At 48.8% G+C, this 122,886-nt stretch overlaps 5 protein-coding genes across 9 annotated transcripts; 1 reads left to right on the forward strand and 4 right to left on the reverse strand.

Annotated features, from left to right (window-relative positions):
- Window positions 1-20,523: 20,523 nt before the first annotated feature.
- ZBTB47 (zinc finger and BTB domain containing 47) lies at window positions 20,524-43,754 on the forward strand. Of its 3 annotated transcripts, none has more exons than XR_014616011.1 (7): window positions 20,524-21,041; window positions 31,845-33,209; window positions 36,578-36,725; window positions 37,237-37,352; window positions 37,684-37,828; window positions 38,695-40,532; window positions 41,496-43,754. XR_014616011.1 is itself a non-coding variant. In XM_084202178.1 (6 exons), exons 1-6 carry the CDS (start codon window positions 21,039-21,041, stop codon window positions 39,060-39,062), a joined length of 2,145 nt encoding a protein of 714 aa, XP_084058304.1. In that variant the 5' UTR covers window positions 20,524-21,038; the 3' UTR covers window positions 39,063-43,754. The 3 variants fall into 3 exon arrangements, 1 of the variants encoding a protein (XP_084058304.1); XR_014616012.1 differs by having other exon boundaries at window positions 38,695-39,838; window positions 40,346-43,754; XM_084202178.1 differs by having other exon boundaries at window positions 38,695-43,754.
- A 3,194-nt stretch (window positions 43,755-46,948) lies between these two features.
- KLHL40 (kelch like family member 40) lies at window positions 46,949-56,534 on the reverse strand (the record flags this gene model as incomplete). The annotated part of the gene is made up of 6 exons (XM_084205416.1): window positions 46,949-47,060; window positions 47,881-48,027; window positions 49,032-49,217; window positions 50,255-50,362; window positions 51,761-51,921; window positions 55,389-56,534. 6 exons carry the CDS (start codon window positions 56,532-56,534, stop codon window positions 46,949-46,951), a joined length of 1,860 nt encoding a protein of 619 aa, XP_084061542.1.
- A 4,144-nt stretch (window positions 56,535-60,678) lies between these two features.
- Window positions 60,679-79,919, reverse strand: HHATL (hedgehog acyltransferase like). The gene is made up of 12 exons (XM_084226718.1): window positions 79,741-79,919; window positions 78,027-78,177; window positions 77,272-77,339; window positions 76,371-76,484; window positions 75,434-75,628; window positions 74,160-74,369; window positions 70,380-70,551; window positions 68,862-69,006; window positions 68,496-68,531; window positions 67,224-67,425; window positions 63,837-63,978; window positions 60,679-61,839 (listed from the first exon to the last, which is right to left on the reverse strand). The coding sequence occupies exons 2-12, from the start codon at window positions 78,130-78,132 to the stop codon at window positions 61,715-61,717; spliced, it is 1,515 nt and encodes a 504-aa protein (XP_084082844.1). The 5' UTR covers window positions 78,133-78,177; window positions 79,741-79,919; the 3' UTR covers window positions 60,679-61,714.
- Window positions 79,920-87,066: 7,147 nt separating this feature from the next.
- CCDC13 (coiled-coil domain containing 13) lies at window positions 87,067-110,810 on the reverse strand (the record flags this gene model as incomplete). The annotated part of the gene is made up of 15 exons (XM_084202209.1): window positions 87,067-87,218; window positions 87,344-87,440; window positions 90,973-91,112; window positions 93,377-93,499; window positions 94,267-94,341; window positions 96,385-96,461; window positions 97,275-97,469; window positions 98,864-99,040; window positions 99,574-99,738; window positions 100,906-101,010; window positions 101,821-101,937; window positions 102,171-102,260; window positions 104,558-104,700; window positions 106,703-106,851; window positions 110,590-110,810. 15 exons carry the CDS (start codon window positions 110,808-110,810, stop codon window positions 87,137-87,139), a joined length of 1,956 nt encoding a protein of 651 aa, XP_084058335.1. The 3' UTR covers window positions 87,067-87,136.
- A 3,092-nt stretch (window positions 110,811-113,902) lies between these two features.
- On the reverse strand, window positions 113,903-120,325 carry HIGD1A (HIG1 hypoxia inducible domain family member 1A). Of its 3 annotated transcripts, none has more exons than XM_084210024.1 (4): window positions 120,094-120,114; window positions 118,340-118,447; window positions 115,797-115,931; window positions 113,903-114,928 (listed from the first exon to the last, which is right to left on the reverse strand). In XM_084210024.1, the coding sequence occupies exons 2-4, from the start codon at window positions 118,440-118,442 to the stop codon at window positions 114,879-114,881; spliced, it is 288 nt and encodes a 95-aa protein (XP_084066150.1). In that variant the 5' UTR covers window positions 118,443-118,447; window positions 120,094-120,114; the 3' UTR covers window positions 113,903-114,878. The 3 variants fall into 3 exon arrangements, with proteins under 3 accessions (XP_084066150.1, XP_084066149.1, XP_084066148.1); XM_084210023.1 differs by lacking the exon at window positions 120,094-120,114 and adding an exon at window positions 118,778-118,959; XM_084210022.1 differs by lacking the exon at window positions 120,094-120,114 and adding an exon at window positions 120,284-120,325 and having other exon boundaries at window positions 113,904-114,928.
- Window positions 120,326-122,886: the final 2,561 nt, after the last annotated feature.

Raw genomic sequence — 122,886 nt, forward strand, 5'->3', positions numbered from 1 at the left:
ACTTTTCCCACCACTTGGCTGTCCCTCAAGATGACAATGCCCCAGTCCCTCCCCTCATGTCCTTAAATGTCCATGTCAGTCCCAGCTGTGCTGCCCACCTTCCCTGTCAGTCACTATAACCATCCCTATCTTCTTCCAGAAAGTTCTGTGTCACTCTGTCCCCTACTTAGCAGATGATTTGTTCCTGGGGCTTCTTCTCTCCTGTGTGTGGTCCCTATTGGTTCTGTTGGGTGCTCTACTCCTCCCCTTGCTTTCCCCTAATGGTTGCTTTGTGTTTCCACCCCTTACACCCACTGCCTTTATAAGAGCTGTGCAAAGCCAGGGCGCTGGGAATATTTGTGTCTCTGATCTGGGGTGCCCTGACCCCAGGGCAGCACTGACTCTGACCCTCACTCATGGAGAAAGTTTCCCAGACTTCAAGATAGACTGGAAGCCACAAAAGTGTGCAATAGATTACAGAGAGCAGTGTGGGTGTGTCACTGGGTGAGAAATTGAGGGTTTGGGGTTTTTAGTGTGCTGTGGATGGCAGCAGGATGGAGGGCACAGGGTGTCATCCTGGGTTTCTACCTCATGCTTCTTCTTCCTCCTTCTCCATGGGTTTGGGTGGCATTTTGTAATTGGGCAGAAAAGTCTGCACTGGGGCTCTGTGGGATCAGTTATTGGGTTAAAAGGGAAAATAATCCAGGTGTCAGTTCTTCATTGGACAGTTCAGTCTTAAAAGGCCTTGGAACAAGAGATTGTTGGGCATTTTGTGCCTTCTAATGAAAAGCTGCTGAACTCCCAGCAGTGAGACTGTTTCACTGATCAGAAATAATAAACACCCGAGTGTGAACATGAACTGCTGTCTCAAGTGCCTTCAGTCCAGACCCAGGGAAACCCAGAACTGGAACCACCACAAGGGCTGTCCCCGGACCCTTTTCCCTTGGCACTTGTCCCTGGTTCCACTGAGGAATAAAGTCTCCTTGGTATCCACAGGAGTGTCTTCTGCCTTGTTCCTTTGTCTTGAATCCTCGTAGCCTGTACCTGCCAGCATCACCCACACCGTAGCACTCAGCACTACCTGGGTGGGCTCTGTGAGAGCCTGGGAGTGGCCACTCTGGTGGCACCCTCCAGTCACACAAGGAATTACAGAATATCAAGATTGGAAGAAACCTTCAAGGCCATCGAGTCCAACCCAGCCCCAACCCCTCAACTCAGCCCTGGCCCCCAGTACCACATCCAGGCTTTGTTAAACACACCCAGGAATGGGGACTGCACCACCTCCCTGGGCAGCCATTCCAGAACTTTATCACTCTTCCTGTGAAAAACTTTTCCCTGATATCCAGCCTGTATTTGACTTGGTGCAGCTGGAGGCTGTGTGCTCTGGTTGTGTCAGTGCTGCTGGAGAAAGAGCCCAGCCCAGCTGACTACTTTTGTATTTGCAGGGTGCCCCCAGACGATGTAAGGCGAGAGTGATGGATCTGACTCCATGTTCTCAGAAAGCTAATTTATTATTTTATGATACTATATTATATTAAAGAATGCAATATCAAACTATTCTAAAGAATACAGAAAGGATGCAGACAGAAGGCTAAAAAGATAATAATGAAAACTCCTGACTCTCTCCAGAGTCCTGACACAGCCTGGCCCTGTTTGGCCAAAGAGTGAAAACAACTCCCAGCAGAATGCAATGGAACAATCACCTGTGGGTGAACAATCCCCAAACACATTCCCCATGAGCACAACACAGGAGAAGCAAATGAGATAAGAATTGTTTTCCTTTTCTCTGAGGCTTCTCAGCTTTCCAGGAGAAAAATTCTGGGCGAAGGGATTTTTCCAGAAAATAGGAATGTGGCAGACAACAACTACCCTTCAGGAAATTGTAGAGAGTGATAAGGTCAGCAAGCTGCTCGCTGGTGTCCCATCGCTCCTGTGACAGCAGTGCCAGCCTCATCTGTCCTTGCAAGAATGGGGTGCAGCCCAGGGAAAGTGATGTCCTTATCCCAGGGACTCTCTGAGTTTGCATCTGGAATTCCGTCTGCAATGTTCGACCCCTCACTATAAGAAACATTGAAGGGCTGGAGCATGGCCAGGGAAAGGAACAGGGCTGGGAAGGGTCTGGAGCACCAGGAGGGGCTGAGGGAGCTGGGCAGGGGCTCAGCCTGGAGCAAAGGGGGATCAGGAGGGCCCTTGTGGCTCTGCACAGCTCCTGCCAGGAGGGGACAGCCAAGGGGGCTGTGCTCCAGGGAACAGGGACAGGAGCTGTGTAAGAGGAGGAGCTGTCTCAGGCTGGGCCAGGGCAGGTTTGGATTTGATAGCAGAAAAAATTTCTTAATGGAAAGGGTGGTCAGGCATTGGAGGAGGCTGCTCAGAGCAGTGGTGGAATCCCCATCCCTGGAAGCACTCAAAAAATGTGTGGATGTGGCACTTGGGGACAGGGTTTGTGGGGAGCAGTGTTGGGGTAATGGTTGGATTTGATTTTGGAGCTGTTTTCCAACGTTAAGGATTTTGTGATTCTGGCAAGGAGAGTTCTGAGCTCAACACAGCTTGTGAACACTTGTAGCTCCCACTCTGCCATTATGTCCCAGTCCTGGCCTCAGGCTGCAAAATTCCTTAATTAATTCCTGCAGACAGGAATGGGTGTCCTCCCTGTTGGGGTTTTTTTTTTCTTCCAGTTCATGGTGCACCCTGTGAGGGAGGATGGGGAAGGTTCTTCCCCTCTCCTTGGTGCCTTGACCACCCACTTGGGCAAGATCCACATAATTTTACCCCAGTGAATTTTGGCAAATGAAAATGATGCCTCAGGTTTAGCTTTTATATTTTCACATTCTGTGCTGCTTTAGTGTGTGGGTCTGGGCTCACATCAGGGGATGGTGAGCTCTGTGCACAGAGCAGGGAGACAAAACAATTCCTGCTCCAGCTGGGCACCAAGGACAAATGAGCCAAATCTCAGGCCAGGAGCACAAACCCCGTGGGCTGGAGAGAGAAAAACAAGCAGGGTGGGACTGCAGGGGCTGAAGCTGGGATGGGACAATGAACTGCAAGGTGCAAATGGAGCAGAACTGATCCCAGGGAGAGACCCCGTGCCCGGCCGGGCATTTTGGGGCCATTTTGGGTCATCTTGGGTGCAGCCCTGGCTGGGCTCTGGTGCTGCCCAAGGTGCATCCATGGAGGAGATCCTTTGGATAAATCCCTGCTTTATTCTTTAGCTCTGTCCAGCCTCTGCTCCAGGGCAGCCTGCACAAGGCATCGCTGTCCATGTCCTTGGTGCCCAGCTGGAGCAGGAATTGTTTTGTCTCCCTGCTCTGTGCACAGAGCTCACCATCCCCTGATTTGAAGCCCAGAACTACACACTAAAGCAGCACAGAGTCTGAAAATAATAAAAACTAAAACCTGAGGCATCAACAGGACGAGGGGAATGGCTTCAAACTGAGAGAGAATAGGTTTTTATGGGATATTAGGAATAAAGTCTTGGCTGTGAGGGTGATGAGGCCCTGGAAGAAGTTTCCCAGAGCAGCTGTGGCTGCCCCTGGATCCCTGGCAGTGCCAAGGCCAGGCTAGATGGGGCTTGGAGCAGCCTGGGATGGTGGAAGGTGTCCTTGCCCATGGCATGGGTGGGACTGGATGATCTTTTAGGTCCCTTCCAACCCAAACCATTCTGTGTTGGAATGTGATGATTTTAGGGAACACATTAGAAATTTCATGTTCCATGCAGACCTACACGTCCTCCACCTCTGCCTAAAAAGGAATCACCCTCAGCCCATGGGCTCTAGGCTTGGGCCTTACCTCTCCCTTCTTCAGAGATCAGATCTTGCCCTTGTGACAAACAATTGTTCATTTTAGAAATGAAAAAATGTAAGAAAAAGCCCAAGAGGGAGGGAGGATGTCGAGGACTCGATGTTCTCATCTGTGGGAAGCAGGTGAGCAGGAGCCCTTGCAGAGACTTTGAGGTGCATTTTGGTTTCTCTGTGCCACCAAAGCCACTGGAAATCATCTGGGACAATTCTCTGCTCCTGAGAGTTCACAGGTTGCTGTGAAGATGTGATTCCTTTCTGGGCTTGGCAGGTTGGTTATTACAGAAGTGAGAGCTGTCTAAGGAAAATGTGGTCAGCAGTGCAGAATCTGGGAACATGAGCTCACATCATCTCCAGCCCAGGCTGCCTGGTCGTGTCTCTGGTGTGATTTTTGATTTCAGGAATGTAGCAGTACACCTCTCTTCTATTAAACCAGGAGGGAAAACAAAGCAAAAAAAAAAAAAAAATCTGTTTTATCAAAACTGCTGTCTGCAACAAAACCCATACACTGATGGAGAAATGCAGCTTTAGCCATGGATTTCCTGCTGACTTTCTGCAGGAAGCTGCATAGATTCCATGCTCATCTTTCATTTCCATGAATAGCTCTGAGCTGACACCTTTCACGAGGAGTTTGTGCCAGAGAACATGGCAAAAAGGGGCCTTTTCAGCTCTGCACAGTTTCCTCCTTTGCAGAGTCAGGATCAACTCCAGCTGTATAAATCACAGCCCTTCTTATCCAACCAATCCACAAAAAAATTTTCAGGGCTGATATTGAGCAGTTGGATTGCCAAAACCAAAATTGCCTGAACTATGCACTGCTATGCACTCAAAAAAATCTAAAAAACAAACCAAGACAAAATCTCCAACTTTGTTGTTCTTGTTGTTGTTGTCTAAATCAAAGCTCCTTTTCTGTTGCATAAGCCCATCACTGCTGGTCACAGGGAGGAAGAGAACATCCTATTTCCTTCTAAGAAAACCAGACAATCTCAGAATGGTTTGGGTTGGAAGGGACCCTAAAGTTCATCCCATTCCCCCCCTGCCATGGCAGGGACACTTCCACTGTCCCAGGCTGCTCCAAGCTCTGTCCAACCTGACCTTGGGCACTCCCAGGGATCCAGGGGCAGCCACAGCTTCTCTGGGAATTCTATTCCAGCCCCTCAGCACCCTCACAGGGAAGAATTCCTTGCCAGGATCCCATCTAACCCTGCCCTCTGGCAGTGGGAATCCATTCCCCCTTGTCCTGTCACTCCAGGCCCCTGTAAATATTTAAATAGAAGGGAACAGACTGCCTTAAATATTTGTAAAAGCTCTAAGGTAGCAAGGTAGCTCTTGCCCAAACCTGGTCTTCTCTGCAATACATAACTCCAAGTCCTCTGATTATTTTGGGGGAGCTTGAGGGGTTTTTGGAGTTTGGGTGAGTTTGTTTGCATTTCTTTTTCCAGCTTCTGGGATTGATCAACCCCTGGTTTCCACCACGAGCCCGCAGCCTCTGCAAATCCCCAAATCTATGCAGACAACCCACTCCTGGTGAGGATCCATGGATCCACAGGGGTGTAAATCAGCTCTCCCCGTGTCCTGCAGACAATATTCACCTGCCCTCCCCTGTGGTTTGCTGCCTGTCCCTCCGAACAAGGAGGGCTGCCCATCCCAGGCAGGGCTGTGACATCTCTCCCTGATCCCTGCTCCCCCGTTCCCTCCCCAGCAGCCCAGCTCCTCTTACACAAGCAGCATTTTCCCTTTGTTTCTCCTAAATTGCAGACTGGTTTGTTTTTTCCCCAGTCTCATTCCCTGCTGCATCCAGCTTGTTTTGGAGTCCCAGCCCATCCTCCAGAGCGCTCCCAGTCCCTCCCGCCTCGCTGTCATTTGCAGCTGGAAGAAGCAAATTTTCTATTCATGCAAGTAATTATTAAAAAAATATTTTGAGCAGTACCAGGCCTGGGACAGATCCCCAGGGAGTCCCAGGCTGTGTATCTCCTCGCTTTCCTGGTGGATCACAAATAACTGCTGTGAGCAATGTTCCCTCCTTGCAGCACTGCCTTCCTCCAGTGTCATCTGTCCCTGCCACCTTCCCTCTTCCAGCTGTGCTGGGATGGGAGCAGGGGCTGGCTGCTGGCTTCAATTTCAGCTCCTGCATTTGGGTCTTACAAAACCGTGGCTGAAGGTGCCCATGGTTTGTTCTCCATCCCCACCTTTGGAGCCTTGGTGTTTCTAAACCCCACTGTAAGTTCAGCCTTGAAAAGCTGAGCTTTCTGTCTGAATTTAGCCTGAACTTTCTACATCTTCGAGGCCTTGGCATCACCCCTGTGTCCTTAGGATCACAGAATTGGGGAAAACCTTGTGTTGGAAAGGACCCTAAAAGTTCATCTACTCCCACCCCCCTGCCGTGGGCAGGGAACCTTCTGTGCTCAATATTTCAGCATAAATACCAGCAGCTAATGGGCATTTTTGGCACTAATATAAATCAGACTATTTCTGTGGGATCTTCATCCTGGATTTTTTTCTTTTGATTTTTTTGTTTGGTTTTTTGCTGTTGGTTTTTTGGGTGTTTTGTGGTTTTTTGTTTGTTTTTCTGTTTGTTTGGGGTTTTTTTTCTGTGTGGGTTTTGGGGTTTTTGAGGGGTTGGTTTTGGTTTCTTCTTTGGTTGGTTGGTTTTGGTTTTGTGTTTGGGTTTTTTGTGTGTGTGGTTTGGGGTTTTTTTGTTTGTTTTTGTTTTTGGATTTTTTTGGGGGTTTTTTTGTTTGTGCATTATATAACATGGCTTAAGCAGGGGAGGAAAACTCACTGGATATTTCCAGTACATGAATATTTCCAGAGTAAGATGGTTTCTTGTCTTTCACGTTACCAATTTCACAGAATCCCAGAATGGTTTGGGTTGGAAGGAACGTTAAAGATCATCCCATCCCACCTCCCACCATGGGCAGGGACACCTTCCACTATCCCAGGGTCCTCCAGCCTGGCCTTGGGCACTTCCAGGAATCCAGGGGCAGCCACAGCTGCTGTTTTCATGGATCCTGTGGGTTCCAGGGACCTGAAAGCCAGAGGGGAGAGAAGGGATGGTGAAATTATTGCAGTTCCTGTGTATCTGCTTTGCAACTCCAACACTTCCACAGCAGCCCTAAAAATCAGCATTACCTAAAGAAGAAAAAGTAAGACTCTGTTCTAAGAAAACAGGTAAAAGGCAGGACTGATAAGGGGGGGGTTGCAAGGTGGGGCTTCGTTTTGTGCTGCATCCCTGAACAGAAACTCCTATTTTGGGGCAAAGTTTCCCCAACTCCCTGGAGACTCTCTTGAATATAAATGCATCTCCGGGTATTTCCTGTAATTCTTGATAATTATTTCAATCAAGGTATCAATTTATGACTTCCTGACTAATGAAAAGCTGCTTCTTACTGCATTCTCCTTTGAAATGCAAAGCTGCCTTTGAGCTGCCAGCCCCGTGCTGGGCAGACCCTGCAGATCCACACCTGGCAAACCCAGGGGTGACACCAGAGCTGTCACTGCAATCCCACCCTCAGCTTTGCACACTGGAACCCTTCCACCCACCTTTGCACTGTGGGCTGGATGAGGGATGGAGTTTATTGCTGAGTTAAGTTTGTTGTTTATTTATTTATTTATTGGTGAAGGCTAGAGGTGCTGAGCAGTGATCCAAGGGCATCTCGCTGTGTTTGGGAGAGCCTGCTCCAGTGACTGCCCCATTTTTCTGTGAGTTTATCAAAACTGTTGCTCTTTTGCACAAGCAAAAGGGAGGTGACACTCCAAGACCAGGTTTGGAGCATCCTGGTCCAGCAGGAGGTGTCCAGGCAGGGGATGAGCTTTAATGTGGAGGCCCTGGGGGGGCATTCCCTAAGTTCACACCCTGTTCCTATGTCCTAACCCCATAAATCCAGGTCCAGACCCCAAAACCGGGGGTGTAACCCCAAAATTCGGCTCCAGACCCCCAAACCGGGGGTGTAACCCCAAAATTCGGCTCCAGACCCCCAAACCAGGGGTGTAACCCCAAAATTCCAGGTCCAAGCCCCAAAACCGTGAGTCTAACCCCAAAAATCCAGGTCCAAGCCCCAAAACCGTGAGTCTAACCCCAAAAATCCAGGTCCAAGCCCCAAAACTGTGAGTCTAACCCCAAAAATCTAGGTCCAGACCCCAAAACTGGGGGTGTAACCCCAAAATTCGGCTCCAGACCCCCAAACCGGGGATGTAACCCCAAAATTCGGCTCCAGACCCCCAAACCAGGGGTGTAACCCCAAAATTCCAGGTCCAAGCCCCAAAACCGTGAGTCTAACCCCAAAAATCCAGGTCCAAGCCCCAAAACCGTGAGTCTAACCCCAAAAATCCAGGTCCAAGCCCCAAAACCGTGAGTCTAACCCCAAAAATCCAGGTCCAAGCCCCAAAACCGTGAGTCTAACCCCAAAAATCCAGGTCCAAGCCCCAAAGCAGTGAGTCTAACCCCAAAAATCCAGGTCCAGGCCCCAAAACCATGAATCTAACCCCAAATTCCTGTGTTCCTGAGCCACTCCCTCCCATTTTTCCTGATTAGCCCTTATCTTTGTACTGCCCCAAGATCAGGGGCAGGCCCCTGGAGAGAAAAAAAAGGCAGACCCTGAATGTGCCTGGGACCTGAACATCTCACCTCACAGCTGAATTAAACATCTGTGGATATTCTGCTAAAGCCCTTTTTGCTTCTTTCCCTTTGGACTTTACTGGACAAGGGAGGACATCACAGTTCATTATCACAGGGAAAGCCTAATCAGGGAGTTTTATGTATCATTTATCATTATTTGTCGTTAATTAGTTCTTGGTGACGCTGCTTCCATGTGCCACAGCTCCAGCAAAGGTGAGCAGGGAGCTGGACAGGACTAAATTGGGAGTTTAGATGAGAAAAAGATGATTAAAACCTCCCAGAATTCATGGCCTCAGAAGAGGCAATAAACCAGCGTTCCACTGGTTCAGTCAGAGGAAAAGGGAATGTTTCTGTTGAAGCAAACCTGGAGTCCTTCTCCATGGAATTTTGCTTGTCCTAACAAAACAAGGACCCAAATCTTTGTGCTCCAGGTGGCAGCTCTGGGCACCAGTCTGATTTCCCACCCTTGGAGATCCATGGGGCAGGAAGGGGGAACCCCCAGGAGCATTCCCTGCCAGGAACCCCTGCTTTGATCAGGAGCAGGGAGGCTCCAGCACCACTGGCCACAGAGCAGGACCAGATCCCTTCCCAAGCTGGGTACCTGGAAGTTGGTGGGGCAGCAGAAGCTCTGCACAGCCCTGGGGGTGTCTGTCAGTTTATTGCTGATTTAAGTTTATTGTTCATTTATTGGTTAAGGCTGCAGGCACTGAGCACTGACCCAAGGGCATTTGGCAGAGTCTGCTCCAGTGACTGCCCCATTTTTCTGTGAGTTTATCAAAACTATTGCTCTTTTCCAGAAGCAAAAGGGAGGTAACACTCCCAGACCAGGTTTGGAGCATCCTGGTGTGGTGGGAGGTGTCCAGGAAGGCACAGAGGGATGAGGATCCATCAGCAAGGGCTAAGAGCCAGCTGGGGCTGGGAGCAGAGGGTTTGGAAATACACACAGACTTTACAAAAAAGGCCACTTTTATACAAATGACCACTGCTTATTTATTTACACCTGGCCCCAGGACAGCCCCAGCCCCTCCTCAGCTCTCCACAGGCTCTGGCTCCATCTTGAGCTTTTTGCTTCCCAGGACTTGTTCATCAAAGAACTCTCTCTTTTGCTCACAGGTGGTTCTTTAATGAACTTCTGCCTCCTCATAATCAATGTCATCCACAGCAGCAAGGCACAGAGGATGGCCTCAGGTAAAAAAGCATATCTGAGATGAATCTGGCACCATCCCCCAGGATCTGGTGCGGGTTCTTGGTGTCAGTCTCCCTGTACACCTCCTTCAGGTGCCCAACCACCAGGTCCAGCTGCTCCTCATCCTCCAAACAAGTCACCACAGAGGTTATGTACAGGCTGGAATTCAGGAATTTCTTCAGCCAGCAGGATTGTTTCCTGTGGTGCTGTTGTGAGGGTCCCCAGGACGAGGTGAGAGATGAGAATCTGACTCCCAAGTTCTTAGAAGGCTGATATATATTAATTATATTATATTATATTATATTATATTATATTATATTATATTATATTATATTATATTATATTATATTATATTATATTATATTATATTATATTATATTATATTATATTATATTATATTATATTTATTACATTACATTACATTATATTTATTACATTACATTACATTACATTATATTATATTTATTACATTACATTACATTACATTATATTATATTATATTTATTACATTACATTACATTATATTATTATATTATATGAAAATGATATACTAAAACTACACTAAAGAAAGAGAAAGGAGACATCAGAATGCTAGAAAGGAATTTTAATAAAAACCCATGACAGACTCAGAGAGCCTGACACAGCTGGACTGGGATTGGTCATTAATAAAAACAATTCACATGGAACCAATCAAAGATGCACCTGCTGGTGAGCAACCTCCAGACCACATTCCAAGCAATCAGATAATTATTGTATTCATTTTGTTTCTGAGGCTTCTCAGGAGAAGAATCCTGGCAAAGGATTGTTCATAAAATATCATGGTGACAGTTTCCCACTTTTCAAGATCCCCAGGAGATGCTCTTCAGCCCCTTTGCTCCTCACCATGAACTCCACCAGCTTCTCCTCCCTGTCCCTGGCAGCTCTGGTCCTCTCAGGGAGAAGCTTCCTCAGGGGTTCCTGGGGGGAGGTGTCTGTCACAATAGGACACGAAATAACACCCAGCTTTCTGATGGTAGAAAGAGCACTTTTAATTTCTGACTCCCAACATTTATAGATTTCCAAAAGTGACAGTGGATTGGAGGGTGACAGTGCCACCTCTCCAATGACACTGGACAAACCAACCGTTTGTCAAATTTCTCCTCCTCCATAAAAGAATGCAAAACAATGAGTTATTTACAGAAAGTGTGTGAGAAAGTTTGTTACAAGAATGTAAACAACAGAAAGCTTAGAAAAACTTTAAAAAACGGTGTGTCTGAGGAAGACTGTGCAGCCCCCTGCTCCCCTGTGTTTGGGAATGCCATCTGCAGTCCCTGGGTAGCTGATGGCAGCAGCAGGATACTCCAGGAAGGAGCAGGGGGAAGAATGACATCCCACTGGGATCCAGCAGCCCAGGATCAGCTGGAGGCACCACTGGATTTCCCTGGAATATTTCCCTTGGCTCCTTGGATGAGCTCCTGCTTCTCCCCACAGCCAAAGTGCTTCAGGCTCTTTGGGGACACTCGGAACCCTTTTTTCTTCTCATTGTGGTGCCATCTGTGAGGAGCACACAGGCCCTCGGGTGCTTCCTTTTCTTCAGTGCTTTCACCACTGCTGGCCAGCACAGATAGCACCACAGCTCACCCCACACAACGTCTTTTCCTTGAAGAATTTGGGCTCTCAATGGGACAGAACACTTGGGAAATTTTACTCCTCTTTGGTGACACTTCAAGGTCCCCTCCAACCCAAACCATAAGACTCGAGGATCTCTGTAATTTGATAATTTCACTTTCACTGACCTCATCACCTTCAAGATTTGCTGCCCCTGGTTCATGAGCTCTCAGGAGCCTTCCCTTCTCCTGGCTGAACGATCCTGAGCTGCCATCTCACCTCGTAAAGCACCTGCCCCTTGCCAGTGGTCATTTAATTGTTCTTTCTTCTTCTCCAACACCACCATGCTCCCCTTGGAGATCAGGGCTGCAGAGTTATCGAAACAAGAGCACATCAGGGTTTCCTGCAGCAGCAAAGTGAAGCCCTGAGCATTGGGTGTGTGCAGGGCACGCTGAGAAATAACAATTTCTTGTCTCTTTTTAACTGCCACCTTGAAGGCTCCTTGGCCACGCGCTGAGCCAGCGATTTCTGGGGGCAGTCCAAGAGCTCAGCTCGTGGTGCCAGTCCCAGCCTTGGCACGGCACGAGAGTTGTGCAGATCTTTTTTTCTCCAGATGCTTTACTTTATCTATTCCTGCATCAAAGCTTATTTGAAATTTCCTCGCAGCTTTTCCATTTTTAAGATCCTTTTGGAGTTTCTTGCGCTCATCATGGCGCTTGATGCCCTTGGAAGATCTGTCCTGCAGAAATGGAGATGTGGGGCTGCTCTTGCTCCTGCAGGTTGTGGGTGAGGATGTTGAAAAACCCTGGACTCAATCTCTGCTGTACCGCACCCTGGACTCATTTCCATCCCAAGAAATGACCTTTGAAACCTCTTGCTTTCTGTCTTTTCCACCAGTGTTCAAGCAACAAAGGGACCTTTCCTCCAGTCATGTGACAACATAGTTTCTTTAACTGTATTGTGAAGGGGTTAAAAAAAAACCAAAAAAAACTCCTGTGGTTTTCCCACCTAGACCATAGAACCCATGTGCTTTATCAGGAAAAGGTTAAATTTTACGAAATTTACTTTTGTCCAGTGCAGGAAAGCAGTAGCCAATAATGGCTGGAGAAAGGCCTGGTGGGAGAATAAAAATATTTCTTTCCCCAAAATGTTGAAACTGCCAAGTCAAGTTGTTAATAGAGATTGTTCCTCCAACACAACAGCAGTGAGGACAGCTTGGCTTGGGCTGCTTGGCTTGGCTCAGCTCAGCTTGCTCGGTGCATGCAGAGCACAGACCTTGGTTGTAAAGCCTGCTCTTAAATAACTCTCAAATAAGCCCTTTTCCACCCAAAAGGAAGACCTGGCAATGCTCTGCTGTAACTCATCCAAAGGGATGAGCAGAGCCAGCTCCCAGAGCAGGGTCATGGCAGCTGCTCACTAGTCACACATTCAGGTGACCGCCGGTCCCTGCATCCCTGGCAGTGCCCTGGGCTGGACAGGGCTTGGAGCAGCCTGGGACGGTGGAAGGAGTCCCTGCCATGGCAGGGGGGGAAGTGAATGATCTCCAAGGTTCCTTCCAGCCCAAACCCTTCTAGAACTCCCTGAGAGCATCCCCAAGGCCCCAGCCCTAATGAGTCTCGCTGCTAACGAGTCGGTGTCTGCCAACACCAACAGGGCTGGGGATGCGCCGACGCTGAAGCCACGCTGAGTCAGCCAGCGTGAAGAGACACAGCACAGCCTCACCTGGCTCCACTTCTGCTAGCCAAGAAGTACTTCCCAAAGCCCAGCAGCTGGGCAGATGTTTGGGCTGGGGTGGATGCAGCTCCAGTGGGGGCCAGGAACCTGCTGCGGTGTGGGCGCGTTCCCGCACAGATCCACAGGTGCTGCCGGGAGCCTGCCCCAGCTGGGCTCTCCACGGGGTCACAGGGTGTGTGAGCATCCCCCAGCTCCTCCATGTCCTGCAGCTGGATCCATGGGCTGCACCATGGAACCTCAGGGGAATCGCAGCTCCAGCGCCTGCAGCAGCTCCTGCCCTTCCTCTTGCGGGTCTGCAGGGCTCTTCCTCTCACACATCCTCACTGCTCCTTGTGCAGGCTGCCCTAGAGCAGAGGCTGGACAGAGCTAAAGAATAAAGCAGGGATTTATCCAAAGGATCTCCTCCATGGATGCACCTGGGGCAGCACCAGAGCCCAGCCAGGGCTGCACCCAAGATGAACCAAAATGGCCCCAAAATGCCCGGCCGGGCACGGGATCTCTCCCTGGGATCAGCTCTGCTCCATTTGCACCTTGCAGTTCATTGTCCCATCCCAGCTTTAGCCCCTGCAGTCCCACCCTGCTTGTTTTTCTCTCTCCAGCCCACGGGGTTTGTGCTCCTGGCCTGAGATTTGGCTCATTTGTCCTTGGTGCCCAGCTGGAGCAGGAATTGTTTTGTCTCCCTGCTCTGTGCACAGAGCTCAGCATCCCCTGATGTGAGCCCAGACCCACACACTAAAGCAGCACAGAATGTGAAACTAATAAAAGCTAAACCTGAGGCCTCACTCTCCCTGTCTGCAGCTGCAGAGCTCTTTTTCCCACTTCCTAAATCTGTTTTCCCCAGAGGTGCTGCTCCCATCTCTGACGGGTTTGGCTTTGGCCAGGCTGGGTCAGTCCTGGAGCTCGCTGGAATTGGCTCTGCTGGACATGGGGAAACTTCCAGCAGCTTCTCACAGAAGCCCCTCCTGTAGCCCCCCACTCCCAAAACCTGGCCACCAAACCAAATTCACTTCTCCAAGCATTTTTTCATTAATTCTTGGATCTTCTCATCGCTGTGCGCTGACTCAAAGGTTAAAACTTCCTAACATTGGTGTTTCCAAACATAAAATTAAACCTGGTGATTACAGAATTGGTAGAAAAAAAGGCCTGGGATCCAACATGAGCTCCTCTGAGAATTAAAACCTGGCTGCTGCCGGATCCAGAAGATACCCGTGGGTGGATAAACTCTTGGGTGCATAAAATATACAGAAAAATACAAAATCAGTGGGATTTTTATGAGTCAGGGTCTTACTTGCAGTATGGATTCCCCTCCCTGGCTCAGCCAAACAGAGGCAAAATTTTATTCCTGGTGAAAATACCACCTGCCATGGGGTGGAGGGGCTTCTGCAGCATTGGGAGGTGGTGGTTCCATCCCAGGCAGCAGATTCTGGGTCAGCCAGGCTGGGATGTGCAGCAGCGGATGGATGGGCTTGGCACAGACGCCGTGCTTGAGAGTGGAGTAACAACGTCTTCCCTGCTTGGATCACAGCCCTTCCACGGCCCAGGGCAGGATAAACACCAGCCCAGAGCAGGATAAACACCAGCACAGCCACTGCTGGAAGGGGAACAGCTTGGGGGGCTTCACCCACCTCCCCACCCAGCCCTCTGAACCTGCTCCCCACCCACAGTGGGAGGGTTTCACCTGGACCCAGCCAGCCCTGCCTGGATCATCACTTTCCCTTTTAAATGTCTTTTTTTTTTTTTTCCCCACTCTCCCTCCCCGCTTTGGAGGCAGAAGTGAGAACTCCAAGAGAGGGAAAAAAAAAAAAAAGAAAAAGAAAAAAGCAAAAAGAAGAGAAGAATCGGGGTCAACACGAGCAGCAGTATTTCAGTCGTCCTTTGAGAGCTTGTCTATACTCACTGTGGGTGTTCTCCTTGCAAACACTGAGCAGGAGATGTTTTCCCTTAGTAGGGCAGGATCCTGTGCTCGGCCCTCCCTCCCTGGCCATAAAAGGGCAGCGTTTTCTGCGGGACCCCCGGGTCCTCCGAGGGCTGGCGGGTTTTTGGGAAGGGGCCTGCCCCAGCCCTGCTTGCTTTGGACCTCACAACCCTCGTGTTAGTGCTATTTTGGCTCCTTCTTTTCTTGTGCCTTTTGTTTTGTCTCTCTCCTCCTCCTGCTCCTCTCAGGAGGTTGGAGAGAGAGAGGCCAGAGAGCCTCCAGGAATGTTCTTGCTTCCCCTATTTTTTATTCTTTCTTTCTCCCTCCCTTGGCCTGATTTGATCCCTTCTTTTCCATGATCCTGCTCAGAAAACCAGCTGCTGAGTGAAAACCTCGGGCCAAGCCCAGGATATGTCCCTCACCACATCCCCAGCCTCTGTCCTGTGTCCCAGGGGACTCTGGAGGGCTCTTCCCTCCGCTCTGCCCAAGCCCTGACCCGCTCAGGGTGGGGGGACACCGCAGAACCTCCTCTCACCATCTCCTGGAGCAGCTCCCCACAGGAATTCCAGCCTGGGGGAGATGCTCAGCAGAGCACAGCTGTAAAAGCAGGGAATCCCAGGCAGGCAGAGCCATGTTCCACCTTGGAATTCATCATTCCAGGTCCACTTGGCTCTGCACAGAATCATTTAGGTTGGAAAAGACCCTCAAGCTCATCGGGTCTGAGCCCTAAGTGCCAGGCACTGCCACATCCCCCCCAAACTCTGTCCCCAGGTGCCCCATCTACACAAACACCTCCAGGTTCTCCTGGGGTTCCTCACAGACCCAAAGCTCCCTGAGCTCTTGCAGGCTCCCAGCTTTCCTTGTCCTTGCTGACACTTCCTTTGGGGAAGTCTGAAACCATGGAAATGCAAATGGAAGTACCAGTTGCCAGCTGAACCAAGGAAACAGGAACCTCTCCTGGTTTCCCTAAACATTTTCCTCAGTGTTGCTGTGGCTGATCTTTCATTTAGGACCCTCTGTGACCTTGCAGTTGCCATCTCATGGCCTGGGCAGAGAAAGGAAGAGGTGAAGCTACAGGAGGTGTCCCTTTGGTGGCCACCACTGTGGGAACTCAGCACATCGCTCTGGATGTCCAGAGCTACCGAGAGAACCCTTGGGGGGCTCGGGGGTCTTGGAATGTTGTCAAAAGTGCCTGGTGGCTTGACTTTGATCCCTCTAGGGATGTGCCACCTGCAAATGAGGATAGGAGAATCACTGGGGTTTAAAGGGTATAGAAATAGTATAATTATTTTAGTATAATATATAGTATAATATATATATTTGCCCTATAATTATAATTATAGGGCAAAACATAGTTTTTAAGGTTTTGGTACAGGGGGGTTATGGAGACAAGATGAATTTGGGCCTGCCTCGTGGTTCTTCTTCCTTCTTCATGTCTTCCATTTTCTGTGTGACACAGATATTTTTGGATAGGTTCTTGGTGAAGGTACACTTGGTAATAAGGATGATAAGTACTGGGGACAAAAGGTAAATAAGATTTACGTAGTTTTTGTTATAAAAAGACACGACTGCCCCGTGGGCGGTCAGAGTGCCTTTGGCTGCCTTGCTGGTCAGATCTGCTGGGCAGAGAGAAAACTTTGTAGATAAGAAATAACAAACAACCTTGGAGACCAAAAATCAGAGAGTCCAGCCTCGTCCTTTGGAGCCCGATCGGAGCGAACCCATCTCACCGTGTCTGGGCAGTCCCAGGGAGGAGACCCCACACCTCTGTGCCAACAGGCTCACTGCATGTGCCCCTTGTTTCTGTGTCTCCAGAACTCTGCCTTCCTGCAGAGCCTGTTCCCTAGCAGGAACTGAGCTGAACTCTGGACCCTCAGATCCCACTGTGGACCCTGTAAACCTTCCCTTCATCATTTTTCACAGTGATGCTGTGCAAGCTATGCCAGAGCCATTTGCCAGCCCACAGCCTCCCAGGAAGACTCCAGAACTTCCAGAAGGCGCCAAGAGCTTGGAGTTACCCTCAGCCAAAAATCCAGCGGCTGAAGGAGCTCCAGAGAGGGATCAGTCACCCCCATGGCCCCATGAACCAAGACAGCAAAGCCCCCAGGCCAGGCTGGGAGGGATCTCACCAAACGGGGTGGGATGTGCAGGGACCCTCGGGGGTTCTTTCAGCAGACCCCTGGGTGGCTGTGGCCAGGAAACCACCTGTGTTTTGTCTCCCAGGAACATCTCTGTGCTCAGAGAAAGGGTCTCACACCAGTGGGTCGTTGCTTGTGCCCCTTCCAAGGTTTTTTCCCCCTTGTCTAGGTGGCCCCTGCAGGAGCAGCTCCTCCCTCCCCAGGAAGGAAAACCTGCACCTGGCCAAGACCAGATCTCCATGTGGGAGGTGAGCTCAGCTTCTTCCAAAAACCCCTTGGAGAGCCCCTCCAAGTGGCACCAGGGCTTTGGCCACCCCTGCAGACCTTCATGTTCCAGAGCTATGAGGACACCAAGCTCTGGAGCTCCCCGGTCCCCTGTGCCACATCCATGAAAAGGCCACAGGGATTTGGGCCCTGGAGCAGAGCTTTAATCCCTGTCTCCCACCTCCAGCCTCATCTCACCCTCACCCCCAGCACGGGCTGCATTTCCAGGAGCTTATGTAGCTTTTTGGAAAAGTTTCCAGGGTAGGAGAGATGTCAGACAGGCCAAACACTCCTCTCACAAAAACCTTCCTGACAGGGACGATGTTCTGGTGGCACTGGCCAGGAACTTTTTTTTCCTGTGGAGCCGTGCAGGGTTGAGAACGAGAAAGAGCATTAAGAAAAAAAATAATAATAAAAAAATAAATAACTCTCCAAAGCTCTGCAGTGAACCCAGCACAGGCAGGACGTGGCCAGGGGGAAGTTATGCAAAGAGCTGCTCACATCTGGAAGGAGTTACTGAGCACAGCAACCGGGGCTGAGTCTAAACAAGTGCAGGACGTTGCCACAGGGATGTCTGCAGCTGGGAGTGGCTGGGGGAGCCAGAGGAGCTGGGAAGGTGGGATGAAAATCCCCAAGGCCCTGGGGATGCCCCCAGTGCCCCTCAGAGCTACTGTGCTGCTCTGGTTTTAGGCTGGTGTGCCATTTTGGGTGGTGTCTGCAGCAGGGCTGGGGGCAGGAATGGGGTTTGGAGGTGGTCACCGTCCCAGTGACCCAATGGGGTTTTTTTGGGGTGTTCTCCCGTTGTTTGGAGGAATTGGGGATCCCCCACCTGGATGTGTTTAAGGCATCCAGGGATCCCCCACCAGGATGTGTTTGGTTCTTGGGAGCATCCCCTGGATCCTGCTGTGGCAGGGGAAACTGAGGCACACAGTTCCTTACCCCTGCCCAAACCCAGTACGAGGACTCAAAGGTGTTTGGGGGCATAAATCCTTGATTTGAGGTGCTGTGGAGTAACAGTGATTTGGTTAAAATGGGATTTTTGGGGTGTTCTCCCGCTGTTTGCAGGAAATGGGGATCCCCCACCTGGGTGTGTTTAAGGCTCACTTGGAGCATTAATTGGGAGCATCTTCTGGATCCCACTATGGGTGGGGGAAACTGAGGCACACAACCCCCTCCCCAGACCAAATAAAAATACCCCAAGGCTTTTTGGGCACATAAAACCTTGATTTGGGGTGTCATGGAGTGATGTCCATTTGGTTAAAATGGGATTTTTGGGGTGTTCTCCCACTGTTTGCAGGAAATGGGGGTGCCCCCACCGGGATGTGTTTAAAGCTCATTTGGAGCAGTAAGTGGGAGCATCCTCTGGATTCTGCTACAGCAGGGGAAACTGAGGCACACAGCCCCTTACTCCTCTCCAAACCCAAGAAAGACCCCAAGGCTTTTTGGGGCCATAAAAACCTCAATTTGAGTTGTTGTGGAGTAACAGTGGTTTATTTAAAATGGGATTTTTTGGGGTGTTCTCCCGCTGTTTGGAGGAGATGGGGATCCCCCACCTGGATGTGTTCAAGGCACATTTGGAGCATTAATTGGGAGCATCCTCTGGATCCCACTATGGTTGGGGAAACTGAGGCACACAACCTCTCACCCCCTCCCCAAACCCAGTAAAAAGACCCCAAGGCTTTTTGGGGCCATGAAAACCTCAATTTGAGGTGCTGTGGAGCAACAGTGGTTTATTTAAAATGGGAATTTTGGAAATCCCATTGTGTGAGGGGTTGTGTGCCTCAGTTTCCCCCTCCACAGCAGGATGCAGAGGGTGCTCCCAAGAACGAAGTGTATCCTGAACACCCTCCCAGTGGAGGATCCTCATTTCCTCCAAGCAGCAGGAGAACATCCCAAAATCCCATTTTTAAATAAACCAACCTTGTTTCACTACAACCCAAATCAAGGTTTTATGTCCCCAGAAAAGCCTTGGGGTCTTTCTTGGGTTTGGAGAGGGGTAAGGAGCTGTGTGCCTCAGTTTCCCCTGCCATAGCAGGATACAAAGGATGATCCCAAGAACTAAATGTGCCTTAAACCCATCCAGGTGGGGCACCCCCATTTCCTCCAAACAGCAGGAAAACACCCCAAAAATCCCATTTTAATCAAATTGATGTTAGTCCATGACACCCCAAATCAAGATTTTATATGCCCAAAAAATCTTGGGGTCTTTTTATTGGGTTTGGGGAGGGGATGAGGGGTTGTGTGCCTCAGTTTCCCCTGCCATAGTAGAATCCAGAGGATGCTCCCAACCAATGCTCCAAATGTGCCTTAAACCCATCTAGGTGGGGGATCCCCATTTCCTCCACACAGCAGGAAAACCCTCCAAAAATCCCATTTTAATCAATTGGACATTACTCCATGACACCCCAAATCGTGATTTTTATGTGCCCAAAAAGCCTTGGGGTATTTTTATTTGGTCTGGGGAGGGGGTTGTGTGCCTCAGTTTCCCCCACCCATAGTGGGATCCAGAAGATGCTCCCAATTAATGGTCTTAAACACACCCAGGTGGGGGATCCCCATTTCCTGCAAACAGCGGGAGAACACCCCAAAAATCCCATTTTAACCAAACGGACATTACTCCATGACCCTCCAAATCGAGGTTTTATGTGCCCAAAAAGCCTTGGGGTCTGTCTTGGGTTTGGGCAGGGGTAAGGAGCTGTGTGCCTCAGTTTCCCCTGCCGAAGCAAGATCCAGGGGATGCTCCCAAGAACTAGATGTGCCTTAAACACATCCAGGTAGGGGATCCCCATTTCCTCCACACAGCAGGAAAATACCCCAAAAATCCCATTTTAATTAAATGGACGTTAGTCCACGAGACCCCAAGCAGAGGTTTTATGTGCCCAAAAATCTTGGTGTCTTTTTATTGGGTTTGGGGAGGGGTAAGGAGCTGTGTGCCTCAGTTTCCCCTGCCGTAGCAGGATCCAGAGGATGCTCCCAAGAATCAAACGTGCTTTAAACACACCCAGCTGGGGGCACCCCCATTTCCTGCAAACAGCGGGAGAACACCCCAAAAATCCCATTTCAACCAAATGAGCTCCACCACACCCCAAATCGAGCTTTTACAACCCCCCAACCAACAGGGGCAGTTTCGGTGCGGTGCGTGCCTCAGTTTCCCCTGCCCAGCGGGGTCCGGGGGATGCTCCGGGGGGATGCTGCGCTGCAGGGGCGGCCGTGGCGGAGGGCTCGGGGTGCGGGGACAGGGGGGGACAGGGGGTGTCCCCGTGGGGGTGGCGGTGGCTGCTGTCGCTTTAAAGGGGCAGCCGCGGCCCCAGCTGATGCGGCGGCTCCAATCAGCGGCCCCGGGGCTCTTGGCAGCCGGAGCCGCCGCCGCTCCGCATTCCTCCGGCTTCCCAAAAGGGGCGAACATGGCGATGGGCAGGATGAGGTGAAGAGGAGGAGGAGGAGGAAAACATTAAATTAAAAAAGAAAAAAATTTAAAAAAAAGAAGAAAGGAAAAGAGGAACAAAAAATAGATAAAGCAGGGGGAGAGGAAAATGATGAAAAGGGAAATATAGGAGGAAAAAGGAAAAGAGGGACGGGGATGCAAGCAGCGCTGGCGCGGTGATTTCCTTCCCCCCCCCTCCTCCTCCTCCGAAAGGCGAAAAAAAAAGGAAAAGAAAGCAGAAATAAGGCGGCCAAAAGAAAAAAAAAAAGAGGAAAAAAAAAGCCACCAAACCAGCAACCCACCCAACCCACCAATTCCTTGTTTTTTTCATGGAGAGCACAAACCCCAGGCCAGCGGAGGAGGACCGGGACTCCTCAGCGCGGAGACCTTTGCATCAAAATGGTAGAGCCTGAACCCCCCCCTCCACCCGCCCCCCCTTTCTCCCTTTTCTCCTCGCTTTTATTTCCCCCTCTCCCTTCCCCTTCCTTCCTCCGTCGCTTCCTCGCTCTCCCGGGGCTTTGCCGACTTCCCAAAGGCCTCGAAACTTGCCCGAATCCCGGCCAGGGCGGCGGAGGTGGATGCGGGCGGGGGGGAGGCTGCATGGGCGATGCTGCATCCACGCCTGGGGGAGAGGGGAGGGGGCCCTGCGTTATTTTTTTATATTTTTGGGGGGGCAGTGGGGGGTACAAAAAGCACAGCCCGGCCGGGTTTGGGGCCGGTGCATGGGGGTCCCCCCTCCCGCGAGGCGAGAACGGGCTGGGTTTGGGGGGAATGGCATTAAAAACGCGCCCCCCACCCCCCACCACCCCCTTTGGGGTGCTTTAGAGGGGGATGGGGGTGCGGAAGGGCCGTGAGGAGGGGTCTGAGCCCTCCCTTGGGAGGAGCCCGGCCCGGCTCGGGGGTCCCCGGCAGGATTTGGGGGGACGCACACACTTTTGGAGCTCCCCAGGCCGGAGGATCCGCTGGAGGGGGGGCGCACGAGCTGCCGCTTCCTCGGCCATTCCCATTCCCCGGATGACTCCATCCTTCTGCCAATTCCTGCCCGCCTTCCCCCCCTCTCCGCGGCTGCCTCCCGTCGTGGGCCCCCTTTTCCCGGGGGGTCTCGGGCGCTCCCCAACATCCCGGAGGAGCGAGGCTGCAGGGAGGGCGCAGCATCCCCCCCACCACCTCTGAAAAGGGGATTTTCCAGCGCTGCTCTTAAAAAATAATGATAATAATATTAATAATAACAACACCAGAGCTGGGGCGCTCGCCTGCAGCAGTGACCTATTTTATCGGCCGGTGGAGTTTTTTTGTGGGGGGGTTTAGTTGGAGTTGCGGAGGGCAGGCCTGAGCTGGGAAGATCCCCGGGAAATCCCCCTGGGATGTGCTCCCGGTGCCCCGGAGCCTCCCCCATCCCAAAAAGTGCGGGGTTGAGGCTGCCCCAGCGCTGGCTCCGTGCCCGTCCTGACGCCCCGGGGAGCGTCCGAGTGGAATTTTGGAAAGGGCAAGAAAGTGCAAGCTTGGAAAAATAAGGAAACGATGCTGGATGGGATGGGATGGTGGGACGGGGCTCGGCCGCGGGGGTTAATTAATCCTGGGGTTGAAGTGGTCGGGATTGGGTTCGGGTTCGCGCTGGGCAGTCACACCCGGCCTGTGAAGTCCCGGCTGAATCCTGCGCCTGCATCCCTTGCCAGAGGAGATGCTGAGGGACCGGGGGACACCCCGGGGTGTTTTGGGGAGCCTTTCGTGCCCTGAGACACCCAGAGCCCACCCCAGCCAGGAAAAAGTTGGGAATTCAACCTTCCTTCCACACCCTGCCTCGGCAAGAACCAGAGGAAGATTTGCTTTACAAAGCAAAATTCCTCCTTGGAAAGACACGAAGGGATTTATTATTTTTTAATTATTTTTTTTCAATATTTTTTCCCCCTGGATCTGCGGTGAAATCTCGCTGGGTGCAAACATTCTGCAGAGTTTCCCTGAGGATGCTCAGCGCCGCTCCGGGGGCTTTTCCCGGGGTGGCCGCAGGGTCCCCTTTGCCACCTGGGCTGGGGATGACGGCGGAGCTTTGTTCTCCCCGGGAGGAATTCACGCAGCGTTCGCTTATCAGCGGGCGAGATAAACGGCCCCGTGCTCGTGTCGGTGGCGTCTGGAGCGGGGACATCGGCACCCCCTCCACAAAAATAACCCGCTGCCGCCTTTGCAGATGGATCCTTTGGAAAAGACGGGGAGGAACGGGAGGTTGCTTGCCCGAGAGTTGATGAAATAGTGGTTGCTTTTGAGATGCAGGATTTTCTGCTCGTGGGAAAATAAGGGGAAAAAAAACCACCCAAAAACAAAATCAGCCCAAAGCTTTTGCGGATGAACTGAATGTGTCAAAACATCAGAGGGTCTTTTTGAAGGTTTTGGGGGAATTGCTGATGTTCCTGTTCTCCCTCTTGAAGGAGAAAACTGAGGGCTCTCCCACGCTGCTGCATTTAAGCCTTTATAGAGGGGGCCTGGGGATGGCCCTGACAAAGTGACCCTCCAAGAAAAGCAAGGGATGAAGTTTTTAATTTGCTGCCACATTTGCCTGGCCCCAAAAACCTGGATGTCTAGGTCCTCTGTGTGGTTTGCATCCTGGATGTCCCCTGTAGAACTGGAGGAGTGGGTGTTGGTGGGCAGGATCAGCTCTGTGCCTCCTGCCCCTCATTTTCCCTCCTTTCTAAGGGAGATGGGTTGTGTTGTTGGGGGGGTTTGTGCAGGGCAGGGGTGGCCCCATTGGGTTTCCTGCATGGGGACACAGCTGAGGACTTGTCCCCGTGTCCTCTGGGGCTGCTGTCCCCTCTGCAGCCAACTCAGTGTTCATCCACCTCTCCTGATGGTGAAAACTGGGATGCCTTTGGGTATGGGGAAAGACTGGCCATGGTGGCGCAGATGTGATGGGTAGAAAGCTTAATTACAACAAACTGTCTTTTTTTATTATTATTTTTATGATTACATCTTTTGCCTGGAGCCAGGGCTGCTGACACCCTGTCTGAGTGAAAGCTCTGCTCCCCGAGCTACAGGAGAAAGGGTGATAAAAATAAGGATGAAAATAAATGTTCATAAAAATGTTAGAAGTGTTGGGCAGGAAGGATCTGGTGCATCTGGATCTGAAGGAAGATGGCCCATGGCAGGGAAGTTGGAAGAAGATAATCTTTAGGGTTTCATCCAGCTCAAACCATTCCATGGCTGGATTAGAGGAGCTTGGCTGGTGCTTCCCAAAGAGCCCTGGTCAGGGCTGGGTTGGGATGGATCTGGAGGTGGGGACCATCCCTGGGGTCAGAGCCAGGCTTTGGAGAAAGGCTCTGGGATGGAAAGTGCTGCCCAGCATGCTGGGACAGGTGGAATCTTGGATCTCTCTGGCCAGTTTGTGGCTGGGTCAGGAAATGCTGTGGTTTTAGGCTTTACTCAGGGCTGAGTGTGGGACAAACCCTGCAGGTGTCACAGCCCACCTTGCTGCTGATCCACCTGAAAGGTCGTGGTAGCTGCCCAAGGGATGGGCACTGTGGTGCCAGGCAGGGGATGCTGGAAACCTCTGTCACAGTGCTTGGGAGGAGGCTCCTTCCTTTCCTTCCTTTCCTTTCCTTCCTTTCCTTTCCTTCCTTCCTTTCCTTTCCTTCCTTTCCTTTCCTTCCTTTCCTTTCCTTCCTTTCCTTTCCTTCCTTTCCTTTCCTTCCTTTCCTTTCCTTTCCTTCCTTTCCTTTCCTTCCTTTCCTTCCTTTCCTTCCTTTCCTTCCTTTCCTTCCTTTCCTTCCTTTCCTTCCTTTCCTTCCTTTCCTTCCTTTCCTTCCTTCCTTTCCTTCCTGCCTTCCTTCCTGCCTTCCTTGCCTTCCTTCCTTCCTTTCCATCCATCATTCCTCCCTCCCTCCATCCTTCTGGGGATCCTGGCCCCTCCCTGCATCCCTGGCTGCCCATGGCAGTGGGGTGCCTTGGGGTTACCATGCCTTTGGGCTCTGCACAAGTGACATGCTGGCTGCCCTGCTGCACCCATCCCTCCTGGCTCCTGCACCCATCCATCCTTGTCCCTGTTCCTGCACCATCCATCCCTGCTCCCAGCTCTGAATTTGGGGTTCCTGGGGGGGATCCTGTCAGCCATGGGGGGCTCTGAGCACTGCCTGTCCTGTTGCACCCGCGCCCTCCCTCAGTGGCAGTGGGGACATCCCTGGGCTCTCTGGGATGATGTCCCCCCGGGCTAGGCTGGCCCCTGGCACAGCCTCTTGGCTGACAACCCAGCTGTGGAGGTCAGCCTTGGGTCTTGTCCTCGTTTCCTCCCTCAGCCTCCCCTCTGCTTGTTTTTCTCAGGCAGGAGAGGGAGGGGGACAGTGGCTTTGCATGTGTGTGTGTGCCTGTCCCCAGGCTCTTCCACCCCAGCAGGGACTCTGTGGGTGCTCCTGTATCCCACAGATGGAGGGCAGCATCCCATCCCATCCCATCCCATCCCACTGCATCCCATCCCCTCCCATCCCCTCCCATCCCCTCCCATCCCCTCCCATCCCATCCCATCCCATCCCATCCCATCCCATCCCATCCCATCCCATCCCATCCCATCCCATCCCATCCCATCCCATCCCATCCCATCCCATCCCATCCCATCCCATCCCATCCCATCCCATCCCATCCCATCAATCCCATCCTATCCCAGTGCCAGCCCAGTGGCTCGGGGACATTTCCATCAGCCTGGCTGTGCCAGGCACTGGTGGTGCCCCATGGCCTGGCTGTCCTGTCTGCCCTCAGAGTTTGCCAGGGCCATGCCAGCTCTGCTGGAATCCACCAGCATCCCTTCAGGATTTAGCTCCAGACCTGGCTTTGCCCGGCTCTGGAATCACCTGCAGAGCTTTTGCTGGGTCTGACTGAGCCACACCTCCTTCAGCCCTGACCGAGGGGACAGGGACACTCACAAGGGTGCTTCCATCCAGGTTTTGGTGCCTCTGCTTTCCTGAAGGGATTGGGATTTTTCCTGGGATGAAAATAATGCAGCATTGCTGAAGCCCTCTGTATTTTTGTGGCAGAGGCTGTGTGTGAGCAGGGCACAGCGCTCGACTTCCCACGTGTGGGATGGGCTCCCAGGGCTTGGCACTGCCCTCAGTGTCACCCTGGTGGAACAGAGGGACAGTGTCCTCCATGCCATCACGGTGGTGGCATCCCCCAGGAGCAGCATCACCTCGCTGGGATGATTTGGGGATGGGGTGTGACAGTGGGATTGATCCATCCATCCTTGGAAATGTCACAGTGGCTTTGCGGCTCTGTGTGCAAAAGGAAAGGAGAGAAGCACCCAGAACAGCTGATTGAGTTTAAAAATTTTTTAAAATAATGAGATTTTTAAAAAAAGCATAAAGCCATTAACCCTCTGTGGGCTGTGCTGTTGGGAAGGCAGTGCCTGCTCACAGTGGATGAAGCTTTGTGTTGCTCATCCCAGCTCATCCTGCTCCTCTCCCCATGCCGCTGATGCTTCCAAAAAAACCCCAGATGAACCTTTTCTCCTTTGCAAAGGCGTCCCTTGGTTGCAGGGAGACAGGGCTGGGGGAAGGAGCTGTCCCCGTTCTGTTCCACTAGAACTGATGGGCCTGGTGCTCCTACCAACTCCCTGGGAAAAGCATCCTTGAGCCAGAGCCTGTAAATGCTGGATACCATTAATTAAAAATAAGGAACAACCAAAAGGGAGGTGGGGGAAAAAAAAAGCCTTTGGCGCATCTGACTGTCCCACAGCAGGATTGATGCTGTTCTTCATCCAGCAGAGGCTGGGAGATGCTTTTTGGGGTGCCCAGCACCCTGGGATGAACCAGGCTCAGAGAGCATCGCTGAGCCCCTTCCCCTCACCTACTCATCTTGGCTCTGCTTTGGGCACCCTTAAGCCTTTTAGGCAGCACAGAGATGAAAATCCCCGTTTGGGATGGTGTCAGCAGCATCCCTCGGGCCCCGGAGCGGGACGGGCACATCCCGGCGGGCCGGGCAGGATGCCGGCGGTGGGCGCTCGGGGCCGTGCCGGCCGGCGCCTCGCCAGGCGGGGCTGTGGCCGGGCTATTGTTTTCCCTTCCTGCTTGTTTTTCCGGACAACCCTCTCGTCATTAAATAAAAACACCCGTCGGAGGAGCGAGCGGACCCCACCCCCAGCGCGGTCCCGTGCCGAGAGCACCCACGGAGAGCTCCCCGGGGAGGGAGGGGACGGCAGAGCGGTGAAGGTAGGCGACAGGACAGGGACAGGAGCTTTGGGATGTGGTTGATCCCTCTGCCAGCTCCCCAGGCACGGCTCTGCTCCAGGAATGGGTGGCTGGGCAGTGGGATGTGCACGGTCCAGGCGGCGCTGCTCGTTCTGGGCTGGTGTATCTTAATTTGGGGAGCTGTGGAAAAATACATAATTTCGAAAAAAAATCTTCTAACGGCCTCAAAACTAGGGAGAAAAGGCTGAAGGTTTCATGCAAGGGTCTGGTGACAGGAGAGGGACAGGAGGTTTGGGATGTGGTTTATCCCTCTGCCACTGTGCCCCAGGAATGGGTGGTTGGGCAATGGGAAGTGCACGGTCCAGGCAGTGCTGCTCGTTCTGGGCCAGTGTATCTTAATTGGGGGAGCTGTGGGAAAGCACATGATTTTGAAAAAAAAAATCTTCTAATGGCCTCAAAACTAGGGAGAAAAGGCTGAATGTTTCATGCAAGGGTCTGGAAGGCAGAGGGCAGGTTGTAGGAGGGTGGGGATTAAAACCGCAAGCGCGAGTGTTTGGGGTTTGTAACGATGCCCCTTTGCATCGTCCGAAACTTGTACAGATTTTTAATCTGTAAAAATGGGGGTTTAATGTTGTTTCTTTCTTCAGCAAAAGTCAAGTTTTAACATTAAATAGTTCCAGCCCAGCTCTTTTGTCCTGAAGTGCAGCAATGTCCAAATTGAGAAGAGGGCATGGGGGACTTTTTTTTTTTTGAGGAGCAAGTGCTGACATTGTATTTAGCTCCTTATTAAAGCACTTTTCTTTAATGCAATTTAATACTGAAGGTCAACTATGAATGCTTTGGTGGTTGGAAATGATACAGAAAAGCAGATTGCCTTTTTTTTTTTTTTTTGGGTACATCTTGAGGGTGAAAAATTTAAAGAAAACCCCAAATTCTGTGCTGAATGGAAAGTGGTCCACAGGCAGCTGGTCTTGTCACCACTTAAATGTGAATTTTATGCCCTAAAACCCCCTGTCCTTGTGCTTATGTGGGAAAGAATTACTCACGGTCGTCGATGCTGTGGTGATGAGGGCGCTAGAAATGAACAAATAATTAAATAAATAAAGAAGAGGCTGGTGAAGGTCACAGATGATCTTCTGGGGGACTGAGGATTTGAGTATTTAAATATATCCAGAGTGGCCCAACCTTCTGGTCCTTTGGGGAGCTTTAGAGCTGTAGGAACGTTTAGGGTTCTCTTTCTCAATAGCTGCTTAGAGAAAGTGCTTTTTGTCATAGTACATCGATTTAAACCCAGCAGCAAATCCCTTTCAGGGCAGGTGTTGGTGGGGCTGTTTAGGGAAACTGAGGCACGTGGCGGGGTGCAGGTGGAAATGGAGCTTGGGCTCCCCCTCCTGTGGCGGGATATTTTTGGTGGTTTGGCTGGAGAGAGGCTGCCCTGTCCCAGTGAACACCAGCATCTCCCTCCACCACCATTCCTTCCTCATTCTATCCTTCCATCCCCTGCCTTCGGGGCTCATCCAACCCCCATCCCTCTCCCCGAGCATCCTCCCCATCCTCCGGCCGTCCTCTTGCCCCACAGGCTGTTTTGGGATGGGGCTTTGGCAGCACCACGTGAAAACTCCTAAAATAGAGCTGGAGGGCAGCGTCAGGGCGGGGAGGGCTGGCTGGAGGCGCCGCTGGCCCCTCGGGGCGCAGACTCACGGCCACGCTGCTTTCGAATAATTTTTAGGGGTGTTTTTCTGCACTGGTGATGCCAGAACCTTGCTTCGAGGTTGGCAGTGTCGGGGGGCCCCCGCAGTTTTAGGGTTCACCCTGGTTTAGTGCATCCAGTGAGTTGCCCAGGTGTGCGGCAGGGGATGGAGATGGGATGGGGATGAGCCACATCCCAGGGTGGTGGTGGTGCTGGAAAAGAGCAAAACTCGTGATTCTTCCTCTCTCTTTTTTTTTTTTTTTTGAATATGTATTTTTAATATAGGAAATATTAAAAGGGATCTATACTTCAAATATTTGCGTTTTCCCAGAGGAAGGGCCCCGGATTTAACCCTGCCATTAATCCCCATTAGTCAGGCTGCTCCGCTCCGCTGGAGCCGCGGGGACGGCAGCTGCCGGAGGGGCATTTTGGGGCAAGTTGGTGTCTTTTTGGGGATCTCACCCCGGCAGGCGCCTCTCGTCTCGGCCGGGGCTCTGGCTCGGGGCGAGCTCACGAAAAGCATCTGAGAGCAATAAAGAGCAAAAGGCTCCCGCTGACAAGCCCGGGCTGAAGTCACCGGCGGGACGCGGCCAAGACACGCATTGTCCTCGCCGCTGCTGGGACTGATTAGAGCCGCCTGGCAAGGAGCGCCGCTGGGTGAGGGATCAGCCCCCTCTGCCAAAAATCCTCCATCCCGAGGGCAGAAAAAGCCGCCTTTTGTTTTCCAGGCTGGGCGATGCCGCCCCGCAGACCCGTTTTCCCCTGTTTTGCACCTATTCCTTCACGGCTGTGCCTGTGCCGAGCTTGGGTTGTCCTAAATGAGATGGATCCCCGGAGGAAAATCTGAATTTAGGTTTTTTGGATTTTTTTCAAGAGAGGACCTGGCAAACGGCAAGCTGCTCTGCTGAATTCCTGCTGTCTCTTCAGTTTTTTGATATTTATTATATCTTTAATTATTTTCTATGTATCTTGGAGGATGGGGGTCTGAACCATCCAAGATCTCATCAAAATGTTCTTGGCAGTCGTGAGAGGCTCGGGAAATGGTGAGGTGGATGGATGTTCCAGCTGGGATGCAGCATTTTGTAACAAGTACATATGTAAAGAATGTTCATGTATTTATTTATTTATCTTTATTTGTAAGTAGTTTAACTATATATAAGCATGAATGCATAAAATATTGAAAATATTAAAAATATATAAATAGTATATAAAAAGTATATCAATATATATATATGCACCCAGCCGTTTTCCTGCCTCTTTGCCCTGCTCCAAGCTTCAGAGCCAAGAATTTGGAGCAGAACTGGTTTTTCCATGTTTTCCCTGAGTGCCAGCACTTGCTGGGATTCTCCAGGGCTGTCAGGACCATGCAAAACTGAGATCCCTGTTGGTTGGACGGGTTGGTTGTGGAGCAGAAATCCAATGAAAATGAAAAAATTTGGCAGGGAGGGGGAAGAGTTTTTTTGCTTGTTGGGAAAACAGAGAAGAAAACACCCTTTTGTATTTTTTAAACATTTTTGTCTGTGTGTCCTTTTGCCTTTGGCTCACCAGGAAAAAAAAAAAAAAGACAAACAGAACATGTCTTGCTGGAATTTGTGTGTTGATCAAGAGCTGCCATTTGTTCCAGAAAAAATGGGAGTTGAAAATCTCTTTTTGGAGCAGGAGGTGCAGGATAAACCTGGCAGGTTGAACCCTCCCTCTCTGCCGCTGTTCTGCACCATGTCCTTGGTCAGGAAAGAGGCTGTTATGGGGTCTGGGTGTGTCCCACCTTCTTTTCATGCAGGGCACAGGATTTAGGGTGTGAGACATTCCTTGGATTTGGGATGGAGCAGGCAGTCTCATCCTGGGGCTCAGGTATGGCCAGGAGAGGGGGTGAACACCAGGGATGGTCTGGACCATGTGAAATACCTGGAGTTGGATTAAATACCCAGAGAACTTAGCCTGGGGAGGGTTGGCAGCACAGCATTCCCCAGCCTGGGGGTGCTGCTCCCTGATTTGAATTTTTCCAGGTAGTTCCTTTCTCCAGGCCATGGAAAATGAGCATTAAAAAGTGCATAAATCATGCCAATGAATCCAGCTGTGAGTGAGCTGCTGTCGTGAGCGAGAGCACGCAGCGTAATTCAGAAATATCAGAGGATGTTGGGCTTTGTGCTGTTATCTGCAGAAGCAGGGAGCTATAAAATCCTAATTTCCTTTTATTTAGGGGGTTCCATCTCAGCAGGTGCCTAAAATTGGCTTCCTGCTTGGGGCAAATACCCACCTGGATCTCCATCTGGTTCAAGATGTCAAGGCATCCCCTCTCCCGTGTGACATCTCTGAGTGAGTGTGGACACCTGAGCTTGCCTTTGGGCCTCCTTGGTGGCCATGGTGCCTCCTACCCACCTTGAAGGGATATCAGTGGGTGCTGCTGTGGCCCTGACCTGCCCTTTCACTGGGGCTTCTCCTCCTTGGTTGAGTCTCCTGGACTGAGGCAGGTGATGGAGGTTCTTGGTTGGTGTCTTCAAGCTGGGCCTGGTGGTGGAGCTTCTTGATGTTCCAAAGATGGGGCTGGTAGTGGAGCACTTTAGTTGACATGTCCAAGATGGGGCTGGTGTGGAGTTTCTTGGCTGGTATATCCAAAGTGCGATTAGTGATGGAATGTTTTGGTTGGTATCTCCAAAACTGGGGTTTGGTGATGGAATGTTTTGGCTGGTATCTCCAAATTAGGGTTGGTGATGGAGTTTCTTGGCTGGTATCTCCAAACTGGGGTTAGTGATGGAATGTTTTGGTTGGTATCTCCAAAACTGGGGTTGGTGATGGAGTATTTTGGCTGGTATCTCCAAATTAGGGTTGGTGATGGAGTTTCTTGGCTGGTATCTCCAAACTGGGGTTGGGGATGGCATTTCTTGGCTGGTATCTCCAAAGTTAGGTTAGTGATGGAATGTTTTGGTTGGTATCTCCAAGCTGGGGTTTGGTGATGGAATGTTTTGGCTGGTATCTCCAAATTAGGGTTGGTGATGGAATTTCTTGGCTGGTATCTCCAAAGTGAGGTTAGTGATGGAATGTTTTGGTTGGTATCTCCAAAACTGGGGTTGGTGATGGAGTTTCTTGGCTGGTATCTCCAAAGTGAGGTTAGTGATGGAATGTTTTGGTTGGTACCTGCAAGCTGGGGCTGGTGATAGAACTTCATGGTTAGGATCTCCAAGATGGGGTTAGTGACAGAACGTTTTGATTGGCACCTCCAAGCTGGCAGTAGAACTTCTCAGGTGACATCTCTGACTTGGGGGACGCATGGAGAGGGATGGATGGCATGGCCAGAAGGGTGTTTTTTGGGGGGAAAAAGAGCCCTGAATGATTTTATTTCTTTCCTCCCCACAGCTGATAGTCGAAAAAACGACTGACTACCCTTCGGCTGAGTACTCCCTGGTGGAGGATGTAGCCCTCCACTTCACGTGTTTGATGGACAGACTGAACGAGCAGCGCCTCTTTCAGCCGGACCTGTGCGACGTGGACATCGTGCTGGTGCAGCACAAGAGCATCTTCCCGGCGCACAAGGGGGTCCTGGCAGCCTACAGCCAGTTCTTCCACTCCCTCTTCACCCAGAACAAGCAGCTGCAGCGCGTGGAGCTCTCTCTGGAGGCCCTCACCTCGCAGGGCCTCCAGCAGATCCTCAACTTCATCTACACCTCCAAGCTGCTCGTCAACTCCTGCAATGTGCAGGACGTGCTGAACGCGGCCGCCGTGCTGCAGATGAACAACATCGCGTCCTCCTGCCAGGACCTGCTGGACACGCGCTCGCTCAGCCTGGCCACCGACATGGCCCTGCCCGCCGAGGGCTGCGCCGGACCCCCGCCCTACTACTGCGAGATCAAGCAGGAGGTGGACGCCCCCCACCCCAAAATCTACGCCCGGGAGGGCAACGACCCCTTCTCGGTGCGGGTGGAGGATGGGACGGGCAGCGGGACGCTCCCCCCCGGCCCGGCCAAGCAGTACTACAAGGAGGAGAAGGATGGAGGTCCTGGTGCCGTCTGTAAGATGGAGGGTGAGGAGTCCGAGGAGGACCTGGACAGCCAGGGCTCCTACAACCGGGAGCAGATCATCGTGGAGGTGAACCTCAACAACCAGACCCTCAACGTCTCCAAGGGCACGGAGGGGAAGGCGGCCGCCAGCGAGGCGGCCGTGATGGGGCGGCCGGACGGGGACGGGCGCGACACGGAGGAGGACGGGGAGGAGGAGAATGAGGAAGGGGAGGAGGAGGAGGAAGAGGAGGAGGATGCGGAGGTGGGGGAGGAGGAGGAGGAGGAGCGCAGCGAGGAGGAAGATCTGGAGGAGACGACGGAAGAAGAGGACGATGACGATGAAGATGCCTCAGAGATGAAGAGGGAAAAGAGCGGGCAGCCCCGCAGGGGCAGCCGAGCATCCAAAGCCACTAAACCCGTCATGGCAACGAGGTCCCAGGAGATGGCCAAGGTGGAAGAGGAGGAGGAGGAGGAAGAAGAAGGCCAGAGGGGAAGGAAGAGAAAGAAAGAACAAGACGGCTTGGGCCAGAAGGTGAAGCTGGAGGAGAAGCAGCATTATCCGTGCAAGAAGTGTCCCCGGATCTTCAACAACCGCTGGTACCTGGAGAAGCACATGAACGTCACGCACAGCCGGATGCAGATCTGCGACAAGTGCGGGAAGCGCTTCCTGCTGGAGAGCGAGCTCCTGCTGCACCACCAGACCGACTGTGAGAAGAACATCCAGGTGAGCACGGGTCCGTCCAGGGCATGGATCTCATGGGGTGAACGTCCCACCCAGGGGGAAGTGCCTTACCCCAAGGTGGAGCATCCTGGGGTGTCCCAGCAAGGGGGGAATACCCCACCAAAGTGGATGATGTGCCATCAAGGTGGGGATGTCCCACCAAAGGAGGAACATCCCACGTCTGTGGGACATCCCAGTGAAGGAAGGGCATCCCAAGCACCACGGAGGTCATCCCATCCAGCTACACCATGGGATGGGCTCATGCTCAGATAATATTGATGTTGCAGTTAGCACATGTGTAGTGGTTTTGGTTGTGAATTTGAGATTTTGAGAGTTTGAGATTTTGAGAATTTGATATTTCAGATTTTTCTTCTATGTGCAAAACCAGCACCGCACGGCAGCTGGGAGAGAACCTTCCTTCACCCATGACATGAATTCAGAATCAGGAGGGTCCCACAGTGGCCTGGAATTAGAGGATTTGTGCCAGGGGGGCTGTGGCTTCCCCTTGACTGCCTGGGTGGAAACACAGACTTAATTTTTGAGGAGTAATTTTTCTTTTGAGTTTATTCAGTTAATCTGGATAAAACACTGCGAGCCCTTGATGGAGACACACTCCAGCATTCCCACCCAGGCTGAACCCATTTTAGCTTAATTTGAAGATTTGCTGACAGGAGTTAAAATGGTTTTAATCTGCCTTTTGTGCTTTTTTTGTGTGCATTAGCAAATTTCTGAGTGCGTTTGACATCCACGCATGGCCCGGGCTTGGTGTGGCCTTCCCCTGTGCTAATGAGATCCTGGGTTGGCAAACTGACTTTGTTAAATCAGTGCAGTTTTGGGGGGATAGGGAGGCACCCAATCAGAGCAGCAAAGATGTGTGTTCCTGAAGATCCCTCCAAATTCCCGTCTCCTAATTCCTGATGAGCTGTTTTACAGGATGCTGCTGCTAATAATTGCAAATATTATATAATATATAAATATTATATTAATATACAAATATTATATATGACAAATTATGGAGAGCTTTTCCATCACCTTTCCCACCAGTGACCAGATGTTGAATGATCTCACATCTCTCTTTGATGGAGGTAACACAACCCCAGTGCTACTGGAGCCCTTCACTGATGGCATCCCAAATGAAACTGGGAATGAGGCAGATCTTGGCAGGCAGGGAACACGGAAGCAGGAACAGTCTTGGCTCAGAGGTGAAGCAGTCACAGACCCTTTGGTGCATCTTCCTGACAAATTCACAGCTCTGAAGTTGCTTTTTTTGGATGCTTTTTCCCACAATGGATGAGTGTGGCTCCAATACCTTTGTGGTGGTGGCTATTTCAGGGCCTAACATAAAACCTGGGCAGTTAAAAAGGAGTTTTCCCAGAATGTTTATTCAGCTTCAGCTGCTTTCCAGGTGGATAACATGGGGCTGTCACCTCATTGCTTGTTTTTTGTTTTGCCCTCTCCTTTTTATCCCTTTTCCAAATCATTTTGGAATAGGATGAACCAGAACTGCCTGTATAGTGACCTCCTTCTGCAGAAAAAGGGATCATTGTCTCCCACTTAATTAAGCATTTTTAATTTTTCAAATAGCCAAATCCATTCCATTTGCTCTTATAGTATTTAATAACTTTATCAACATCTCATGGAATTATGTGTGGGTGGAAAAGGAATTTTTTTCAGCACTCTGCCTATAACAGTTTTTATTTCTTGTTTTAATCAGATCCATGGAGGGACTGTCCACCTTTTCTCAGTTTGGTCTGCTGCTTTCTTTCCCTATTTTGTCCCCAAATTTCATCCATAAAGCTTTAGGATTTAAGAACCATCCTGCTCCCTGTGTTCATTCCCCATCTCCATAATGTGCATCCTACCTCTACCACCTGAAAAGCGATTCAACCTTTGCTTGATTGAGCTGTCCCTCAAACTCTTTTTATTGCCAGTTTCAGTATGGTTTTCCTTTTAACCTGCAAGAATTTATATCCTCATTTTTCCCCCTCATTTGGACATTACTTCCTTATTTTTTGAGCGATGATTTTCAGCAGTAAGTGAGGACACAGAGCTCAATCCTCCAGGGTGTTTGGTACCACCCCTGGGGGTTTTTCTACCTCTGCTGCTTTCCCTCTACCTTTCATTTTGAATTCCCCCTGCCTCTTTCATTTTAAGTGGAGTAAATGGATATTGATGTGTCTTTGATATCAGGCTCTAGTCCCGAATTTGCCCTGAAATATCCCTTAAGGCAGGGATAAAGCTGTTCTGATCCATGGAAATACATACTTGGGAACAGTAGGACTTGGAGGACTGCTCATGTTGACATTTGAGCATGGCAAGATGAAGATGATGAGGCTTGGGAATGGCTCTGGGACCATAATTTTCCCTTTGGGGCACCTAAATATAAATATATATAAAAAAATACAGTAACTTCACAGCATGATGATGTGTTTTCAATGGTATCACAGCACAATTTGGTTGAAGCCCATCAAGGAGCCTCTGTTCCTCTGGGAAGGAGGGGAAGTGGAGGAATCCCCTGCCCAGGCTCACTGGTACAATTCAGCCACCTTGTTGCAAGATGCCTTCGAGGCATGAATAATTTTCTCAACAAATCTGCAAGGAGGGAGGAGGAGTGGTTTTATCCCTGTTGACCAAGAGGAATGTGAGCCATGGAAAGGTGAAGGGGAAGGAGTTGACCCTTGGCTCCTGGCATGGTTTCCTTGGTGGATTTCTCTCTCCTGTGTTTCCCTGACCACTGAAAGGTCTCACACGCCTCCAAGAGGTCTCACACAGAAGCTGGAGCTTTTCCTGGGAACTTCCAGAGGAACATTTAACAAGTTGGAGCTGAAGTGATTCTCTACCTTAACTTTTTAAAGAAGACTGCGTGTCACATTGTTCTTCTTGTGCTGATGGACTGGTGGTTTGGGTCCATTTTGGTCCTTTTGGATATCATGGAATCATAGACCTGCTTGGAAAATTAATTTAGTGGTGAAGTATCCATTATATCTGCTGAAGACTGAAGTTGTACTGCCCTGGATAGGGATTATCCTTCTTTTCATATTGTTTGCAAATTTCCAATGCACAGAGGGTTGGGATATTTTCCATAGGATCTTCATTTAGGAATAAAATTCCCAGCTGGGAATAGTGCATGAGCTGTTGCTTATCCAAATCCTGATACAGCCATTGGTGAAGATTCCACATCCTTCCCTGGAAGGTCATTGCCCCTTGCTCATCCCATGGATAGAAATACAAAGTTTGGAGGTTTTGAAGTGACAAGGTCTATGTCAGACTTGCTGGTAGTTACGATTTTTGATATCAGCTGTAGCTTTCTCCACGATGTTCCCTTTCCATGGATGAAGCTGCTTCCCTGACTGTCTCCTGTGTCCTTGCAGTGTGTGACGTGTGGGAAGGGGTTCAAGAAGCTCTGGTCTCTCCACGAGCACAACAAGATCGTCCATGGCTATGCAGAGAAGAAGTTCTCCTGCGAGATCTGCGAGAAGAAGTTCTACACCATGGCCCACGTGCGCAAACACATGGTTGGTGAGTGTGGGAGGCACCCCGGGAGATCTTGCTGGGGGTTCTGGTCCATCAGTTTGGCAATGAAAGAAAGGTGCTTTCTGTTGCTGTCATGTTGGCTCACTCTTGGGTGAGCTTTCTCGCATCCCACCTTGAAATTTGGCCTGATGTTCAATGCTGAACCAATGTCTGCTCAGTGCTGGGTTTGGATGTTGTGCTGGGGAATCCCATTTATTTTATTGATCAGAAGTGATCAGAGGAAGGTTTGCAGTGTAACCAGTGTAAAAGGACCAGTGCTGGGCTTTGAAAAGCAAATTCCATGTCACAACAGTGGCTGGGTCCCTGGGCCTTGGAGCCACCAAAGAGATCCAGAAGAATGGGGCTTGGAAGGGAAATGCTTGAAGCGTCGCTGCCATTTATCTTCCAGAGGTGCTTTGGGTTTGCTGGGGTTGGGCACCGGGAGCCAGAGCTGGGGTGTGGGGAGGTGGATGGTGGAGGTGTGTGGAGGCTGCTGACCTGCCCCTGTCCCCACCAGCACACACCAAGGACATGCCCTTCACCTGCGAGACCTGCGGGAAGTCCTTCAAGCGCAGCATGTCCCTCAAGGTCCACTCGCTCCAGCACTCCGGGGAAAAGCCTTTCAAATGTGAGGTGAGGCAGGAACACTGATCTGGGCTGAGATCTTCCACTCCCTGGGGCTTGCACTGGGCTGTGTGGCAGTGCAGCTGTAGGGATGACCCCATGCTTTTCCATAACCTCCTGGTTTGAGAGTCCCACCAACTTTATGATGAAACTTGTTCTATGCCAGGATCTGTCCTGACAGATTACTTTGCACTCACCCAGCCTGCTAACCTGGCTGGGTATGTCCCAAAAAGCCTGTTTTGGGGGGGTTTCCCTGGGGGGAAAAAACGGGATTTCCTTGCTGCTGGTGATTTGAGGGGAATGTGGGGATATTTTCATCAACAACTCCTCGCCCCTGCAGAACTGCAACGAGCGCTTCCAGTACAAGTACCAGCTGCGCTCCCACATGAGCATCCACATCGGCCACAAGCAGTTCATGTGCCAGTGGTGTGGCAAGGACTTCAACATGAAGCAGTACTTTGATGAGCACATGAAGACGCACACGGGTGAGACCCGCCCCTTGCCCAGCCTCAGATCCCTGCAGTCAGGCTCTCCCTGGAAGGAGTGATGGGATGGGGGTAACATCTTTGGGTGGGTGGCAGGATGGGGTTTTGGGAAGCACTGATAAGGGCCCAGTCAATTTATTCAGTGAGACTTTTGGAAGGGCTTACAATGGTTCATGAAATGGTTCATGAGCTGGACACACAGGAGAGACACCAACAAGGTCTTCTCAAGAAGTCAGAACAACTCAAAGGTTTGCTGGCAAACCTGAGAAAAATCAGGGAACTTTGGCAAAAGGTTTAGTACAGCATTCAGCCAACATAAAACACTTCTCACAGCATTAAACTTGGCCCGTTCAACTTAGCAAACTTTAAACACCTTCGATGTTGAGGTACTCAAAATATTCCAAGGAGAGTTAATTAGAAGAAGAAGAAGAAGGAGAGAAAGACAGAAAAGATACAGAAAAGCACATATAGGTAGTTGGTGGCACAGGGTACCAACTCCTGGGTTCAGACAGAACTTCCAAGAAAAAGGTAGGGTGTGGATGAATGTGATGGCCTGGTGTTTGGCTTTAAATACCCCTTGGTCCTCAAGGGGTATTTGGTCCTCCCCTTTCTCCCACATGGGACTTCTGGTCATTTGGCCCTCAGGAGGTGGATTAGGGGAGAATGGAGCATTTCCTCCCCGTGTGCCATGATTGACAGACACTGCCGGGCTGGGATACAGGCTCTAGGGCTGGGATGTGCAGCCTTGCCTCGCCAGGGCAAGGCACACGCATGCACCCCAAAATATCTCGAGACATCAAACCTCCCCACAGTCTCTTGACCCCCAACCTAACCAGCAGCTTCTCCCCCTCTCCTCCCACGCTCAGGGGAGAAGCCCTACATCTGTGAGATCTGCGGGAAGAGCTTCACCAGCCGCCCCAACATGAAGCGGCACCGCCGGACCCACACCGGGGAGAAGCCATACCCCTGCGACGTCTGCGGCCAGCGCTTCCGCTTCTCCAACATGCTCAAGGCCCACAAGGAGAAATGTTTCCGCGTCACCAACCCCCTGGCTTCGGACACGGCCGTCCCCCAACCCGCCACCAGCCCGGCTCCGCTGCCCCCCGGCCCCGGTGTCTCCCCCCTGCCCCTGCCGCTGCTCCATCCTCTCCCACAGACCCTCCCTCCTCCTCCTCACCTACCACCACCCCCTCCCCTCTTTCCCGCAGGGAGGATAAATTCAAACAACAATTAGGTGCCCTCCCCCCACCCCGGCCATGCGCCTGCACGGACTGCTCTGCCCTTCGGGAATGCCTTTCCCCCGGGGAGCCAAGGCTTTGCTTGCTCTCTACCCCCCCTTCCTCCTCATTTTGGGGTTGTTTTGGGTTTTTATTCCTTTTCCTCACCCGTCATTCTCCGCAGAGAGGGGGAGCAGGAGGAAGCCTCCCCCCAGGAACGTGGGTGTTGGGGGGGAAACCGTCCGTCCATAAGGGTGTAGGTAAAAGGTGTCACTCTCAGTTTCATCTTCCCACACGCTGGCATCACCTTCCTGCTGGGATGCTGGTGAGGCTGGGAGGAGCAGGATATCCGGGCTTGAGCTTGCTGGCCGGTGCATCAATAATTCGAAGCCGAATCCTAGTTAGTGGTGCTTGAATCCCTGTACTGTAAAGCTGGTCTTTCAAGTCAGGCTCTTCACCCACGGGGCTGGAAGGTGGGCACCCCAGGGGAGCCCGCCACTGCCAGCCCCAGTGGCCCGTGGTGAGCAAGCAGGTGTCCCCATTGGAAAGCCATGAGCATGCCCTCGTTAGCAGCCCTCGACACGTCTTCCTTCCCTACAGCAGGTTTTCCTCCTCCACAGGCAAAAGCACAAACACCCACCTTGCATCTCGGGGCATCTGCAGCTCGCTGGCGGTTCCTTTTCGGGGTGCCCTAAGGGAACTGGGTTCTGGTGTGCCCTTTCTGCTAATCCCAGCAGGAGCTGGGCTCCTGGGGATGCTCTGGAGCCGGGGAGCTGTTCCTGGGAGAGCTCAGGTACCTTTGGGACCGGCAGGAGGGTGGCCTGGGACAGAGGAGCAGGACGCTTCTGTTTCTCGGCAGAATCGGCCCAGAATAGTGCCTTAACAATCTGAACAAACCCCTGAGGGATGGGTGAGCTCCAGGCTGGTCCCACTGCGAGGTTCAGAGCTAAAGCAGGGCCACGTTCAGCCTGGGGATGATGATGTCCCAATCTCCAGTTTGTTGCCTGCTTTGCTCTCCCAAGCTTCACTTCTCCTTGTGGTGCTGGCATCTGTTGCCCTGTCCTGGTTTGGGGGGACCAGAGGGGACCAGTGAGGGTTGTGGTTGTTTTGGTGATGCCCTGTGGTGTTGCTTAGTGCTTGTTGAAGATGTTGAAGTCGAGCTGGTCTTTGGTTTCACTTACAAATAATAATATGGCTGGCTTCATGCTGAGGAGGAGGAGAAGAGGAAGGCTTTGCTGTCACCTTTTTGTTGGGCACTGGGGTCCCAGCAGGGGCTCTCACTGCTGTGTTCTGCCCCAAGGTGCCATGCATTGTCCTGACCATGGCTGTGTGGTCCTTGCCTGGGGAAGTGTCCCCTGTGGAGTCAGAGAGCGCCCAGCATGGGCAGAGAAGGGCTGGCAAGAGGTGGGGAGTGTTCAGCTGATCCTGTGCTTCTGAAGCCAGTGTGGGTCAGGTCATGGAGGAGGTGGTGGAAGCACTGTTGGCAGGTAAGGACAGAGGTCACGGGGTGGGCTGCAGGAGCCTTTTCTCATATGCAGCTTCTGCTGGGTGACAGCAGAGTGCTGGGGACAGGGAGCCACATCTGGCTCTGTGAAAAGCCTCGGTGCTTCGTCTCCTGGACCAAACCAGCAAAGCACTTGGGCAGCATTGGGGCTGTGTCTGCAGAGAGGGGAGGATTCAGACACCTGCTCAGGGGCTTTGCTGACTGGGGACATGCAGGAGCCTGTTGGGGACAGGACCCAGGAGCATCTGCTGTTGTCCTGAATGCTCTTTGAGGTGTCTGGTATCGCCTCCTGCTGAGTGGTGCCCCAGGGTGTCCGGCATCTTGGGAAAGCTGACTGATGTTAGCATTTTGGAGCCACAAAGGCCTTTTAATCTTCGTGTTGGCTGGGATTCTGTGGATCCCCAGCGTGGCTCTCAGTACTGGTGAGCTCACCCTCATCTCCATCTGCTCCGAGCACGAGGAGATTGCTATGGCAGAGCTGCCTCACCTCATTGACCTTCTCAGGTGGGTTCCAAAGGCTTCTCTGCTGCCCCCCTCCATCACCCTTGGGCTCGTTGGGATGGTGCAAAGCCTCAAACACACCTGTGAGGGGTGAGGGCTCTTGGGGCCATTGGCTGTCTGAGGGGACCATGACCCATACTGGAAGATGTTTGCTTTAGAGAAGCATTCAGTGAAACCCGTGGAGGTGCTGGAGTGGTCCATGCTGTCTCCTCCTCTGCTGCCTCCCAGATCCCATCCCCTTGGGCTTCCTTGTGCTTCTTTCCCCTCATGTTCAGCCTTGAGACAGGATGGGAGCGCCATGCCCTGAGGAGGGCTCACCTTATTTTATGATCTTCTATGATGGAGCCCATCAACCGATAGGCTTCCCCCCATGTAAACATCCATGCCAACATTGTGCTCCCTTATTCCACTCACCTGGAGGTGGCTTTCCCTGTTCCTGTCCCAGTTCATCCTCTCCCAGTGAGGACCTGCCCCCCTTGGACATCTCTGTGAGATGAGAGCCCTTCCTTGAGGCTGGAAGCCCAGCGGAAAGCCCAGTGACTGATCCCAGCCACGTCCAGTCCCCTTCGAGAGCCTGCTCCTAGAGCCACTTGGAGACGTCGAGATGTGACCATGCACACAGCACTTTGGAGAACCAGATCCCTGCTGCTCCCTCCCCTCTCCAAGGCCTGGGTAGTTCCCAGGAGTCCTACAAGGCCTCCGAGCCCTTTTGTCTATACCCTGGCTCAGCCCCAGTGTGTCTCCATGTCTGGTTTTCATTTGTGTATTAAGAGCTCAGACGAGTCGCTCCCGCAGTGCCTCGTCCATCCCGCGCCCATCCCGGCCAGCGCTGCTGCACCCCTTGGGGTTAGACAGGGCAGCAGGCAGGACAGTTGGGTCCGTTGTTTTCAAGCTTTTTATGTTTTACTTTAATTTTTTTTTTAATTCTTTTTTTTTAACTCTTGCACCTTAATCTCTCACATCCCTTCTCTGACAGACCGCGAGGGTGGAGAGGGGCTCGATTTCCATGACGCAGTTCCTGCATACGCTGTAGCGCAACGTTCAGCTGACAGCTCTTCCCACACACCCAAACCCCAGACCCGCCTGGTCGGAATTTTTTATTTTCCACCCTTCGTTTGAACTTTGGGGAGGGAGGGAATCACGTGGGGAGGGTCACTTTTGGTTTATATATCCCAGGAGCCTGGTAGCACAGACCAGTTTGCCTCACGTGTCCATGAGGCTCAGCTGGCCCTTCGGACCACAGCCATAACCCTGGCGCGGTGGGAAGGTGATGGATGGATGGACAGATGGGTGGGAATGGCTGTGACAGTGCAATAGAGACGAGCATCCGCTGCTAGACAACTCCTCTGAGGTGACTCTTGGTTTGCCCGAAGTCAGGAGGGAAGGACAGACGGACAGACGCCCTTTGTTCACACGGACGGCCAGAGCTTCCCCACACGCAGCCCTGCCTAGAGACACGGAACCACGACAGGAGTTGGGTTGGACTTGCCAAGGAAGAAAATAATAATTAAAAAAAAAAAAAAAAGAGAGAGAAAAAAGAAATAGGAATAAGAACAACCTCTGTAGCATGGAACTTGAAGGAAATGAATGAAACCCCCAAGCACTTGCCTCAAAACTAGTTTCTCATGCCTGGTGTTTGGCTCTGAATTATTTTACGGCATTCAGTATCAGTTGCCCAAAAATGCCAAGTTAAGAGTGTATTGGTGGCTCTACAAGTGTGAACAAACTAAACGAAGCACTTTATTCTGTATAGATTAAGGGAAGGCGGGGAGGGGAGGGGAAGCTTGGATGCTTTTCAGAAGCGTCTTAAGTAATGTTCTAGGAAATGTATTATTATTATTATTATTATTATTACCTTTTTTTTTATGACCATGTGTAATCAATATATGTTTATCTTTAACTCCAAGTACAGCAGTTACTCTCTTTGGGATGGTGTGAGGAGGGGGAGGCTGAGATGGTTGGATTAGTCCATCCCCGTGGGGCCAACTGAGGCAAGTCATTGTCTACCGCAGGAACGGGCGAGTCTTGCTTCGTCGATGGTCCCGCCGGCCAATGCCCAGGAGGTCCCAAGAGGTTCATCAAAGCCACTTCCCAGGGCACAACTCCCAGTCAGACATCCCCATTCCAAGCCATCTTCTGCCTGGGGGTGCTGGGGCTGCTCTCTGTGCCGCCCACGAGCGCAACAAGTCACGGTAGGGAGGCTGGTTTGGGTTGTCCCTCGAGGCCAGGTCCTTGGCCATGCTTTGAAATCTGCTTTTGGCCTCTCACCAAGGCACGTTGGGGCTCTCTGAGCTCTGAAACTGGTGAGAGGTCAGAACTGGGCCTTTCCACTGCGTTCTCCCAGTCTGGAAGTGTTATGACTGTTACCAAAGAGGTTGCAAGTGGAAGGACTGAATCAATAAACGATTTGTCTTTTATAAAAGAAAACCGAAAGCTCCACCACTTTCTTTTGTTACCTTAATTTTTGCTTTATCTTTTTCTTCCTCTCCTTTTTTTTTTTTAATTTATTTTTACTTTTCTTTTAAAAGGGTTTTTTCCAGGCAACTGTGTGAGCAGTCAGAGATGGGGAGGATGAGGAATCCTGTGGATGCTGGCTGCTGCCACTGCTTCACATGTACAGGCTCTGTGTTGGGTTTGGTGGGAGGTGTGTGTGTGTGTGAGACGACTTGGCTGCTGTGGGGCCAACAAAAAAAGAGCTTTTCAGGCAAGGGTGGTGAGTGGATAGAAGAAAAAATTTGGTGCTTACAGCCCTGGGGTAAGGACTGAGTGCCTGGTCCTACTGGCTCCATCAGGTCGGTGTGAACTCTTGAGCAGGGGCTCTCTGATCTCTGTTGGCAGAGGAGAAACCAAGGAGGACATCCAAAAGCACCCAGTGCCTTTATTAATTTAAAATGGAGCAGTGGCAACCTCTCCAGCAATATCAGCATGGATATTGGGAAGATAATGGAAGAAGAGATGGTTTTCCCTCAGCCTTTGGATGTAGTCTTTGCCACTGTCATTATCTGAGGGGGACCTGTGCCACTGGAGCTGTTGCATCTGAGCCAAGAAAACACCAGGCAGCAGGGAAGAGTGATGTCTCCCTGAGCTTTCCTGGTGGCATTCCTTATCTGTGATGTCTTTTAAACTGACACAGCCTCTTGGAGATGTGGAGGAACATCCCCAGGCCACACCTTCACTTGGTGATGTCCAGCTTTGCCTCCTTCCTCGGACCAGCATGTGCTGAGATTTGCCTCTTGTTGCTCAAGCAGAGGGATATTTCATGTTCTTCTGGATATTTTTATACAACAGCTATTTTTCCTTTTATCGTTTCCTGCCTTGTGCCAGGGGTGGCTTCTCCACAGCTGGATGTGAACCACACAAACTCCAGTTTATTTGAAACATCTTGAGCCTTTATCAGGGACCACATCACAACAACTCGTGGAAAGTCAACAACATTCTCCTGGTGGCTTCAAAAATCCCAGAATTTCTCCAGGAGAGCCAAGAAATGTGGCAGGAGGTGAGTGGGGATTAAACTTCTGTTAGGATCATCGACAACTTCCCAGCCAGCATTCAGCAAGAAGAGCTGAAGCAAAGGTCACAGGATCACAAAATCTTTGAGGTATTTTCCAAAAACCTTCAAGATCTCCACCTTGTCAGCCATACCAGAGCACTGAGTGCAACTTCCACTCATTCCTTGAGCCCTTCCAGGGATGGTGTTGTTGTAGGCAGGAGGTGGGATCCTGACACTGTAATAAATAGCTTTTTTAAATGGTTGTTCTATGCAGGGGATTTTTAATTTTTTAAAAAATTTTTCTTCTTTTTTTTTCTGCCAGAAGCTATTTGGAAGAGTCATCTTTAATTAGCTAGGGAATTGTCTACATGAATTTCTGCAGAATTAGGCAGAAGGTGTTTATTTCTTTTTCGTGCATTTTTCACACATTTGATTGTTTCAAAGCTTTTTGTTCCTGGTTTTTGGTTTTTTTTAAGCTACTTTGTGACAGCCAGTCACCTTGGATTTCTTTTTCTTTTGAAATATTTCATTACTGTTCTGATGTGATTGTCCTCTAAGGAGCTTATCCTGTAACTTCCTAAATCCTTCAAATGAAACCAGGACAAGACTCTGGTTACTTTACTTCCCCTTGAATTCTCTTTCCTTCCAAACATATTTCAGTTTCTCCACAACTGCATTTTGACCTAGATTTGTGATACCAGAATGTTCATACCACTTTGAGGCAATTATTTTGCAAGGATTGTTTTTGTTCTTTTTTTTAATTATTATTGATTACCAACCCTGTTAATGGTACTATGACATCACAGAATCATAGAATTGATAAGGTTGAAAAAGACTTTTAAATCTCATTGAGTCCAACCACCAACCCAGCCCCACCACCATGTTCACCACTCAACCGTGTTCCTGAGTGCCGCATCCACATTTTTTTGGAACACTTCCAGAGATGGTGACTCCATCACTGGAACTCCACTGATTTTTCCAATGCTTTATAATCCTTTCCATGAAAAACCTCATCCTAATTTCCAATCTAAACCTCCCCTGGCACAGCTTGAGGCTGTTTCATCTCACCCTGTCAGTGCAGGCATCCAGCTTCCTTCCTTCCTGGGTAAACTCCTGGTTGTGACATCCATAGGGAAGAGCTGTAAGGATACAGATCCTAAAATTTCAGCTCTCAAATGAGGGAAAATAACAAGAAAAGATGGGGCTCTCCATGGGGCTGTTTTGCTGCATGTGTCCATCACAGCTTGTGCTCAGTCCTTGTCTTTGGTTGCTGTAAAAGATCAGTTTCAGCTTTATCAATGTGCAGACATGGGGGATTTCTTTTGGAAAAGTCACATTTATTTTTAAATAAACCACTGGTCAGATGGTGGGAACATCAGGAGATTTTTGCTCTAACAGATCTTTTTTCCTGCTGCCAGTACAGTCATGTCTCTATCAAAACTTCATTATTGACAACTTTAAAATAAATATTAATTCTTCCTCAGTCAGAAGCTCTCTTTGAGCCAAACACATCTGAGATCTTAGCAAAGTAAAATATGAAAAAACATGAAAAATAAGAAAAACAGCAAAAATATAAAACCTTTCCCTAAAACCCAGCATTTTTCCATCCATAGGTGAGGACATTGTGATCTGTGATTGCAGATGAGGAGCCCAAAAGGCTGGAGGTGACCACACATGGCATCCTCTGTCCATCTCTCCCCCTTCCCACCCTACAACTTCCATGACTCCTCCCTTCCTGAGACTCTGCTCCTGGCCTCTCATCACTCCAAAGTCAAGGTGGAGGCAAAGAACTAAGATTATTTGCTTTTTATTACAACTTCCAAAGTGCTTCTTCTGCTCACATGATCTTCTCCTTTAACTATCTCGTGCCAACAACCCTCTTCACTCAGGAACTCATCAAATTCTACCAGGTCTCTCCTGTACCACTTCACTTTAAGCCTTCCTTCTCCTCTCCAAGGAACACTGTGCTCACAGACACCTTAGGCTGGGAAATACTTTGTGGATGCCTTTCCCTGGGGAATGTCATCTTAGTCCTCACTTTCGGCATCCCCTGTTTGTTGGAGAAGTCCAACAGCAGTTGAAAAGATGGGGAAAAACATGGAGAAATAAGTTTAAAAATGTATAATCTATTTGTCCTGTCTCTTGAGACTGGAATAACTAATTTTTCTGTGCTTCTCAGTCTTCCCCAGCTTCTTCCAGGCTCCAGATCCCCTCTTTAATTACCTTGTGAGCACCTTCAAGTTCCCGGGAGGTTTTCCAGATACTCTCCCCTCTTTCCCACATATCCAAAAAATTCCCAATCACAGATGCAATGTCCTGGGCAGTGTCCAGATGCCACATCTCTGAGAAGCATCTCCCCATCCCTCCTTGCCCCAGCAGCCCCTGGAAAGAGGACCCACCCCCCCTGGCTACATCTTGGTGAGGCGCAGGACGTTGAGGCGCACGGGCAGGAACGTGGCGCCGGAGGCGTACTGGATCTCCCGGAGAACCCCTTCCCACTTCTTCTGCTCCTCGTCGTACCTGGGGAGAGGCAGACAGACAGTGGTGAGGAAAGGTCTCCTCTCCCTCCCTCCAGCTGCTCTCCATAGAGGTGGCAGCCCACAGGAGTTATTTGGCCACAAGAGTTTGCATGAATTTCAGCCCTGGCGTGCTCTGCTTTGGGGGATGTGGATATCAGCACGTGGTCCTGCAGGGGAGGGGATATTTTTCTTCTGGGAGTTGGGTGGATGGCACCAAGGTGGAACATCCATGGTGAAGGACAGCAGGATCCTGCTGAGGGTGCCAGAGCACTGAATTGAGGGACAGGAGCAGCCAATGCTGCACTAGCAGCTGTCACTAAAGTGCTTTCTGCCCACTCCTCTTGCATGTAAGACTATCTGCTTCCCAGACCAAGCTATCTGCTTCCCAGACCAAGCTATCTGCTTCCCAACCCAGACTATCTGCTTCCCAGCCCAGACTATCTGCTTCCCAGCCCAGACTATCTGCTTCCCAACCCAGACTATCTGCTTCCCAGCCCAAGCACTGGCTGTTCCCAGGGAGAGGAAGCATCGCACAGATGCTGCTCCACACCAAAGGAGAGGCTGGAACCTGCTCCAGGCAAAATGTCAACGCACAACAAAGCCAAAGGAGCAAATTTCCCCTGGTCTGTTGCCGTGTGAAGTTAGGATAGATCATTGAAGCACCAATGTGCCTGGCAAAATTCCCAGACACCCGGTGCTGAGCCTGCAGCCTGGTGCTGGGGTGACAACCTCCATCTTGCACTGACAGCATAAAAGCAGACAGAAATGATCTATTTCATTACTAGCATCCCTCCCATGCTCCCTTGGGGAAGGTTTGTCACCTCCAAACGTCGTTCAGCTCCGTTGGCACCAGCTCTCCCGACTCGGTCTCCACCGTGGCGAAGCCCCCGAGCAGGTAGAGCACCCCAGAGAGGCTGACCAGGCTGACAGAGCTGCGCTCCTGGGGGAACTCAGGGAAGGTGTCCCACCTGCCACGTGAGAGAGGGGACAAGGTCACAGAATCACAGAATCACAGAATCACAGAATCACAGAATCACAGAATCACAGAACAATGAGGCTGGAAGAGACCTCCAAGGTCATCGAGTCCAACCTATGCCCTAACACCTCAACCAGACTGTAGCACCAAGTGCCATGGCCAGTCTTTTTTTAAACACATCCAGAGATGGTGATTCTACCACCTCCCTGGGAGGAGCATTCCAGTACTTTATTATTCTTTCAGTGAAAAATTTTTCCTAATATTCATTTTGTACCTTCCCTGACACAGCTTGAGTCTATGCCCTCTGGTTCTGTCAGTGCTGCCAGGTGGAAGAGACCAACCCCAGCTGTCTGCAGCCTGCCTTCAGGGAGCTGTAGAGAGCAATAAGGGCACCTCTGAGCCTCCTCTTCTCCAGGCTGAACAGCCCCAGATCCTTCAAACTCCCCTGAAAGTTAGAGCATCCTGGCCACCCCCAGGCTGAGGATGGCCTCAAATCAGGATTCAAGAGCTGAGCTCACTAGGGGCAGATCCAGTTGTGCAGGTCTAGGTGGGATGGGACCACACCCTGGCAGTTTTCAGGAAAACTGTTCCCATCATCATTGTTCAACTTTGTTTTGCTTTGAGTGCACGGACCAGTATGTCCCAGTGCTGGGGCAGCAGCTGCAAGAGACACCCAAACTCAGAGGGTTTATTGTGTTGGGTGAAGCTCCAGGGAACCCAAGGATGACACGGTGGGTGAAACCACTTTGAGGACAAGCCTGAGATGATCCCCAGCCCAACCACAGTGACTTTGGTGATGCCCAGCTTTCTGAGAAACCATAGAACCCTAGAATTGCTTGTGTTAGAAGGGACCTTAAAGATTATCCAGCTCCAACTCCCCTACCATGGGTGTATAAACGGGAGGAACTGACATCAGGAGCCACAAACCAACTCCAGGGTGGTTGGAAGTTTCTGAGCCTACACCTACTCCTTGTGTAACCCCAACCCAGGACCTACTTGTTGGTGGCAATGTCGTAGACCTCCACTGAGTTGGTCAAACCAGAGTCAGTGACACCAGCTGCCACGTAGATTTTGTCCTTGTGCACGGTGGCTCCGAACAGGGAGCGGGCGGTTTTCATGGGAGCCACTTCCTTCCACTCAAACTTGGCTGGGTTGTAGACACACACCTTCTTCAGGCACTTCCTGGAGAAAAAGGAGAGGGGAAAGGAGCCTCAGTCAGCTGCCAAGGGGTGGTTTTGCACTCCTGGGGTTTGGGGGTGTCTGCTGGGAAGAAGGTGGGATCTCTAGGGAGGATTTTGCTCCTTCACATTGGCATGAGTGGAGGAACACACCTCCTTTGTTGGGTGTCCATGCCTGGAGCCACCACCTGTGTGTGTAACACATTCCCTCCTGCTGTATCTTTGGACAGGAGTCCTGAGAGCTCAGCTTGGTGCTCACACACCTGGATACAGGTCCAGACAGCCTCTTAGGACCTCTCACAGCCTTCAAGGCATTGATTTATTGCTCCTGATCCACCATGATGCTGCAGAATATCCTCAGTGACGTTCCTGTGGCCAGGTGGGCAGTGTGAGGATGTTCACACCTTTCAGACCATAACCCTTCCCAAGCTGGACCAGTCCTTGCTGGGTTGTGGAATGTTTGCTCTGCAAACAGCCACATTTGTGCCCTGCAAGGCAGCCACCATGATGCTCCTGAGAGAGGCTTTTCCTGCTGAGCTCGTCTCCTGCAGGAGGGTGGGATGGGCTCAGGGTGGATGAAGTTTTTCCCTCCTGTTGCAAATACACACCTGGATTTGACTATGGTGACCACTCTGCTCCACAAGCCCAAGACAGGGCACCTTAAAAGTGAAGGGGCTTCTTGCTCTTCAATGCCTCTCCCAGTCTAAGGGACATTTATATTTTTGTGGTTTGATTTGGAAGGATCCCCCATGAGCAGGGCCACCTTCCACTGGACCAGTTTCCCTCAAAGCCCCCTCCAGCCCTTCCAGGAGTGGGGCAATACATTCTCTCTCCTGTAAGGACCCTGCCATCTTCCTGATGTCCCTGTTGGCCTCCTAAGGTTTTGGAAAGGGCTGCAGGCACAGAGGTGAGCAGAGAAGGAAGGATCCACATCTCCCATCCCATCCAGCCCTCCTTAAACCAGGCTGAGGAGGTACCAACTCTGCACTCCCACTGGTTTGGGGGATTGCCTCCTTGATTTTCTCTTGCTTTTTGACTTACTTGTCACTTCCTTTGCCCCCGATGACGTAGACAAGATCCTTGTGTGATACCACGGCGTGGCCATAAACTGAGTAGGGAAGGGGATCAGCCTCACCCCACTTGAAGGACCTGGAAAAGATGGGGAAGAAGAAGATGGCTCAGGAAAAGATGGGAATCAAAAGGATTTGTAGCTTGCTGGATGATGCCTAGAGGACATGGCATTTCCCAGACCTAGAGGGGAGCACAGGGCTGGACTCAGTCTCAGAAACACAAGGTCTGCAATGGGGCAGGCTCAGACAGTAAATGTCTAATGATCCTAAAAATAATAATAATGTTCCTAAAAATAATAAAAATTATCCTAAAACAAGCAGAGTATATATGCTAATATCCATTATTTGCTTGATTATTTTCATGTAGGGATGGGGAGCAATAATGACCACTTGAACCTCTTTTTCTCCAAGCTGCTCCTGGTGCTCCAGACCCTTCCCCACCTCTGTTCCCTTCTCTGGGTTCACTCCAGCTCCTCAATGTCCTTCTGGTCATGAGAGGCCCAAAGCTGGATGCAGGATTTGAGGTGCAGCCTCACAGTGCCCAGCACAAAGGAAGGAACATTCCCTGGTTCTGCTGATACATCCAGGATGGAAGGATGGATGGATGGATGCAATCCACTGCCCTCTTGGCCACCTGGGCGCATGGCTGGCTCGTGTTCAGCCATGTTCAATCAGAATAATATCAACCAAATAAAACCAGAGATAGAGTGGTGCTGATCACATCCCTACCAGCTTCAAACTGATACTCAAACCACCCCCAAGGACTTAGTGGGGGCAGACAAATTCTTTCCCAGAGTCTGCAGGGGCAGATAAATGCCCTGCTCTGTGGGAATGGAACTGGTTTCAAATCTCTGCCTATAAAACAGGCTTGGAAGCACACACATCTAAATATAGACCAAGCAAAGGCTTGTTGATGGCTGCTGCTCTGTCTCTTTGGGGCAGAGAGCAGCAGGCTTTGGACGTTTCTGTCTCCTGAGAGAAGAACAGGATGGTGCCTTTTAATAAAGCTCATGAGCTAGCATGGGTCAGAGCCCATTGTCCAAAAATAATTGGATATTAAGCCTGATATCAATCAGGATGAGCCATTCTGTGACACATCTGAAAAATTTAAAAACAAGCTTTTCTGTTCAAACCTCTTTTGGTGAGACTACAGTGAATGTCACTGATCCTTTAATCAATGGGAAAGAGCAGAAGATTTTGCAGAAGAAAAAAACACCTCTGTACATGTCTCACAGGAGCACTGACTATTATCAATCCCAGATAACAAAATATCCCCATAAAGGCTTCCCTCTCCAGGAGGCTCAGTAAAGGGAGCAGCTGGAGTGAGAGAGCTCAGAGCCCCAGGGCACAGCTCAAGGGCAGTCCCAGCAGCCTCATACAGAGTTCAAGCCCTTCTCCCAAACCTTTTGACCCATGGCAGCTGCTCCACCTTCTCCTCCAAGCCCCCTCCCGCCCCACACTCACAGGGGACACTCACAGCCGGTCATAGCACAGGACTGAATCCAAAGTCTTCTCTCCCTCCTTCAGTTCCTTCCCTCCAACCACAAAAATCGAATTTTCTGCCTCCCCCAGGCCGAAGAGGCAGCGAGGGGAGGGCAGGGGGGGCATCCCCAGCCAGTCTGCATCCAGATGGTCGTACTGGAAGGGAACATATGGTGATTAGTGTGTGCCCATTTGGTGAGCAGGAGGCAGGGTCCAGAGGTGGAGGACAAAGTGTGTTCCCATGTGCAGCTTGGTCACCCCAGCAGCACTCTCTGCAATGCTCCTGTGCCTTTGTCAGCTGGAGCAGGGTGGGAGTTCTGAGAGCAAACCCAAGTCACAATTTGTATGAGAGACCTTTTATGACAAGGCATAAGAGCAGAGATGGGTCTGCAGCAACATGTTCTGCTTTATTCATCAAAACCTGGACCTTATAGAATTATGTTAAAGTTGGAAAATGCCTCTGGGATCATTGTGTCCAACCTTTGACCTGTCACCTCCTTGTCAATTCCATGGCACTGGGTGCCACATCGAGTCATTTCTTGAACATCTCCAGGGACGGGGACTCCACCACTTCCCTGGGCAGCCATCTCAGTGCCTGACCACCTTTTCAGTAAAAAAATTCTCCATGATGTCCAACCTGAACCTCCTTTGGTGCAGCTTGAGGCCTTGTCCTCTTATCCTGTCACTGCCTGCCTGGGAGAAGAGGCCAACCCCCCCTGCTCCAGCCTCCTTTCAGGGGGTTGTGGAGTGACAAGCTCTCTCCTGAGTCTCTTCTTCTAACCTGGAACTTGGAGCAAGCTTGGTCACCTTTGGGTGAAAGGCTTCTTGCTGCACTTGAAATGGATTAATTCTGGGACTGGAGGAATGGAAGCATTTCAATCCTAGAAATTTCCCTGAACCTTTTCATGCATAGAACACCTCACGGTATTTCATCCTGGCATTTTCCATCTCTGCCTGGTAACTGTGCTGCCAGCAATGTTGGCCACACAGATAAAGTGTGCCAGACCCATCTGACAGATGAGCAAGCTGCTGGATCAGATCACCAAATCCTTGGACAGCTGTAGATCAAGGCATTACCTCGTCTCCCACCCAAAAAAAATTGAAAAAAAAAAGAATAAAAACTCTTAGACTGGAGACTCTGAGCACTGTGGCTTAATGGGAACTGGGGGGAAAAAATTAATATAGCTTGATAGAGGAGGGAAGGATGTCTTGCAGCCAATTTTGTGGGACTGCAGGATGAAGCTGTGACGCAGCACTGCCTGGAGCATTGTTTGCCATGGGCTCAGGCCAAGGAGCTTCAGCCTGATGGGTTGGCTCCAAAGACTCGCCCTCAGCTGGGTGCCTGTGGTTTTTGTCTCTTTGTAAGCTGTGGTCCACACATGTGTTATTTATAGTGCAACCCCGAGCAGTTCAGTCATCGGGATAGTTCCTGCTTCTTGATGGATTCAGCATTGTTTTCGAGTCATGAATCTTGCAAGTGACAAAGAAAGGATACCCTTTTCCATCTGAAATGTCAATGGAATCATTTTGCTCCTGCCAAAATCTGCAAGGCCCCTGGGATTTATCAGCATTTTTATATTTTGGTGCCTGTCCTTAAATCTAAATTATCCCTGACCTAATGCACCTGGCTTCAGCAGGGGGAATGTGGAATTTGGGGGGATAGAAAGAGTCAGAGGGTGTAGGGAGCTGTGGCACAGTGGCTTGTCATAGAGCTGTATGTCTAAATGTGTTGTTTGAGCTGAAAAAAAGGGCTCGAAACCTCTCTTGCTCATACAGCAACTGTGAGCTACACAATGACACTGATGTAATAAATTAAACATTTGCAAACTGATGGCACTCTCCAGTCCCAGGGCTTGTCTGATTCTCCCAAGCACGAGTGATATGGTGATGTGTGAAGAGACCCTTCTTGTGGGGAAGAGCTGAAATTGGCCCCATGAAGCTCAAGGCATTTGCCACTGAGTCAGTGGCAAACTGGGAGCTGAATAGAGAAATCTTGCTTGTTTGCAGCTTAGAACCACAGAGTTCTTTGGGGGGAAAGGACCACCAAAGGTTTTTTACCCAACCCACGAGTTCAGAGGGGCACAGATTTGGAGTTAGAGCTGTTTCCCAGGGCTTTGTGCAGTCAAATATGGAATGTTTCCACGGATGCTGCCCCACCCCTGGAAGTGTTCAAGGCCAAGTTGGATGGAGCTCTGAGCAGCCTGGTTTAGTGGGAGGTGTCCCTGCTCATGGCAGGGGTTTGGAACTAGGAGATCCTCAAGGTCCCTCTCAGGATTCCATAGAATGGCCTCCCAGGGCATTCCATGATTCTGTGGAAGTTCTGTGACCTCTCTGGACCCTGCTCCACCTCTGCTGGGAAGATTGATCTTTAGGCACCGGTTTGGCTGATTTCATTGGCCTGCTCTTCACAGGTAACTGATGGGGTTGCCCACACCTCTGTCATCATGGACTGGACAGTGTGAAGGGCTGTGTCTCAAACAGGACACCCCCAGCACTTCCTCAGCTCTACCACTCCCTCCTGCTGCATAGGGCTGGGGTTTCTTCCTCCTGGCTTCCCATTCCCTGGACTTCACCTGGCCTGCACAACCCCCTGCCCCTTTCCAGGTGAGGACAAGCCTGGTCCCTGCATGATGTGCAGCCCCACTGATGAGGGCAATGAGCCAAGGCAGGGGTCAGGGCTCTGTGTCTCAGCTTGGCAACCACCCTCATTTTATCCTTTCTGCCTGGAGATGTTATTGTTTTTTCCCAGAAGATGTGAGCTTGAGACATGTTATTGTTTCTTCCCAGAAGATTTGAGCCATGAAGGGGAACAAAAAAAGGATTTCTGAGTATGGGAGGAAGAATAGAGGGTTTACTGGATTCCTTGGGGTCAGCAGGAAGGGCAGGAGCCTTGTGTTAGCTGTCTACAGGGAAAGAAATCTGGGCTGCAGCCCAGGCTGGGGCTCAGATTGCCTGCACAGCTCAATCCAGTCACAGCTGGGTCACTGCTGAGTTAGAACAGCCACTTTCCCTCAGGGGTATCCCCAAAGACAGCTCGTGGTGGTTTCCCTCTCAGGATGGAAATAGCTGAGGCAGAGACTCTGAGCTGGACCAAGCCTGTCTCCAGGGGCAGGAGCAGCACTGGGAACGGGCACGTGTTGGGAGGCAGGGACGTGCCCTGTGTCCTTGGGCTGTTTGCTCTGTGGCTGCAGCTGCTGCTGCTCCTTTTTCAGCACGGGGCAGCGGCACCCTTGGGTTTTCCTGGGGTTCATAACCAGGGAAGGCAGGGGATGCCAGGTCTGATGCCATGAACCTCCCAGTTTGTGAACCCTGTGACAGCCAGGGCTGCGCCAAATTCACTGTTCTAAACAATCCTCTCCTCAGGATTTGGATCAGCAAGGCTCATTCCTATTTCCTACTCCTTCAAACCTTCTGCCTCATCTACCACAACCATCCCTCTGTGGCATCTTCCTCAAAAATAAATGGAAAAGAATCCCCACTAAAGCAACCCTGATCATTCTCCTTCGTTTACAGCTTTCATTTTAACATCACATGACAACAAATATTATGGGCTTTGCATGCAAGCTAAAGCTTGGTGATGTTCCCAAGTGGTCAAAGAAACAAAAGAAGGACAAAGGTAGTACCTGTAGGAAGTAGGAGCTCATGGGATCCTCTTTGTTGTCCTCGTTGTAGTACAGTCCTCCAACAATGAAGATCTGATTCTCTTTGGTCACCAGACTGACGTGGTTCTTTGGGATTTGAGTAGACAGGGAGGCAAAATAGCACTCGTTGGCGTTGGGGTCATAGGCCACCGCTCCACTGTCACTCACCATGAAAATCAGGTCCTGGAGGAACATCCCAAAGCGCATCGTGTCATTCAGGATCCCGGGGAGAGCATCCTCCTCCGTATCTTCCCCTTCCTCCACCGCTCCATTGACAACATCCTCCTTTGCTTGATTCTCACTGTTCTTCTTCACTTTCTTCTTCTTCACCACGGTGAACTTGCCTTTCTGGGCATCCTTCACCATCTGCAGCTTCTTGAGCAGCTCGGGGCTGGCCTTGACCACGGCGTGCTTCTCCACGTGGTCCCTGATGTAGTCGCCGGGCATGAGGCGGAAGCGGATGCTCTCGAAGATGACAGGCAGGGCCTTCTGCCGGCTCTCGCGCTCCTTGGTGCCCACCCACTTCATCACCACCTCGAAGACGCTCTCCTCCTTCTCCACGTTGAGCGAGTCGCTGGAGATGATGGCGATCAGCTCGTCGGGGGAGAGCTGGTAGAACTCCTCGTCCCGGGAGACCAGCGCGAAGCGGTCGCAGATGAAATCCCGGGCGGCCACGGCCAGCCGGGCGCAGTCCAGCATCAATCCCAGCCGGAAGATGGCCAGGCAGTTGCTGAGGCAGAGCCTCTTCTGCAGGAAGGACACGCACACGGTGAAGATGGAGGGGATCTGGAACATGTTGGCCACGGAGAAGATGTCCTGCACGTTCTGCTCGGTGATCTCCAGCTCGGAGGTGTAGATGTAGTGGAGGATCTTGCCCATCACGTCTGGGTCGACGTCTTCCAAGCTGATCTCCCTCTTCTTGCTCTCTTCCATGTCTGAGAGGAACATGGCCCGGAAATACGGGCTGCAGGCTGCCAGCACCAGCCGGTGGCAGGGAAACTCCTTCCCTTTCACTTTTAAGACGCAGTCCAGAAACTTATTGTGGTCCAACATGTCTTTGAGTCCATCCTGGAGAAGAGTTTGCTGGTAGAGACGCAATTCTTCCACTTGCTCAAGAGGCAAACCCATGGTGGCGAATAACCGCTCGTTCTTTGCCCCAGTCCTTCTCTTATGGATAAATATTGGTGGCTGTAGCTAAACCTGAGTAAAGAAACTTGCTCAGAGCAGAGCTCACAGCCTGATGGGCTTCCAGACCGCTGGCACACCGGGAATGTGAGACAGCTCCCAGCTGTCTGTGCACTTCAGCTTCCAGCTCGGGGCTTTATATATAGACACAGCGCTGCAGAGCTTAAGGAATCCATAGTGCAGCATGTGTAAGCCGATCACCCTTTAATATGACACATTGGACAAGGAGGGAGGGAGGGGGGCCGGGGGAACAGCTGTAATTCCAGCCCCAGGAATTCAGGAAGGGTCTGTCAGCTCGTGAGTCACCGCGGGGAGAGCAGCAGGTTTGGCTGCTGTGACACCATGGGGGACACGTGCGACCCATGGGTCTGGGTGAATCTAACAGCCCAATTTGCTGTTTGGGTCATGGGTGGCAAGGCTGGGACTTCCTCCTGATGGTGCTCTGAAAATGCTGGACCTTTAGCTGTGCTGAAAATAGGCCATGAAGTCAAAGCTGGAAGGATGTGCTAAGGGAAGGTCTTGTGTGGGCTCTGTGGCATCCCCAGCTCCAGCCAGCTCCCACCCAGGCCTGCTTTGCTCCACAGGTTTGTCCTTTATTCTCCTCTGGAGTCACTTTTCCGGGGTCTGGAAAGGGGTGGGAAATGGAGATAGAGGTGTTTATTTACAGCCCTGTATGGGATACGAGACCTGTGCTGGAAGTTCCTTTAAAATCCTCACTAAAGCAGGAGATTTGAGGACAGTGGGAGAGGAATGGCCATTTTTCCCTGCAGTAGGTGCTGGAGTCACCATCCCTGGAGGTGTGAAGCAAAGACTGGACACAGCACTGAGGGCCATGGTCTGGTTCAACCACAGGTTGGAGCCAACCCCAGAGCTCTTTTCCAGCCTCCCTGATTCTGTGACTCTGTCAAGCATGCAAATGGCCCCAGTGGCACAGTCTCTGGGCACCTTGGCACCAATAAATCCATCCTTTCCAGATCCTGGTGACACAGAGCATCTGAGGCAGAATAGAAATAAAGGAAATGCAGTAGTGGGCTTAAACTCACTGATTAGGACATCTAAACACAAATACCTTCCAGGAAATTGAGGGTCTCCTGCTCAGACCTTCTGGTTCATCATTCCCCTAGAGACACAGCAGGACAACTTGCCTGGCCTGGAGCTGATGCTCCAGGGTGGCTGAGCTCTCCAGCAGCTTTTGTGTCCTGCTTGCCTACCCATGGATGTCTAGGAAGTCCCCTGGGCCCTCAAATGGCCAGGCCAGGTCCAGCTATTCCCACAGAGATCACAAAGAAGCAAATTAGTTTTGACAGACATGGGTGAGCAGAGTAGCTATAATTATTTATACCCATAGTAAAACTTGCACATGAATCTGTTTTATCTCTTGCTGTGGACCCTCTGGGCTGTCTGACACTCAGTGATGGCACAGATTTAATTAATGATTTAATTAAGTCTATGAAAAAATATTAGCCATTATTCTTGGTGTGTTTAAAGCCACACAGCCCTTTACCCTGGCAGGGACATGTTTATAAAAATTGCTATGGTGGTTACCTCTAGAAAAGGTAGGGAGCTATACCAGTATGAAGCCCTTCTGAACTGGTGTGGTTCCAGCAGCATCTGGGAGGTACCAATCCAGCAGGGAAATAATCACAAGCTGTTTCCAGAGCTCACATCCTGAGCTCTCCTGTGCTGCTCATCTGTGCCAGGATCAAGCTCCGAGTGCTGATCTTTGAACTGGGTCGAACTTCAGGGTTCTTTGCTCCCTGACATCTGGGGCTGGACACCCCCTCCCTCCCCTCTCTGCCCCCTCTGCATCAGCTCTGTGCCATCCCAAGTTTAATCCTGTGTTCTTGTGCCACCAGCTGGGATTTCCCCCCTCCCTTTGCCTTTAATCTCCCTCGAGCCCTGCCTTGTTTTCCTTTTCGTTGTGCTGCCAGCTGAGTTTGGCTTCCTTATCCCCCACCCCAGGGGGTGCCACTGCTAAAATTCAGCTGCAGCCCTTCCCAGAGGAGCTCTGGTACCTGGTGGGTCTCTGGCATCTCCCAGGTTGGTGGCTCACCCAGGGAAAGGGCTCTGTTCTGGTCCCAAACCTGCCCTGGGGACTCCAAGGGCTTTGGTGGCTTTGCCCAGCAGCTGGAGCAGCTCCCAGGTTTGGGGAAGCAGCCCTGGTTTTCCAGGAGTCTGGGTGCACTGTCCTGCAGGTCTGACAGGGCCACAGGCAGGGATTTCCAATGACCAGTGGATTCCCACAGTCATTAAATGTGTCCCCAAGTGGGCAACAGTCCCCCAGGACACGGGAGTGGGTGGAGGTCCTGGTTTCATCTGGGAGAGTTAATTTTCCTCCTGCAGAGCTGTGTTTTTCCTGATCTAGGATGAGGATAATATTGATAGCTCACTGATATTTTGGCTCCTACTGTCATCCTCACCCTGAGTCAAGGATTTTCCACCTCTCACACTCTGCCAGTGAGGAGCTGCACCAAAGGCTGGGAAGCAGCATGGCCAGGAGAGCTGACCTGAGCTGGCCAGAGGGATATTCCATACCACAGAGCATCATTTCCAGGATATAAACTGTGGAAATTACCCAGAAGGGAGCCAATTTGCTGTTTGGGGACAGGCTGGGCATCAGCCAGGGGGTGATGAGCAATTGTGTTGTGCAGCACTTGTTCCTCTGTTGTTCTTTCTCCTCTCCTTGTCATTATTATTATCATCATTATGTTTTCTTTCAAATGTTAAACTCTTCTTATCTCAACAGATTTACCTGTTTATCTTTTCTTTCTGATTCTCCTCCTCATGGGGTGATGGGGAGTGAGTGAGTGAGTGAGAGAGAAACTGTGTGGGATTAAACCACAGCAGTGAGGATACACAGGTACATCCTAAAGGGATGCAGTGCTGCAGGATCACTCCCACCCATACAAAATGTTACAACAAAAAGGATGGATGAAGGAATTTCAGCCACCTCAGGCTGAACAAGAAAGTGTCTAGTGTAAGGCTGTTAAGTGGGATTTGTAATTACAATAAAAAAAATTGCTTTTTTTTGGCTTCTAGGTAGAGTTTTATGAAGGGGCAGGCAATAACGGGGCAGGCAATAGCCAGAGGGGACGAGATGAGAGATGAGCAGTGGATAAATCCCAGCCTACAGAGGTTGAGGGTGAGAGGGTCCTGTGCAAGGCTGAGCTGGTTGAGACAGCACCAGGGGGCTCAGACCTCCTGGACTTGTCAGAGCAGCAAAAGGTGAAGGGATAACTGCTGGAAAAGGAGGGCAAAGCCCAAATTCTCCCATGAACTGTCTCTAGCAGTTCACTGGCTGGGTTGGTGTCTAAGATTAGCTCCTTCTGGCAGCTTCAGCAGATGCAGCTGCTGGGTAAATATAGACTCTTAGTGAATGGGCTATTTTCTCTCCTGAAGTATCCCAGTCAGGAGGGCAGTGCAGAGTCACTGGGCTTTGCCATGTGAGTCACCCACTTGGACACTGGGAGGTGACTCTGTCCTCCCAGGCAGCCACAGACCCGAGCTGAGCCACCACAGGGACAGAGCCCTTGGTGCCAGCACCTCAGGGAGTGCCACCTGAGCAAGGACACCCCTACAGAGGGCAGGAGATTGATCCAACCCTGCAGGAAGCACACGGTGGCAGAGCTGGTTTGATGGAAAAAGTAAATCTGGAATAATGGGGACGCCTAGAAACACCTATGAAAATTGCAGCAGTGACAGATGTGTCCAAAAGGGATGTGACAAGATGCCACCAAGGCACAACACCTGCCCCTTGCTCCCAGCATTGTTGGTCAGGCTCCCAAAAGTAAAACCTACCTGGTTTCTAACCCAAAACCCACGTGGGTGAAGTTTGCTGGTCACAGGCTCAAGATATGTACAAAAGCAGAGTCTAAATAAAGGTGGATATGAATCCAGCTGCAGCCCAACCTTCTGTCTGGTGATGACAGATGGGTTTGTGCTGAAGTGAAACAAATGTCCTGTGTCACTCTTTTGGGGGGCAGGTGAGGACCTGCAAACAGATCCTTGTCCTCTGAGCTCTGGTGCTGGGTGTTGCCAGGGGGTGTCACCTGCAGCCAGCAGCATTAACAGGGATGAGCAGCAGGTGCCAGAGTTACCCAACATTTATTGGCTACATAAATAAGAGACATTTACCAGGGACTTCACAAATTGCTTTGGCAGAGCTGAAAGCTGGCTAGGAACCCGTCCTGCTTCCCCCACAGGGATGCACCGAGGTCTCGAGCCCACTGCAGGGGGGTGTGGATCCTGCCTCCAAACAGACAGAACTCAGACATAAGGCCACTGAGAGTTACTCTAAAGTGCAAGAGAGCTATTTCTGTGTCACAAACCCACCTTTTTCCCCAAGGCACTGTGTTTCACACACTCCCAAAGTGTAATTCTCCAAGGAGTCTCCCATGGGTTTTCCCTCCACCACCCAGCCCCACTCCTTGCCCTTCACCTGGGGTTTTTCTGCTTTGATTGTGTTCAGCTGTGTGCTCACTCAGCCCTCCAGCTGGGCTGTGCACACCAAAGGCAGCTGAGGAAAGGGATGGAGCTGAGCAAGGGGTGGCTACAGCACGTTCTGCCCCTCAGCCACGGGCAGGAATGTGAGCTTAGACCTTTGTCCATGGCACGTAAAAATACTAAGGTGGGGTTTGGCTTGAGTCCCAGGACACATGTCACAGCAGGGTGGTCGTGGTGGCCACAGCAGTCTCAGATCCAGCAGTGCAGGGCCCTAAAACCTCCAGCCATGGGGCCTGGAGAGTTTCCTCTGGGAGAGAAGGGCTGAGGGGGAGCCCAGTGCTGGTGCACCAAGCGCTGAGAGAAGCAGGGGTGAAACCTCTGGGCCTGCACACGGTCAGAGGGTCAGGAAAACAGTGGGGATGGCTCTGGCATGGAAGAAACATCCAGGGAGCTGCCTCAGCATCCTGCCACGCCTGGGGAGACTGTGAAACACCCGCTGTGCCTGGTGGAAGATCTTCCCTGCAGCAAGGGGGTGACCTGTGCCTTCCAGGTGACTTCTACGTGGATGAGCTACAGCAGTCCGATTGTCAGGAGGGCTTGGAGAGCCCTGGCCAGTGCCTGGCCTGGCAGCAGTGGCTGGAAGGGAGATGAAGCTTCAGGGCAAGCCTGTGGTGCCTCCCCTACTCCAGCTTGGCCTTGTCCCCCTTCTCCTCCTCCTGGATGGCCAGGATGCGCTCGCGCTCCTTGATCAGCTGCACGCCGCAGTAGGTGATGAACCAGATGGACAAGGTGCTCTCAGGGAAACCTAGGGCAGGGAGGGAGACCTGCTCATGCAGCTGTGCTGGCCCAACCAGGCCAGTTCTTCACCAGCACAGCTGCCCCTCAGGTGGGCTTGGGAGGTGCCACAAGCTCGTGGTGGCCAGTGGCATTCTTCGTCATCGATCCAGCCCTGCGGCTTCACCGAGAGGGAAATCCTCAGGGTTGGATTTTAGGTGAAACTCTGCTGGGCCCACCAAGGCACCATGGACTGCAACTGTAGTGAGGACCTGCTGGAGGGGTTCTGAGCCCCTCTTACCCCCAAAATCCTTCTGCTCCCCAAGTTCATGGTTGACTTTCTGCCCATTGAACCTGGCCATGTCCGTCGCTGCTCAACACTGTGACCTCCTGGAAGCTTTGGGCTCCATTGGTGCTGGGGATCAACACCAGCTTTGTCCTGTCTCATTTCCTCTGCTCCAGCAGATACCTGCATCATCCCAAAGGTGACAGGTTCAAACCCTCATCCTGCAGTCTGTACATTTCTAATCAGTGCATTGTGGCGCTGTTTCGGAGTCTTCTCGTCCTGCACTTAGTGGGGACACAGTGTCCGCCCAGGAAAATACGTATTTTTGTCACCTACGTCAGTGACAGAGCTCTCCCTCCTCTTCAGAAGGGTCTGACGGTGTTTGCAATCACAAATCTGGTATCCACAGCAGAGGGGTGGATCCAGGGTTTGTTCCTGCTAAAACAGGAGCTGTGCAATGAATAGTGCAACCAGCAAAAGCCAGCCAGCTCAGCGGAGAGGCACTCCTGGCACAGCGAGGGTGACATTATCCATCCCCATCCCAGAGAGGGCTCCTCAGGGCTATTTATACCCTGGGCAGCTCAAGACGACTTCAAAACAGCGCCACAACCCACTGATTAGAAATGTACTGTTACAGATTGCAAGGCAAGATGGATTCTGTTACCATCTCTACGGCAGTTGTCTTTTATCAAGTGGGCAATTCTCCTTATCTCTCTCTGAGTGATCACAATCACTCCTCCCTCGGCAGGGGACATCTGCTGATAACAGGCCATTGAATGTCACTGCATGGCTGATAAGAGCTACAGCATCCCATTGGGAGATGTGAGCCCAGGGGGAGGAGCCAAGCATTCCTGCCTGGATATAATCTGGAGATTCTGACACACCAGCACAGTTTATCCACTGGATTCCCCAGAGGAGCAGCAGCTGCCTCTGCCCCTGGATCTTCAGAGGATTCTGCACCTTCCCACAGGATCCCTGCTCCAGCAGAACCACCCCTGACACTGCAGGAGGGCTGCAGCCACAATTCCAATGGCCCTGCTGCCAACACCCTGACCCACAGGGTGTCAGGATGAGTTCTGACTCTGTCACTGTTGTTCTAGTGTATTGCATTGTTTATTTTATCCTTTTATTTTCTTCCCTATTAAAGAACTGTTATTCCTGCTCCCATATTTTTGCCCAAGAACCCCTTAATTTAAAATTCATAGCAATTCAGAGGGGCGGGGAGGGTTTGCATTCTCCATTTCAGGGGAGGTTCCTGTCTCCTTTAGCAGGCACCTGTCTTTCCAAACCAAGACATGTACAGACTGCAGGATGAGGGTTCGTACCTGTCACCTCTGGGATGATGCAGGGTGTCTGCTGGAGCAGAGGAAATGAGGCAGGAGGAGTCAATCCCTTTCTCCAGCAAGTCAATCCCTTTCTCCATTTCACAGGCAGGGACTCAGCCCTGCTTGGTGAGGTGAACGTGACCTCTGCAGAGCTCTAGGGAGGCTCAACCAGGCTCAGGCTGTGCCAGGAGCTGCACAAGCACACCTGGCAGGCAGCTGGCACCCCAGAACACTCAGTGAGGAGCAGGGGGATCTAAGAAAACACTTTTTGCAGAAGAATTAAGGACATTTGGAGCAGCCACGTTCCAAGCCAGTGGCCGGGGCACTTTGGACCCAAAAGGATTCAAGATCCCAGTCCTCACTCCCACAGCAGTTCAGACAGGGGTGTCTCAGTGGGGAAGGCTGGCAGCACCTTACCCATCACCAGGAGTCTCTTGGTCACCAGCAGAGCAAACTCCAGGCTGTTGAGGGCCAGGATGTTGTAGAGGACGATGGCCCAGAAGTTCACAGCCCCAAAAGCTGCCCTGATCCGCCGAGACATGGCCCCTGACAGCTTGGCCTGTGGGGGAGAGAGGAGCAGAGGGGAAAGGGTCTCTTAGGAAAAGGGGGTGACTGGGGCAACCCCAGCGGGGTCCCAGAGAGGAGGCAAAAATCAGAGCAGCTTTTAGTGCCTCTGGAATGAAGAAATGAAAGGACAAGGAAAGGACAAAACTGCTCTGCTGCTTTAGGGACTCTGGGCTGGGTCCCACGGGTAGGGGCAAGATATTAGATACAGTTTAATGATAATTGTAGAATCACAGACACATGGAAGGGTTTGGGTTGGAAGGGGTCTTAAGGATCATCCATTCCACCCCTGCCATGGCAGGGACACCTCCCACTGTCCCAGGGTGATCCAAGCCCTGTCCAACCTGGCCTTGGGCACTCCAGGGATCCAGGGGCAGCCACAGCTTCTCTGGACACCCTGTGCCAGGACCTGCCCACCCTCACAGGGAACAATTCCTTCCCAGTATCTCATCCACCCCTTCCCTCTGTCAGTTTAAATCCATTACTCCTTGTCCTGTCCCTCCACATCCTTGTCACGAGTCCTTCAGCCGCCCTCTCAGATTCTCTTTAAAATGAAATGGTTGAGTCCTGCTTTCTCCACCTCTTGCCACTCCTCAAGGCAGAAGAATCTGTTATATCCAGGATTATTATTAGATTATTATTACATGCAAATCACTCCTGGCTCCTGGTAAAAATAGTTTCTTAGGAATTAAAAAAAATAAAAGAAGCTCAAAAGCCAATGACAGCAGCAGAGTGGAATTGTCAGTGGCACATAATCTCCAGGATCAGCTGCTGTGAGTGGAGCAGGGATGGAGTTTAGAGCAGCCTTCAAAGAGCCCCCAGGCTACTTAGGGCTGGGAATTGTGCTGCTGCAGGGAAGGGGATTTCTCTGCCTTGAGAGCCTTAATCTGATTAGCAGTTCAACCAGGAGAGCAAACAGGAGGATTGCTCTCCATGGTTTTTATTCAAAATAGATCTTTAACTAATTTAGGACCTCCTTGATAATTTATTTGGAAATAAGAACGTGATAATTTATTTGGAAGGAATTTGAGATGGGATTTTTGAATTGTGGTTTATTTTTTTATATTCTATTTTTTATTTTATATAGTTATTGGTATTATATTTTTATATTTATTGTATTATATTTTTATATTTTAATGGAAGGAATATATTTTTTGGAAGGAATTTGAGATGGGATTTTTGAATTGTGGTTTATTTTTCCCTACATGGTTTATATTTTATATATTGATTTATACTATATTTTATATTTATATTTATTTCATTTTGATGATGTGTTTTTTTAATATATTTTTATTTTTCATATTTATGTGGTTTATATATTTTATATTTATATTTAATTTTTTATAGGTAGGAAGGGTGAATTCGGTTTGTATTGTTATAATATGGTTTAAAAGGTTATAAGATTTTTTAGTTATAAGATTTAAGGAGTTATTGATTAATAAAATATTGTTAATAAAGATATTTATGTCTTGGATTTAATTTTAAAATATTTTGGTTTATAGATTTGTGTTATAGTGTAAGGTTTTTTTTCACTTACATTTCTACACTATATTTTTATATATAATTATATATATAAAGTTAATTGATATATATATATAATGATATATAAATGATATATCATTATAAATTATATAATATACATTTATATATTGTATTATATAAAATTATACATAATGATATAAAAATATATTATATATATTATTATATATAAATGTATAGTACTCTATTTTAATTTTTGTTTCTTTTTGTAGTTATTTTAATTTTTTATATTTTAAATTTTAAAACTTTAAAAGTTTTTAATTTATTTTAACATGGTTTAGTTTTAAATTATAAATTTATATTTTTTGTTTTAGTATTTAAGTTTGGAAGATTTTTTTAAGGTTTTAGATAAAATTTTGGTTTTAATTCTAAGCTTGGGTTTACAAGTCTAAAGTTCTGAGAGTTTCTTGCATTTCAGATTCCAACGGGAAGATAATTGTTTTCAGGGTGGAAGTTTTAAAGAATTTTTTTTCCAGTATGTCCCTGAGACAGGGCACAAATTTGGTCCCAAAGACAGGGCACAAATTATTAAAATCATTATTAAATTATTATTATTTTAAAATAATTTGTTCTGTCATCCAAACACTTGATTTTAAAAGAAATCAGATCAAAACCACTGAGAATGCCAAGATGCTCTGTGGAACAAGAGGAATAAATTAAACCCGTAAGGAAATACATAAACATTTCTCCATAGGATCTGGATATTCCCCATATGCATAGACCTATTCCCAAGGACAGATATTGACAGATATCTCACATTTTGTGTCCATCTGTGGCGCTTTGATGCCTCATTGGAGATGCACTCCTGCTTCTCCTGGACCTCAGTTTTCCCTCTGGAATTTCCACCCCAATCTAAATTCCCTGTGAAACCACACAGGGGTTTGTTTGCTCTGGGTGGGTGACAAAGGGCATGGAATGAAGGGACACAGGGCACCAGGACCTTCCCTTGCACAGCTCAGTAGCTGATCCCAAGGATTGCCCAGGGGGATGTCACCATCCCTGGAAATGTTAAAAAAAACACGGATACAGCACTAGGGGATGTGATTTAGGGGTGGACGTGGTGTGTTATGGACATATTCTATGAAAAATACTTTCCCCTAGGATTTTTCTCCTGAGAAGATGAGAGGCCTCAGAAATGAAATGTAAACAATGATTGTTTGTTGCTGTGGAATGCAACAGGTGGATCTGGGATTAGCCTCATGTGGTTGTTTCTAATTAATGGCCAATCACAGTCCAGCTGTGTTGGGACTCTGGTCAGTCACAAAATTTTACTATCATTCCTTTTCTTTCCTTGCTAGCTTTCTGATGAAATGCTTTCTTCTATTCTTTTAGTGTAGTTTTAATATATAATTTTCTTTTAATATAATATATATAATAAAATAATAAATCAGCCTTCTGAAACAGAGTCAAGATTCTCATCTCTTCCCTCATCCTGGGACCCCTGCAAACACCACCACAGTGGTGGTCCAGCTGGCTGGACAGCTGGACTTGCTGGTCTTTTCCAGCCTTAATGATTCCATGATTTTGAAGGCCACAGCAAACACCTCCAGGCAGGAGCCCCATGGCATCCTCAGGGATTCTGCTCTTCTTCCTCACCCTAAAACCCAACCCCTACAACCCAGTGTGAGCTCCCTGCAGGCACAGACATTTCCCAGCACCAGAGCTTGCCCCCAGCCCCCCGGAGCTGCCCCATCCCCTCACCTCCAGCTTGGCAAAGGGCCCCAGCTGGAAGAACTTCTGCACCCAGAGCTCAAAGTTGAGGCCGAAGCAGTTGACGAGGGACCAGATGTAAACGACCTGGCAGGGCCCCAGCCAGAGGGTGGTGATGGCAAAGGTGGTGACGCTGGCCACCAGCTCCTTCAGGACGTTGTCGTGGTTCTCTCCAATGTGGTCATACACGTACCTGAAAGGGCAGGCAAGGGGGTTCATGTCATGGGCATATTTTATGGAAAATCTGTTTAGCAGGATCTTTTTCTCCTGAGAAGCTGAGACACCTCAGAAATGAAATGTAAACAGTGATTGTCTGCTGCTGTGGAATGCAACAGGTGGATCTGGGATTGGTCTCATGTGGTTGTTTTTATTAATGGCCAATCACAGTCCAGCTGTCTCAGACTCTCTGGTCAGTCACAAAATTTTATTATCATTCCATTCCTTTGCTAGCCTTCTGATGAAATCCTTTCTTCTATTCTTTAGAATAGTTTAAATATATAATTTTCTTTTAATATAATATATATCATAAAATAATAAATCAGCCTTCTGAAACACAGAGTCAAGATTCTCATCTCTTCCCTCGTCCTGAGACACTTTCAAACACCACCACAGGTTGGTGCTCCCTATAGTCCAGGAGATCCCTCTGGGGGCTCCTTTTCCCAAGCTCCTCACAGAGAGGTCAGTCCAGAACATCCCAGTAAAACAGGAGGGATGTTCTGGCAATAAATTGATTTTTGCTGTGCCCCAGCTGCTTGTGTTCCTACAAACCCATAAACACTCAAGGACAAAATATCCACCTTTCCCCACTCTGGCAGGTAAAATTTGGTGTCTCTCACACTTGCTGGTGCTCAGGATTTTACCACAAAGCAGCCACCGCTCTCCTCAGTAGGGGTTTGCTGGTGTGAACTCGTGGGTGAAGGGAGGTGAAGGGCTGAGGAAGATGCAGATGGAGCTACAGTACTCAGTTCTCCTTTCCTCCTGGAGAAATGTAAAGCTGGCTCTTCCTCCCCTGAGGAAACCCTAAACCCACCAGGTTTAAAGGGATTTTGGGACAGCACTCTTTTATTCCCAGCTTTGGGGGAGGGGGCTGTTGCTCTTTGTGCAATTAATTCAATGGGTTTGGGGCTAAACAGAGCAAATAGAGGGATTTATCTAGCAGAGAGGACACCCCAGCCTTGGGAGGAACAGCATGTGATGCTTCATTGCTCTGGGATGGAAGGGAAGACCCTGAACCAGACTAGAAGTGTCTGACTGGACACTTACTTGCACAGCCAGTCATTAATCCCTCTGTCAAAATGCCTAAAAATAAGATGATAAGAACATGTTAAAACACACAATGACAATAAAAACCTGTTGAAGCAGTGAAAACACCCAATCCCCTGGCAAGGCACATCATGGACTTTGCTCACAGAAATCCTCCAGGCTCCTTCCTTGGACAGGTGCCACTAGAGACGAGGTTTAACTTTTCTCCTGATCTATTTCTCCCCACCCAAGAATATTTCCCTGGGTTCTGGCCAGGTCTAGGCTATGGTTTCAGGTGGTCTCCAGCTCACAGAGCAGCTGCCCAGGACAGCCCAGGTGTCCTCCCCTCCACGCAGGTCCTGTCCACTCCTCCTTCAGGGTACTCACGTTTCAGCAAAGATGTAGAGCATGGTGATGCATTTAGGGGGCTGGGGTGGCTCCAGGTGGTCCAGTCTGGCAATGGTGTTGATGACCCCAAACATCACAGCAGCCTTCACCCAGTCATACACCAGATTGGAGTAGGCCAGGCCAGCTGGAGCAAAAATGGGAGTCAAACAGGGAAAGAAGAACACAGAATGCATCAGGATTTCTGCAGAGCAAATATTTTAAAACTGAGTTTTTTAGGAGGCTTGAACCAAAGAGCAATTTCTTCTTGGGGTATTAGAGATCAAACTGCTTATTGGTCTTAGTAGTCCAAGAAATTCTGTTTGTACAGTAATTTATTCCATCGTTGTGCCTTCCCTCTGAGGCTTGTTAAGTTTTGATGAACTCATCCCAGTTCTCAGGTCTGCCCTCTGAGCTTTTATTGGCACCTCCATCAAAACTCCCCCCACCCCAGCTCCCTCTGGCCACAGATATCCATGCTACAGCAGAGCCAGGGACAGAACCTCTGACAGAGAGGTGTCTGGCACTGGGAAGCAAACCCTGCAGGGGCAGCTACTAAAGATTTCAAATGCCTCTGCAAAGAGGTGCTAAAATGCCCCTTTCTTGGTGGGATCCAGATTGTCCCAGATTAAGGGAGAATCTGACCACTCCCACTGTGGTCAGTCCAGTCAGAAGAGCTCAGCTCCCTCTGGAGTAACACAGGATCCATCTAGCCAGGGCTCTTGGGACATCCTAAATCCATGTTAGTGCCCCTCCAGCTGCATTAGGATTTTATCCTGGCCTCAAGCTGCCACTCTGGAGAGACAGGAGGCTCCTCCAGCCCCTGCTTGGCCTTTGCTGTGTGGTGGTGTCTGAAATGCTGCCATCAGACATGGATTTGGTCATCTGGAGACCTCCCTCCAGCTGCCAGAGCTGCTTCCATCACTTATCCTGGGAATTTCCCTTCTGGAGGTCTCTAGCCCAGCCATGCTTGGAGAACACCCACCTTAAGGTAGAGATTATTGCCCTGGACATTGTCCATGTAGGTGTTGAACAGACTCTTTTGGGACACTCCATAACCTCTCTGGGCACCTCTCCCAGTGTTTGACCACTCTGTGGACAACTTTCCTTACAATCAGGCAATGCAGTCAATGCAATCAGCAATGCAATCAGGCTTTGCATTGCTGCACGTGGTTTGCTTTGTCCTGCTGATTTTTTAGAGGTGCTGAGCTCCCTCCCACTCCAAAGGTAACAAAAATAATTTGGTGCTCAGCTTCCTAAACCCCAAACTAATCAATTTACACTATGAAAAAGCCAGACCAGCACCATGTGCTTTCCAGGGCCACCCAACCTCCAACCCAACCTCCAGAGCCACCAACCAACTCTCTGCATGACCAGATGGAGGATGAGGATTTTTTTACTCAAACCTGTCCAACACAGGCATTCCCAGAGCCTCTCAGGGGGGTGGATGGAGATCTGGATCCCTCCCCACTGCCTCGGAGCTGAGGACAGGGGTGAATGTGCCCAAGCACGGCCGCTCACCCAAGGACCAGTCCGAGAGGCGGTTCACGAACTTCAGGTCAGAAGGGAGGGTGAGGATGTAGAAGAAGTGGAAGAAGATGTCCACAGCCACGATGGCCCCCACGTGGAGCAGGGCATTGACACGGATGCTCTTCATCTCGTCGTCCTTGCGCCTCAGCTCACGGGTGCTCACCTGCAGGGAGGGACAAACGGGCAAGAATGATGGAGGGGATTGACAGCTGGCCTGCAAGCAAAGCTGAGTGAAAAGAAGAAATAACAATTGATGTTTTTTGAGTGTATCCATAGCAAGGAAGAAGACAAGGCCGTCAGCATGGAAACAGATTAGAAAAGATACATGAGAAGTTTTGCAAGCTGGACTATGTGCCTAAGTAGATGCGTATACATGCCTTATTAAACTTCTGTAAAACCTTTGCCAATGATATTGACACTAATTGCTTTGCACCAATGAATAGAATAAGTTATTGTGATGTAGTTAATGACTTAAGATCACACTTTGTTAAGAGTATATAAACTGGAGAACACATAGAATAAAAACTTTTTTTTCTTCTTGGACCCTGGTCACGTGTGTGTGTGTGTCACGTCCGGCCTAATGGTGACAAGGCTGAGCCCAAGGACAGGATGGGCGCTGCTCCTTCATCCCCCAGGATGGTCAAGGTCCAAACAGGGATTGATTCGTTGTTCCCCTTTAGAGGTCACACTATGTGGCCCAAATTTCCACTGATTAAGGAATTCCCAAGGGCTGGCTGAGGCGGGCACATGCACAAGGAACAGGACATGTCCCACCCACAGCAGGGCTGAGGACAGCAGGGATGTCCCTGCTGCATCACCCCGCTGCTCCCAGGGGTTTCCCAGCAGAGCAGGCATGTGGTCAGACAAAGGTCTGGCTGTCCTCAGGGACTCCAGGGGGGCTGAAATCCACTCTGGCCACGGAGCTCCCAGGGGTTCGTGCTCTTTCTGCAGCGATGCGCTCAGGAAATCAACTTTGCTTAAGGACAACCCCTTCCAAAAGGCACCGAGAGGGAGCAAGTGCTTGCACCCATCACATCTCCAGGATGGATTCCAGGGTTGGAATCCCAACCCAACTGCTCTGCCAGCAGGGCCTGGTGTATTTTTGTCCAGGGTCATCTGGGAGGAGGAGGAGGAGGAGGACTGGTGATGGCTGAGGTTTCTGCTGCAGACTCCTGCTGTAACCGAGAGGGAGACTTGCTCGGGGGGCTGTCCTGAATTGGTGGGGCCTGATTGATGGGGATTTCATCTCTGCTGTGTCCTGCACAAACAGGGCCTGGGGTGTGCCTCCAGGAGCTGCCACATCCCTGCTTGCTGTCACATTGCCCTCACCAGAGTGAGCTCTCAGGATTACAGAGCCGCATCCTTGCTTCCCCGCATCGCCGTAAAATTGCTGCTGTATTCAAAATCCTCTTATGTTTATTACTTCCCCTTTATTCCCTGCGAGAGGTGGGAGCTCTCCCTGCATAATCCACAGGCTGCTGCACCAGCCCCGTTGTCAAATCCAGATGATTCCTGAGAATTAAAGCCTTTGCCAGATTTTTTTGTGCCTGTTAAGTGCCAGGTGCTTTGAGGATACAAAGAGGTCGCTGGACCCTGAGCTGAGGGAGGACAGGGTCTGGCATGGAGATGTGTGGGTGGGCACAGAACCCTCCTTCCATGGAATCACAGGATGGCTTAGGCTGGAAAAATCCATTAAGATCATTGAGTCCAACCATTAACCCAGCACTAAACCCTGTCCCCAAGTGCCACATCTACGCATCTCTGAAACACCTCCAGGGATGATGACTCTACCCCCGCCCTGGAGAGCCTGTTCCAATGCTTAACAACCATTTCCTCAAAGAAATTATTCCTATTATCCTGTCTAAACCTTCCCTGGTGCAACTCAAGGTGGTTTGCTCTCGTCCTCACATCTGTGTGTGGTGCCAGCACTTGGTCATCCCCCCTTGGGATCAGGGCTGTGTCACTGACACCCCCAACCCTAGAAAGGGGGATTTGCTCCCTTGATCTCAGTAAAAAAGATGCTTCTCCACCCAAATGTGGCTGGCCAAGCCCTGCCACAGATGAGTTCTCATCTCACACAGGGATGCAAGAGCTCGACCAGGATGTAGGACCCAAAGTGACAGCTCTGATCTCTAACCGGGCCATACATCCCACCCTGGGGAAGGGTTCCACCTGCCTCCTGCCCTAATTGCTCTTGGGCAATTAAGGATTCCCCCCTGCAGCCAGCTGCAGCTCCAGCAGTGCAGGGGGGATGCAGCCAGGAGATGGCAGTGGTGGCCAGGCCAAGCCAGGACCCCTGCCCGGGGCAGGGGAGAGGGGCTGGGGACTTCATCCTTCTGCCTTTGGGCTTTGGAGCAGCAGAGAGGGGAATTGCTCATCAAGTGGCTTTAGGCAGCCTGGTTTGGGGTTGTGCAAAGGAGCAGGAAATGAAACTCCCCCTGGATGCAGTTCTGCAGGAGCAGGGGGGGTTCAGGCGTTGGAGACAGGAGGAGTTTCATGTCCCCATTTGTAGGTTCCTGGCTGCATCCCTGGTGGGGACACCAGAGCTGACCTTACAATCTGCAGGGTCCAGTGCTCTAAAAATCATTTTTAATGATTTAATATGTCCAGTAAGACCTGAGGACTCTTGTTCCTTTTAAGAGGCATCATGGAGTTGTTAATTCCACAGATGAAGGGCAGGCAAGGAGCAGGACTGGGATCATGGCTCATCCTGGAGGAAACATCCCAGTGCAAACCCTTTCTTAGGCAACCAAAGCCAGCTCCATGTGTGACAGAAGGTGCAGGGCTGGTGGGCCTTCAGTCTTCTCCTCCCCACGAGGCTCTGGCTGCTCTCCCCTGCCCTGGGCTGGCTTTTCTTCTGAATCCACAAATGTTTTTCCAAAACATTCCTGTTCCCAGCCACCAGTTTGGGTCCAAAAACTCAGTGTAGCTGTTCTTCTGCAGAAGGAACCAGGGGTGGTGGTGGTGGGAATCCTCCACAGCACCACTGCTGCCCAAACCTCCCTTTGCCAGCATCACCAGCTTGCCTTGGTGGCCGAGGCTGATCCTGGGTGCAGAAGGAGGCTGAGGTGGGAGGAGTGAGGGGGGACACAGCACTGCTGGTTCCCTTGATCTTGGACTATGGAACTGCTCCAGAGGTCCCAGCCCAGGCTTCTGCTGGTGTTTTCCAGTTCTGTCTGGAGTCTGCTCATCCAAAATCTCCCTTGGTTGTGTGGAGCAGGCAAAGATTTGGGGCATCAGGGAACTTCATGGAGCCCCTGAATGCTGGAGCTCAGCCTTCCACACAATCTTATCTATTTCCTGGAAATAACTCGCTCTAAAGACACACAAGGCATCCCTGGAAGCTCCTGCTCCCTGGGTGATAGAAATGGGAGACAGAAATGTCCTTGGTGTCACAGCCTGCCGAGGTCCCATGGGTGGGCTCTACATGTGTGGCCCTCACCTTGAATGTTCTGGGGTGACAGCACAAGGAAACTGAGGCACAGAGCAGTGCAGATGCCCAGGGAGCAAGGACATCACAGCATGACCTTCCATTGGGAATTTGTCAATGAAAATGGCAAAAAAAAACCTAAAAGAAGGTTAAAAATCCATCACTTTACACCCTTCCCCACAAAAATGCACAGCCACAGACCAGAGGTGACCACAAGAAGCTCTACAACCATTTGCATCTTCACTGTGGGAAAAGTTGTGGTTTGTGCAGACATTGACCCCAAGCAAATAAATAAATTCTGGGGAGAAATCCTGCTCCAGCCCGGCCTGAGGCTCACTCACCTGGGCGTGGAACTGGTCAAAGGTCATGACAGGCCCGAAGAAGAAGAATGGGAGGTAGAAGTTGTACTTGAGGAGGTCGAAGATGGAGTAGATGCCCTCCTCCTTCTCGGAGCTCTCGAGGGCGAAGCTCATGCAGCGCACGATGGTGAAGGTGCAGCCCCCGTAGAAAAGGACATCTTGGAGATCAAAAGCTCCCGTCACAAACCCACTCTGGGCAAGAAACAGAGAGTTACCAACAGGAACTTGGTGTCCCTTCTGGGCTGCTTCACTGTGTGGGGGACACCACTCCTGGGGCAGCAGGGAATTGTGTGGGTTGGGGGGACATTAAAGATCATCCAGTGCCACCCCTGCCATGGCAGGGACATCTTCCACTGTCCCAGGATGCTCCAAGCCCCATCCAACCCGGCCTTGGGCACTGCCAGGGATCCAGGAGCAGCCACAACTTCTTTGGAAACCTGTGCAGGGCCTCCCCACCCTCACAGTGAGGAATTTTTTTTCCTAATATCTCCTCTAACCCTGACCTCTGCCAGTTTAGTTTTCAGTTCAAGGAAAACCTCTAATTATGCTCTGACACAATTGTCTCTGAAGTTAATGAGCTGGAAAGAGAAAACTGGGGCTCGATTTCCCAGCTGGCTGCTGCAGCTCAGAGCAGTCAGGAAGTGGTGGATCCTCTTGGCCAGGTCACCAAGCAGCTGTTGGTCACACAGCTTTGGTCTGGGGGGGCAATGTCACCCTGTCACAGGTGTCCCCACAGCATAAAGCAGAGCCAGTTGCTTTGGGATTAGTGGAGAGGGAGTGAACCCATCTTTGTGGGCAGGGAGAGACAGCACTGTCCTGCTTAGGGACTGAATATTTTGATAAAGCCCTTTCTGGGCTTCTCTCCACCCACCAGTGAGATAAAATCTTAGCTAAGCTGTGACCTAAGAGATGGGCATCACTGAATTCATTCCAGCTCTGTGTTACAGCTGGGGAAACTGAGGCACAGGGCAGTAACAGGCTGACAAATTGCTGCCTGGGCAGCAAGAAAGACTCAGATGTCCTTTGTTCTAGAACAGCATGAAGTCACCCAAACATGACACGAACACTGTGGGATTACTCCCAAGCTCACACCTCAACAGTCCCTGCCCTCTAAAATGCTGTGAGAGCTCTGAAGCAGCCAGGAGAAATGGCCAGGGCCTGGGGCTGCCCCAGGAGCCCTCCTGGGGGATGACCCCGAGGGGATGGACCCCAGTGGGCTGGAAACGGGGCAGACACACGGCCAGGACAGCACCCACCTGCCACGAGCCAAAGGGCTCCACCTTGAAGGAGGCGAGGCAGCAGAGCCCGGCCACGTAGCAGAGCCACTTCTGCTTGGCCAGGGCCACCGAGTAGAGGAGCAGGCAGTGGGACAGGATGATCATCAGGTAGACCAGCCCCATGCTGGCCAGCACAGCCAGGAGCCCGTAGATCATGTACATCACAGCCCGGTGCTGGGGAGAGAGCAGTGTGGGCAGCACAGTGAGAGCCCCGAGCCCAGAACATCCCCCAAAACCCTCTGTCAGAACCCAGGACATCCCTCTGGCTGCCCTGGAGGACTCCAGACCCTGGCAGGGGGCTCAGAGACCTTGGCACACAGTCAAACACACCTGAGCCTTTGATTTTAGCCCATGGAAACAATCACCAACTTTGTGTGAGGAGTTACAAGCCACAAGGGTTTGAGTAGAATGACAGTGAATTTGTCACAGGGTGGAAAAAGAGAATTTTGGGGATTTAGAATGGGGGTTCAAGAGGCAAGATGGAGAAATCTGGGCATGTCCTGTCCTTCTTCTTCTTGTCCTCCATCTTCTGGGTGATGGTGACACTGCTGGATTGGTTTAGAGCAGAGACAGACTGTCTAACACAGGTGATAGGTATTGGAAAATTATTGTAAATAAAGCACACGTAGTTCTAAGTATAAAAAGCCAACACCACCCCAAGGGTGGTCAGTGTGCCTCAACCTGACCTGCTGGACAGACCTCAGCAGGTCAGAGAGAGAATGTATGAGATAAGAGAAAATAAACAGCCTTGAAAACCAAAGCCGAAGAATCTCGACTTCTTCTTCGATTGCGAAGCTAGAAAAAAAGACTCTTTAATACCTCGGGAGCCATTTCAGCAACACAGAACCCAAGAACTTTCCAGAGATCCCAGGCCACCCCGGTGCTCTCAAATCCACGCCAGCACAGCCCTGCTCACCTGTGGCACGGTCATGGAGCAGATCTTGCCGAAGAGGACGTGTCCTGAGAGGGCGAAGATGATGATGTTCCTGAACGAGGTGAACCACATCACCCACTCAAAATCAGCCACGTCCTGCAGGAGCAGCACCAGGCACTTTACTGCCCCCAGCCCCACAACTTTTAGAGCTTTTTCTTCCCATTTTCCACCCAAGGGCTCCCGAGCACTTTAGCTCAGATATAAAAACCCAGAAGGGACATGCAGAGGTTGCTTGTCCTGGCACACACGAAGTGGAGCATCCACAGCCCTGCAGTGATGCCTCAGGTTTTGGCTTTTATATTTTCACATTCTGTGCTGCTTTAGTGTGTGGGTCTGAGCTTCACATCAGGGGATGCTGAGCTCTGTGCACAAAGCAGGGAGACAAAACAATTCCTGCTCCAGCTGGGCACCAAGGACAAATGAGCCAAATCTCAGGCCAGGAGCACAAACCCCGTGGGCTGGAGAGAGAAAAACAAGCAGGGTGGGACTGCAGGGGCTAAAGCTGGGATGGGACAATGAACTGCAAGGTGCAAATGGAGCAGAGCTGATCCCAGGGAGAGACCCCGTGCCCCATGTGCATTTTGGGGCCATTTTGGTTCATCTTGGGTGCAGCCCTGGCTGGGCTCTGGTGCTGCCCAAGGTGCATCCATGGAGGAGATCCTTTGGATAAATCCCTGCTTTATTCTTTAGCTCTGTCCAGTCTCTGCTCTAGGTCAGCCTGCACAAAGCTTCAGCAGGGTTGGTATTTTCCCCACTACTTTAGGAAGAAAAATACAAGTCAGGTGAACCTCACAGAAGTGTGTCAGTAGCAGAAAACCCAGCTCTGTTTCTCCACTGACCAGACTGTCTGTGGCTAGGAAAGCCCAAGCCCTTCCTCACTCACCATCTTCCTGCCAAAGTAGTGCCAGCCTGGCTTTATGCCGTCTCGAAAGGCTTTTCTGTTCATGCTGTCTGCAAAAGAACCAGAGTTACAGGGAGAGAAACAGCTCTGGGAAATAGGATCTGTGTTCAAGCCAGGCCCAGAACTTTCATCGTTCTGATAATGAGCCATCAGGGCTCAACACCCCATCCCAAAAGTGCCTGATTGCCACGGACAACCAGAAGAGTCAGTGACAGCAGGTTTCTGCAGGAATTTTCAGCAATTCCCTGGATGATCTCAAAAAGGTTTTCAGGTTTGTGGGCTTCCAAACAAAAAAAACCAAAACAACACAAAAAAAGCCAAAAACAAACCAAAAACCACCAAACCACCAAAAAACCCCAACCAAAACAAAGAAAAACCCCCAAAACCAAACAAACAAGAAAGGGAATCAGCCCTGCATGGGCACAGTGGTGCTGGTTGCCTGGTGTGGCACTACCTGGAGACCTGTGATACCCCACAGCCTCTTAACCTGAGCCGTGGAAATAAGGACAAAGAGACAACCAGGCAAAAATCCCTTTAGAAAGGAATTCCGAGCTGTTTTCTGCAACAGTTAAAGCCGGGGATGTGCTGGTGCTATCAACAGCTGTAAAAGCAGGAGCCTGACACCCACGGCTCCTCCCAGGGGATGACACCCATGGCCCCTCCCGGGGGATGACACCCACAGCTCCTCCCAGGGGATGACACCCATTGTCCCTCCCGGGGATGCGGGGCAGCGTTACCTCTGGACGCCTCGAAGATGCCGCTGCCGCTGTAGAGCACAGCACAGGTCACCACGAGGGCATAAAACCCCAGCTCGTAGCTGGGGAGCATCGCCTTAACCCCCATGGTGGGAGGTGACAGCCCCGGCCGGCACCAGGGAGGGATCCACACCTGGGGAAGGGAGAGAGGAGAGGGAGGAAAACCGGGGGTGAGAGCTCACCTGCCCTCCTGTCCCTCAAACACCCTAAAATCCTGCTGCTCCTCCCCAGCTCTGCCTTATGGGCTTCCCTGAAGGCTGAAGGCAAGGAGAAGAGGCTCGCACCTGGGGCACAACTCAGGTGCAAAAAGGTTCCTGCAAGCCCCACCCGGGAGCCAGGATTTGGGGCCAGGTGTTCCTGTTCTTCCCATTATCCCGACGTTCAGAGCTGCTCCGGGATGGGCTTCCTCCAGCGTGTCTCTGGTGTCCCCACCTCTAATTCCTGCTGGGATCCGTGGAGGGGATCCAGGACAGAGCACGGAGACCCCACTGGTGGAGGGGACGCGATGGGTTTCTCCATCTCCTGCTCACCTTGCCCAGCCTCCAGCCCTTGGGGGGCTCCCAAAGCCCCGTGATCCCAAATTTCCCCTGCTCGGAGCCTTTAGGACCCCGCAGACAAGGCCGAGCCCCCCGGCTGCATCAGCAGCAATTAGCCCTAGGGCTAATTACTCCTCCGAGGTTAATGAACCTCGGCGCGACGTGCCTTGTAGCTCCGCAGCCTCCCCGGCGGAGTGTCCGGCAGCTGCCAGAACAGCAGCGGGCAGGATGCGGGGGACAGGGACTGGGGACAGGGACAGCCCCGGTGCTGGCACCCCCCCGCCACCATCCCTGAGAGCCCCGAAGGGATTAAGGCGCCCGGTCACCCTCTGCTCTGGCAGCCGCGTTGCAAAAGCTTCTGCGGTTATTAAAATCACTCCATATTAAAAATTAAAATAATATTAAAATTAAAATGATATTAAAATTATCCTTTTCATTTTAAGCGTTTATTTTTTTGTTTGGCAGCAGAGGTTTTTAAGTGGGGGTTGGGGGAGGTCCTTGGCAGCGATGCGGGGTGACCCCATCTTCCCCCGGCGTGGAGCAAACGCGTTTCCCGGGGGGAATTTCGGGCTCATCCCGGGCGGAATTTCGGGTTTACCGGGAGGAATTTCGGGTTTACCAGGAGGAATTTCGGGTTCCTCCGGGGGAATTTCGGGGGTGGCCCCGCGGTCACTCCCGGTGCGGGGCCGCTGCGGGCGGGCGCTGCCCCCGCTCTGCGGTGCCCCTGCGGCGGGAGGGCGCGCACGGAGGTGCCTGTAAAAAGCTTTTTTTTCCTCCTTCCCAAAGCTTTCCAAAGCTTCTTTTTATTTATTTTTTTTTCTTCTTTGGCGAGGGAGCGGGCGGCAGGCTGTGACCAACCCTGCGGGGCGCTCGGGGCTGGCGGGGACCCCTCGGATGATTTTAACTCCTGATCGCTCCGGGCTGCCCAGGGAGGCTCGGGGGGTCCCAGCAGAGCCCCAGTGGCAGCCGGGCAGCATCATCATCCTCATCATCCTCATCATCCTCACCATCCTCACCATCCTCATCATCCTCACCCCCCGCTCCCTCCCCGGCCGGGCGCTGGGGACGCGCAGAGGTGACAGAAAGCCCCGAGGAGCGGGAGCAGCGTGTCACCAGCCGCAGCGTGCCCCCCCAGCCCCGCAGCGCTCCCCGCTACTGACCTTGAGCCCCGGGGCCGCGGGGGGAGGCGGGCGAGGGTCGGGGATCCAGCGTCCGGCAGCGCGATGGGGACGGGAGGGGGACGAGGGAGAGGGGACAACTACCGAGGGTTTGGGGGCGGCTGATTTGCCCTAGAGCATCTCTCAGCCCGGCTCGGGGAGGGGGGCAGGGGTATTTTTGGGCTGCCGTCCCCCCACCTTGCCCCTGGAGGAAGTTTGGCTGGGAGTGGAGCGGAGCAGGCGGGAGGTATTTTTATTTTAGAGCAGCACTGCAGAGGGGGGTGGCTCGGGAGCTGTCTGTCACGGCAGCTGCTGAGAGGACCCGTGCTGGCTGCCAAGGCTCACCCCGAGCCAGGGGAGCCGGCCCTGGGAGCCCCAGGCAGGGACCGGCTCCCTCCCAGGGTGGGGTTGGGTCCCCACTTTTAGCCCTGCAAGGGAGGGGTTGCCCCCATCACCTTGTTCCAAAGGAAGATATCATTGTGTGGGGATGGGGAAACTGAGGCACGGAGCCAAGAGGAAGTGTGGTTCCTACTCGGCTTGGGCAGGGTTTGAATCTAAGTGAGGCTCGGGGGCTGCAGCATCTCCTGCTGCCAGGTAAGAAGTGTCAGGACAAGAGGAGACGGCCTCGAGATGTGCCAGAGGAGATTTAAGTTGGATGTTTCTGAAAATCCCTTCACTGAAAGTGTTGTCAGGCACTGGAACGGTGCAGGTGGAATCCCTGAAGTGTTCCAAAAATCCCGTAGGTGTGGCACTTTGGGGACACGGTTTAGTGCTGGGTTAGCACTTGGGTTCGATGATCTCAGAGCTCTTTTCCAACCTTAACGATCCTGGGATCTCTACAAAACACCTCTGGGGTGTTCCAGCATCCCCAGCAGGGGACAGGAAGGGGCAGGGTTGGGTTGTGGCCTCTGGCCCACAGCTGCCACCAAGCCCTTGTGACATCTGGGCACAGCTCACCCTGGGGCTGGCTCCCTGAGCATCCCTGGGCTGCCTGGGAAACAAGGCAGAGATTTTATAAAAATGTTATATTTGAATATTTTTTATTGTATAAAATTTGGATTTTATAAATCCCTCGGTGGTTGGTTAGTTTTGGGGTGAGGTGCTGTGTTCTGGGAGGGAGGATCTGCAGCCCTGGGATCAGCCCAGCTCTGCTGTTGCACTGGCTGTGAACAAAAAGGCCTTTTTAGCAAGGTTTTGTTTTTCACCTGGTGTGCACAGAGAGGCTCTGCCCAGCCAGGGCTGTGTGGTGACACTTCCAGCATCCAACAAGACACTTTAATCTTGAGAAAAACAAGATTCACTCTCCTGTAAAAATGTAAAACTTTAATAAAGGACAAGAGGAGGAAAAGACAATAAAGTAAAGATTTATGGCTGGGAGCTTGGTTTTCAGCCAAGAGCACACCTGCTATTTTGGAAACACCCTTTATAAACCCCTTCTATTGCATCAGCCTGTTACATATCCACAATTATGCATTTTAAACTTTTCCCCAAACTAGTTTACATGTTCTAAGAATTTTTTAGCAGGGCTCCTCCTCGGGTTTGCTTTTTCAGAGCCTGTTTATTTCTTGGCTGTGGTTTTAGTCTGTTCTTGTTATCACCTTTAGTTTGGGCTTTGGTCTGTGCTTTCTACTGATGGTAAATTTGACAGCTGGCATATCAGTAGTAGAGGTCCTCTTCATATATTCATTGAATGTTATCTCAACCAAGCAGGAATTTTAACACAAATACACTTCTATCAGTTATTTCACTGCTATGTCCAACAGAAATAAAAACTATATTTTTATAACAAAGTTACTTTAATATTATCCATATAGCATCTATTTTAATATTTGTGAAAGGCCAATGTTATAATATTTATTTATAACAATCTGGATGCAGTCCCTCGGATGCCCCAGCCCTGATCCTGCTGCTGCAGCTCCCTCCCTGCCCGGGGGCTCCCAGACCTCGCAGTAATTGACTGGCTAATTAAGAGATCGGTGCAGATAAGCACGGGACACAATTCCTCACAACTCCTCCATTGCAGGCACGGGTTTGTGGCCAGCAAGGAGGGAAAAGAAGTCTGTGGGCACAGATGGGCACGGGCTTGGTGTGGTGGTGGGGAGGTGCAGGGAGGCAATGAGGAAAGGCAGATCAATGTCATCCCCCTGGCTCCCAAACCCACTCCTCACTCCCCATCCCAATCCATGCAGAAAGCAAAGGCAGCCCTCAAATCCATTCTTTTTCCTATTATTTTTCTTTTGTGTGTGTGTGTGGTTTTTTTTTCCTTTTGTTTTTTATAACAGCCCCATCGTGCTGTTCCCCCTGGGCACTGGCATCATTTAGAGAGTTTCAGGAAGATGGTAGATTTTCACCTTCTTTACTATTTTTTTTTAATCCTGAGAAATCTGTGATCCTGCTGAATTCAAAGTGCAACACAGGTGAAGGGCCAAGCAGTGGTTTTTCATGAGGCTCTAGGAGCTGTGGTGATAAAAATAATTTAGTTTTAATTTACAGATATTCAAAAAAATTAAACCCCCTCTTGCTCATGATTTCTAATATAATAAGATTTATTTTTAATGTGACATGGGTGTCTTCCTCAGCACTGGGGACATTTCTGTGTTTTATGGCTCCAGCTGAAGGCTTTAAGCTGTTCAAGTGATATTTTTTCAAATATTTAGGGGGTTGCTGGAAGTTGTGGCACAGGATTTGAGGCCAGGCCCCTCTGTAGTGCCTGAGAAAAGTGGTGGGGTTCCAGGAAAGGTGTTTGGCTCTATGTCAGGGAGACTTGGGACAAACTGGGCATGCTACTGGGGACACCACCTGGCTGCTGGGCCCCTGCTGCTGGAGCAGAAATTTGAATGGGAAGCACAGAAGATTTTAATCACAGAATCCCAGAATGGTTTGGGTCGGGAGGGAATAAAGTTCCTCCAATCCCACCCCTGCCATGAGCAGGGACACCTCTCACTGTGCCAGGCTGCTCCCAGCCCTGTCCAGCCTGGCCTTGGGCACTGCCAGGGATCCAGGGGCAGCCACAGCTCCCCTGGACACCTGTGCCAGGGCCTGCCCACTCTCACAGACAGGAATTCCTTAGCAATATCCCTTCTAAACCTATTCCATTCTGTCAGTTTAAAACCATTCCCCCTTTTCCTACACTCCATGTCCTTGTCCAGAGTCCCTCTCCTGTTCTTACAGGCCTCACATGGATTAATTTTAATGCCTGAGGTTGTCCCATTGGGTTCCTCATGCAAACATCACTGGGAACATGCCAATCCCACCAGGATGGCTCAGGAGAGAGGGAAGTGACATCCATTTATCTGTCCGTCCATCCATCCGTCCATCCATCCATGGATCCATCCATCCATCAATCCCTCCATCCCTCCATTCATCCACCATCCACTCCCCATCCATCCATCCATCCATCCATCCATCCATCCATCCATCCATCCATCCATCCATCCATCCATCCATCCCCTCCATTCATCCATCATCCACCCCCCATCCATCCACACCCCATCCATCCCTCCCTCCCTCCCTCCCTCCCTCCCTCCCTCCCTCCATCCATCCATCCATCCCCACCTCCATGGCCCCTCTCAGCACCCCCAGCATGGCTCTGTCCATCCCCCATGGCACCCCAAACCTGCAGCCCCCCCAGGGGAAGGCTCTGGAGGAGGCTCCCCCACCTCCCCTCACCCAGCTCAGCTCCTCCCCTCACAGCCCCCTCCCATTCCCCAGAAATGCCCCACTTAGGTCAGTGACAGGCTGGAATAACCCTTCTGCTCCTTGCTGCCTCCCCCAGATCCCTCTTCTCCCTGACCAACGAGCTGCTCTGAGCCCAGGATCCCTGCCTGGGATGGTTTTGGAGCTGTAAGTGGAGATCCCAGGGATTTGGGTGGCATTTGTGAGTGAGGCCAGCCTGTCCCATGGGAGCAGCCAGCTCAGGAGCTGGAGGGGAGAGGATGAAGGGAGGAATGAGAAACCCAATACCCCTCTTGGCTCTGTTGTGGCTTAATTTAGAGCACAGGGGCTCTGCCAGAGTGTCTTTCCATTTAAAGCTGAACCTCTTCCCTTTTGTCCTGCACTGTGCCTTGCAGGGCAGTGGCAGCTGATGGCTGGGGCTGCTGAGGAGGGTCAGCAAGGCAGTTTCCAACTCAGTTCCCCTTTGCCACCAGCTTCTTTCCCATTTCTCCCACATCAAGGACTGAAATCCATCTCCTCCTGCTGTCCCTGTCCTGCTTTGGAGCCTCAGGGAGGGCAGGAGCCACCCACAGACCCAATCAACAGCTCTGAATTCCCATGGGATGGGCTTTGACCACCCAGCTGATCCTGTGCCTCTTGTCCAAGCAGATCCCAGGGCAGGGAGAGCTCTCCTGTGTCAATAATTTAACCACCCTAATGCAACTTAATTCATGTTACAGCCACTTTGGAAAGCTCTTTGCAGGTAAACGGCTGGCAGCAAGCCCAAAGGAGAGGACAATTCATCACAGATCATTTATTCCCAGCAGTTCAGCTGTACTTGAAATGGGATGCATCCATCAGGCACTTGTGGCTGCTCCATGGAAGAGCTCTGCCCAGCTCCAGGGCAGGAGACAGATTTTGGCTCAGCCCAAGTGTTTGGAGAATTCATATTTGGAGTTAAGAACTGCCCAAATCCTAACAAGGAGTACCCAAAACTAAATACTGGCAGTAAAACTAACTTTAACTGTACTCACCAGCCTGTGCCAGAGATGTCACCTTTAGCCTGTCACCACCATCAGCTACAGTGAGAGGCTGAAAAAACTCAGAGCTTATCAAAAAGCTGCCTGGGACATGACTTCTCACTGGATGAGGGTTGTCCCAGTGAGGAAATGCTGGGGACTCACAGTGCTTTTATCTGAGAGAGGCAAAACGATGGCTGGCTGCAAACTGGAGCCAGAGAAATTCAAATTTGAACTGAAACACAGGATTTTAACAGGCTGAAGGAAAAAAAACCCACTGAAAGTTCCAAGGGAAGCAGGGGCTTGTAGTGATTTCATATCAGCTGTATCCCTGAAAGAAATGCACAAGTATGCTGGAGAGATCCTGGGGCTGAGGATTTCCAGTGTGGGGATTTTTCAGGCAGAGAGAAAAAATATTGTCATTAATTTTGTTCTCTGAGTGATGGGTTGGGGTGCAGGGGGCTGCTGCTCCCAAGGTCTGCCAGGGTTTCTTACATTTAGCAAAATGCTGCAAGAAAATTGGTCTCATCCTTTGAAAAGTGGGAACCAGCAAGAGCCAGCATGGGCAGAATTCAAGTCAGGTCACTCTGGGGAAGTGCATTTCAAAATACTGAGAAGCCCTAGACATTCTGCACTCCCCACTCTGACAGGAGACAGATTGCACACTTCCATGAGCAGCAGCTGCTTACAGGTACAGGCTGCCTAAATAAACTGCTTTGGAGTGGTTGGGTTCTTTCTTTGGTAAGGCATCTAGTGGTGCAGAAAAAAGGAGAAAATGCTTCTGTGCAGCACCAAACAATCATAAGGTTAAAGAAATGAGTGTTGCAGCATTTGAAAAAAGGTTTTCAGGAGAGCCATGTGCGTTCTGTGAGATCCCGGTTTCCTCCCTGACTCAGAGCCCTTTTCCTGGAGAGAGGTTTGATCTTCACAGCTTCCCTGGGACAGGGCACAAGGAAGGGCAGCAGATGCCTCTGCTCTGCTCCTGGGAAAATATTATTGATTCACACTCCTGTGTAAGTGAAATCAGAACCTGCAGCTCCAAGTTACAGCCTGAATTTAGCAGCCACTGCACAGCACAGCTCCCACAGCCCTGCTCCTGCTCAGGCAGCTTTTCCAAGGGATCTGCTCACTCCTGCAGGTCCTTCAAATCCCCACCAGAGGATTCCTCTCCTCTACAGAGGCATCAGGATGGAGCTGAAATCAAAGCTGAGGCTCCTCCCAACCCAGGATTTATTTCTCAAGTTGTCCAGAGATGATTGAGGGTTACAAGATGCTTTTTCCTTTGATGCTGCTGGCAGGAAAAATATTGCAATGGATGGTCCTGCTTTTTGTGAGAAAGCTGGGCTGAGCTCTAGGGCAGTGCAGCAGCCTCATGAGCACAGGGAGGGTTAATTCCCTGCTAACTCCCAGCTTATCCCCAGCTCCCTGACTTCCTCCATCAGGGACTCCAGGAACTGTTTGAAAAGAGACATTTTTTGAAGAGAGACATTTCTGAACCTAAACAGGAAAAAAAAAGACAGGAACAACACATCTGGAGTGACTCCTGCTCTGCTTTTTTCCACTCTGCACAGGGGAGCCAGGATGAAATCCCTGTGCTGGGGAAGGGAGCAGTGGTTTTCATGCCCAAAAATCCACTTTGCACTGGTGGTGCTGGCTGGGGTTAAAGCCTGACAAACTTCAGGCTCATAAAAAGAGGCTGACAAAGCAAAGGAGAAAAAAAGAAAAGCTTTCAAGACTTTCAAGTGAGAAACAAAGCAGCACTGTACAAAACTGCCTGGCTCTCCATTTGCCTGGAATCCCCAAGGCTGCTCTGCCCTGGCAGACTGCATGGCAATGCCTGATTAGCTTGCACTCTGTGTCCTCACTGTGCTGCAGGAGAGAAGGACAGGGCTGGCAGGGTTTGCAGCAGTTCCAGAAGTCCCAGCACTGCTGCAGTGAAGACCTGCCTGCATTTTTTAGCATTTCTTCCCAGGGAGAACAAGATCTGCCTGATGGATGAATGCAGAGACCCAGAAACAGGGAATTCATAACCTGGATGGCAAGTTTTGTATGGAATGAGCTGAATTTAAGGTAGGTTGACTCATTGCAGGGGTAATCTGCACAGCTTTTCCACAGTGAGTGGAAACTCACTGGAGGTTCAGAAAACTGCTGCCAGTATGTTCAAGCAAAGAAAGGTTGGAATGATGAGAGGAGCCCACCCAGAGCTGATTTGCAGATAGTCCCAGGTCAGGCTAATCCTGTGCCTGAGCACTGAAGCGCTACAGAAAGCCTGAGACAGGCAGGTAGCAGTGTGGGATAAAAACAGAGCTTGTTTTGTTCTAAGGAAGGGGGCTGGCCTAACTTTTGTACAGCAAATTCCTTCCTGAGCTGATAAAGGCAGCAGCAGATTGAATATCAAGCCCTCCCAGGGTACACTGTGCTGAAACCTGGAAGGTTTTGTCCCAAATCCCCCTGCAGAATTGCAGCTTCCCAAACTACACCCACCAGCCCTGCTTGCCAAGCCTCAGACACAGAAAGTGCTGACACATAAAACCTTCACTTTTTGTATTTCATCTCTGTTTCTCATCCTCTCCTGCAAATGCTGAAGAAATGACAGGATCTGAGGCTGCAAAATGACACTGGTGCCTGGGCTCTGTCCCTGCTCTGCAGACTGGCAATATCTGGATTAACTCTTTGGTGTATGGTGCAAACCTATCCCTCCCTTCCTCCATTGTGACTTGATGCAGTTAAAAATCATCTCCTTTGGCTGTCACAGTCTCCTTCAGAGCAGCCTTCAGACTTTTGTTCTCATCCATCTGGAAGCCAAGCCTGCAAGGAAACAAAAGGAAAAACTTCCCTGTGAGCTGGGGAGCTTCAAAGCAAATTGAGAACAGTCACCTCTGTTCTGGGGAAGAAACACTGAAACTCAGAGCCCTGAGAAAGGGAGAACATACCTGCTCAGCTCCTCCACCTGAGACTCCAGGGGCAGCTCAGACAGGGATGCAGAGAGCTCCTCTCTGTCACTCACACGCAAGGGGAGGCTGGGCTGGGCTGTAAATTCAATCACAGAATGGAGTTTCAGTAAAACAGCAAATCAGTTTTGGCAGCATGCTGAGTCAGTGTCAAAAACCACTGAATTTATTCTCTCAGAAAATGTACTTAATCTCTTAAACAAATATTTAATCTCCTAAATTCTATGTTACATCCATAACATATCATAAATATATGACAGAATTATTGTAATTTCATTCCAGCAAAATGAAAACATGATGAATTTACATTTCAGGGCTAAATACGTGCCTACATATGTAGGGAGGAAAACAATGAATTCCAAATATTGAAGTGACCAAAACAAGAGGTTACAAACAGCTGAAAAGGATTAATTTGATGTTTATCTTGTAATTGTGTTTTAGATTATGACAGCTGTGGCTTCCTGAATGTCAAAGTTTGCACGTGGCACCCATTGAAACAACTTTTGTAAAGCACTTTGATCCTCAGCATAAACAAAATGAAGGTTAAATGTACTTCAAACCAAGGTTCTACCTCAGGAATGCTTTTCTAAATAAAAGTCTACCTAAAACATGCAGCTCTGGCCATCCCAAAAAAATTCAGAAAATTTTTTCAGGGTGGTAGAGAAAATGTAATTCAAATTTACAGCTGGGACTGGAGAAGCAAAACCTGTGACCAGAGAATCCCTACAGAGGAAGGAGGAGCAGAGAAGTGTGCAGGGAGCTCAGCAAGGAGGGCAGGAAGGGAGCACAGCTATTGCAGAGGATGCTGAACTCCTCCCAGCCCTGAGGGACTGCAGGGTGATCTCTGCTGCACACAGAAGGCTGAATCATTTCAGCCAATAGAAATAAATTACTTTCTCTAAAATAATCAATAGCCAGCACTACCTACCTGGAGTCAGGCAACAGGAGGGAAGGATTTGTGTGGTTCAGCCCCAAATAAATTATAAAAATCAAGAAAGCAGCTAAATGAAGAGAACACGAGGCTGGAGCTGGCTGCAGTCCTTATAACTGGGAATCCAGCACCAGGACAGGGAGCAGCCAGGCTGGAATCTGTGCTGTGCTCCTACTGAACACTGCAATTGCTGGTTTGTGCTTGTGTTGTCATGTTGGCCCATTTCTGTAACCCTTTTCCCAGTCCATATCCCTTATAACATCAAATATCTTCAAATTTGGTATTAAAACAGTAAATGCTCCTTGTGTGGAATTATCTGAAAGTACCTGGTTGGAGAGTACTGAAGTCTGACAAAAACAAATGAGAAGAAAAGGCTGCATTGTACAGCTAAAAATGCTTTTGATCTTGAGGCTGTGCTTTACAGAGCTGAGGAAAACCTGCTGTTACTTACCTATCCCTCCTCTGGGATTATTCTTTGATAATTTGGAATTTGGATAAAACAGGGAAAAAAGCAGAGAAAATGAAAAGCCTGAATGATTTTATAACACAATTGGGTTGTTTGCAGCTCCTTAGCATCATTATCTACTTCCCTTGAATTGAAGGGACCAGAAACATTAGACTAGCAATTAGATCAGCTCTCTACAATTTTGTACTTTCAGAAAGAAAGGAAAATATTATGTTAATTAGCAGGTTCTCTAGTCTCTATTTTGTATTCAAGCTTTTCATTTTTTCCTTTTTTCCTCAACCACTGGCATGAAAGCATTGAGATAACCTCCATGCTCTGCTGAAGAGGTGTACTACAGACTTGTAGACTTGGTTCTTGTACAAACTCCAGTTTTGGCACATCACAAAGCTCTCATCAAAGCAGGGGAGTGGAATAGATTGTTACCTACTCATCTCCTGGATTTAGAGAGGATTTCTCCTTATTAGCCTTACAGCCAATCCTTTTCTACTTTTGCTTTTAGTCCTTAAGCAGAGGAGATTAATGAACTAAATATTAAGTGAGAAGGGATCTGTCACTGATGAAAACAGCTTCTTCCTCTGGCTGTGAAATGCCAGCCAGCAGAGGGGAGTTACTAAAACTTTACTACAGCACAACAAAACTTGACTAAAAAAGCCTCAGGACCTGGAGAGTTTGTCTGTCTTGGAGTTAGCCAGGGGAAGATTTGATAACAGAACACATCAACACTTCAGCAGGTTGTGTACAAGTCTGAGCACTCAGAAACTCAGTTAAATTCTGTACAAAACAGCATCAAAATGCTCCCACACTTCTGGGATCTAAATTTTTCTGCTCTCAGTTAATACAGGTGAAACAACTCTAAGAATCAGTGCTCATAAAAAAACACATGAGAATGAGTCAGTGTGGGCTGGAGCCCCTTCCAAGGACACAGCAATCCTGCTCTAAGGAACAAATCCATGTTTTACAGAGAGAAGCAGGTTTGAAGCACCCACTCAGTCCCCATTCAGTATTAAGGTTCCTCTGAAGGGCTCATCCAAGGTTTCTGATGAGCCCTGTGCTCCCTCTGGTCACCCTAACTCAGCCTGACACCACCCCAACATTTGCCAAATTGAAATTCCCCTCCCTGCTGTTCATCTTCTGGCATTTGAAGTATTTTTACTTTAAGAAAATACACATAAAAAGGGAAACCACTGGAAAATTTTCCTTGAGAATATGTGCCATTTTATTGGTTTAGACACTTAACAGAATCAGAGTCCTTAAGCAATAAAAGGATCAGATCAGGGAAATAAAAATTTAACATCCACCATGAATTCTTCTTCTTTAACTACGCCAGGGAGGCTTTCATATTTATAGCAGGAGATTATCACGTTCATGGGATAATAAATTACACCAGATCTAATTACTTCATCACCAGCAATAGTTTTTCATAGGCACTGACAGGCCTTAAATTGGGATATGTCCTTTAATTCTGCTCTTAACCTTCAGCTGAATCCCTCAGGCACGAGTGCAAAGGGAGCTCTGGGCCTGGGGGCAGCACAGAGCAGGGAAAAGCTTTTTTTCCTGGAGTTATCCCATGGAAACACACTGCAAAAATCCTGGTCCCCCTCAGACCTGTGGGAAAACCCTCTTCAGTGAAGAAGGGCCAGGATTTTGCCTCCTGCCTTGCTGCTGGCTCTGAGCAGGTCCCATCACCACCTGCAAGGTCAAGCACTGGGCTGGGTGTGGCAGGTGGAGCATGAATGTTGTTGCTGTCTGTAAAGGCCAGAGGTGAAATAGGGGATGTGGCTGTGGCTGAGGGTGGCATTCATATTCTCTGGAAAAATCCCTTTGCCCAGGATTCTTCTCCTGGGAAGCTGAGAAACATCCCAGAAAAAGGAAAACAATAATTATCTGATTTGCTTCTCCTGTGTTTTGCTGTTTTAGAATGTGTTTGGAGATTGTTCACCCACAGGTGATTGTTCCATTGCATTCTGCTGTGAGTTGTTTTCACTCTTTGGCCAATCAGGACTCTGGAATGAATCACCAGTTTTCATTATTATCTTTTTAGCCTTCTGTAAGTATCCTTTCTGTATTCTTTGGCATAGTTTAGTGTAGCATTCTTTAATATAATATAGCATCATAAAACAATGAATTAGCCTTCTGAGAACATGGAGTCAGATCCATCACTCCTCCCTGCCATGGGGCACCCCACAAATACAATAGCTGAGGGCTCCCCTTCACCTTTTCTGCTCCTCAGGGCAGGCTCCTGGGCAGTTGTGCTGCTCCCTGGATCCACCTGCTGTTCCAAGCTGTCACTCTGCCACTGCTCCTCCCGGGGCTTCTTCCCAGTTTCCAAGACTTTGTTGCTGCTTTCCTCCACCCTGACAAGCAAGAAAAAATGAATAAAAAAAAGAGTTCAGCTCATTTGTGTCATGTCTATGTCAAATCTGTCTTGCTACTGAATCCTGCTTCTTCCTGCAGAGCTCCCAACAGAAGGGAAAGAACTTTCCATGCATCCAAAGGCAAAAATCCCACTGAAATTGTATCAGGTGACATCTTCTCAATATGCAAAAGAGAATTAACTAATCAGTACAGTTGGAAACAATGGGTTTGTTTGCTCAGATCCCTTAATTCTGGCTCCCTGTGTGAATTCACCCCTCAGATGAGCAGGGAAGCTGCAGACTGCTGAGGAGTGATATTTTATTACAGGAATAATAAACTGAATTTTTTAGCCACTCTGGGAAAGCTTGGAAGGCAAATAGTTTATAAAAACACAGTCTAACATTTGCGTCAGTTATCTGAGAAGAAGAAAAGAAACTTCTGCTTTTAATAAACTTGGCAATTAGACATGACCATGGATGGGAGAGGGTGGAAAAGAAACTGCTGGTTACACCACAAAAAAGCAAATTGCCTCTTCTCCATCCTGAGTAACATTTCAGAAAATTAACTGCAAAAATATCTGATGTGCACCCACAGATGCTGCCAGTGGGGCAGTGACTGACACCAAGTGATTCCAAGGAGTTTAAAGCTAAAAAGAAGCACAGATTGATTCACTGGATTGGACTGAATAAGAGCATTTCCCTCCTGACCCCCTGGTTACTCTCTGAATCAAGAGACTTGATTAGTTTATTTCCCTCCTAGCTGGCATAACTAAAAAAAAAAAAAATTATTACAACTCTAATAAAATTATATTACTGGTTTAAAAATGTAGCTACAGGCAAGACTCGACCTCACGTGGCAGTGAATTCCCAGGCTGCTGATGTGCTCTGAGACATTTTATTCCTCTCAGTGGTTCTGCATTCACTAAATTTTCATTTGACCCTGGTGTTCCTCTGGCATCCACTTTACACAAAAATTGGAGGAAAAATGGCAAGATCTGTGGGATTTTTTAATGGAATCATCTGCCAATAGGAATAATTTAAACTAAAATGCTGTCGAAAAATCCCATTTATAACAATTCCCAGGGCTCTTCTCTTGATTTAAGCATTATCTATGTTACCTGAACTTTGTTACACCCCAGCAGTGGAGGGAAGAGGAGGAAAACCTGATTTTTAAAAATATATTCACATTGAAGTCTGACTGGTGCTATATTACCCTGAGGTCTTCCAAGAGTTATTGCACACAATCTCACAAAATTTATGTTACCTGCTTGATAAATGTGTGATAACTGTGGAGCTGCTGAATCATCAGTTTATGGCACATTTTACAAGCAACTGTGCATTTCATTGACTCTGTTTTTCATTATCCCATATTGGTGGTGGCCACACTTCAGTTACCACTCACAGCCCCATCCTCATCTGACTGCACAGCTCTATTAAAGTCACTGGGCTTACAAACATGAAAAAGATTTTTCCCAGCATGTATTTCCAGAATTTACCTTTAAAAGCACCATTTCCACAGTTCTAAAAGGAAAAAAAAATCTATTTTTTTCTGACTATGGTTAATCATGCAGGACAAAAGTTATACAAGTGAGAATGATAACTGTGGTAAATTAAAGCAAGTAAGCAAACAGTGCTTATTGTATTGACAAGCACACAGCCAGAAATATACTTCCAATATTGGAATACAGATTTGGGAATCAAATAAAACATACTGGGAAAAAAAACAGTAGCTGAAAGGTGTACAAAAAAATTACTTTGCTTTCCCTTCTCTCCTAAAATGTTGTTGGCTTTTAACATTATCTTACATTGAATTGAATCAGAGAAAATAAAATTTAAAAAAAAATCACTGCTATGCCTCTGTTAAACCAGAATAAATTAATTTAGAAAAGGATACAATGGAACTTAAAAAGAATGTGAAAAGCTTTGGAACAGAATATTATAACAATAATTACAGTATTTACTACTGATGAATAATATTGCTGCCTCAATAAAGCCATGCATATATAAATACAGCAATTCTGGTTTTATCTAGGTGCAGCAAGCTGGAAGATGGCTCCATTTTTTTCTGCCCTTTGTTCTAAAAGAATAATAAAAAGAATGAATCATCAGCCAGGCAGGGAAATTGAGCAGAAAAAAATTGAAAACCTTCCTATTTAAGGCAAGGATGGCAGCGTGTGATGTACTGTAGTGCACGTCCCAGACTCTGCAGTGCTCCCTGATCCCAGCAGCCCACAGAGCATGCTGCTGGCATCATGAGGCTGTACCTTTTCTGCAGTTCAGCCACCAGCTCCAGGAGCTTTTCCCTCTCCTCTTCAGCAGCCTGCCACAGAGTCCTCTGTGTTATGAGCTCTCCCAGCAGCACATCCCAGTTCAAGTTGACAATAGACCTGAGGAAAGCACAAGCACAGAGAGTCTGGTTCCCACTTCTGGAATGAAACAAAGGCAGGATTTGAGCACTGTCTCCAATACACTTGTCTGAAGGTGAAGGCAGAATGCAGAGCCAGGCTCACTACCACCCCCCAGCACCCATCTCTAGACTGCAATAAATAGAACAGAAATATTTGGCTATAAAGTCACAAGGAGTGTCATTAGAAAGCTGCTTCCAGGATACTTCCCCTCCCCATCACCCTTGCAAACAAACTTCCACCTGTGATCAATTCATTATCCCTGGCTCTCCTCCCACTGCTACTGCCAAAGTGAAAGGAGATTCTATCTCTCAAGGGCTACACCAAACTATTAAATGCCCTGCTATTGATTTTCTCCCTCTGAAAGGCTTCAGGCAGCACTTGCACAATGGCTGTTCTTGTGTCCAAAATGTGCTGAAAGGAAGGGGCAGTTTTCCCATGCATCCCATTATTATGTAGTTCATTACTTCTCTGACCTCTCTGCTTTCAGGAAGACCTTTAGAACAAAAAAAAGCAGGAGCAATCTTGGTGGTTAGGAGTAAAAATGGAAAAAAAATGGTGTCAAACAAGCAGTCAGTTACAGCATTAGGAGAGAAATCAGATGTTAGAGCTCTTGGACAGCTTCAAGTAGGAGGGATGGGGCAAGAAGCTTTCACCACAGAAACAAGGCAGGCAAGACAAGGATTTTCAGCAGCTTGCAGAGCATGGAAGAGCACTTCCCTTGCTGAAAATGAAGTTTATATACCCACCTTCCAGGTGGGATGAGGAAGAAAGGCTCTGAGGCTGCTGATTCCACGAGCACGTGGCCCATCGCGGACACTGTGCTGGGGGGAGGAAAGCTGGGTTAGGGCTTCACACAGGGCAGAATTCCAGTCCTTCCCCAATGTCTGTGCTTTGTGGGGAAGAGCTGCCTCACCTCACACCCTCACCCAGCACTGGCAGAGGCAATCCCAGCTCTGTGCAGTTTGATGGGGTTTGCATGTCACAGATTTTCCTAACAAAGCGACCCCTGCTCTGCAACGCAGGGCACAACTTGGATTTCCCAATGCCCTTTAGAAATATATTTCACACAGCTTTATGTATTTCACACAGCTTGATGAAATCTGCTCTGTGAAAACCCTCAGGAAGATCTGTCAGGTTCACTGTTGTAAGTAAGAGGAGGAGCTGATAACACTGGAGTATCACTGCCAGCCTGGATGAGATTTATGTATAATGATGTGTGCTTGGGACACCTCATTTAGGTGTGTGCTTGTTTGGGACATCCCATTTCAGTGTGTGGGTGTGTGGGACACCACATTTAGGTGGGTGCTTGTTTGTCTGGGACATCCCCATTTCAGGGGGTATTCCTTTCCTCAGCACAAATTCAGCTGCCCAAAGCCAAGTCCCTGCAGACTTACCCCACGTTTCCTTACTTTAGCTGTAGCTAACAAGAGGATAAAGCCTTAGAATTGTGGAAGTAACAGTTGTGCCTTCTGGACTTGGCGTGGTTAATCCTAAAATCAAGTTAAGTTTCATACTGACAGCCTTGACCCAGTCTAAAAATGCAGATTTTTACTCTGCCATCTCCAAAAGGTTTAGCATCTACTTATAGAGTTTTTCATTTCACCTTTTCTGATAGGAAAAGATGATTCACTATAGCCAAACAGAATTGAGAGTTCATCAGCATATTAAAGTTAATGGAAGGAATGAGCCTTGCTGACCAAGTTATTAACAGCTCTCAGAGTTTTTCAGGATCATTCATTGCCCACCTGACACGTCAGCTCTTTCCACGACAGAGCCCTTGGCCCTGTACACAACCAATAATTTATGCATTGCACTTAGTGGTTTCCACAAAGCCATTACCCAACTTTGGTTCCTGCTTACCATCAGCAGACATGTGAGGTAAAAAAAAAAGGGGATAAAATATAGATTTGCTCCAGGAGAGCACAACTTCTGCAGAGTTAGAAGGGGGAGAATTAAAACAGTCAGAAGGATGCAGAAACTTTCAAATTAAGGATGTTTTAACTCCAACTCAAAACTGCAGAATTCTTCTGAAATTTTACAGTAATGCTCTACTTAGGGATACTCAGCTGATTTTAAAGCCAAATTGGATATCTAAAGTAATGAGCTAGGAAATGACACAGAAGAGATAAGTTGTAACTTTATCTTGATGAAAAATTTCCCCCATCCCCATCAGACCAGTCTCAAATCCTCACTATCAATTAGACCATGAACTCTTTAGCAACAAACTCAGCAGCAATTCAACAGGAAAGGATATAACTTGCTGTGGTACCATGGTCCCTTTACACAGCCAGGGTGACCCAGAGTCACATCAGTGTAAACACAAATCAGATTTATTGCTGCATTAAGATTAGTGTAATTTACACAGTCCTCAGCAAGGCTTTAAAGAGGGTGTTTGGTAAGAACAAGTGATGTGGTGTATTTTCAACATTTCTGCATGTAAATCCTACTCAAAGAGCATTTATTGATTTAAATAATGCACCAGTGATTTAGTGCTTACCTAAAATGGCACTTTGCCTTCATTCCCCACCCTGCTCACAGAAATCTGCTCGTTAGAAGCCCCGTGTCTCATAAGGGAAAAGACTCCCAGGCACTTAAGCTGACCACATAAACATTAGCTGAGCTGCAGGAGGAGAAATAGCTGCACCACCACCATGCCAAATCTAGTCATGTCTGCAAGTCTGTACATCCTTCTCAGTTCCAGGACAAAAGTCCAAGAGATAATGCGATTAGAGAATCCCATATATTGTAAACAGGCTGCCACAGCTGTTGGCATAAAGCACTTGTGGTTTGATGAAACTCCCTGGGAAAACCAAGCTCCTGGATTACTCAAACAACTTGAAATATTGACTTTCTGATCTTCTTACCAGGCAGATTTTGTCCTTCCAGCCTCAGGTGATTCTGAGCACTCAGAGTGCGGTGGATGAGCAGCTCCTGACTTGTCCTATGGATGGGCAGATTCTTCTGTTAATGGTGGAGCATGTTATAAAAGCAATTACATAGTTCAGAGGAAAACAGCTGCACCAATGCCAAAGCAGCAGCTTTTGATTATTGCTACAAGCAAGCCAAAACTTTTGATTTACAGGGCCTCCTCAGAAGCTTTGCTTTAATTCCCATCCATTGCAGGATGAAAACAAAGCAGAAGTCAGTAAAAAGGGCAGTTTCATATGAAATCAGAGTGCACTAATAACCCACAGTGCAGCAGCAGCACTGCCAGCACAGCTGGTTTGTGTCCCTAACCCAGGTTTCATCCTGGGTTCAATGCTCCAGCCTCCATTCCTGAGGTATTTGGGAGATTCACAACCTCACCATAACCCCAGGAGGGTTTTGGATCAATGAGAATGAGAGCCTAAATACTCTTCACAAATCCTGACTGTGAGACAGCAGCAGCTGCTGATGTTGGTGTAACACATTTGTTTGCTTCCTCCTTCCAGCAGCCAAGGGTGCTGAGCACTGAGGAGTCCTCAGTGCAGCCCCAAGTCCTGCTGGCAGTCAGTGACAGTCCTGGCCCATGTGTGGATGTGATTGGTATTTCTGTGTTTGCTGCTGCTGAAACAGCCTCAGGTTATGCACAAAGGAACTGAGGAGTTACAAAAGAGAATTCCTGCTTTATCATTCCGTTAGGAAAGACTGTCAAGCAGGACAGGGATCACTGTCTGGAGGCAGCAACCATCTCAGATAACAAGGGACAAGGAAGTGGAAGAGCAGATCTGAAGTGATTACCAAGTGTGCTCCTCTAATTAATTAGTTTGCCTACCTGATGTGTGAGCTGCCCAATCTCCTTCTCCAGAGTTTTAACCTTTGCTTCTCTGTCAGCCACCACCTGCCTGAGCTCCTCTATCAGGCTGCTTTGTTTCTGGGTCTCAGGGTCTATCATCTGCTCAGACTCCTTTTTCGCATCCTTCTTCTGGCTCAGGCCCTTTAAGATCTCCTGCATTTGCTTCTGCTGGCTCTGATAAAATAGAAATAGGTGAGATCTTTATTTTGTACACAATGATTATTTTAACTCCCCCAACACAAATATCCATTTAGGAATGGCAGGGCAAGCCCCTGCCCTGCTAAGTCCATTCCTTGGTGGGAGCACACTGGTGCCACTGGTGCCACTTTGGCAATTTGATTTGTTATGTTGACCTAAGCAATAGTCAGGTTCAATTTGCTGCCAGCTCTGCTGCTCAGTGTAGCAGAAAACAGAGCAAGAAAGGCTGGTCTTTGATAAAGAAGTGACTTTTTCCATAAACTGAATGAAACTCAAGATCTCAATGTGCTTTTTGTGGCATTAGAACATGATCAGATCATGTGATAGTGATATTAAAAGCTGAGGGTACTGTGGGGTGACAGATATGAGGCCAGCCTGCTTCACCAGTAGTTTTGGAGGTTTTTTCCCACACTGACAAATCTAATACCTGTCAGGCAGTTTGTTCTGTCAGGCCAACAACCTGCAAGTAAAGTGCTTTTGTGATAGAAGGGATAAAAGAGATTAACCATCCCTTCCCAAATGAACTTGAATCTTTCTGTACTAATTTTAGTGGGAATACTCAGAAAAAGTGACAAGTGTTCTTTGGTACCCCTAATCTGCACCCACAGCACCCACAAGGCCTGCTGGGAGAAGGATGAATGGCAGCTGAGCTAAAACCTACCCACAGCAGCAGGGAAATCTGAGTGGTTTGAAACTAATGAGGAGTTGGATCAGGAAACAGAATTAACCCTGTTAGGAGGTGGCATATTCTCTAATAAATTTGCTATTTTAATTGAGGAAGGCTGTTTAAAACCACGGCAGGACCATGACAGGAGCCATTTATTTCTTTCTCAGCATCTTTGAACCTTTGTTAAAACTCCTGGTTTTGAAGAGGCCAAATCCTCTCAGGTCCTGCATGTGAGTGTGCACATGGTTTAGTGCTCATGGTTCAGCTTGTGTGTTGTGGGCTGTGTAACAAAATAAATGGAAGTTTTGTTACAAACAAAAAAAATCCTACAGGACTGCAGGCATTCTAAGGGAAAAAAAAACAACAACAAAAATCTACCAGTGGAGCTGAAAGCAGAACAAAGAACACAGGCCTTGGGTCAGGACTGAAGCCCTTCCTCTACCTACTTCAATCCTTCTGCAAAATGTTTCTGCCAGTCCCTGCAGCTCAGGGCCACTTGGCTGTCACTGTCACACCTGGTGCTGTCTCACAGCCCTTACATGACCTGATCCAAAATGCAGGAGGACTTCAGCTGACAGGGGAACCTCTGGCTGTCACAGTTGGATCCATCAGGCCCCTGTACACCCTGAGGCTGTGTGTGCCATGAAAGGACATCATGCTTTATCACCTATAGGAACAGGACTGGGACCAACACAGACTGTACCAGCAAGGCATCTATGAGTTCATCATCGTGTTTTCCTTTCTCCAGCAAGGTTCCAATCTGGCCCTTCAGCATCTTCACTTCTCCACACAGCACGTGGTTCCTGGCTTTTGAGGCATCAAGTTTTTTTTTCAATTCCTCATGGTTTTTTTGGAGAGTGTTGTGTTGCTCAGAGAGTTTCTGCAGTGATGAAAAAGGAAGTGAAAGTTATAACTTATCACCAAGTCCCAGGTGAGCAAAAAGAATCACACATTACCTGGTAGAACCTAAGAAATGGGTCTGGAATACTGTATTATTTCTAGGGAAGTAAAAATTATAAATGCTACTAGCTCCCTGCTTGCCAGCATCCAAAAGGGTCTGTCTGCTCAAGAATCCAGGTTGTCTGGGTAGCTTCTCCATTATTCTGGATTCTGACTCTCCATTATTCTGTTCAAATGGAGAAGCCCAGAGCCCTAAAGATCCAGGACTGTTGAGGGGATGTCTGTATTTGGGATGAAGAATGCACACCTGGCCAAGGGGTGAGAGGGCTGCTAAGGAGTTTGGGTGCAGCTGTAGCAGGGCTTGGCTTGTGAAGAGAGGCAGAGCTTCCTCCAGCAGACCAGGTGGGTTTTTGGAATGGTTTTAGGCAGGGTGTAACACACCCTGAAGGCAGGACAAGCTATTACACACTGCTCCACACCCAAACAGGACTCTGTCAGCTCACAGGATTCTACCTCCAAAGATTCCTTCTTTTCTTTTTCCAAGCTGCGAATCTTCAGCAAGTTCTTCTCTTGGACTGACAATTTCCTTGAATCAGGAAATGCCAGCAACCCCTCATCCATCTCCAGCAGTGAAGTTCTGATCTTTTGGTGATTCAGTTTATGCTCCAGCTCATGAACCTATGGCATAATAAAGACAACTCAGCCAGAGCTTTACCAGGGGCACAGGGCAAAGAGGACACAGCCAATATTGTGTCCTCTTGATATTTTCATAGTTGACTAACACTAACAGTGTCTGGTCTTTCAAATTGAAATTTAGCTGCTAATAAGCATGCAGATTTTAGGGCATCTGTGCAGGATGGAGATCTGGGACACATGGGAGATCAGTCCCTTTGTGGAGCAACATTTGGAGGCCAGACAGGCACTCCAGAGCACTGGAATTGCTGCTGTGTGAATCCAAGGGAACTCAGCTTGTCAACTGCTCACTGCAGGCTGCTTTGATAGTCAGTGGAAGGAACTGGGCACTTCCACAGCTCAGTTCCTCTGCCCTGATTTGGAAGAACCTGCCTCACTTTTGATCCAGTGACTGGATTTACAAGATCCCCACTGACTACAGAAGGGGTCTGAGGAGTCTGGATCAGAAGGAAAGCTGCACATCAGAGCAGAGAACAGTAGGAACAGTGGTCAGATGAACCCCAGGAAAGGATATAACAGGGGGAAATGGAATTTGCTCAAGGGAAAGCAGAGGTTAAAAATCTCAGCCAGAATGCAAAAAACCACAGTTTGATGGCATATAATTGAACAGCAGGAAAATAGGAAAATTACATATCAAATTGCCTGAGAGAAGTTTTATTTAGATGCAGACAAAATGCCTCCCTGCCTCCTGCTGACATTTCAGCTAAACTCTGCCCTTCATAAGACTCAAGAGTTAAAGATTTTACTGAAGTTCCTGAGGGAAAAACTTGAAAACCTGATCTGGCCTCAATTCTTCCCATCTGACTCCAAGCACTGAACAAAGGTGTCTAAGTCAGAGCACAGACACTGACAGGGCTCCTTCTGTTCTCAGTGGAGAGAGGCACCTTCAAAACACCCTGGGACTTGAACTAGGCTGCCACAGCTCTCCAAGGTCATTGAACTCCTTCCTTTGACACAGATGTGAAAGATTCCCAGCTGAAATAAAAAAGCTTGCAGGGCTGCAGAGTCATTAACATGGTGTGCACACATCAACCCAGAGATGTTAGGAATTAATGAACAACTAACAGCACTTTTACCTTAAACTGAAGGGATATCTGTACTTAGAATTCCAGCTGAAATGTGTTACAGCCACTGTGCAGGGCTGCAACTCACCTTGCTTTGGAGAAGGAGAATTTGCTGGGCTCGCCCACGCCAGCTGCCAGAATTGGTCAAGAGACTTTGGATATCCACATCTTCTCCAACTTCTTTGGCTAAAATCTGGGAAAAGGGATAAACATCAACAATAAGGCTTAAAAGGATGTGTTGGGGAGAGGGTGGGAAGGAAAAGCAGCTCTCTCTAACAGGGACCACAGGCAGTTTTCAATATACACAATTATTTTTGATATGATGAGTATTTTTCCATAACTAACCAGAAGCAGAGCAGAGATATTGTCTTCATACACACCAGGAATTGAACCAATCTCCCTTGCAAAATTCTGACACAGCTAAACTTAGTATGAAGAGCATTTAAATTATTTATAAAAAGGTCAGCAGAGTTCTATTTTTAGGACCATATTCTCTACTCTGATCTGCATTGCAGGTCTCCTACACAAAGTAGGGAAACCAAAGAGAATCAGAGCACATAATAACACTTAAATCCATCATGAATCAGAGGAAAAGGTTATTCTGGATGTCATTCCAACAAACTCTTTAAACACATGCTTTAGTTCAAGCAAGACCTTTAATCCCATTGATTCCCATGGCACTGGAGCCTCCATTAAAAGTAAATACATAATTAAATGTATGGGAACGGAGGAATTAACCTGGATGTATGTCACAAACGGTTCTGCTGATCTGGGACTTTAAAACTCAGAAGGATTTGTGTCCAATGGACAGTGGGAGGCAAGACATGAGATCCCTGTGTCCAGGAGCACAATTTCAATTCCAACCCCTACCCTTGTGTCTTCCTCACCTTCTGCTCCACTGCAACAGCTCATGGGGGCCAACCAAAGGCCAAATGCCTCCCAATTTCCCAAGACTGAACCTCCTGCAGGGGTCCCAGCCCCAGACTGCTCCCTGCAGTGGTACCTTTTGGGTCAGCTTCAGTTCCTGTTTCAAGTTCTGGAGCTGGTTTCGATATTCTGTCACTTTTACGTTGGCTGCGCTCAATTTTTCTTGCAGTGCTTTCACCTCTGGATTTTCAGCCTTGGAGGAAAGGAATGTCCTTGGTGAGAACAAAACCTTCAGGGGAAAACTGAAGGGATTAACATCCATTGATCCATCAGGACCACTGAATTATTTTTTCCAGACCTGAGTTTTGGGGCATAGAGGGGGTACAGGGGAATTTGGTCCCAAAATTGGTGACAAGGATTCATCCTTGTTCTACAAAGGAGCTGAGCATCAGCTGCTGATTTCCTCATTTTAATTACAATTCCTACCAAGTTTCCTTCCAGCTTTTTCAGAGCTGATTCCTTGATTCCTGCAGCATCACCACCGAGGGAATGGATTTTTTCTGCAGCTGCCTGGAGCTGGAAAAGAACCCCATTGTTAGTGTAGAATGGATGCAGAGAACAGCATCACTCCATGGAGTATTAATTAGCAAAAAAGTAGAACTTGGATGTTTATGTACTCTAAAAAAAAAAAAATCTTCTTTTCCTTCATATTTTAACACTGTTTTTTATCAGTAAGAGAGCATTTTTTTTTCTGAAATGCTTCCCAAATAATCATGTGACATTTTACAGTGGAATAACTTCAGAAGATGTCTCTGACTTGCTGAGATGGGATCAAATTTCAAGTATGGAGACTTCTGAGGTATTTTATCACCAAAAGTATTTCAAATTAAGGTTTATATGCATAAATCCAAATCCTGTCCAGCCCAGAATATTTCATAAGAAGCAAATAGTACTCAATAGAGAAATATAAAAGGAGAAATCTACCTGACACCCTAAAACTGAGATATAATGGTGTTAAGGTTCTTTTTAGAACCTCCCTTTTTAGCTGGGAGCTCTAAAGCAGCATTTTTTAACTGCTTTAAATAACTTATTATTTTAGGATAAGGACTCTGTCTCCTCTTGCTTGCCACAGCAAAGGAAAACAGACACACAACCCCTCCTGCTCTGAATCATGCCCTATGTTGCTGTTGCAAAGATTTCTAAATGGATGAGAGTTCAGGAATTTGGGGCTGGAAAGGCCAGGAAATGTTGCTTTAAAAATCTGGGACTTCATTCTTTCAGGTGGGTGGAAAATCTTGATTATTTGCCTGAATTCAAGAAGGCTCTGAGGTAGAGCTCCTTCATTAAAGGGACATCTGGGGAAAAACTCACTGAGAGGCAGCTCTAATTTCACCCTTTTTTGTGGGTTAGGGTCACTCTTTCTATCCAGTTCATAAAGTTTTGTATGAACTGATAGTGAGGAATTTCCGCTGGAGCTGGCAGCTGCTGGCTCCAGTTCTGAGGAAATTTTCTGCAAACATCCCTTTGCTTACATGGCCCACCCTTTGCCAAGTGATTGTTCAGTGGCCACACCTTCCATTCTGTTTAGTGGAAAATAATCATGGTAAAATACTTATGATTTACAGATTTTTCAGTTTTCATGCAAAGAAAGAACTAAAAATAGGTAAAATATCAGTGTTTTCTACCTATCACTTTACATTTTAGATAATACCTCCTAGTGTCAAACCTTGCTTTCATTTTACACTGCATTTCCATCTTCATCTTCTTCCTGAAATGTTTGTGCTCTTTTCTGTTTGGGCCAAAATCTGAGAATATTTAATGTTTCTGTTTGAATAATGGTCATTCCACTTCTGCAGTAGGGGAGAGGAACCAAGTTGATTTTTCCTTAAATTATTCATGAATTGATCCACTACTTGTGTGATTTTGTAGGTCCCAAACTACACCTGATACTTGTTTGCCAACCTGCCAACTGTTTGACAAGACCCCTGTGACCAGAACACTGTGGATTTATGCAGAGTTCTCCAAAATTTAATTTAATCTACGACTTCTTGATCTTTCAGGTAGCTGGGGTGCAATTCAGGTAGATGCATGACTCATGATAATAAGTGATGGTGAAAGACTGAGTCAAAATGCAGCTGTCAGCATTATTGATTCATTTAACTGATGTCTTCTAAGAAAGCAAAGTTCAGAAAAAAAAAATAAAACTAATAAAAAAAAATCACCAATACTGCGTAAGGAAGAGGAGCAGTAGCCAAAGGACAAAGCAAATATTGACATCAGGACATCTCATTTCCAATTCAGCAGCCACCTGAGTAAAATTACTTCTGTGAAAGGTTGGCAAAAAGTCACAGTAAAGTAGAAAATTTAATCTGTCTGAGTGAAGACTTGCTGTCTAATATGATATAGTTTGGTGTTGTCTCAGCTCTGTAAGTACTTATTCCAGAAAATAGCTTTCATTACAGGGATAACAAAAGCTTAGAAGAATAAAGAACTAATTAGTGACTAGTCTTAACGAGGTGGGAATGTAAGACATAAAGGCGTGAAATTTGCTTCTCCTCACAAAAAATAAATAATAAGAGAAATAGCATTGACAAACTGGTAGAAAAGTCTCTAAGCTTCTACAAATGAACACTCCTAATTGCTGTTTAATAAATACTTGGCTCATTATAATTTGGGGATATTTTTTCCTAGTTCCTCCTGTATGCAGAGATGAAACAGCTGAGGGAACACCATGAGCAGAAATGACCACAACCCAATGCAAACACGGATTTAAGAGCAAATTCAACACGGGAACATGAACCAAACTAATTTTCTACCCCAGAGGCTGGATTTCCATGTTTTATTATGCAAAAAGAACAAGAAAAATGCCTCACTTCTCTCTCCAGCTCCTTGACTCTGTGATTCAGCTGCTTCACTCTGGCTCTCTCACTCTCAAACTCAGCAGTCACCTCCCGGTTCTTCTTGGCCAACTCAACTATTTTACTGGCAGCCACGTCTCCAGCTAAACCAGACACCCCTGAAAGAACACATCAAAGCAGAGAGCACAGCTCACAGGCAGGGTTCAGAACAGAGCATGCTTTTGTTCTCTGTCACAATGAACTTGCATTGTCCTATCCCTTCCTCTCTGAGCTGTGCCAGGCACTCAAATGAACAAGTGAGGGAAGAGGTGTCAGAGGTGCCAGCTGGATGGGCTGGTCCTTTGATTCAGCAGCACACCACAGCCACATTTCACACTGTGGCAATGTTTATATACATAAATCCAAATCCTGTCCAGCCCAGAATATTTCATAAAAAGCAAATAGTACTCAATAGAGAAATATAAAAGGAGAAATCTACCTGACACCCTAAAACTGAGATTTAATGGTGGTTGTAGCCACATTTTTAGCTAGAGGGGGCAGTGGTGCTTCCTGGTCACTGCTGGGAAGGACAGCTGGGAACAGGATTTTTTGGCATTATCACAGAAAAAGGCAACACTCTGCTTTGCCTGGTTGTTTACTACAGGAGGGGTTGCTGGAGCAGAGGTGTGAATGTTTCTAGACATCAGCCCTCAAAGGTCAGGCACAATATTACAGCTGGGTCCTGGACAAGGTCCAGGAAATTTCATTGTGCCTATTTATAACTCCCTTGGGAATACACAGGGAGCTTTACTGGATGACTCTTTTAATTGCTCTTTTAATTAGCCACATCACTGGCTCCCTCATCAGGGAGGGTTTGATTAGTGCCACAAACAGAGCAAACCCCAGGCCTGGCTGTTGTGTCACCTGGCTCTGGTTAACGCCACACAGGTGAAGCAAAGCTCTTGTACAAGTGCAGAATCAATGTCACGGCAAACAATGTCCACAGAAACTTCCAGCTCAGCAAGGAACATGAGCCTAAAACAACAAACCCTTGGTGGGGGTGTGAAGACTGAACTTGGCTGCTGTCATTGCTCTTAACTCTTTCATCCTCCTTCAGAGCTTTGCAGAAAGCCCTTCTCTGATATTCATGGACTGGGGTGGGATGAGAGGTGAGAGATCACTCTCAAGTGAATGCTGAGGCCCACACAGCCCCAGAGACATTAATGGGGCCACACAGAATACAGCTGGGAACAGAATTTGTTCCTATGCCACTGTTTAAAAACCTTGTAAAGAATACAATTTATTGTTTTAAAGGAATTTATTTTAAAACAACTATAAATCAATTCATTATTTCCAAAAGCACTGTTCTCACTCCTTTGTGTGATTTTTATTACCCCTCCCACCTAGGAGCTACTTTTACCTCAGTTTTCAGGATAAATAATGGCTGCTGAGAATCACAGTAAATACTAAATTAACCAAAGCCAGGTTGCTGCTTCCATGGTAAATTGCTGGTCTTCAAGTGCACTGCACACACTCACCCAAGGCTTTTCATTCCCAAGCAATGTGGGGATGGCCAAAATGCAGACAGGGAAAACAGAGGCAAGGGCTTGGCATCAGCCAGAGAAGCTGTATCAGCACATCTGGCTCCTGGTCCTGATCAGGAAGAGATTATCACCTCTCCTAAACACAAACTACAGCTGCTTTTCAAGGATTAAGGTGGAATTTAATGTTATTTAGTTCTCTTCGTTGCTGGTTTCCCCCTTCTCTTCAAGCCTGGTCATCACTGCTGTCCTGACCAACAGTGGCACCCAGTGGAAGAGGTGCAGCCTGCACAGTTCACTTGTCAAAAAACACCAAAATCACTTTAGAAGCTGAATTTTGCATTCATCCAGCATCCTCCCTGTGCCTTGTTCAGGCAGAAAAAAAAGGAGCCTGAATAAGAAATTTAACCCTACAGAGCAGAGAAAGCTGCAGCACAGCTCTTTGACACTAACAGCAAGTTTCCCAAAATAATATTTTTATGGAACATCAATATTTTTGTGCCAATAATTGCAAGTTTACAGTTTTATGAGGAACAGAAATCACTGTGTACCCTAACAGAGCACTAGTCTTTTCAGGGACACTTTTTGGTCATCAGCATCAAGCACACCAACGTGAGGAGAACAAAGTTGCTGTGTTTACCTGACAGAGCCAACCTCTCCTCCTTTACTCTTTTCTGGAGCTCCTGTATTTCAAAATCTTTCTCTGCCATCAGTCTGTAGAGCCTGCAGTTCTCATCTCGGAGCTCTCGGAGCTGATCCTGCAGCTGCTCATTCTCAGTCTCAAGGAAACTGGGAAAAAATTAACCATGATGGCAAATAATGCACAAATAGGTGATCCTAAAAATAAAATAATGAAACAACTGCATGACAGATGGGCTGAGCCTATCAGGAGTGAGTTTATTGAATTAGGCAGAATGTCCTAAACCTCAGATAAAAACACAAGCTGATCTGATCTATTCAGATAACATCTTCTAAAAAAAAAAAAAATTAAAAATTGCACTTTCTTGATCTGACTGTGGTAAAACATCACAGAACAGGTGTATTGAGGTTACCAAATAGTGTCATCTTAGTGTTACTTACCTGCTTCTTCAGAGGAAATCAGGCAGCATTCAGCATGTGGGACATTCAGGCTTTCTTTTCTATACTTGACAAAGCCAAGAGAAGCCAACAGAGCATTGACTATAAAGCTGCCCCAGGATCCTTTAAAAATCAATATTTTAGAGCAATCCATAAAAGACCAATTTCCCATGTCCTCAGCTGATTCTTTTGGAACCCTGTGAGCATCAGCTTGTATTGTTAACGGTGCCTTTTGGAATTCATTTAGAAACAGAGAATACCAAAAAAAGCCCTCTGAACGGGAAGAAACAGCCCTGCTTCTTCTACATTTAGCAACACTTAAAGGTTTCATCTCTCTAAGACATCCAGAGAATTATTAACTTCAATCTCTTCATGGCCCTGATCTGATGGGTCCTTCAAATATAAAATCCAAGAGCTGTGGCTTCAGGGGCTCCATTCAATTGTGGGAGTTCAGAATTATTTGAGCTTCCTGACACGGGGTCCTTGAGAAAACCTGGCATTTAATACAATTACCCACTCACAGGTGACATTTGGGTTGCCCACCTGACCCCAGCTGCTGCTGGTGGAAGATGCAGGTCTCCAGTGTCCTGGGATTCCCACGTGGAAGCTCCTGATAATCTACAGCATCTCAGTTATCCACACATCTAAATCAACCGGATGAATTGACTCCTAGATTCTCATTTAATCCTAAATATTTACACTTTGGAGATATGATTTGGATAAAGCCCAGTTGTTACAGTAGGTACCTGTAGACACAGCCAAATCAGATGTCTCAATAGCCATCTCATTTTTTTTATTCCAAAGTTTTAGCAAGCTCTTAGCACCCACTGGACCTGAGAGCTTTTAAATGCACCCTCCATCTGCCCATGGCAGAATAAATGACCCCTTAAGGCACTGCCATAAACAGCACAGGCAGTTTAGGAGAGGATTCACAATGCGTAATTAAGAAATGCACTTGTGTTTCAAAGCTGCAAATCAAAGGGAGATCAAAGGCAGTTGTTCACAAAGGAGAAGAAAGCAAGAAGCAATGTGAGCAGAGGAGAGGCAGAACTGAGTTATTCCCACATGAATCACTCAGAGGAGTGAGCAACAAAACTCAGATTCAATTAGAGACACCTAAACCAAAAGATTTTGACCAGTTGGGGGATTAACATGGAAAAAAGGTTCTAAGCTCTTAACACACCTGAGCAGTGAAGTCTTCTGAGCTGGAGTCCAAGTCTTGAGGAAAAGAACTTAGAGGAGGATGGAGAGAAATCCCAAGTGCACAGACATGGAGTCTTCTCTGAGGAACTTCCCACCCCATCCCAGAGTGACTCTCCCTGTTACAGAAGCTACGGAAAATGAGCCAAAAGAAATGGGCTGCAAAAGGTGCCCCTTTTCACTCTCCTTCAAGGAACCAAGGCCAGGTGGAGCTTATGAGCAGGGGTCTGTCTGAAATTCAGGTGGTATCCCAAATTGCATGTCCTGTTCAGGCCAAAAAAGTAAGGAATTAATTTAAGTTTTGTCAAATTGTGTCTTTCCCAACTCTTGTTAGAGATTCTCCACGTGATGGGGAGAGTCACTTAGATACATTCAAGTACACCAAACAGAGAAGGGAGGGTAAAGTTACAGAGAGAACATAACAGAAAGGCAGAAATATCAGCTAAACACTTGTCTAAACAAGGCTGGGGAGTAGGATGGGAGGAAGGAAAAAAGAATTCCCAAGGCTCAGAGGAAGGGAAACTTCTGAGAGGAGAATGTTTTCTGATTGCTGCTATAAACAACAGTGACAAACTCAAATCACTGTCACTGCAGGCCATGTGGAGTCCTGTGATCCTGGAACAAACCTCTGATGTGTTGTCATGGGAATATTGCAGAGAACATCCTGGTGAATCCCTTCCAAAAACAAATCCTGCCTGGATTTGATCACTCACAACCACTCCTCTGCTGAATGTACACAAGCAGAGGACAATCCAGATCTATCTGCCACGTCTGCCATGTCAAATGGGGACTTTTGACAGTCAGTGACACAGCAACAGAGGTAAATAAAAAATCTGGGATTACTCAGGCTAAAGTACTGAACTCTAAATAGCAGAGAACTACTGGGCTTTCCTGTACTCTGCTCACTGCCCAGGCTGTGCCATGGGAGCACCTAAATCCCTTTCCTCTGCCAAGCACCTGAACTATGGGAATCAGCCTCACAGGAATTTTTTTAAAATAAAATTTCCATCACAATCTTCTACAGATTATCAGAAAACAATGTTGAAGGGAAGAGGATAGCTGGTAAAGGTCAGATTGGGGGCTTAGTTTGGCAAATCAGACAGCTCTGGTGAGGGACTAGTGCATGAAGGAATTTCTCCACCTGGCTTCACCTCTGCCACAGAGCAAAGCCCTGAACAGTTGATGTTGCAGTAAGGTAGAAAAATCATAAAGAAAGGCTTCATAAAATCAAGCCTGCTCTGTTACAATCAATGGCTGGTCTGGTCAAAGCTAATACTTTGCAAGTTCCCATGTGAAAGCAATCCTAGTGAGCAGTTCATTAACATAACAATCTATTCCTGGGTGAAAAACAACTGGCACCTGTGTAAACTTTTTACATAGAAAAATGAAAACTATCTCTCACTAACAACTTTCACTGCACATACACCCCAGGGGTTTGAGTGACTGATCAATACAGAATAACAACTCGTTGCTAACCAATAAGTAATTGGCAAGAAAAACACTGAGCAATTGGAGTCCCACACGAGGTCTGTAAAACTGAATAAAAAGGAGTTATGTGACTAAAGAAGGGGCTTTTTCCACCATGAAGAAATGGAGTCCATGTGATTTATTCCCACAGCCAGCAGTGCAGATACCTTTGGGTGTGTCCAGCCCCAGACTGCTCTAGTCAGGAGAAGTATTAATTAGGTCAGAGGGAAAGGCTGACTGCATTCTGGGAGGAAGAGAAATGATCTGAGCTGGGGCTTTAAATCTCTGCTCCAGTACTCAGCTCAAAAGAAAACACAAGATTAAGGGAGATCCATACCAAAATGCCCAATATCCTGGTAATCTTGTGATCCACCAAATCAGGATATACTGCAAAGAAATCCCAGGGAAAACTTCTCCACTGCAGGCCTGTGCATAAGCTTCTTTGCCTGTGTCCATCTTTGGAAATTATTCCTGTAGAGAACCCATTAGTTTAAAGCTAGGCAGGAACTAACCAGCAGTTCAGAGGGTGCCAGTGACCCCAAAAGGCTGGATTGTGCCAGCTAGCACCTGGCTGCCCCTTCATTTGTGAAATACTGACATTAAAGAGCACAGCACAATGCCCAGAGGATAATTATGGACAAGGAGAACCTGCTCAGGAAAATGAAAGCCCAGTGTGTGAAGACAGAAAGTTTCCTGTCAGCTTAATAATGCTGAGTTTCACGAGATCATATGCAAAATACACTCCAGTGACTTCCTGAAGGAATGGTGCTGCCAGACCTTTACCTTTTGCTTTTGCTGGCATCTTCCTTTACAGGAGGTCCTTTTTTAAACAGGTTTAGATCACTCAGGGCTCTTACAGTCTCCTTTGTGCTGCCAGTGTTCTTCTGCCTGTCCTGCTTCTCCTTCTTGGCCTCCATCAAACTTTTCAGCCGCCTTTGCTGTTGCTCCTGATAAGCCTTAAACTGGCTTTTGAAATCTTCATTCCCTTTTACCTCTGGCTCCATTGTTTACTAAAAGCATAAGGAGAGGAAAATAAAAAGTGACAGAGAGCACGGATCAGCAGTGCTCTGAAAAACATCCCCTTCTGGCAGCTGCTCTGCAGCTTTTCCTTGCTGACCTTGCCCAGTCTCCCACCTCCTCCTCCTCCTCCTCTCCAGGCCTGCTTCAAGTGCCTTTTTCCATAAATGGCTTTTAAACAGCCCTTTTAAAAAAAGCTGTTGGGTCTTTTTCACTCCAGAATTCAAAAAGCAACGTTTCCAAATGTTCCTAAACAGACCTGTTTAAATAAACATTTTAACAGAGGAGCAGGTTGGGGCCCAATTCCAGCCAATGTGGCAGCCAGGTCACACTGGAATGTTTGGGACCATCCAGCCTCCCTGCCCACATCCAGGAAAGGTGCAAATCCCTCCCTTTTTGGGTTCATGAGAGAGAAAGAAAAATATTTTTTTCCCTTATGCTCCCTTCGGGCAAAAGTGAAGACAAAAGTGCGGCTTACACCTTTCCTGCAAATTTCTAATCACTGAGTATATTAAATAACTAAATAATAATATATTCATTATTAAGTATATTTTATTTAATATATTCATTATTAAGTATATTTACTTTTAACAATATATTATGAATATATATTTTTAAATAATAATATTGCTACCCAAACATTTTCTTAGGATGACTAAAGACAGTTTTCTGATAAACTGCAGCCCCCTTCTGCTTCTGTTTGACATTTTCTGTGGGCAAAAAAACCCTATTGCACCTTTGGTCTAGGAAAACTAATACATAAATACCTTCAAAGGCACACCCTGCACTGAGTAATTAACACAGGGCCTTTCCCACACTGAGGGAAATCCAATTATCCTGATTAATGCACCAAAAGGCAGTGTCCCTTTGCGTATTTTATGGGCAGAGAGTCACCTGGACAGGGTGCAAAGAGCAGAGTCTGCAGAGCCCACAGGGCTCTGGGCATGAGGGATCAAAGAATTACTGAGTCAGTGAGGTTGGAAAATTAATTTCAATTGATTAAAGCTGATTCTGAGATTTGAAAAAAGCCTACAGAGATAAGGAGTCCATTCCATTTACTGAAGCAAACTGGATATAAAATTTAGACAGCTTTTCTGGTTTCAGTAAGCTTTGGGTTGATAATTAAATTTATAATTAGATTGGATCTCTTGATAGGTTTAGCTACTGACCTTAAAGATAGCAAAGATAAGCAAGAACATCTTCAAACAGTAGTTGTCTCTGTTCTGAAAATATCCTAGAATTCTTAGTAGAGTAACTATTTTAGGCTTCATGATTTTTCTCAGAATTTTCTTTACTTAGACTGCATTGCTGATTAATTTATTATTTCATAACTTCTGGAGTTATTTACTTATCTATAGGCCAGAAATGTGCATGGTACTCAAGGTGGACCTCCAACCCTACAATGCTACAATGGGAAAGCCCTCTCAGATCCTTGAGCCCAACCATGAACCCAGCACTGCCACCAAACCTTGTCCCCAAGTGCCACATCCATGTGGGATTTGAGCACTTCCAGGGATGAAGCACTGAAAGGTTTGTGGAAAACGCCAATCACTTGTTTTTTAAAACTTTAAAAGTTTAATAGTAATAAAATGGTTATAAAAATAGTAATATAATTAGAGTAATAATAATTTGGACAATTTGGATTAGGACGATATGAGACAATAGAAACAAAGAGTTATGGGGAGTCTGGGTACCTTTTTCTGGGCAACATAAGCCTGAAAAAGGACACAGGTTAACAAAGGATTAACCCTTAAAAGCAACAGCCTGTTCTGTATTCATACACCTCATACATGATGCATAAGTTCCATTCAAACACAGGATTCTGGCTGGGCAGTGTCAGCTTCTTCCTCTTAAGCCTAACTGCGTTTCCATGGCTGAGCAAGGCAGGAAGAAGTTCCTTCTCCTGATAGTGGGGCAATAAATTCTTTTTCTCTGAAAGATTTAGGTGTCCTGTGGCTGCTATCTCCCTGTGAGTCCTTTCTTTAAAAAGTACCTTACATAGCATAGTTTCTATTTTAACATTATGTTATAACCTAAAACTATATTTAACACACTACTAAAAAAATTAACACAGCATAACTTTCTAACACAACACATATAATATTCATTTTAATAGCTGCGAAAAACCAATCATAAAATACGCATTTTTCACAAGGTTCAACATTTCCAGTGATGAAATATTCCCGAATATCTCCTCCACGCCATCCCTGGCTCCAGCCAGAAGGGCTCCAAGGCGGGGTCACCTGGAGCAGGTGACACAGGAACTCACCCAGGTGGCTTTGGGATGTCCCCAGAGAAGGAGACTCCACGCCCTCCCTGGCCAGACCTTTCCAGCGCTCTGCAGAAAGAATTTCTCGCCCGTTTTGAGGCAGAATTTCTGGTGTTTACGTTGATATATTTTAATTGCAAACGTGGAGCTGTAATTGTCACCACCCCTGTGACCTGCCAGGACCTGCTAGGTCCCGGCAGCGCCGCGCTGTTCCCCCATGGCGGGAACTCCTGCCCGCGCTTCCCTCACCTCCCCCGGCCTACCCGAGCCGCGTTCCCGAGGGCACGGGGAGGGGGCAGCGGGAGGGTGTCCCCGGCTGTCCCCGGTTCCTGCTGGGCAGCGGCGGGAGCGGAGAAGCGGCCCCGGCTCCCGCTGCGGGCCCGATGCGGTGCCCATGGCAACGGGAGCGCGCGCGCGCCCTTCCCCTCAGCGCCGCCGCCATGATGGCTCCCCCTCACACCCCGCTCCCCGCCGCCATTCCCGCTGAAGGCTCCCCCTCACACCCCGCTCCCCGCCGCCATTCCCGCACCGATCCCGGCCCCTCGGCTCCTTCTGTCCCCTTCGCGGCGGTATGAACAGGAAAAGGCACCGGCGCCTCTCCCCATCTGTGTGGGAGTAGCAAAGGGCAGTAGGGTGAGAGCAGGTGGGAGTCAAGGAGAGCACCAAGCTGGGAATTCCCTTTCCCTCTTCAGGGGATTTTTATTCTGCTCACGCCATCCCTCTGTTGGGGATGGGAGCCCCCCGCCAACAAATCCATAGGCGAACAATTATTACCTCCACTGCTCGCTTTTATTCGTGTTTAATCCCCCCCTGCTCTGTACAACAGGTCACAGAGAGGGAGGTGCAGTTTGTACCTTGTACAGGTAACATCTGAGACTGTCACCATGGAATGTCAGCTGACAGGAAAATATGTGCTTTTTTAGAAATTGGGTTTTATTTTCGTGACTGCTGTTGGAAGTACAAGGAGTTTGAGTGTAAAATAACTCACAGACAAGGATTTTAATACCTTAAAGGTGATGGGGGGCTTTTCCAGATATAAATGTTTTAAAATTTTCTCTGGGGAACGGTACTGCAGAAATCAGCTAGATCGTACATTTAAAGCATTAAACCACCAAATTAAAGTTTAGTTTTCACAATGTGTATTTTAAATGTTACATTTAGATGTTACTCAGAAGAACACCCTAAATAAAGTTACAAAATATCATAATCCAAGGGTCTGATATAGCAAAAATAGGGAGCCTGTGTCTTCGTTAACAATGAATAAATATAACATTTAAATAGCTGCGACATACTTATTTCTATGCTTTAAATAAAAAATATAGATGTTTATATAGCTCTCAATATTTTAGAAGTCATTTAGTGCTACAGGAAGCTTCTAAATTACAAAGTTGGAGGCAGAGGATAGAAAATGACAGCAAGGCGTTCCTGACATTCCCTGACAGAAGTCAGTTCAGACATGATGGTTTTGAGCAACAACAGCAGAAGAAATCAGTTTCTCCTGATTTAGGAAGTTTTAGGACTGAGCTGAAGGGGAAGATAAGAGGGATTGCACTCCACGATATCCCTTAAAAACTGGGATGTGGTGGCATCAATCAGAGAGACCCAGATCCCAATAGCCACAGGTCACATTCTGAGGCTGCCAGGTTCAGCACAGTGTACCATACACAAAAAAGAACAATTCTCTAATGCCATGTATTATTTGTTTTCTTCAAGAACCCCTCAATAGGGGCTTTGGAGCTGCAGTACACAGGCCACCACCAGGACAGGGATTTCAGACAGCTTCCCACTATTCCTTGGGCTTCACCACATACTCCCTGAACATGGAATACAGCACCCCTGCAGGATAGGAAAAAAAGCACAAATAAAGAACTGTGTTAAATTAGAAATGATGGGTTTAAAAATCTGACCAGTTCTCAGCAAGACAGAATTTCCCTTCCCCCTCAGCTGCATTTTTTTTTTTAATAAACACTACAAAATTCTTCATATACAGAGAAACTGGGAATGAAAAGATACAATTTATGAAAATACAGATCCTGAGCTAATTCTAGTTGATTTTGTGGTCAAAGTCAAGCTTTTCTGATGTCCCTGCTGGGAATGCAGTATGGACAAACAGTGTGTCATGGGATGGACATTTACACACAGAAGAGACCTGGGATGTACAGATCAGGGGCACAGTGTCCCTGTACATTCAGAGATACAAGTCCAGTCCTGAAAAAATACATGCATATAAATATATATTAAATATATCTATATATATTGCATACAATATATGTATATATATTGAATACATGTATCTATACACAAATATATACATATAAATATATATATATAAAAATATGTAATACCATAGTCTACACATGCTGTAGATCTTCCAATGCATTAAATTCAGAAACAACAACATATTTAATGTCAGGTGAATGTTTTCTTTTTTTGGCCTGTAAGAGGCAGAGATGCAGAACCTCACATTACACATCCAGACATAATCGAAACTGCTACTCTGAAATTAAATACTTAAATACATAAAACCAGATTACTCCAGCAAGGCTGATTGAGTAAGCAAGGTTCCAGTAAGGAGCACAAACATCCTGAAATAAACATTCTGGATGCTTCCACCCAACCAGGCCAGCTCTGTTATCCAATGGAGAGATCCAGGACGCTCTCCATGGTTTGGCATTCCCAAGGACAGCTCCCATTCCATACGTACCACACGTCAGGGCTCCCACGGCGAAGCCCTGGGCTGCCACACGCATGTGGATCAGGTGAAGGGACAGTTTCATGTCACCTCTGTGCTTCAGCTTGTACAGCCCGTAGGCAACCACGGCAGTGAAGCCAGCCATCCCTGCAAGGCAACGAGAGCATCCTTCTGAGTGGAGATCCAGGGCACCAGGAGTGAAGGGACCCACCTAAACAAAACAGCCTGTGAACCACGGAGCTGTTTGGGTTGGAAAACACCCTTAAGATCACTGAGTCCAACCATTCTGCCACAACTGCCAAGGCCACAAGGCCACCACTAAACTGTGTGTGGAAACTCAGAGCACTGGGAATATTTCTGTGTCTGCTCTGGGGTGTCCTGACCCCAGGGCAGCACTGACTCTCACCCTCACTCATGGAGAAAGTTTCCCAGACTTCAAGATAGACTGGAAGCCACAAAAGTGTGCAATAGATTACAGAGAGCAGTGTGGGTGTGTCACTGGGTGAGAAATTGAGGGTTTGGGGTTTTTAGTGTGCTGTGGATGGCAGCAAGATGGAGGGCACAGGGTGTCATCCTGGGTTTCTTCCTCATGCTTCTTCTTCCTCCTTCTCCATGGGTTTGGGTGGCATTTTGTAATTGGGCAGAAGAGTCTGCACTGGGGCTCTGTGGGATCAGTTATTGGGTTAAAAGGGAAAATAATCCAGGTGTCAGTTCTTTATTGGACAGTTCAGTCTTAAAAGGCCTTGGAACAAGAGATTGTTGGCCATTTTGTGCCTTCTAATGAAAAGCTGCTGAACTCCCAGCAGTGAGACTCTTTTACTGATAAGAAATAATAAACAGCTGAGTGTGAACATGAACTGCTGTCTCAAGTGCCTTCAGTCCAGACCCAGAGAAACCAATGACCAATACCCTGGCAAGTGGGACCCCCACAACCGTGTCCCCAAGTGTCACATCTATACCGTTTTTCAATCCCTGCATGGATGGTGATTCTACCACGGCTCTGGGCAGCTCTTTCCTTGAAGAAATTTTTCCTAATATCCAGTCTAAACCTCCCCTGGCACAACCTGAAGCTATTCTCTCTCATCCTAAAATAAGCTTGTTTTGGTCTAACCACTCTGGTTTTGTGCAGTGATAAATCCTAGCCCTGGTTTCACTCCAGTGCCCCCTCATTCAATGCACGCATCAGAGCAGGGAAGAGCAAGAAACTTTCATCAGCATCAAAATGCCAAAGGATTTTGGCATTACAGCTCAAGGTGTGAGAATTCCCTGGATATTGTTCAGGCAGCACCAGGGCTCCTCGCACCTCCTTTCCTGCAGAGACACTCACAGCCAAGACCCTCACCCAGCTGATGCTCAAGACTCTCAGTGTGTGTATGCTCCCTGATGTATGCACTGGCCTGCTGCAGTTGCTATTTTGGGTGTTCTCACATTTGGCCAGGTGCCACCAGGACAGGACAAGTCAAATGTTATTGTCCCCAAGCTGTGAGGAGGGAGGCTCCACCAGGTCTCTTTCCCAGGGCCAGAATTCACTGACAGTCCTTCAGCAGAGCAACCAGCCCCAGCTTTGCTCCAACACTGATCCCTTCACAGAATAGACAGAGAAATGCATGACCTTTTCCAATTCCATCTATTTCATTCCATTTTTAGGATTATTTGCACGGTTCATAGGTACATGCCAAGTTTTAAGAGCTGTGTATATTTTACTGAGCAGAGCACGGGCAGTTTGTCTTCCTTGAGCCAGAGCATTACCAGTGCCACCAGAAAGCTGTAAACACTTAATTCACTCTCATTAAATACCAATTAATAGTTTTAGGGCCTTCAGCTCTGACACAGGTCAAAGGTGAGTTCTGCCAATCTGCTTCGGGGAACTGGAACTCCTGGAGTTCATGGTACAGCCCAGCAAGGTGGAGACAAAGTGCAGTGAGCACGGAAGCCGTGACGGAAATGTGCTGGCAAACGCTTGGAACAGTTCAACCCGAGTGACCCCGCTGCTCTCCATTTAAGGTGGCTGGAAATCAAAACGTGTCTCCCTGCTCTCCTCAGAAGCATTTTGGGAGCCTCAACAGAGAGGCTGAGAACTGAACAACTTCCTCAAGCTGGAGTAACATAAAAGTTACTAAAAAAAAGTATTTTAAACCAAGCAATGGCAGCAGAGGCCTGAAACATTTACCAGACAGGCTGTAATTTAAATCTTTCTAGTTTGTATTTTTACAGCTTTTAAGTCACTTTGTAGTGGTCACATAATTCCCAGGAACTGTGCTCCAGAACAGCTGCATGACACACTCCTTAACCACTTGACAGCATCACCTTCACATGTTTTCTAGCCTCACCTAAAAAGCCTTTCAGGGTTTGTTGGTTTGGGCTTTTTTCTTATACTTGTAGGTTCTGATTTTTTTATTTAAGGTAAGAGACCTCATTAATTTCCCTCTTTCTTTTAGGACAACTATTATGGGGAGGTAATTTCTAAGTAATTTCCTGTTTACAGAAAAAAGGTGAACAGTAACGGTGTTTCCCATATCAATTGTGCAAACACATTTCTCCATTTTTGAACTCACCAATGGGCACAAACGGCGTCTCCTTAAACTTTTTTATCAGCTTCGAGGTCTGGCTGGTCTCTGTCTCATAGTCAGGGTAAACAGATTCCTGGCTGGGTGACATTGTGGCTGGGAAGACAAAGAACCTCCCTTCAGGTTTTGGAAACCCCAAATAAAGAGAATCTTTAGGGAAAAAAAATCCCTTATCACAAATATCCAGTTACTGAGATATAATAACAGGTGCCGTGGACAGATGGTTTAATTCGAGTGAAGCCTTGAGAAGCAGGACTGTGCTTACCAGGAGAGGTATGAATGAAACAACACCAAAAAAAAGTAGGAGAGCAACAAATTTCTGCTATCCAGAGATGGCAGTGACCCCCCCTCTCCCCCATGCTCACAAGCAGCCACAGAAAGCTTTGGTCACTGCCTGCCTTTCCTTTTAGGAATTCCACGCCTCACCACTCTGCTTGGCTTTCGCAGGCTGGTCCTTTATGGCACTTCTGACCTCAGCAAAGTTCACTTTTCTCCCCTCATTCCCTGCCAAGAGCAGCAGCCACAGCAGTTGGGTTGGGAAGCACGAGCTGCTGCACAAGGTCAGCCCTGTCTGGCAGCTCCTCGGTCACCACAGCCTATCCCACAGCAACGTAATTCCAAATTCCTGGTGGAGGACACAGGGATGGAAAACAGCCACCACCAAGGACCTGAGCAAGTCCTGAGGCACTCAATAGGTGCAGACTCGTGAGGGTCACATCAGGAGGAGAAGTCATCCACAGGTGATTCCTCACCTTCCCCCAAGGAAAATAAAAAGCAGCAACAGCTTGAGAAGGGCTCCACTCACAGAACCATCATCACCAAACTGAGACCATCCTCCAGAACTTCCCAGCTTTTTGTGTTGGGAATTGCAAGGATTACACCAAGACCTGTTCCCTCCTCAGTGCTCGGCCTAAGCCTCACTCAGTTAGTGACAATTTCTGCCAGTGACACCACAGAAGGCCCTGCCAGAAAAATCTCTACTGCTAAAAAAATCTCTACTGACACCAATGGCAAAACACAGCTCAGGGGCACTTAGAAAGGCTCCAAGCTCTCAGACTAAACCAAGAGGAATTTCATTAAGCAGGTGCCAGTAACCTTAGGCAGAAGAGACATTTCAAAGGTGGCCATGCTCCCTGGTTACGCAGCATTTCGAGCACACCCATGTGAGCACACTGAGTGATTCTCAAATCATTTCCTCTGCAAGGCAAAAGGATTTGGTCTCTTTATCTCTCTAGGATTTGGCCCGTGCTATAACCACTCTTATTCGCTGAATGAAAACTATAATTTTATCATGACTCATTCAGAGAAGGTAACAAGAGCTCTCCATCACTCAGCAGAGGAGGAGACAGCCAGATGTGAGATTTACACAAGAAAATTATATTAAAAGTGAAACAATTCATCCACCACGGGAAGTTTCTGTGACCTTCAGCTCAGACCAAGATGGGGGCACGGGGCAGAAGAAACTGGGTGAAACACACAGCCTGGCTGCCCTGACCTTGCCGAGATCGAACAGGGAGGTCAGGGCACCTGTGTGACAAGTGTCACCCGAGGGGGAGGGACACCGAGGGAGGACCACGGGCGGGAAGGTGACAGGTCCCAGCATCCCTCCCGGCAAGGGGGAGGCCCTGGGTACCCCCAGGCTGTCTTCCGCCTGCCCAGCTCCACGTGGGGATCCTTCCCCACTCCAGCCCCAGGCCCCCGCAACCCACATGGGCACTCTTCCCCACTGCGGCCCCAGGCACCTTCACCGCACTCCGGCCTTCTGCCCCACGTCTCCACACGGGGCCTCTGCTCCACTCCTGCCCCAGTCACCTTCCCCCCACATGGGAGCCCTTCCTCGCTCCAGCCCCAGGGACCCGCACGGCCCTGCAGAGCTCGGGCTGTGTCCCCGGCGGTACCGCGGGTCCCGCCCGCCCCGAACCCGGCTCTCACCGCGCTGATCCGAAACCGGCCGGCGTCTGCCGCGCCCGGCCCCGCCCCTACCTCTTATTGGCGGCTTCCGCCCCGCCCCTCCGCCGGGACCACAACTCCCAGCGTGCCCCGCGCCCGCGCGCCCGCCGACAGCCAATCCGGAGCGTGGCCGCGACCACCGCTTCCTTATACGGGCGCGGGGGCGGGGCGGGCGGTGACGTCAGCGCGCGGCGCTCCGCATTGCGGCGGGGAGGTGGTGGCGCGGGGCGGCCGGCAGGGGGCGCTGCGGGGCCCAGCCCGGCCTCAGCCCCGGCCTCAGCCCCGGCCTCAGCCCCGGCCTCAGCCCCGGCCTCAGCCCCGGCCTCAGCCCCGGCCTCAGCCCCGGCCTGCGCGGTACCGAGGGCCGGGCGGGGGCTCCGGGTCTGGGTTAGCCCCCAAAACAGCGGCTCCGGCATCGTTTGCAGGGCGGAAAAACGCCCCGGTGGTTCTGCAGCTTGTCTCCTTTTCGCTTCAAACACTTCCCGTGTTGTCACACTGTGACGTGGAGTCAGATGGAGAGGGACTGTTGGTAACACCACGGAGTGATAGGACAAGGGCGAGCAGTTTTAAAAAAAAAGGGGAGAGCTTTAGATTAAATATTGGGAAGAAATTGTTCCCTGGGAGTTGGTGAGGCCCTGGCACAGGTGCCCAGAGCAGCTGTGGCTGCCCCTGGATCCCTGGAAGTGTCCAAGACCAGGCTGGCTGGGGCTTGGAGCACCCTTGGACAGTGGAAGGTGTCCGTGCCATGGCAGGGGATGGGATTGTACAGAAAATCCCTCTGGGAAAAGGCAGTGTCCATGGAGGAGGCAGAGGATCCTGCAGCTCCATTCAGTAAAGGGAGAGAGGCCCTGGGGCACATCCCCGCGGGGTTTTCTCTCTCTCCAGGTTCCGGAGGGCACAGCCTCCTTTCATCCCAAACTCCTCCGCTCGGTGCCCTCTGCCTTTCCCCTCTGGCTGAGGTACCAGCAAGGTGCAGCCTTCCCGAACCGCCTGCCACATGTCCCCCCTTGAACAGGTTATGTATCGCAAAGTTCAGAAACTCGGGGTTGTGCGGCCCCATTTGGCTGTTTCAGGAGTCAAACTGCCCGGGCTCTGGAACAAACCTGCGGCTGAAGTTGTAGAGACTTCTCAAAGCCACTAGCAGCCATCCCCTCACCCGTGGAATTGTTTGTAAAGACATCAGCTCACATCTTCCCTATTAGATGAGATGGTCTTTAAGGTCCCTTCTAACCTAAACACTGTGGGAATCCTTAAAGTCAGAGGGTTTTGGGAAAGCTGCAAAAGGCAGGCCACAGAGACAGCGGAACTGTGATTAGAGCTAAGCTGTAGCCATAAGATTTGTCAGCAGAAAAATTATATAAGATGTAGAAAATAAAGACAAATAGAACAATAGTCTGTGTATTAGCACATCTAAAATAACTCCCTCAGCTACAAAAAAGTATATCTAGTGATATTATTGTATATCTAGAGATATATAGTATCAACTCTAACAGTGTATCTAGAGATATTAAGAAGTTCTAAGCTTTATACTGGAGCTCTGTGCATTGTATCTCAAAGCTTACAAGGAAGTATTGTATTCAAAATAAGCAAGCATTGTTTAACTGAAGGTACATGTGCTTATAGTAGTTAGATAGAACTACTGTCAATGTGATTTTATTTTGTGTGATTAGTAAAAAAACTTCTAAAGTAAGTTATAACATTAAGTTCTTGGTCTGCTGCCTGGGATGTGAGCTGCTGGCATCTTTCCATTGTCATGACCATGTAATAAGACTGATGCTGGAAAATAAAACAGCTCAAGGCACGTTCCCAGCAGTCCCATCTTGTTTGTGATTTGTACATAAACCCCCAACCAGCAATAAACACTTCTGAGATTCTGTGAAATTTGGGCTCTTAGTCCTTTGCTGAAGAGCTCCCACCTGATGTCAGAATCATGGAATGGTTTGGGTTGGAAGGGACCTTAAAGTTCACCCCGTTCCACCCCCTACCATGGGCTGGGACACCTTCCAGATCAGGTTGCTCCAAGCCCCATCCAACTTGGAACACTTCCAGGAATGGCACAGCCACAGCCTCTCTGGCTTTCCCTCAGCCTGATTTTCTTGCTGCTGAATTATGTCATTGACTATGTTTTCCCATATTTCAGCTTTCAAGCAGACCTCATTTTACCCCCACTCCGTGCCAGGATTTTGATGCCCAAAGACAGCCAAGAAACTGCTCCTGACTTAAACTGTATTCTGGGAGAGTAAGAAGAGTCCACTGGGATCCCAAAGATGCCTAAAACCTTCTCCTCAATCTGAGAAGAGCTTGTCAGAGAAAAACAGCAAAGATAAATCCTTTTGTGCCTAAGCCCAGTGCTCCTGTGTGCTGTTTGTACCTCCCCATCTCCGAGCTGGGGGAAGGCAGAGCTGCTGCTCCTGCAGGGTCACTCTGCCACCGACATGTGGCATTTTGGGCAGCACAAAATAAAGTGGCTCAGACAAGCCTGCATCTCTCTAAATGTGCTGCCCATTACCCCTAATCTCGTTACTTTAATTGCCAAAGCCATTAGGGCCCTGCAGTCTGAAAGGAAACAAAAAATCGATGCAATT

This window comes from Fringilla coelebs, assembly GCF_963513975.1.
Source record: "Fringilla coelebs genome assembly, chromosome: 1".
Lineage (NCBI taxonomy): Eukaryota > Metazoa > Chordata > Aves > Passeriformes > Fringillidae > Fringilla > Fringilla coelebs.

What these genes read in the sequence shown, in the direction of transcription:
- HIGD1A (XM_084210024.1), bottom strand. Translation starts at nt 118,442, where the DNA reads ATGTCACCCAGCCAGGAATCTGTTTACCCTGACTATGAGACAGAGACC. An exon ending in GACGCCGTTTGTGCCCATTG is followed by an intron (nt 115,932 to 118,339) that starts GTGAGTTCAAAA and finishes GTTGCCTTGCAG; the next exon opens with GGATGGCTGGCTTCACTGCC. An exon ending in CGTGGGAGCCCTGACGTGTG is followed by an intron (nt 114,929 to 115,796) that starts GTACGTATGGAA and finishes CCTATCCTGCAG; the next exon opens with GGGTGCTGTATTCCATGTTC.
- ZBTB47 (XM_084202178.1), top strand. An exon ending in CGTGCGCAAACACATGGTTG is followed by an intron (nt 36,726 to 37,236) that starts GTGAGTGTGGGA and finishes TGTCCCCACCAG; the next exon opens with CACACACCAAGGACATGCCC. An exon ending in AAAAGCCTTTCAAATGTGAG is followed by an intron (nt 37,353 to 37,683) that starts GTGAGGCAGGAA and finishes TCGCCCCTGCAG; the next exon opens with AACTGCAACGAGCGCTTCCA.
- HHATL (XM_084226718.1), bottom strand. Translation starts at nt 78,132, where the DNA reads ATGGGGGTTAAGGCGATGCTCCCCAGCTACGAGCTGGGGTTTTATGCC. An exon ending in CATCTTCGAGGCGTCCAGAG is followed by an intron (nt 77,340 to 78,026) that starts GTAACGCTGCCC and finishes GTTCTTTTGCAG; the next exon opens with ACAGCATGAACAGAAAAGCC. An exon ending in ATTAATGACTGGCTGTGCAA is followed by an intron (nt 67,426 to 68,495) that starts GTAAGTGTCCAG and finishes CTGCCCTTTCAG; the next exon opens with GTACGTGTATGACCACATTG.